The 141,784-nt window shown below is 35.9% G+C and overlaps 15 protein-coding genes and 1 pseudogene across 22 annotated transcripts; 5 read left to right on the top strand and 11 right to left on the bottom strand.

The window, feature by feature from the left end:
* The first annotated feature begins 1,376 nt into the window (after positions 1-1,376).
* LOC113764799 (acetolactate synthase small subunit 1, chloroplastic-like) lies at positions 1,377-9,044 on the top strand. 2 transcript variants are annotated; one of them, XM_027308797.1, is made up of 12 exons: positions 1,380-1,770; positions 2,388-2,601; positions 2,809-2,892; positions 3,084-3,152; positions 3,877-3,960; positions 4,067-4,219; positions 5,157-5,243; positions 5,718-5,822; positions 5,922-6,044; positions 6,529-6,681; positions 8,362-8,427; positions 8,677-9,044. In XM_027308797.1, exons 1-12 carry the CDS (start codon positions 1,472-1,474, stop codon positions 8,758-8,760), a joined length of 1,521 nt encoding a protein of 506 aa, XP_027164598.1. In that variant the 5' UTR covers positions 1,380-1,471; the 3' UTR covers positions 8,761-9,044. The 2 variants fall into 2 exon arrangements, with proteins under 2 accessions (XP_027164599.1, XP_027164598.1); XM_027308798.1 differs by lacking the exon at positions 5,718-5,822 and having other exon boundaries at positions 1,377-1,770.
* A 788-nt stretch (positions 9,045-9,832) lies between these two features.
* Positions 9,833-13,133, bottom strand: LOC113765781 (2-alkenal reductase (NADP(+)-dependent)-like). Of its 4 annotated transcripts, none has more exons than XM_027310033.1 (5): positions 12,888-13,133; positions 11,974-12,151; positions 11,456-11,622; positions 10,733-10,815; positions 9,833-10,448 (listed from the first exon to the last, which is right to left on the bottom strand). In XM_027310033.1, the coding sequence occupies exons 1-5, from the start codon at positions 13,119-13,121 to the stop codon at positions 10,070-10,072; spliced, it is 1,041 nt and encodes a 346-aa protein (XP_027165834.1). In that variant the 5' UTR covers positions 13,122-13,133; the 3' UTR covers positions 9,833-10,069. The 4 variants fall into 4 exon arrangements, with proteins under 4 accessions (XP_027165834.1, XP_027165831.1, XP_027165832.1 ...); XM_027310030.1 differs by having other exon boundaries at positions 12,858-13,121; XM_027310031.1 differs by having other exon boundaries at positions 10,733-10,800; positions 12,888-13,121.
* Positions 13,134-14,609: 1,476 nt separating this feature from the next.
* LOC113764554 (F-box protein SKIP24) lies at positions 14,610-19,044 on the bottom strand. Of its 2 annotated transcripts, XR_003467643.1 has the most exons (5): positions 18,439-19,044; positions 17,858-18,031; positions 17,357-17,519; positions 16,552-17,270; positions 14,610-16,483 (listed from the first exon to the last, which is right to left on the bottom strand). XR_003467643.1 is itself a non-coding variant. In XM_027308482.1 (4 exons), the coding sequence occupies exons 1-4, from the start codon at positions 18,729-18,731 to the stop codon at positions 17,133-17,135; spliced, it is 768 nt and encodes a 255-aa protein (XP_027164283.1). In that variant the 5' UTR covers positions 18,732-19,044; the 3' UTR covers positions 14,610-17,132. The 2 variants fall into 2 exon arrangements, 1 of the variants encoding a protein (XP_027164283.1); XM_027308482.1 differs by having other exon boundaries at positions 14,610-17,270.
* A 15,599-nt stretch (positions 19,045-34,643) lies between these two features.
* LOC113766949 (2-alkenal reductase (NADP(+)-dependent)-like) lies at positions 34,644-39,475 on the bottom strand. 2 transcript variants are annotated; one of them, XM_027311109.1, is made up of 6 exons: positions 39,150-39,475; positions 38,548-38,725; positions 37,492-37,658; positions 36,838-36,920; positions 36,080-36,488; positions 34,644-35,423 (listed from the first exon to the last, which is right to left on the bottom strand). In XM_027311109.1, the coding sequence occupies exons 1-5, from the start codon at positions 39,381-39,383 to the stop codon at positions 36,110-36,112; spliced, it is 1,041 nt and encodes a 346-aa protein (XP_027166910.1). In that variant the 5' UTR covers positions 39,384-39,475; the 3' UTR covers positions 34,644-35,423; positions 36,080-36,109. The 2 variants fall into 2 exon arrangements, with proteins under 2 accessions (XP_027166910.1, XP_027166909.1); XM_027311108.1 differs by lacking the exon at positions 34,644-35,423 and having other exon boundaries at positions 35,829-36,488.
* A 685-nt stretch (positions 39,476-40,160) lies between these two features.
* On the bottom strand, positions 40,161-47,093 carry LOC113766905 (2-alkenal reductase (NADP(+)-dependent)-like). Its single transcript, XM_027311066.1, has 6 exons — positions 46,742-47,093; positions 43,995-44,172; positions 42,204-42,370; positions 41,506-41,588; positions 40,727-41,219; positions 40,161-40,587 (listed from the first exon to the last, which is right to left on the bottom strand). Exons 1-5 carry the CDS (start codon positions 46,991-46,993, stop codon positions 40,841-40,843), a joined length of 1,059 nt encoding a protein of 352 aa, XP_027166867.1. The 5' UTR covers positions 46,994-47,093; the 3' UTR covers positions 40,161-40,587; positions 40,727-40,840.
* Positions 47,094-55,911: 8,818 nt separating this feature from the next.
* Positions 55,912-61,139, bottom strand: LOC113764786 (2-alkenal reductase (NADP(+)-dependent)-like). The gene is made up of 5 exons (XM_027308783.1): positions 60,711-61,139; positions 58,719-58,896; positions 57,658-57,824; positions 56,963-57,045; positions 55,912-56,625 (listed from the first exon to the last, which is right to left on the bottom strand). The coding sequence occupies exons 1-5, from the start codon at positions 60,942-60,944 to the stop codon at positions 56,247-56,249; spliced, it is 1,041 nt and encodes a 346-aa protein (XP_027164584.1). The 5' UTR covers positions 60,945-61,139; the 3' UTR covers positions 55,912-56,246.
* Positions 61,140-69,375: 8,236 nt separating this feature from the next.
* On the top strand, positions 69,376-70,983 carry LOC113766536. The gene is made up of 4 exons (XM_027310718.1): positions 69,376-69,448; positions 69,566-69,905; positions 69,987-70,271; positions 70,821-70,983. Exons 1-4 carry the CDS (start codon positions 69,376-69,378, stop codon positions 70,981-70,983), a joined length of 861 nt encoding a protein of 286 aa, XP_027166519.1.
* Positions 70,984-75,462: 4,479 nt separating this feature from the next.
* On the bottom strand, positions 75,463-77,952 carry LOC113766535 (annotated as a pseudogene).
* A 3,885-nt stretch (positions 77,953-81,837) lies between these two features.
* Positions 81,838-85,899, bottom strand: LOC113765078 (2-alkenal reductase (NADP(+)-dependent)-like). The gene is made up of 5 exons (XM_027309128.1): positions 85,566-85,899; positions 84,247-84,424; positions 83,433-83,599; positions 82,674-82,756; positions 81,838-82,353 (listed from the first exon to the last, which is right to left on the bottom strand). The coding sequence occupies exons 1-5, from the start codon at positions 85,800-85,802 to the stop codon at positions 81,975-81,977; spliced, it is 1,044 nt and encodes a 347-aa protein (XP_027164929.1). The 5' UTR covers positions 85,803-85,899; the 3' UTR covers positions 81,838-81,974.
* A 1,381-nt stretch (positions 85,900-87,280) lies between these two features.
* Positions 87,281-92,080, bottom strand: LOC113765077 (disease resistance protein RGA2-like). 2 transcript variants are annotated; one of them, XM_027309126.1, is made up of 2 exons: positions 88,552-92,080; positions 87,281-87,555 (listed from the first exon to the last, which is right to left on the bottom strand). In XM_027309126.1, the coding sequence occupies exon 1, from the start codon at positions 92,003-92,005 to the stop codon at positions 88,607-88,609; it is 3,399 nt and encodes a 1,132-aa protein (XP_027164927.1). In that variant the 5' UTR covers positions 92,006-92,080; the 3' UTR covers positions 87,281-87,555; positions 88,552-88,606. The 2 variants fall into 2 exon arrangements, with proteins under 2 accessions (XP_027164927.1, XP_027164928.1); XM_027309127.1 differs by having other exon boundaries at positions 87,281-87,549.
* Positions 92,081-95,719: 3,639 nt separating this feature from the next.
* LOC113766534 (2-alkenal reductase (NADP(+)-dependent)-like) lies at positions 95,720-97,182 on the bottom strand. Its single transcript, XM_027310717.1, has 2 exons — positions 96,849-97,182; positions 95,720-95,797 (listed from the first exon to the last, which is right to left on the bottom strand). Exons 1-2 carry the CDS (start codon positions 97,083-97,085, stop codon positions 95,720-95,722), a joined length of 315 nt encoding a protein of 104 aa, XP_027166518.1. The 5' UTR covers positions 97,086-97,182.
* Positions 97,183-98,957: 1,775 nt separating this feature from the next.
* Positions 98,958-99,749, bottom strand: LOC113766533 (protein VARIATION IN COMPOUND TRIGGERED ROOT growth response-like; the record flags this gene model as incomplete). Its single annotated transcript, XM_027310716.1, has 1 exon — positions 98,958-99,749. A coding segment is annotated over exon 1 (792 nt), but the record flags the coding sequence as incomplete, so codon positions are not given.
* A 20-nt stretch (positions 99,750-99,769) lies between these two features.
* LOC113766532 (putative disease resistance protein RGA3) lies at positions 99,770-102,228 on the bottom strand. The gene is made up of 2 exons (XM_027310715.1): positions 100,294-102,228; positions 99,770-100,210 (listed from the first exon to the last, which is right to left on the bottom strand). The coding sequence occupies exons 1-2, from the start codon at positions 102,226-102,228 to the stop codon at positions 99,770-99,772; spliced, it is 2,376 nt and encodes a 791-aa protein (XP_027166516.1).
* A 4,347-nt stretch (positions 102,229-106,575) lies between these two features.
* Positions 106,576-107,082, top strand: LOC113766531 (chaperone protein dnaJ 20, chloroplastic-like). The gene has a single exon (XM_027310714.1). It carries the CDS (start codon positions 106,576-106,578, stop codon positions 107,080-107,082), a length of 507 nt encoding a protein of 168 aa, XP_027166515.1.
* Positions 107,083-114,002: 6,920 nt separating this feature from the next.
* Positions 114,003-114,509, top strand: LOC113766530 (chaperone protein dnaJ 20, chloroplastic-like). The gene has a single exon (XM_027310712.1). It carries the CDS (start codon positions 114,003-114,005, stop codon positions 114,507-114,509), a length of 507 nt encoding a protein of 168 aa, XP_027166513.1.
* A 16,353-nt stretch (positions 114,510-130,862) lies between these two features.
* LOC113766529 (chaperone protein dnaJ 20, chloroplastic-like) lies at positions 130,863-131,363 on the top strand. Its single transcript, XM_027310711.1, has one exon. The coding sequence runs from the start codon at positions 130,863-130,865 to the stop codon at positions 131,361-131,363; it is 501 nt and encodes a 166-aa protein (XP_027166512.1).
* The last annotated feature ends 10,421 nt before the right edge of the window (positions 131,364-141,784 follow it).

The following is a 141,784-nucleotide window of genomic DNA, read 5'->3' as shown; positions in this document are numbered from 1 at the left end:
TAGTCATACAAATAAAATTACACAACTACTGCAGCCTGCAAGGAGATGCACAAGTGGATCAAAACACTAATAATCATTTCAAATGTATGCATATCACTGCACTATGCATGTGGTTGCGATGACTAATTGTAAGATGCATGTGGACAAATAACTGCATGTTCAATAATTTCTATGCATCGTACTTGGTCAGTAATACAATGTACATTATTTCAATCAGATTGTATATTCACTAAGTATTTATATATATACATGCTATTATTGAAGTAAACTACCTATCTACTAAATATTTAATGCATTCTCATAAGCACTAATGGTCAATTTAATAGGTGATTGGAACAAATAACCATCTAGTAAAAACTTTTGATATAATGTTATTGATGAATAATATACCATACATTCTGATAAACAAGGTGCACATCACACACCTTATCTAGACAAAATTCTATAAGTTATCAAAAATTATGCCATACTTTAAAAGCAATTACAAGTAGCAAAATTTATACATGTACGATCATATCAATAGATTGTAACTTTTAACTCACTTTCTGCATAGTCATACAAATACAAGAATTGTATAATACATAACTCTAACTTTATAACATAGTTTTCCTAATTATACTTAACATTATTCCCCAGTTGTGTGAAGCTTAAACTCCTTTATCAATTTAATAACTTGGTTATTTTAAGAGTTAATAATCGACCTATGAAAAACCAAAAATTAACGATAAGGGTTAGTAGAATTACCTTCATCTACCTCTACCATTGTTTTTCAACCTTACTTTGCTATCCGGGATAGTGGTGCCTGTACTCAGTTCTATTTTACTACCCAATATTTGCTTCATGATCGAAATTGCGAGGCGTCAATACCTATTGCATCTGTCTTCTTTACCCTTAATCGTCAACAAATCTCTTCTGTAATGATAAAACACTACTATAGCTTGCTTCTTCAGTTTGAATAGCTCTTATCCATCAAGTACACATCCCTCACAACACGTTACTCCTCCAGCTTCAACAAAGAGAGAGAAGGTTATCTCTCACTAATTTTCTCATCCCCAACTAGAGAGAGAAATTAATTTCCTTGAAGGTAAATATGATATTAAATTTTCAATTCTCGGTTAAAAAAATAAAGTTGTTTTCTTCAACATTATGTTGAATAATGACTTTTCCATTTTTAACTTAAAACTAACTATCAAATTCAAAATTTCATTTCAAAATTCAAACTTTTGAAAGTTTGATTTAATTTAATACTGTTCGTTAAGATAAGACAAGTCAAAATTTTTTTTTTTTTATATTTTACTAATTGGAACGACAAGACTTTTGCTTTTTTTGTGGTCCTTGGCTGCGTGGCTCTTTTTCAACCACTTGTTGAGGCTTGTGAGGAGACTGTTGAGGGACGGTCCTTCTGCTCCTTTCTGATGACCGTCCCTGCCCTGTATCCTTCAGAACTTCAGAGAGAATACTGTGTGTAAAAATGGCTGCCGTTTCAGCTCCATCCTCCTTCCAAACAATCAATTCGTTGAAACAACCATCCGTTGCAACTATAGACTCCTCCAGTAATGCTAGTAGTAGCAATAGCTGTAGAATTCTTCATGTGGGCTGCTTCTCAAATCTTTCTTCTTCTCCCCAAAAGCTTCTTCTCAAGAAAACTCCACCTTTTTCAACACAACAACATCCCCCAAGACTACTTGTCTGTGCAAATAGCACCAGCAGCAGCATTGACAGTAACAGTTTTTCTGTCTCTGATTCACCTCCCTCCGCTACCAGACCCAAGTTAGCATTTTTCGTTGTTCTGTTATTTCTGTAAATTTATTCCTTTGTCATTTTATTGTTGTTTAAGTGGCATTTTTGTTTATAGATGATACATTGGCTAAAAGTCTTAATCTTTATGGGATTTTTGTGTATTTCGCTTTTTTCTAAAAATTCCTGGGAATTGTGTATTATTGTTAATTGGGATTTTCCTGATATAAGTTTTTGTTCTGATGATGTGATGATTCTTATATTCTTGGTACTTTACTTTGATGAAAGACGATTTGTTTTCTTCAGGTTTTGTTAGTGTATGATGTTAGTGAATTTTGTCCCAAAAACATAAAACCTTTTAAAGGCCAATGGATATAGTTCATGTGATTTTAATTGGAGAATAGGACAAGAATTGCAAAGTTAAATGGTAGTGGTAAGGAAGAGGGTTAGGTTAAGTTCTACTTATTGGCCCTTGTTTCTGAAATTTTTTTTTTTTTTTATGAATGCTGCCAGAAGTTGATTCCTTTACGTATAAATAAGAGAAAAAGACTACTTTTTTTTTTTTAAGGTTCATCAAATGGTAGGGTCATTGATGTTAAAGTTCTTATGGATATTATTGTTATGGGAATTTTATGTTGCTATGACTTCAGAGTGAGGCGCCACACTATTTCGGTGTTTGTTGGTGATGAAAGCGGGATGATAAATCGGATTGCAGGAGTGTTTGCAAGGAGGGGGTATAACATTGAGTCACTTGCAGTTGGTCTGAACAAGGATAAGGCCCTTTTCACTATAGCTGTGTGTGGAACTGATACAGTGCTGCAACAAGTTATGGAACAGCTCCAGAAGCTTGTAAACGTGATAAAGGTGGTCATATTTTATTTAATTTTATGTCTGTGGTTATGTATTGGGGTATCCGACTAAATAGTTCTGTTGTTTGCTGAAGATTCTGCCATTTAACACCTCACCTGAAGCATTGTTCTTGACAAACAGCTGTCTGATTCCATCTTTTTGAGTGACTTCATCATTAAAATTCATATTGTAGACTTTTGTTTGCACGATTTCCATGACCAGGTCGAAGACATCTCGAAGGAGCCGCAGGTAGAACGAGAACTGATGCTTGTAAAAATAAATTCAGATCCAGATTATCGAGCAGAGGTTCTTATTCTATATCCTTTGATTGCTGTACCTTAAATTTTCCTTAATGCTAGAGGAGTGATTGTAGTTCTGACAAAAGACTTCTATCCTTTGACCTGCGACTTTTATGAGTGCCCTGCAGTTCTCTGTTTTATTTCCACTTTAGATCTGTTGTCAGGTTAACGATTCTGATCTTGCTATGTAATCTCCAGGTCATGTGGTTGGTGGACACTTTTAGAGCAAAAATTGTGGATATATCAGATCATTCGTTGACTATTGAGGTTGTACTAGAGCACTTTTGATTTGGTTATACCTCGATTACAATTACTAATTTACATGTTTGCAATTTGAACTTCAATCTTCTGTAATTGCAATGACTACATAATAGATTGATGTTATCTGGCACATGGTAATACTATGATAAACTTGGGTCTTTCCCCTTGTGATGGTGGAAGTTGTGAGAGCATACCCCACTCCATTATCTGCAGCGAGTTTTCTATAGCATGAGCAATTTACCATCTTCTATCTAGGGAAAGCAAAAGTTGAATTTTAGGCCCTTGCTTTTGACTTCTTCATGTTATATTGCGTGTTATACCTTACCAATGTGTTCTTTGATTCATTTTCTTCTCTTGCTTTTTTTGGGGACATGGACAAGCCACTTGTAGAGTTTCCTTGTGCTTGGTTGTCAGACTCATTCTTTTTTCTCGTAAAGAAAATAGAATTTCATCCATTTTGGCTCTGTTAGATGACAGAAGGCTCAAAATTTCTGTTTGTCTTCATACTGATTGTGTTCATGCATGTTGCTTTGGTGACAAATAGGCATCATGAAGATTCGTTAATGTTGACTTCTTTATGCCCGTATCCTTTCCTTCCTGCTGAACTTGATGAATATCATGCTGCTAAAAACTCCTGTAAAGTTAATTATTGCATCTATTCTTGACAGACTAGAATTAGAAATTGCTCATTTTGTTCACCTTTCACTATCCCTTTGCACTGTGGAAACAGGTAACTGGAGATCCCGGAAAGCTGGTTGCTGTGCAAAGGAATTTAAGTAAATTTGGAATTAGAGAAATTGCACGAACTGGAAAGGTTTGGTATACAAAATTTTAACCAAATGTTCTCACTTTCTTCCGTATGCATCTTTGTCTAACATGTGTTAATGTAGTTGTTGTTTTATTGGATGCCTTAATCTTAGATTGCCTTGAGAAGGGAAAAAATGGGCGAGTCTGCTCCCTTTTGGAGGTTTTCAGCAGCTTCATATCCAGATCTTGAAGGCACAATGTCTCCTGATGCTGTATTAAGGGCAGCAAAGAGAATACGTGATGAAAAATCTGATACATCAACTGGGGTAGTGTATTCAGCTGATCAATTATTGTGTCCTATTTCTGTGAATCTTTACCTTAGATAAAAGTTGCCATGTCTAGAAGAATTAATTAAAAATGGTATTGTACTGATATCTTCTGCATACTTAACTATTTCTCTGTTAGTTGTTAAAAGATTTAGTTTTGGGCAATTTTAAGCATAATTTGCAGTGTCAGATTAATGCTCAAAAAATAACATGACCAAAACATAGCCAGAACTACTGCTTAAACTTCCTAAAAGATCTTACGTTATAGAATACAAAAATTTGCGGCAGTTATACTTGGTAACGTGTTGATTTGTTTCAAGATTTATTGGACCTTGGGTTGATTGTCTAGTTTAATTATTGTTTTGGATCATAGAGTCCTTATTTGGCATGCCACCCACCTTATATTAGTTGGAAAATGTTCCACAGGAATTATTACGGCACATTTCCTAGAATAACTTGTTCCATATGCAAATGCAAAAGTTTATGTAATACTGTGCTTGTGAAAGACATTGGATGAGAAGAATAGCAGGGTGTTGAACCCTGTGGACTCAATCTTGGTTTTTCTTGTTTCACAAGGAGGATAAATCTGAACTAATTTTTGATTTTTATTCCTTTCTTGTATGTTTCAACAGATTTATCATGTGGCGAATCAAATGGTTTACATGAGCCCCCTCCTAGATAACACAATTGCGTTTGGTTAATATCTAGATTCCCATCTACCCTGCCAACCCCTTGGTCATCCAGATATAGATAATCTTTATATCAATGGATATGCGACTAATACCACTGTGCTTGTTGGGAAAGTTTAATGGACATTCTTGCGGTCCCCTACATGTTATTTATATCTCAATTCTGTAATATACTATTTCCTACATGTTTTTGGTTTTGTATTCTAATTGTGACCTTGGGAATCTGATACATTGATGCTTGTGAATAGGGAGATGTGTATCCTGTGGAGGCAGATGATGACTTCTACATCAGTCCAGTTCTTGATGCTCACTGGGGCGTTCTGGTTGATGACGATGTAAGAAACATCTTCCCTATTGTACTGTTTTACAGGCTTCATTAAAGCATGTTCTTTGGAGTATTTCTCTAATTGACACTGTTTGAATATTTACAAGCTTGTTTTACATGGCTGAAGCTGTCAAGTGTCAAGCATGAAAGCTTTCATCTTTGAGTGTACATTAAACATGAATTAGTATAGGAAAAAGTAAAAGAAATGTTTTATGGATTCGATGATTAGCTATTACCCGAAGTGACATGCTGAATGATCTTGTAATTTCGCTGAATTGAAAAGATGTTTACCTTAACACTAGTAAGTTTTGTAATGGTATCAATTAACTCAAAGATTGTTATCTTTCACGTATATGTAATATATGCCATCAATCTTTCATGATCTGTGGCAACTTGGTGTGAATACTCGGAGTTGTTGATGAATTGTTTGTGTACGCAAGCTATCTCTGCAAAATATTACCTGAATTTGATGGTCTGCTTTCAGACTAGTGGTCTTCGCTCTCACACTTTGTCAATGCTCGTGAATGACACTCCTGGAGTTCTCAACATAGTAACTGGTGTTTTTGCTCGAAGAGGCTACAATATTCAAGTATATTAACTGCTAATAAACAGATCAATGTGTGTTTTTTTTATTTTCTCTTTGAAGGATGTCTCTGCAGCTGATTTCCTTTTCTGACCTGCATGTCAGAGTCTAGCTGTTGGTCATGCTGAAGTTGAGGGGCTTTCTCGCATTACCACTGTTGTTCCTGGTACAGATGCATCCATCAATAAGCTGGTCCAGCAACTTAGCAAGTTGGTAGAGCTTCATGAGGTGAGAGGATCCTAAACTTGAGAGTAAATTTTCAACTTTTAAGGTTAAGAGTATTTGCCAAGTTTAACTCATAATTCTTCTAGCACTGCTAGTATGTGTCTTCATGATGTACAGACTTGAATTTTCTTTTCTGCATTTTGCTTGTCCAAAGTCAGGCCTTAATTGCATGGAGGGTAGTTAGCAAAGCTCATTATTGCAATGATCTGCCAAGAGGCTTCTTGAACTTTCTGGAGTAGCTGAAAGTTCGTGAGGCTGTGGAACTCATCTTCCTTTTTGCTTTGACATTTGTTTCTTAATATTTTTGCAGAAATCTGGGATGCCATCTTATGGATATTCATGTTTTGGTCTTTTATTGTGTTGCACTTGCATTGGTGTAGTAATCAGTTTGGAATTTCCCTCTTCCTCCATTTTTCATTCTTGTTCTCTGTAAAAGGGATTTCTTGGGCAATGTCATTAGATTTTAACATGTTATTCCTCATTGCAGGTTCGGGACCTCACACATATGCCATTTGCTGAGAGGGAACTAATGTTGATTAAGATTGCTGTTAATGCTGCTGCTCGACGCAATGTTCTGGATATTGCCAGCATTTTTAGAGCCAAAGCTGTTGATGTGTCTGATCATACCATCACTCTCGAGGTTGGAGTTCTTATAGTAATTCAGTTTTTACTTTCCATTCAGGGCACCAACGCCCTTGGTAGCCTCCCTTGTATATTTGCTTCCGTCTTGTTTAGTATGGGGCATATTTGACTTTTTCTCATCTGTTGAAAATATGTGCATATTACCTGTCGAAAAGCATTATGGATGCTAAATCTGGATATTAGCTATATAAAGGTTAAATGTATTTTTTTTGCTTGTCCTGTGTGTTGGTAGTTCATTTTTCAATGCACTGCAACATTTCGTGCAAACTCTTTTCTTAACTGAGCAGCTTCTTTTATCCAAGTCCTATCCCACAATAATTTTATAGTTTATCCATTTTTGTAATGCACTTATATCTAAAGGTGGAGTTCTCAGCCTTTTGAAGGCCGAAGGGGAGACTTGAGTCAGAGTCTTGCCACCATGACCACCCACTAGAGTATTATTTGAAATATTATTTAGAATAGTTACTGTAGCACTTTTTGTGATGTGATGTATGCGAGATAAAAAAAGGTAGTTGGGAATGTAAAAAGGTGGATTGGAAAATGTGTTTATGATACAAGTGAAATACTATTTGGAAAATTTTGCTATCCAAACAAACCCAAAGTGTTTTCAGAGTTTGATGAACTGGAATCCTTCATGCTCTTTAACTAGTTTTGTTTCTTATGATGTGAACTATTGTTATCCTCATTGTGGCTGGTAGGCTGAAAGATATAAGTTGTGATTTTTAAAGAGAGCGCTTTATCTGATTAGGAATTTAGAATACATGTGATTTAAAGGGAAGAGATATTTGGGGCTGCCAAAGTCTCTGTTCCTGTTGTTGGTTCAGATTGAATAATTTCTCAATTTTTTGTAATTTGTGGTCAAGTTGACATCTGGTTCTTATCCTTTGTGTTTTGTAGTTTGCATATGCTTCAACAATTTTTCAGTACATCTACCTTTTTAAAGAACCTTATCAATATTTAGTCTAGTTGGCAGAATAGGATATTGTTAATTCAATAAACTGAGCAATTTGGTATTCAATGGAACAACTGCTGAGTCTCAGTTTTGGTAGTGCTTTACCATCCTGACATTGGCAATTTGTTTCTGTGGAATAACGATATAAAAACATGACTTTTTGCATAATGGAAAGTACAGTAATTTCACAAGTGGATTGCTGGAAATTAGTATATTGTGTCAGTAAGAAAAGTTCAATATAGAATTCAAATGAGCAACTTTTTCTACAGTTACAACCAGTTTTGTATTTTATTTTTGTTTTTGAACTAATTCCCAGTTTACCGTTCAAAACACATGATGATCCCTAAGTAGCATTTAATATTTTGACGTGTGTATGAGTTTTACATCTTGTACTCTTCACTTCAATAGTGAATTGTGTGCAACTGTCATGTGGAAGTAATAGGCACTACTGCTCGAGGAAGGTTGAGATATACTCTTTCTATACAAGCAAAGAATAAATGTCAGTTAGGTCAAATTTGTGGATTTTGAATGTAAAAAGAGATCCAAAAGTGCTGTAGGTTTGAAAACAACTGTTAAAAGATTTTCTGGAAATTTTTGTGCTTTTGTTTGATGGTCATTTTGCTACACTTGGTGCAGTGCTAGGGTTTCTATACCAGTTTGTGGCTCTTTTCCTTCCCTCTTTTCACTCTTTTTAAGTGCAACACTTTTTTTTGGGTGTTCTTCCAGCTTACGGGAGATTTGGACAAGATGGTTGCTTTGCAAAGATTATTGGAGCCTTATGGCATTTGTGAGGTTTGTTTCTCATCTATGGTCTTGTTCAACTGATTTTGTAGCAAATTTAGATATTAGCACTATAATAGGAAATAAAATGCTGAGTAGGATTACAAATCTTTTTTTTTTATCAGGTTTGGATGATGTTTACTCATGTTAGTGTGATAGGCTATTCAATATGTTTCCTGGAATTATTTATTGGTCAATTTTGCGATAGCGTGAGCAGTTTTTGGTGGATGTCATGTATGTATCTGAACTTCCTTTCATCAGGTGGCCCGAACTGGTCGTATTGCACTTGTGCGTGAATCTGGAGTGGACTCGAGGTACCTTCGCGGATATTCTTATCCAGTGTAAATTTGGACATTCTGAAGCATCTCCGTTTCAATTTTGTAAGTACCATGGCGTGGCGTTTTATAGATGGAATGATCATAGGACGTATGTATTGACATCATTGTTTTCATATGATTGAAAAAGTAGTTTTTAGAAATTTGGAGCTGCACATCAGGCCTACTTGTGAGTTTTTAATCATCTTTGATTTTGTCGTGACTTTACCGGGTACTGGATACATTTGATATGCATTTTATACCATTCTCTTTAAGCAGCAATCTAATGGAATGTAGTTTTCGGTGATGTTGTAACCCCTGCAGATTGGATTAAGTTCCAAACGGGTCATTAGTAAGAAATTCGACTAACCAAAATTTCGGTAGTCAGAATAAGATCTCTTTTACCTTGAATTCCTGCAGTATGGGAGAGTGAACTGTGAAGGTGATTGTGAATTCATTATCTGGTCTGATGAAATATGTGAAAATGAGAGAATGATCGTGCTGGCCTGTCTTATTCTTCCTTGCTTCCTGTACTGACCAACGTGAATTACACATACCAATTCACTGACAAGGCCCTATTTGGTTGAGACAATTCTTTTCTAATTATTTTGATAACTACTTGAATGATTTATGGAAAATATCGCTCAAGCAACGGATATTATTCGTGTGCTAAATAAAGAACACTTCTGAGCATATTTGTAGGCAGAGCATATTTCATATTTGTCATTATTTTGTCATTGCTAGAGAAAAGTTGATGAACCAAGTGCTCCTTAGCGGTTCATGCCTCATTTAGCAGAAGAAGTATTTTCTAGATTTTCTTTTGCTTTATCCTTTTCTCGCAATTTTAACTGTTCTAGATTTTCTTACTGATCTGTTAACACCCTAAAGATTCCGAACAATTTATTGAAGCCATCTGTATTTACATGTCAAGGTTGTGGAGTTTAAAGCAAAATGCCGCATCTTCCTTCATTATTATGGCAAAATCTTGTTGGTTCAGTATCTGTAACACAGAACAGCACCAATTGATCTTTTCTGTAGTCAAAAAAACAAAACAAGATTACAAAAAGTGCTGCTTCTGGGATCAGAAAAACAGTCTGAGATTCTGTATATAATTTGACAAGAAGATCCAGTAGATAAGACAAAACCAAGCATCGAAGCTGAAAAGCACTTTCACATGACATGCATCACTGATTGATTATTCACAGGAGACATCCACAACTTGCTTCCCAGCATTGCCTGATGAGATACCAAGTATATATTGCCTCCTGATATCCAACAATATATGCTAGACAAAACCATAGCACAAGACTAGAAAAGTACAATTCCAGATGATATATACATCATCCACGGGTAACGGACACTACCTGCTTCCCAATGTTGAGCCCTGAGAACAGCCCTATCAAAGAACTTGGGGCATTCTCGAGGCCTTCAGCTATGTCTTCTACATAAGTGATCTTCCCCTCTTTTATCTGTGGGATAATCATTTCCAGGAATTTAGGATAGAGATGATAGTGATGAAACACCAGAAACCCTTCCATTCGTATTCCCTTTCTGACTATGCAAAACAGATTCTGAACTCCTTCCTGCTGCTCAAGATTGTATTGTGAAATCATGCCACAGGCGGCAATGCGGCCGTTGAGGCTCATGTTAAGAAGCACGGCATCAAGCATCTTCCCTCCTACATTCTCGAAGTAAATATCAATGCCATCCGGAAAGTACCTGGAATATCAATATTGCAGTAAGCAGTCCACATCTTTCTAGATGCAGAAACTAGGAAGTATTCAGGCAAATGGAAGTATCGGGCGTCTTTGCAGGTAGTTGGAATGATGCTAAGAAACAAGAACTAAAACTGACAATTTTGGAAGATGAACATGCTTTATTCGAGTAAAATGTCGTCTTCATCAAGAATTACGCAGTTCCAACTGGTAACGGTCCAAAGGAAAAGCAAATTTTAAGGGCTTTTTCTTAAAGTCCCCAATAATCCACACACCATGGAAGCTGACCTTTTCAGAGCCACATTCAAGTCCGCCTCTTCTTTATAGTTGAAAGCTTCATCAAACCCGAACTTGTTCTTCAGCAAATCAACCTTAAAAATACGTCAATAGCAGCAAAGACAAGTCGAGTGAGTGTTAATTGGTCTTTTAGGCTTTTAGATGCACATATCATAATCATCATATAATAGCTTTCCTTGAAGAAGTAGCTACCATGCCAAATGACTTCAGCAGATCAGTAGGTACATATGGAGCAGTAAAAAGTCTTGAGGCTAAAACTTCTTGTGAACTGTAAAGCTAACGAAAGTCTTAAACATGGTTCCCATTTCCAATTTGGTTTTTTCAAGAACCTACTCTGGGATTACATGTAGTTACAGCCTTACAGGTCATAAATGCGTTTATTCAGCTTTCATTTTTCAACAGGTCGGACATAACATCAAAAATTTTCAGGCATTCATTCAAAAAGATGCAAAACCACCAAGGTTAAAGCCTTAAAGGAACTCATCACCTGCTTTGACATTCCAACTTTTAGCTTCTTATATCTGCTCGCACTCAGGAGGAACATGAAAAATTCTTACATTAGCTTCTTACATTTTTTTTAGCAGATCACTACAATCTTGAATATCATTTGATTGCAGTCATATGAAAAGAAGGGTATTTTCAGCTCAAATAGTTTCTCACCCCCAACCAATAATTAGGAGAAATTCACTTGGGTAGACCTCTCAAAGCACTGACCTTTTCTTTGCTTCCAGCACTTCCAACGACATAACAGCCAAATAACTTTGCAAATTGACCAACGAGTTGGCCAACTGCTCCAGAAGCGGCAGAAACAAAGACACGTTCTCCCTTCTTAGGAGAGCATACCTCAAAAAAACCAACGTAAGCAGTCATGCCGGGCATACCTGTTAGCAACTCAAAGCAAATTAGGCATTTCATGGAGATACTAATTAAGAGCCCCCGGGGGGTTGGAAACTATTGCTTTACAAGTAATAAAAAGGACCATAATATGCATAACAATCTGTACAAATGATCAGTTAGTGGAACATCATCCAGACTTAAAACACTTGGATTACTGGCTCATTGAGCTAATAAATTGCAGGACTGTTGTCTTCTGTAAGACATATTAAATTGAACATATTTTAAGAAAAACATTGCTTTAATTTTAATTTTTTTTCCTTTACTAACCAATCAAGGAATCACATTTTCACCATAAAAATAAAATTAAAAGAATAGGGAAATTTTGAGAAACTGACCCAGGATGCCTGTATAGTAGGACAGAGGCACATCTGTGTGCTGGATTTTAAAGAGAACCTCTGTGGCAGTAATAATGCTGTAATCTTCCCATGTAGTGATTCCCCAAACCAGATCACCTTTCTTGAAGTTTGGATGACTAGAATCCAGAACTTCAGCCACTCCGTATCCCACTATAGGCTGCAATGAAAACCAATGTCATCAGGTATTGAGCTTGGCTTACTAACAAAAGGTCAAGAGTTTTTCCTTTCAATTGAATCATTAATTACTCTCAACATTCCCTATCATGCAGACAATCAATTCAGGTAATTGTTAAATATTGGACATGAGTTAGTGAGCCAGTAAAGCAAATTACAACCAACTTCCAACTATGGTTAGTAACATATTCAATAAAAAGAATAGCTCTTCTACTGCAAATGTATAACAAAAACAACCAACTTCAACTATGGTTAGTGAGGCAAACGCAAAAGGAAAGAAATAAAGATTGTATGGAGAAAATGGCACTATTCACGACTGAACTATTTATTTTATTTAGTCAAATTGGTCCGTTAACTTATTAAAACATGTACGTTTCAATTTTCATCAGTTGAGTGAGCAAAAGTTCTTGTCTGGATCGAAGTTTTCCAAAGAAAAATTTTTATATTTTTTGTGATCACATTTTTCAATTACTTTTTTATCTCACGTATATCAAATCGTTACAGACTCACAGTATATTTTTCTACAAAAAAAATCCAGAAAATAACAACCCAAACGGGAGTTTTTTTTACTTATTGAATGACCAAAAATGTGTTTATGTATTAGTTGGTGACCATTTTGACTAAATAAAAAGTTAAGTAACTAGGGAATTCTTAACAATTTAATAACTATTTGACCATTTGATATATACATACATACGTATGTATAGGACGTGACTTACAGAGCCAGGAGTGAAGGAATCAACGTACTGTCCTTCAAGCTTGCTCATGCGGGATCTCATGTAGGGATCACAGGACAAGTACAAATTTTTGACTAAGATTGCTACTGAAGAATCACCCTCCGAAAGCTTTAACTTCAAACTAGTAGTTTTCACCTCCATATCACTCTCTTTTGGGAAGCCACTCACATAGTTCTTCAGTATAACTTGCTTATTGCACACTTCTACTTCACCCATTTTTCCTGAATTCTCTACCCCAAAAGAAAACGACCCTTTTCTTCTCTCAACTTAATTTTGGTGGGTTTTTGGCCTCTTTGGAATTGGAAAATGGGAGATTGAAATCCGTGAATGGTGGAAAGTGCTAGCGCCTGTGCTTTCTTATATTCTACGTGGGAGCAGAGAGCAGAGTTTTTTAATAGCTGGCGGCTGTTGGTAATGTGTATTATTGCATCATGGATGATGAATTGATCGCCGGTAGTATTTTAATGAACACAGGGGCCATTACTGTTTGGATTTATCTTTGTTATTCAGTCAGTGTAAAGAACTTTTTATACAGGATTGGATGGATGAATCATGAAACCAATCTATATTTGGATTGAAATTCATCTGGTTATTCACAGGTACGTACACTTGTTAGTGTTAAAAAATGTTAATAGTTATAGAGTAAAAATAATTAGCTAAAAAAGTGATCCTATTTGACAAAAAAATGATATGTTCTTGTCCCTTATTTTATTATTATGGGGTTGATTAAGAGAGCGTGTTGTTGCTTAATTAGTAACGATTTGGCCCTTATATTATGAGGATTGTCAAGTTCGAGTTCAGTTGCCATCATGGTTCAAAGACTTGATCAAAGATCGAGATGACTCGGTCGAGTCATCATCGGAATGAGGTTTTTCGATCGAATACCAGAACGAGATAATTCCGAGATAATGAATTGTCAAAAACTCGGTTAAAATGTCTCTGAAATGGATAGAAACGGCCAAATCGGCCCGAGTCATCTAGAGTCAATTTGAATTTTTATTATTTTTACTAATTTTTTATTATTTTTTTATCATTTTTTTAATAATTTTTAGAATATTAAATATTTTAAAAATTTACGTCTTATCGAGATCGCGATTAATATGTCAAGATCGATGTGAAACGGTCTGGACCGCGAGATTGACCTTGACCTTGAGCCATGCTGCCACTTAAGGCAACATCTCAATGTAATTGGTATGTAAAAATCATTACGACACTTGGTGCACCAATAGCATTGAATTCGCACTCGGGTCATGATCGACTTGCAATGAACATCACATAAAAAATAATAATAAAGTTTCTAACAAAAGTATAGAATAAGTTTTGCTCATTCTCATTTTTATTTTAGCTTATGATTTACCACTTCTCATACGTGATCTCGTAAAACTGTCTATTGCCATAGCTCTTGATCTATAAATTTTTGTATAAAGAAACGGAACATAAAACATCTAGGAATGCTGAGGTCGTGTGAAAGAAATAAATTGTGAATGGGAGGTGCAGGCAGTCTAGGCTTTCTTATTTTCAATAAAATCAAATGGAAAACGAGAATTTATGCAGGATTAATACCTGAGGGAAGAAGGGGGGAACACATTGTCATGTTAAGTAACAATTAAAAAGAAAAGGATTGTGTGCATGTGTGTGTGTGTGTGTGTGTATTGGGCAAAATGAATTTTTTTATTGATAAAGAAAATGAGAAGCTTACACACGGTAGCTACAGCTACCTGTACAATGCAGAAAGCAAAACGCTATCAATACAACTCACTATATAGAGGATGGCTAATGCCTATCAACAGCACTTGTGGGAAACACCACATTCAAGGATCAGCTTACAGATTTCTTTGGTTCTGGAGACACCTCTCCTGGAGGTTCCTGTGTGCCTCAGTGCTTCAACCATGTTTGTGATGATGCCAACTGCAGAAAAACGTCTCTTCTGAAAAATTGCTTCATTTCTAGCTCTCCACACGTAGTAGACTGTAACAGCTAGATCTAGCCTACGGAATTTATCCACAAGTGTATTTGACTTCCAATGCTAACATAGGCAACTAAATTCCACAGAGCAAGGGTGTGAACCCCTGAAAGCAGAGCATAAGGCATATTTTGCACTCAAAAGATGGGTGTTCGAAAGACTTCTCTGCACCATTACATAAAACACAGTCAGAAGAGCCATTCAAACATCCCAATCTTCTCATTTTGTCTTTCGTAGACAATCTCCTTGCACATAGCAGCCACAAGATAAAAGAGAACTTGGGCACAGAACTTGGGTATAGACCCCTTATCCCAAACCAGTTTATGACAGGGAACATTATTTCCAGCAGGACAAAGAACTTTCAAAGCTGATCTAACTGTAATGCATCCGGTGCTGCTAAGCAACCAGATAGCAGCACCATCTACATCAGGCACAGCAATAAGCTCACAAGGAGTGAGCTGCTGAAGTCTCTTTACTGAAGTAGCATATCTCCTGCCACAGGGCACCATTTCCCATCCAAAATTATAATTCTCAAATTAAAGGGTTTTAAAACATAGTAGACAGTCATTGCAAGATTTCGTGCAGACGCTTTTCTTAAGCGAGCAGCTTGGCTTAAAATGCATGTGATTCGAAGGGAACAAAGACCTTTGCATACCTTTAACTAAAGCATCCTTGTCAGGTAGTTCTCCATTTAGTACAAGCTGTTGTTCACTATGTTTGTCTCACTAGAGAGAAGTTGATGAACCAACAGCTCCTTAGTTTTTAGTGCCTCAATTGGCAGTTGAACTATTTTCTCAATTTTCTTTCTTTTCCTCACAACTTTAACTGTACCTATTTGTTAACACCCATGGGATTCCAAACGATTTACAGAAGTCATCTGTTTTTCCATGTCAAGTCTCTGGAAATAATGCAAAATGCTGCATCTGTCATTCTTAAGGCAAAATGCTGTTGATTGATATCTGTAACACAGAAAAGCACCAACTGTTCTTTCCTGTACTCAACAGACCACAAAAAGATTAGATTAATGCTGCTATTGGGCTCTGAAAAGCAGTGAGATTCTATTTATATATTTGACAAGATGCCAGGTCTATAAGACAAAGCCAAGCACCAAAGCTGAAAGCACTTCCGTGAGTTCCACTCGACACACATTATTAAACGTTTGCAACAGCTACTATTTGCTTCCCAGCATTGCACGAGATACCAAGTATACTAGACAAAACCAAAGCAAAAACTGTGAAAAGGACAATTCTAGATGATGTACACTATCCACAGGTTGCGCCCTGAGAATAGCCCTAGCAAAGCACGTGGGGCATTCTCAAGGCCTTCAGCTATGTCTTCCACATAAGTGATTTTCTCTTCTTGTATCTGTGGGATAATCATTTCCAGGAACTGAGGATAGAGATGATAATAATCAAACACTAGAAATCCATCCATTCACATTCGCTCGGAGATCAAGCAAATTAGATTGCGAACTCCTTCTGGCTGCTCAAGATTATATTGTGTAATCATGCCACGAGCAGCAATGCAGCTATGGAGGGTCATGTTAAGAAGCATGGCATCAAGCATCTTTCCTCCTATATTATCGAAGTAAATTTCAATACCATCTGGAAAATACCTGCAAAATCAAGATTCAAGTCTACATTCTTCTAGCCGTAGAAAGTACGGAGACAAATTGGACATCACCTTGATGTCATGTTCGCCACAAGTGACGAAGCTTTCAACTATAAAGAAGAGGCGGAATTGAATGTGGCTCTGAAAAGGTCAGCTTCCATAGTGTTGGATTATTGGGGACTTTAAGACAAAGCCCTTAAAACTTGCTTTTCCTCTGGACCGTTACCAGTTGGAACCGCACAAGTCTTGATGAAGACAACATTTTACTCGAATAAAGCATGTTAATGTGCCACTGAGTGGTATTCCTTAGCTCAAAACGCATTTTTCAGATTATCACGAATTAATCCATCTTTCCAAAATTGGCACTTTTAGTTCTTGTTCCTTAGCATCATTCCAACTACCTGCAAAGACGCATGATACTCCATTTGTCTCGGTACTTCCTAGTTTCTGCAGCTAGAAAGATGTGGACTTCTTACTGGAATATTGATATTCCAGCTACTTTCCGGGTGGTATTGATATTCCTAAGTACCTGGAAAGCCACCACCTGTACTACAAGAGTTTCCTATCTCCACCATTTTTATTAGCTTAGAGTTTTATCTTCTAAGTTGATTTGTGGAATTCTCTGTTTAGACCTTAAAATGGGAACATTATTTTCATGCATGTTTCGACCTTTTTCTTCTTATGCCATGTTTGTCATTCCTGTTGCCTTTCCTGCTAAAGTCATGCAGAGGGTGATATTTTACTGATTCCAACTGTTCTTTTGCTCTGTCAACCTTCCGATTTTCAACTTTCTGCAATAATACATAGATAAGTGCATTAAGTTCTTCATACAATTATCCCATAATCCACCAAATAATTCACTAGAGTCTACACTTACAAGAGCCTTATCATAATTTGCAATTTGTTGCTTGCAAAGCCTGAGCTCCATCTCAAGTGCACTAATCCGAGACTCGACAGGTACATTACATTGCTCAACCATCTGCTTTTGTGTACCTCGAACTACCTCTGGTTGCCACACTTTCAACGCAGCCGATGCTTGCCTGATGGTATGCAAACATTCCAATTGCTAGTGCATGAGCCCATAATGTTCCAATTTCAAAGAAGAACAAAATAAAATAATAGACTTTGCAAAGTGGAATTTTAGATTAAATCAATTCCAATCACCAAAACTAGACAAACATTTAGTGCAAAGTTCTGCTGAACGTGAGCACAAAACATTGTTTTTTACTTTACTAACACCAAAATAATAATTAGCAATATCAGCAGTTAAACTGCTGATGAAGTCAACGTGGCATATGGTGCAGAAAAACTCCAATAGATTATTACCCACAGAAAAGAATCCAGGCTATTCATTTGTATGTTGGTTACAACTTATTACCTGACTCTGCGCAAGTTGAGTAATTCAGCAACTGTTATCCTCATTTTTTCCCTTTCCTGAGCTAAGTGAAGCTCCATTTCACGAATCTTTCTGGAGGACTCAGCTACTTCGCTTTCAATTCTGAGAATAATTCTTCTATGAGCCAGGCGCTTCTGCTCTCGGCCCCTCTCATACCTGTTTCCATTACCCACAATCAAATACCAACAACTTTAAGTATCCTTCAATTGAATCCCAAGCAGGAAACAGTTAAACCAAAAAGGGGCTCTGAAAATTGTTGCTATCAACGTAAAAAGTAATGCAGCCACTAAGTTCTTCCAAGAGAAATCGACGATAGCAGGGACATTTACTCCAACTACTTGTCAACAGAAGCATTAAATTTATAGCAAAAAAACAAATCTTTAAACACTAGCAATGCAGCATGCAACTATTAAAAGGAGCCCAAAAAAAACCTGCTTTTTTCTTTTTTTAACCTCAAAGAGTGGAACAATTAAACAGCTGAATTCAGAAAAAAAAAAAAAAACAGGGACGAGAACGAAAAAAAAAAGGATGGAGAAAATTCAGAGTTAAACCAGCACTAGTACCTGATTTTGTAGAGGGCTTTCAACGAAGAAGAAGAAGAAGAAGAAGACGAGGCGGAGGTAGAATTAAATGAAGCATTGGAAGGAGGAGGAGGGAAATCGGAGAGGAGCAGAGACGACCAGAGAGAATCTTCAGAGGATAGTCTGTGGAGGCGTCTGCAAGTGATGGAGAGGCAGCAAAGGTCTCTGTAGGTGAGGCGACAAGGAGGAGGATTTGAGGCTGAGGCCGAGGCTGAGGTGGCTCCAAGCTCGAGTATTCTTCTCCACAGCTCGTCCGGCAACATCCACCACCCCATCTTCTCCGCTCCAATCCAATCCTTATTATTCTTCTAGTCCAATTCTTCTTTGTGATATGATATTAATCTGGTCCGTCCGATGAAGAAGAAGCCAGTAAGTTGGTTACCTGACCACGCTTCTAAGCTAAACCCACGCTCTTAACATTAATTGGAGGAGAAGAGAAGAGAGGAGAGGGGCGGTGGAAGGGTGGCGACTGGCGAGTATGGGATGACAACAGGCGGTTCTGGGTGGAGCAGCCTGTGCATATTTCGGAAAAAACCGGAAAATTGATCGACCCAATCCAAATCGGATTTCGGATTCCGATAAAATAGAATTCGAAGAGACCGAGATATAATGGCCCTGTTTGGAACTGAGTTTTTTACCCAAGTTTTTTAGCTACTAGTTTTTTACCAACTTTTACTACAGGAACCCCAAAAAATTTTTGCCACAAGAACCCCAAAAAACTTTTCAAAATTTTTTACCTACACACTCCCAAAAATCTAATGCACAAAAAATTTCCCAAAAACTTTTCTTCTTTTTCCTCTCTCACTCAACCCACCACGCCAGCCACCAATAACTATCACCACCTCTCCCGGCTCCGGTCACCTCAAAAATTTTTTTTTTGTCCCTCACCCTCACCCCCTCTCCTACCCTCTTCCCCTCTCCCTCCCTCCCCTGCTAGGTGCGATCTGATCGCGCGTAGGGCTGTCAACGGTCCGGGTCTGGATTAGGGGTGCAAACGAGCCGAGCTCGAGTTAATTTTGTGAAGCTCGAACTCGAGCTTGAGCTCGACGAACTCAAAATATCAAGCTCGAGCTCGAGCTCGAGTCAAATTGTCGAACTCGAGCTTAAAAAATAAAAAATAAAATTATTATTATTTTATTTTTAAAAAATAAAAATAATTTTAAAAAAATAATTTTTTAAAAAAATAATAAAATATTAGGGATATATATGTAATTTTACTATTAAAATAAAAAATAAAAAATATATATAATTGAGCTCGCGAGCCAACGAGCTTAATGTTTTTGAGCTCGAGCTCGAGTTCGAGATCGATTTAATTAGCTCGAGCTCGACTAGAGCTCGATATTGACGAACTCGAGTCGAGTTCGTATTCGAACCGCTCGCGATTGGAGCGGCTCGATTCGCAAAACACCCCTAGTCTGGACCCAGACCCGGACGGGACCCGCCAACATTTTCCGGGTACGGGTAGGTATATAGAACCGAGACCCTGACCCGGACCCATTTTATCTAACAGAAAAGTGGGTCGGATACGGAATATACCATTCCGACCCGTATTAGACCCAAACCCGTTTTAATTAATTAATAATTAAAAAATTTACCAATAAATCACCAAAAGGCATACACCGTGTATTTCATTCCCCAATTTTTTGAACCCTAATACCCCCGCCGCCGCACATCTCCCTCTCATTCTCTTTTCTCTTTTGCTGTGCCTCGCCCTCCGCCAGTCCGCCGTGGAACAGGAGAAGCCAAATCCATCTCCAACGCCTGACGCTGACGGTTGCAGCTCCAAAGAAGCCCAGTTCTTCAAGGCTTCTAGTAGTTTCTGTTTTGCTCTACTTGTGGCTTCAACTGTGACCAGGAAAATGGGGAGAAAGTTGTCAATGCTTTTCGAGAGAGTTTTGTTTCTCGCGGGGGCTTTGCTCAATGGTTTTGCTCGGAAGGTTTGGATGATTGTCGATCGTATTCTTCTTGGTTTTGGTATTGGATTTGCCAATCAAGTAAAAATATAGTTCAGCTTCTCTTTTTTACCCGGGAACAAAATCATCCTTTCTTTTGCTTCGTTTTGTCAGTGTGTGTGAGTTTCGGAGTTCCGGCGTTTGGTGTGCAAAAGTTGTGGAATTCTTTGCTTTCTTTGGGTTCGGATAAAGAGATTTGCATGTTTTGATGGTCCCCTTGGTTTGTTTTGTTTTGATGTGGTATGAGTTGTTTATACGGAACAAAGAACTATTTTTTTTAAAAAAAAATTTCCTTTTTCTAAAAAATAGCATCTTCTAATTTTGTGGGCTTGTTTGGCTTTCTCAATATTTTTTTTTTCAGTTTTTGGTTTGTTCCTTGTATGGTCAGTATAGAGGTTTTGAACCAAAAATTGACTTGCGAACTTACAAGTTGTTGGTCAAAAAGCTGTGTCCCAGATCTGATTCGGAGTTTGTTGCACAGATCATGCTGATGATGTAGCAAAGTTCCATTCCGATGATGTAGCAAAATCAGGCTTTTTGACGGGCCTTATCAGGGTAGGCCCGACCCGGACTCGGGACTCGACGGGTGCGGTTCCGAGAGAAAGATTAAGAGACCCATCGGGTATTTGGGTCGGGTCCGAAATTTAATACAGTATGATGGGTCCGGATCCGGATTTATCAATTCTGCCCGGACCCGGCCCGTTGACAGGCCTAGTCGCGCGACCAGATCGCAAAGGGAGAAGGTGAGGGGGCCTGCGATCTGGTCGGGCTTCCTTTGGGGTCTAGTCGCAGATCGCAGCTAAGGGAGGGGGAGGGTGGCGGAGGAGGGAGATGGGAAGAGGAGAGGGGGAAAGAAAAAGCTAAAAAAAATAATGGTCCATGACCGGCCTTCCTCTGGCGTCGGAGTGCGAATGGGAGGGGAGAGGAGAGGAAAGGGGTGGTGGTAGAGGGAGAAGGAGGGTTGGCGGGCAGAGGGGGGTGGTGGCGGAGTTCCAAGACTAGGGATGGTGGGCAGAGAGGGTGGCGGGGGGAGAGAGAGGGGTGGCGGGCAGAGGGGAAAGGAAAGGGATGGTGGAAAAGTTTGGGGTGGCGGGGAAGAGGGAGGAAAGGGTTGGCGGGGGAGGGAGAGGGAGGGGGGAGAGGAGAAAAGCAAAAAAAAAAAAAAAGAAGAGAGGTGGTGCTGGCGGAGGTGGTGGAGGTGGGAGGCAGAGGTAACGGGGAAGGGGAAGGGGAAGGGGAAAGGAAGAAGAAGAAGAGAGGAAAGAAAAGAAAAAGGAAAAAAAGAAAAAGAAAAAAAAAAGAGAAAAAGAAAGAAAAAAAAGAAAAGGGAAAAAAAGTTTTTCACCTTACAAAAATTTCTACAAAATTTTTTCAAAAACTTCTACAGTGCACTACAGTAAAATTTTAGACAAACTCCTAAAAAACTCAAGTTCCAAACAGGCCCAATGTTTGGTAAAACGGTTCGAAACTGAATATATATATATGGAAAAACTGCAGAAACCTCCCCTGAGGTTTCTAACACTAGCATTTACCTCTCCTCTAGTTTAAGAAATAGCATGCAGCACCTTTGAACTTAATGAATATGTTGCAGATTCAGTCCAAGCAGGAAAATGTCCCATTAAAAAATTATTTTAAGGAGTGAGAAAGAAATTTGTGCCAAATTTGCTGCTTGGCAAGTAGTTTTAGCGAGGGAAAGACAAAGGTATAAAGGATCAAGAAAGTTAAGGGGATGTAAATGCAAACCATTTCCAAGCAACCTGCAACAGCTTCTTCATTGAGGGACATCAACGGCTAAATGTGCAGTTTGTTGCACTAACTTTTAAAGGATGGTCTTGATACATGAAACTTTATATTAGCAAAAAAATAAGTTGTTTGTTTCCAACTCAAAACACAGCTGGTTTGATTGACTTCAATTTGGCAACTTGAGGTGAAATATTGTAGCAAACAATTTGCAGTCTTCCAGTCACAAGAGAGCATCATGGAACTCCCCAACATCCTTCACAATAAGGAACAAATATTGCACCTACAATCGATAGGCAATATTGAAGATCTCTGAAACGGAAAAGAACCTCAACAAGTTATACTTTTGTTGTGCAAAATGCAAATACTTCCAGTGGTATGAGGGTCCTGAAGAAGAAGAGGCCAGCAGTAGAAGAACTAGCACCAATTCAGTTCTGTAATCTCAACAACAGCTGCAAAGGTCTACGGTAATGCAAAGGAAATGTCAATTGTAGTGGCAAGTACAGTGGCTGTAAATGTAGCAGTCAACATACTTTTCATCATCAATCTCATAATTGTTACTGTGTATGTTTTCATCCATATTGTGAAGTCAATAGGATGATGTGCAGGTTCAAATATACACATCTAAATATAAGATGTAGCTATAGTTCAAATTGGTGTTGCAAGACAAGGAGAGGAAAAGTGGAACATCATGTATGCAGCACCATTTCCAGTTTACATTATAATGCAACCAATTAAGTTTAAATCTACTGTCATCAATGTAAAATCTACTTCATCTAACAATACTTGCAAAAACAGATATGAAAAGCAGTTGCATTACAAGACTAATCCATTAATACAAAAGTGCATCAGAAAAATCCATTACTACAAAAGAGTATCAGACAATCCATTAATACAAAAGCATGACTCAACAATCCACTAGTTTCAAAATACCATCTGCTGCAATGACTTAGAACAGTTGGTGAGGATTGCAAAGACCTATCAACTCAAATATATATCTGCAACAGTCATATACAAAACATTCGTATCTATTGACCTAATTAATAGCACACTACTAAGTTGAAACTCAAGCAGTAAGCAGTAAGCAGAAAACTACAGAGTATGCATCAGAATTGCATACTAAAACTGTTGTTGCTGTTGACATTTGTTGACTACAATGCTATAGCTGCATTGATTGAGAAAGATGCAACTGTAGCAACTTACGATGCTGCAATTTGCTGAACTAAGGAGGTTCTAGAGTTTGAGTGACCTGAGTAGCTGTATTTGAGAAAATCCTCTTGCTACTCCCTTTAGCAGTTGCTCCAGTATTGTACAATGCCCTTCCTCTTTGCACAATCACAGAGATTGAACCTTATACTCAAACATTATACTGAAACATGTATAAAATGCAGTCATTCAAATGAACCTTTTTCTTTGAAGCAGTTGCTGTGGTCTAAATCTGTTGTTGTACATTCACAATTCCAGGTTGACTTGGAGGAGAAGGATTGCTTCCTTGACTTGAGTGTAGAACAGGCACATTGCCAGAGACATGATCCTAACAGTAAACATAGACAAGTAGTATTAGATATTAGAAGGTTTTAAATGTTACAATCCTGATAATAAATCAACAAAATTTTTACCCAAAGAGTAGCTCCTGACAGGCCTGTGTTTGCAGTCCCTCTTCCTGGTTTGCCTCTTCTATAGCTCAACTGTTAGAGAATAAGCTAACATTAATGCATTTTATTTGTTTTCAGTATTATTTTCAATAGCAAGTTGAACACATATAAGACCTGTTGGCCAGGAGTTACGTTGCTGTTGCGCCCCATTTTTTTTAATAAAATAAAATGAATGGTTTAAAAAGTGAATTTTTGATTGAAAATATGATTCTTGATTTAAAAGGAAAATGGGCCTAAATGGGGTTTGAAAGTGCCACGATTTGGGCCCAAATTATAGTTTAAAAAGGGTTTTTGAAAATAAAATCGGAGTCGCCACTTGGTAATGAGTTAAGGTGTACCAAGTCACCTAAAAATGAATTTTTAAAGAAAAAAAATAAGAAAAACCCTTTCTAAACGACTCCAAGTCTATGCAAATCAAAGAAAAAGGTTCGGAAGTCACATTTGAAGAAAGGGAAGGCAAGGATAAAAATCCGAGGCACTCTTTCGACCTAACCAAGACTAGTTGCGTGATTTAGTCAAAGATTTTCTTATTTTAACCTAAAGATTTATCACATTTGAATGTACTATATGAATGCAAACCCTAGACCTAGGAGGGCATCGGGAGGCAAAATTTCTCTTCAAAGCTTGAATGATGCCAATCACATTAATTGTGACGCCCCATAATGACTCTTTAGAGAGGTCACGAACAATGCAAAAATATGAGACTCTAAGAAAGAAAAAGGAATAAAATAATTATACAAATATACATGTCTTAAGGAGTGCATCATGTCGGGTACGGGGGACTAATATTCGTAGCTCAATTTTTCTTTTCATAGAGGGAATACGAGCGTGCTAAGGTTAGAAAATCCAAACTCCTCCATATCCCATATCCAAGGGATTTCCCTAATCTAATCAAGCAAATGCACTATCCTAATTCTATTTCTTAAATGAAATGCAAGTCTAATGTTATGTATCACACATAGGGGTAAGGAATATACGTATAAGGGGAATATCACACAAAATGATAAAATACCCTAGAAAGTGAAAAAATATGCATGAGATGAAGTGATTTTATCATACAATTATGATCTAACGCGCGAAGAGCTCCTAAAGGTCTAGCGTTGGACTAGCCCATATTTCTACTTTCTCACTAGCGTTGGACTAGTGAGAAATCGAACAAGGAAACGACAACTAGCGTTGGACTAGTGTGGTATCGAGAAATGGATCACAACTAGCGTTGGACTAGTGTGATAACGTCACACATTAATTATAATCTCATAAAAACATAATAAAGTGAGTAAACACATAATATCACATAAACACATAACACATAATCATGATATCTAGATGCAAGACCCTAAGAAAGCGGTAACACATAGCACGTAAGCATGCAAATCACACAAGCAAAAAAGAAAGCAAATAAAGCCCTAATTATTACATTCGGGGGAAGCCTACTACAATCTAAGAGGAGAAACGGAATAAAATAAATAAAATAATAACCTAGCTATTACAACTTTGGCATTCAAGTGCCTTTCAAATGATCGAAATTGAACTAAAAATAAATATACAAACTAAAGGTACCAAAGAAAATAAATGAAATAAATAAATAAATAATAATAAAATATTTAAGAGGCATGCAATTAAACACGTAAAATCACATAGGGCACGTAAGGTCAAATAAAGTCAAGAATAAGGGATAGGGTGTACCTCCCTTGAGTTGGAGCCATAATGGGGTGAAATTATTTATTTACCCTCAAAAAACAAAGAAAAGTCAAGGCACCAATTTAATTTGAGAAAATTAAAGAAAATATGCAAACACAAGCTCACTTGGTCATAAAGCTCTTAAATTCATGCATTAAGTGCAATTTAAACAAAAGCATGGTAATTACTTGAAGCAAACAAGCAATAAAGTTGTAAAATTAAGGTTGCTAAGGACCAAATTGAGGACATTATTCAATTGGTTGGGTCATAGTGAAATGAAGGGAGACTTGGGGGGCCAAAGTCCAATTTTTGGAAACATTTTTCATGCAAATTCATGCAAAAGTGGCGTGAGAAACATTCTGCAACAAACATTTCTGCTGAAAGCTTTCTGCAACAAAATACAACCGCTACTTTCATTTTCTTTGCATGCGAATCTCAACCTTAAACACCACTTTGATCGAAAACTTCTAACCAAAACATTAAAGCCTGAATCTAACACCAGACAAGCAGCAACATTCAGCGTTCAACAGACAAACAATTAAATTGAGATCATACAAAAATGCAAATTTTCCTCAAAAGCTGTTTTCTTTTCGATTCATCATCTTAAGCAATCCACATTTCAACATCTCAAACAACTAATACAACACAATCACTAGACATTCATCTCATTTTTCACCATAAAAGTCCTCATGTTCAAACACAAAATCACGTAAATCAAATTCAAAGAGAGCTTCTGCAATACTTTGCTTTTATGCTTTCAGCAACCAAAACAAATCCAAACGCACAGCCTGTCTATCAAAATTCTGATTTCAAACCCAAACACACAGCTTCAAACTAGGCGCAAACTACATACTCACCACCATCCAAACAGGTAAAAACCTTAGAAAGATCTCATGCAAAATTCTGGAAAACATGCAAACACTTGAAGAACAAAAGCTGCCGCAACTTTCTCCATTTCTTATTTGAGCAATCATGATTAGCGTTATCCATTCTATCCTAAACAAGGTAATTTACACAATCAAACCATTCTAGTGAGGCAGACAAATGAACCCAAATCACAAACCAGACCAAGTAGACATAATACACGAGACCGAGAATCAAAACTACACTTTGCTTGCTAGTTTCTGGTTTAAAGGAACTTTTCTTTGTAAAAGGAAAATGTGTCCGTTACACATCCACCATGCTATACCCAAAGTAAAAGGCAGGACAAACGTAACCCAGAGATGGCAAATAAAATCCCAGAAAGTTTAAGCAAAATGAAAACTTCAGCAACCCAAGAGGAAAGAGACCTTGCGGCAACTTCCTTCTCACCATTTCAGCATGCACATGACACATTCTATGAGCTCCAATGGAGCATGTAGGTACATGAACTACTGCCCCGAAACTCAATCCCGACTCACTTAGAACCGTACAACCAAAAATCATGATATAAGACATAGTTCCAATGACTGCCTTCCCCAAAAAAAAATTCCACAAACAAAACGTTTATCCATCTAACATTAGCAACAAAACATTGACTATACCAAGCCTGATGAACTAAGGCTTCTGGAAACGGACTACACATAGCAGAGGTGACACAAAACAAGCGCGTTGACATCAGAAAATGAAAACTTCAGTGAGTCAAAAGGAAAAAAACACGAACTGTTGCAACAAGCCGAAAGCTTCAAACTTGCTGTAGCTTTTTGCAAAGAATTCATGCGATGAAATATCATGCCGTAAATCCATGCTAAGACCATCATTTTCACAGCAAACACCTTATTTGACATCAAATTCAAGGAGCGAATCATCACCAAATAGATTCCAAGTTATAACACGGCTGAAAAGCACGTAGACAGCGCAAGATTCCACTATTTTCCTTAATCTGATAAGGTATGAGTGGAAAATAAAAAAGGTTACCTTTAACACCAGGAAACGCTAGTGAAATGCGAAGAATCCGAGGATGGCAAGATTCTAATCTCAGTGAAGAAAACGCGAGCTTGATATTCTGATTCTGGGTTTCTTCTTCTACTCTTGGTTCTCCTCTCCTAACCTCACCTAAAACCCCTTTCTTTCTGATTTCTTTCTCGCTTCGAACTCCCAAAATCTCTCCCGGTTTTTCTCTCTACCACCGTTCTCTCGTTTCTCTCTCGTTTGCCTCCCAGAAATTTCTTCCTTGCCGTTCCTTTTTCCAGCTATCTTCTTCTGTTTTTTTTTTCTTCTTGCCCGAAAGCTCCTCCCCAGCTTTTCCTTTCGGTCCTCAGCCGTCACTCACTCCCTTCACTCTTTACCCAGCCGCCAACCTTTTATCCTTTCTTACCCCAACCCCTTTTTCCCAGCTTCATGGCTTTATATAGGCATCAGCCATCCTTCAAACCTAGCATCTACGGTGCCCCTTTTTCTGCATTTTTCTGTGATCCTCCGGGAGCCTTTAGATGGCTTTTGCTTCTAAAAAATTTTGAGTTGTCGGATGAAGGGCCAGATGGCCTTGTACTGTGCCAATCTGATGGAGCAAAATATCGGGCAAAAATGACCGGAAAACCCACTGGAAAAAAAAAACTGCATTTTTGTTTCTTGCATTCTGTTGGTACGCTGCTATTTCCGCGTTTTTTTTTCACAGCATTTCATTAAGTCCTTTACTGGATTTTTCCTTTCTCTCCAATGAGTTAATAATAGTAAAAATAATGATTTTAAGGGAACAAAATAAAAATAAAATTTAAACAAAGTCAACTACAAAGGAATAAGAATGCCGGAATTTTGTGTTTGATTGATGATGAGTATTTTCAATGAATTAATAAAGGAAAATGATTTTTCTTGATCACAAATCGAAACAACGCAAAAGCAGCGAAAGCCAAAAAAAAATGCTAAAAATAATTTTTCCCTTTTTTTTTGATTGATTGGCAATTTCCTTTTATTTTCACTAATTCCAATTTAATTTGAACAACAAAATTTCATAAATTGAATCTAAAGAATTAAAGTATATTTTTGTGAGTAATTTTTTCCTCTTTTCTGATGAATTTTGCGCCAAAGTGTCTTAAAAAATGAAAATAAAAAGAGACAAAAAAAATAAATAACTAACATGAAAAATAATAGCAAATAAAAATAAACTAAAAATTTGGTGTCTACAGTTGCCATTCTTCTTCTGGATAGATGCTCTTTGGCATGACCTCTTCTTGTGACCAAAAGATCCACAGATTCCATACTTGAATCTGCTCGACCTTTTTGGTTGTGATATAGATTGTCCTTCATCATGTTCTCTTCTCCTGTTCACCTTTGGTCTACCTGGAGCTCTCCTCAAAGGAGGAGGCAAGACTGTTGAAGAGGTAACATGTGGCATAGGTGGCCACATCTTCTCATCCGAAATTGGATGAATCATACTTGCATATGTCTTTAAGTACATATCTCTTGAGAACCAATGGTCACAATAGGACTCCAGCTTCTGTCTCTTGTAAATAATCCCCAATGAAGCATACTTACAAAGAAGTCCTGAAATTTGAAAAGTTCCACAATCACAACTTTTAGCTGGTAAATTGATTGTGTAAGACCTGTTCATATTCCCCACTTCAAATATGTCATCACTTGCCATAGTGAGTTAACATTGTCTTCATGCTTGTCCTATTTTTTGTAGTTTATCCACCATCTTTGGGGTGACAACAGTGGTTAGTGCGCACCCGTTCTGATATCTCTTGTGCATTTTCTTCATGAACTTCTTCCTAAGCCCCTCAACCAGTGTCAAGATAGGTTTCCTTCTTAGCTCACCTACGTATGCATTAAAGGACTCAGTGCAGTTATTTGTGACCTGATCACACTTAATTCCAGTATTAAAGGTATATCTACACCAAGTTATTTTGGAAATTTTCTTCAAATATTTCCAAACTTCTATGTTTAGCTCCTTTATGTTGGCCATGGCTTCATTATGCCCTATAATGTCAAACCTTTTTGCTGCTCTCCAGAACAGGTTACTGAGCAAAATACCAGGAAATTGAGCTTTAAAATTGCTGCAGATATGCCTATAGCAATGCCTTCCACTAGCAACATGCACTATCTCTTCATAAGCAAGATTCAAGCCCTAAAATGAAAACCAACAAATTATATTGTTACACTGATGATTAACAGAATCAGAACTGAACAAAACTATTGCAGAATGAATGTACCTTTTGCCTGTCACTCATGAAAGTTAAATGACCATTCTCTCCAAATGGCCCAAAGAACTCCTCAAAGTAATGGAAAAACCAACTCTAGATTTCTTTATTTTCACGCTCAGTCACAGCAAATGTAATAAGAAAAATGCTATTGTTAGCATCTAAAGTAACTGATGTGAGAAGTACACCACTAAAGAGACCTTTCAAAATACATCCGTCAAAACCAACAAAAGGTCTACAGCCTTCAACAAATCCACTTCTTAGAGTTTTGAAACTAATAAATATTCTTAGAAATCTTGGCTCAACAAGGAGAGTAAGCCTATCATACTGTATTTTGCAGATGCTATGTGGATTGTATTTCCTGAGGAGTTCTGCATACTTTGGCAATTTGCTGTAGGATTCATTATGATTGCCTTCAATCTCATTTCTTGCTTTTGAAAGTGCTCTATAAATCTGCCATTTGCTTTGATGCACACCATATTTAATCATCTCTGCTTCTACTCCTTTGGTGGACATGTTAGGGTGAATTCTCATGACTGGTACTAGTTTCTTTGCAATCCAGTCCGCTGTAACTTCTATGTTCTTCCTATCCATCACACATGTATGTTCACCTTGGTAAGACTTAATCATAAAGGTGATGGAATCTGTTACTGGTGATGCATGAATTCTCCATTTGCATCTTTCAACGCCACAAATAGCAGTTACTCTACTCTTTTCATCCTCACTCTCACAATAGAAAATCCTTTTTGAATTACATAGTCCTTTAAAGCTACTCTAAATGCATTAACATTAGTGAACAACTAACCTTTCTTAAACTCTATGTCTCCTTTTGGGTTGTACGTTCACATTTTTTATTTCAAAGCTTGCTTAATGGGGTCACATTTTTCCTTATTTTTAGAATCAGGAACAATATAACCCTCCTCATTGTCATCAAAATCAGAAAAGGACATGTCAGTATTCTCACTACCTACCAGAGACATACTATCAACATCTATGTCCTCCTCATTGTTACTATACATGTTGTGAAACCAGCTTGAATTAGAGCTGGTATCATTATATTCACCTTCAGAAGCATTAATCTCAACAACAGATACATTGTCCTTTCCTTTTTCTCCTAAGTTCAAATGGTATTATGACCATTGTCAACTAGGGATGATAACGGGCACCCATCCCGCGGGGGTCTATTGGGGCGGACACGGGGGGGGGGGGGGGATTTTTCCCCCGTTTAGAAACGGGAGGGGGCGGGGGTATACTCTCCCTCCACACCCCCTGCCCCGCCACCCATTTGAAAAAAAAAAGATATATATATGTGTGCATAATTATATATATAATGATATTATCAATTATACTACTAATTATACATGTCTATTAATAAAAATTATTATTTATTTATACTAAATTTATTAATACATTTATATTAAATTCCTAACTACACTTAATACAATAACATTTTTTTCGAAAAAAACACAATAATAATTTAGTGATTGTATTTGTATCAAAAGTAAAAACTTGATTATTTTAGTTATATTTGTTTTATCATATTAGATTGTATTCAAATAACTTTTGTTTAATTATTTTTATGAGTTTCAATTGTGAAGTTGCAATGAATAATAATTTGGTTATATGTTGATATTTTAGTACTTGATTATTTGATCAAATTTAATTATAATAAAATTATATAATAAAATTTTTTTAACCCCACGGGGGAAACGGGACGGGGTGGGGGCAAGGCGGGGCAAGCGGGGGGCGGGGGACGGGGCCCCTATTGTCAACCTCAAGATTAGTTTGATCATTGGGTATACCATCCATATCCAGCACATGCACATTAATCACCATTATAGACTTATGCATTTTGAACATTTCACTAACACTATCATCATCTGTAATATCAAACATGTGGCCTGTCTTAGGAGTTAGGCACCTCATGTGTATTAACTTATTCAGATGCCCAGGGACTTGACTAAATACCTTTTCGGCAACATCAAACAGCAAGTTAATGTAACAGTAACCAATTGGATCGACATTTGGAATTCTTCCCCTCATAGTGGATAGATATGTCATAAGCAAGAAGAAGAGCCATCCTAAGTTTCAAAAGAGACAATTATTGAGCAAGAAGGAAATCACAACACCTTACAATTGTACTAAAATGTTCTATATTTGTATCATAGACTAGTCATGAACTCAGACAATGACCAATGCACCATGTTTATACAAGAGTTGTGAAGATCAAAAACAGATCATGATATATCATCCATTGATAAACATGTCTTAAACAATTGGAACAGCAGAGCAACAAATCTTAAACAACTGGAATAGTAGAGCAACAAGTCGTAAACAACTAGAATAACATCACATGCATATGCTATTGATTATTACTGACATATTCAACTGATGATGCAAGAGCTAACATACATTCATTGCAGTCAGGTTTTGCCTTATTATCATACAAGAGCTAACATGCAAATTCTGTGCCTTCAAGTGACAACATCAGAAATAATTTACCTGTACAGCTGTGATTCTTGCAAATTAATTGGAGTAGATGCTCAGATTTTGGTTCCTTTCTACTGTCTATTGTGCTTCCTCTCTCACGGATATGAAACCTCTCATGAACTAAGCAAAAACTCCAGCTTCTTCCCTTATGTTTCCTTCCCTCAATGATCACAATTTTATCAGTCACAACACTCTCTTATGGAGCAAGTAGACAGCTTGTCTTCTCAAGAGCTGTCAAAGCACATATTGGCGCCAATGAAATGGCGCCATCTTCCTCCTCTATTGGTGCCTTGTGGTTGCCTCTACAAATAATGCTTAAACATGCTCCAAGTCTAATCAGACAAGGACGGACTCTCAAGTACTTTAGTTAGTTAGTTAATTAGTTTAATTAGTTTAACATGCAAATAGTTTAATTAGTTTAACAAATGATTTGTTGGTTTTGATGAAAATAATTAAACCTTTCATCTGGTAACATGAAAATAATTAGGCTAGCCAAGTAAATTCACACACTTTTACCTTAACAATAGGCCCCAACTTTTTTTAAGAGAGGTCAGTGCTATTTCAAAAATTATAGAGGAGGTAAGTGCTAGTGTCAGAAACCTCAGGGGAGGTTTCTGCAATTATCCCTATATATATGTATATATGTTACCAAATATAAGAGCAAATCTTAATCTTATTACTAAATACTAATTGGTAATTACTAATTAGCTAACTTAATTATAACTATACCTAGAAGTCAAATTTTGTTGGAATTCGATATGTTGGAGTTTAGCTTGACAATTAAATTGAAGGTCTTATTTATTTCAATGTTGCTTAAGAATTGACATTATGATCTAAGGATTAGGATTATGAACCCTTTTTTTTTTGGCATATCATGTTTGTTTGAGTTAAGTTGATTGATTTTTGTTGGAAAAGCATACGAGATATTATTTTGTTACAATAATATTTTTAAAGAAAATTAAAATATTTTAACTCATTATTGATATTTTGAATTTCAGATATGACCAAATTACCGATTCTCCGATCTAATTTACCAAACTAAAGTTGGGATGGTAATTAGATATTTGATCTTAAAAAATCGATTTTCAAATTAACCAAAAAAATTTTCTACCGAATTCCTGATTATTGGTCGATGAACACCCCTAGTTGTGGGGGCAAAAAAAAGAAAAGGAAAATAAGTATTGGAGGTAGAAAGGCGGAGAAGGAAGGAGAGGAGGAGGAGAAAGAAGAAAAGGCAGCGAGTGGTGGATAAAGATGGCAAGGGGTGGTTATTGGGATGGGAAATCCTTTCCCCACCCTCATTGAGTTACAAAATATCTTTCCCCACCCCCACCCATCCTCTTGCCCCTTGTTCCATCCTACCCCGCTCCCACCCTAGGAAAGAAATTTCCTCTAAATTTATTATGCTATTTCAATAATTCAATTTAGAAAACACTAATAGACCATAAGATACTTGATTTTGTCTTCCAAGAATGAGAAGTTGATGATTTTGGTCACCTTGACATAGGTTTTAGAAAATCAAGCAACTTGGAACCGTATAGCCTGAATTCAGATGATTTAATTATTATGTTAAAATTTAAAGGGTGATTTTGTTTGCATGAAAGGGTCGCCCAGAATTAGAATTCAAAGGTATCACATGACCTGCTTTTGATTTTTGGCTTTTTTGGCAAAAAAAAAAAAATCTAAAATTAGTTTTTTACAATTAGTTGAGAACACAACAAATAATTTTTCAAAAATCAAAATCTAAAATCAGGTTTCCAAAATTGGTTGAGAACAAGCTCAAGAAAGTGAAGGAAAATGGGGCTACGCAAAAGAAAAAGGGGGAAATTAGGGAGGTGGACTTAGATTGTGTTCTAATTGGCTCTATGGCAACATTAATGTTGGGTCAGAAGTTTGGAGAAATAATGAAGCATGTGGATGAGGTGAATTTTGCATTGGATGGATTGAGTTCGTAAGGGTTTGAAGGGGAGTTTGCTTGCTTTGTTGTCAATATGTGGAAGTGCTCAACAGAGGGACTCGTGTATTTTAGACCTCGTTTGGATTGCTATTTTTACAAATTTTTATATAAAAATGTTTTGTAGCAATTTGATGGATGTTGAAGTAAAAAGGTAATTAAAAAATGCGTTCATAAAAAATGTAAAAATTTTGCTATAAAAAACAATAATCTAAATAAGGCATTAATTTTTATCTAATTCACTATGTAAGAGACGAGACGGAAGATGGGACAAAGGTATGCTCCCTTGTCCTCTGGCCCGTCTTTTGGTGGGAGGAGAAAAATCCCCCCATCCCTGTCCCAATTCTTGCCCCTTTCATCCCCTACAGGATGGACACTCATTCTTATTGCCATTCCCATGGAGGTGATGGCGGAGGGGAGGAGGAGAGATGGAATAAAGCAATATAATTTTTAAATCTTTTAAAAACACTCCAAAAAGAAGAATTTAAAATTTTAAAATGCCTTAAATATCGTGAAACTGATAAAATAAACTATTAAAAATAGAGAATAAAGAGAGTAAAATAAAGACGGAAATAATGAAAATATTTCTATTATTCACTAATCAGATGTTTCAAAAGTTTACACACAGTACCTATAGCTACCTGTACATTGCAGAAAGCAAAACACTATCAATACAACTCACTAGATAGAGGATGGCTAATGCCTATCAAAAGCACTTGTGGGAAATACCATATTCAAGGATCAGCTTACAGATTTCTTTGGTTCTGGAGACTCCTCTCCAGGATGTTCCTGTGTGCCTCAGTGCTTCAACTATGTTTGTCATGATGCCAACTGCAGAAAAATGTCTCTCCTGAAAAATTGCTTCATTTCTAGCTCTCCACACATAGTAGACCGTAACAGCAAGAGCCAGCCTACGGAATTTATCCACAAGTGTATTTGACTTCCAATGCTAACATAGCCAACTAAGTTCCACAAAGCAAGAGTATGAACCTCTGAAAACAGAGCATAAGGCACATTTTTCACTCAAAAGATAGGAGTTTGATAGACTTCTCTGCACCATTACATAAAACACAGTCAGAAGAGCCTTTCAAACATCCTAATCTTCTCATTTTATCTTTCGTATACAATCTCCTTGTACATAGCAGCCACAAGATAAAAGAGAACTCGGGCATAGAACTCGGGTATGGATCCCTTATCCCAAACCAGTTTATGACAAGGAACATTATTTCCAGCAGGACAAAGAACTTTTAAAGCTGATCTAACTGTAACGCATCTGGTACTGCTAAGCAACCAGATAGTAGCACCATCTACATCAGGCACAGCAACAAGCTCACAGGGAGTGAGCTGCTGAAGTCTCTTTACTGAAGTAGCATATCTCCTGCCACAGGGCACCATTTCCCATCCAGAATTATAATTCTCAAATTAAAAGGTTTTAAAACATAGTAGACAGTCGTTGCAAGATTTCGTGCAGACTCTTTTCTCAAATGAGCAGCTTGGTTTAAAATGCATGTGATTTGAATGGAACAAAGACCTTTGCATACCTTTAACTAAAGCATCTCAGGTAGTTTCCATTTACTACAAGCTGTTGTTCACTATGTTGTCTCACTAAAGAGAAGTTGATGAACCAACTGCTTAGTTTTTAGTGCCTCAATTGGCAGCTGAACTATTTTCTCAATTTTCTCCCTTTTCCTCGCAACTTTAACTGTACCTATTTTGTTAACACCCATAGGATTCTGAATAATTTATAGAAGTCATCTGTTTTTCCATGTCAAGTCTGTGGAAATAATGCAAAATGCTGCATCTGTCATTCTTAAGGTAATTTGCTGTTGATTAATATCTGTAACACAGAAAAGCAACAACTGATCTTTCCTGTACTCAACAGACCACAAAAAGATTAGATTAATGCTGCTACTGGGCTCTGAAAGCACTCCCGTGAGTTCCACTCGACACACATTATTATGCTTACAACAGCTACTATTTGCTTCCCAGCATTGCATGAGATACCAAGAATACAAGACAAACCAAAGCACAAACCTTGAAAAGGACAATTCTAGATGATGTACACTATCCACGGGTAACAGCTACCACCTGCTTCCCAATGTTGCACCCCGAGAATAGCCCTATCAAAGCACGCGGGGCATTCTCAAGGCCTTCAGCTATGTCTTCCACATAAGTGATCTTCCCTTCTTTTATCTGTGGGATAATCATTTCCAGGAACTTAGGATAGAGATGATAGTAATCAAACACTAGAAATCCTTCCATTCGAATTCGCTTGGTGATCAAGCACATCAGATTGCGAACTCCTTCTGGCTGCTCAAGATTATATTGTGAAATCATGCCACAAGCAGCAATGCGGCTGTGGAGGGTCATGTGTAGAAGCACGGCATCAAGCATCTTTCCTCCTACATTATCGAAGTAAATATCAATACCATCTGGAAAATACCTGCAAAATCAAGATTCAAGTAAGAAATCTACATTCTTCTAGCTGTAGAAAGTACGAAGACAAATTGGAGATCACCCTGATGTCATGTGGCCCCAAGTAGTTTAACAATGTAAAAGAAAAAAAAATGAGTGCCAACTGTGAAGAGATGGAATCAATCTTGAGAATCTGAAAAGTCCATTTTGACCTAAAAAATACCATCGAGGGGCACATCAACACGCTGTCTCTGAGTAAATCATCCTCTTCATCAAGAACTATGCTTTTCCAGCGAATAATATGATTCCAGAGAAAAAGCAGATTTTAATTGTTTTCTCTCAAATCCTCATTAATCCCACTGATAGGGAAAGCTGACCTTTTAAGAGCTGCATTTAAATCTGCCTCTTCTTTATAGTTAAAAGCTTTGTCAAACCCGAACTTGTTCTTCAATAAATCAACCTTTAAAAAAAAAAGTCAATAGCAGCAAGAACAAATGAGTTAATCGGTGTTCTTGGCTTTTAGATCTACATAGCGGAATCAGCAGAACACTATTCTGTAAAAAATAAAATTGTGCCAAATGCCTGATGCCGGTCATTAGGTACATAGGGCAGTAAAAAACATGAAGCTAAAACATTTTTTTAAACTTTAAAGCTAAGAAAGGAGTTAAACATAGTTGACAATCCAATTTGGTTTATAGAACCTACTCCAAGATTACTAGTAGTTACAGGTCATACATAGGTTTATTTAGCTTTCATTTCAACAGGTCTGACATGAAGTTTGAAATTATCAAGCAAGAAGAAATGCAATTTGTTCAAACTCAAAGAACTCATCACTTGCTTAGTTGCCTATGGCATTCTAACTTAAGCAGCTGAATATGAAAAAATCTAGAATTTCCAGATTGGTAGACTTTTTAGCAGAACTATTACAAGTTTGACTATCATTTAAATCCAATTGTATGAAGAGACTCAAATAGTTTCACACCCCAACCTGGAATTAGGAGAAAATGAGGTGGACCTCTCAAGGCACTCACCTTTTCTTTGCTTCCAGCACTTCCAACAACATAGCAACCAAATAACTTTGCAAATTGCCCAACAAGTTGGCCAACAGCTCCAGAAGCGGCTGAAATAAAGACACGTTCTCCTTTCTTAGGAGAGCATACCTCGAAAAAACCAGCGTAAGCAGTCATTCCGGGCATACCTGTTAGCGACTCGAAGCAAATTACACAACCCATGGCAACAATAAGTCAGCAGGGAAAAGAAAAGGGAGGGGGGTGTTTGGAATATCACTTTTCAAGTAATAGAAGGACAAAAATTATGCCTAATAATTGATGTAAATGTTTTATCTTATGAGATAAATTTTCCGCAAGATAGTACATTCAGACATAACTGCAAATAGATAAGTAGCTCAAGAAGCTCCCATTACTGTCAAGCTACATGATCTGTTAGTGGAACATCATCTAGAGACTAAGTATTCATGAAGAGAGCCAGATAGTAAATGAATAAAGGGGTGAAAGACTTCGATTACTAGCTCATAGCTATAGGCAGAGCTAATAAATTACAGGACCCTTGTCCTTTTAGAAAGATGGAGATTTTAACTTTTAAAGAGTTGCAAATGGAAGGAACTGCAGGGTTAGAAAGGACATAAGAGTCTATCTTATTTTCAGTGATCATTGTTATTGCTTACAATAAAATTTTGCACAAAAATGGAAAAATGCTCCTCTTTTAAACATTTTAACCAGCTGCATGATGTTTCAATATGCTCTCTCTCTCTCCCACTGCACCCCCCCCCCCCCCCCCCCCCCGCGGGCGACCGCGCACAGAGGTAAAGCTTGATAAGGCTTCCAGGAAAAAAAAAAAACATTTAAGATACCAAACTGGTATTGAACTTGAACACAAACATCTGTTGCAGAGCAATTCATCTCAATACTCATATCTGGTGCAGGAAGGATACTCTATGCAATTGCATTGAAATCAAGACATGCTAAATTCAACACACGAAACCAAAATGTTACTTTATTTTGTCATTGCTCACCAATTAAGGGAACACAATTTCACTACTGAAAAATGTTATTTTTTGATAATCTCACCCAGGATGCCTGTATAGTAGGACAGAGGCACATCTGTGTGCTGAATCTTAGCAAGACTTTCTGTTGAAGTGATAATGCTACGATCTTCCCATGTAGTCCTTCCCCAAACCAGATCGCCTTTGTTGAAGTTTGGATGAGTAGAATCCAAAACTTCAGCCACTCCATATCCTCCTATAGGCTACAATGAAAGCAATGACATCAAGTTATTAGCTTGACTTACTGACAAAAGGTCAAAACTTTCGAATAAAAAATTCAGGGAATTCAGAATTTGTTCTACTTGAAGATATAGATATTCCAAAACTTTCAGTACTCAACCATAATCCATAACCAATTACCATAAAATAATATCAACTAATTAATTAACTATAGACGCCCATCACTGCATATTCTTTGAGTACATTCTACATAGTTCAATTCCACGAGATGCTCCCAAACAAACAGCACAATTAAGTAAAAAATATTCAAAAAAAAAAAAGAAAGAGAAACAATAAGATAATCATCCAAAAGGACCCCTAGCAACAACAAATCAAAATGAAAAAGAAACTTGGCAGAATTGACATTTAATATTAAAATATTATTCAAATCCGTATACTTCTACTTACGGAGCCAGGAGTAAAGGACTCAATGTAGCTGCCTTCCATCTTCCTCATGCGGTTTCTCATGTAAGGGTCACAAGACAAGTAGAGATTCTTCACCAAAATTGCCCCCGAACAACCTTCCGGGAGCTTCAGCTGGGTTTTGGTGGTTCTGATTTCCATATCACTCTCTTTTGGAAAACCACTGACATAGTGCTTCAGTATCACCTGCTTGTTCTCCGCTACTTCTTCTTCCGCCATTTCTGAAATGCTCTCCAAGATTAAACTGGTGGCGGTAATGTTGGTGCCGGCCCCGGTGGACTGGTGGCATTTAAGGAGGATGTATTTATATAGTGCGTGTAGTGAGGGTGTTTGACAGGACAATTGTTAGTTTTAACTGTTAATGAAGCAATAAATGCATGGCCAACAACTTATGATTTCTTATTCATCATTTGTAAAACGTGGTAATATTATGCATGGACTCACGTGAAAAATATGCGAGAGCAACAGTATCACATTGTTGCTGTGAATTCATACATATAGTTAATAATGATTTATAAATTGTTCATATATTGTTACATCGTTGACGAACGATTGTTTGTGTTATCTGAAAAAAGATACGAATGAAATTATGCTGATAAATGAATAACCATTTTGTCTGTTTTAGTTGTTTGGAAAATAGGATAATTTTTTTTTTTGGTACTGGAAAAAGGATAAAATTAATGTGGGTTTTTTTTGGGAGGGGGGGGGGGGACTTTGTAGATTTTTTCATTGTTTAAATAGAAGGTTATTTGGAGAAGTGCTATAGTATTATTCATATATAACACTATAAAAAGTGCTATTGTATTATTCAAAAAAAAGTTCCCAAATAAACTTCTATTCACTTTTTTTTTTAAGAATTCTAAAAATTTTTAATCAATACACATGATAGTTAAACAAAGACGTGATAGAGATGATAGTTAAACAAAGACGTGATAGAGATAAAATTCAGGACAGATGATTTGAAGCGTAGATAGATAAAGGTGTTTCATGCCTGTTGTTAAAGCTAACAATTGAGCGAGTTTTGAAGTGGCATAAGCTCCCGTTGGTACAGTTAATAAGTTCCTTGGTCAAGTCGAGCTTTCTCGAATATGCATTAACTTTGATGGATATACATACCTAGGAGCAAGTATCCATAAAATACCTCCTATCGATTCAAATAAACAACGGGACTTTTTGTCTCCAAACAAGTCTTTGATGCTTAAATCAATACCTAGGGTGAATTCCTTGCATTGGCATTGGCGTTTGATACACCTGCCCATATATTGATGGTATCATCATTTGCCCCGTACTCTCAAGTTTTAGCTGCAACCTTAGTCTGGACTCTTCAGGGCCATGTACAGAGGTCATTGTTTCTCCATGTCAACTCTGTGGATATAAAGCAAAATGCTGTTGATTTACACAGAAGAGCACCAACTGATCTTTCCTGTACTCAAAGGAATGCAAAAAGATCATACAAGATGCTCTGATATTGGGCTTCGGAAATGAGGAAGATTCTATTTACGTATTTGACAAGATGATAGATCGACAAGATAAAGCCAAGCACCAAAGCTGAAAGCACTCACATGAGTTCCATTGATTATTCACAACAACCACGATTTCCTTCCCGAAGATTGCACGAGTATACTAGACAAAACCAAAGCACAAACCTTGAAAAGGGCAATTCCAGATTATATACATTATCCACGGGAAACTGCTACCAGCTGCTTCCCAATGTTGCGCCCTGAGAATAGCCGTATCAGAGCACTTGGGCCATTCTCAAGGCCTTCAGCTATATCTTCCACATAAGTAATCTTCCCTTCTTTAATCTGTGGGATAATCATTTCCAGGAACTTAGGATAGAGATGGTAGTAATCAAACACTAGAAATCCTTCCATTCGAATTCGCTTGGTGAGTAGGCAAAGCAGATTGTGAATTCCTTCGGGATGCTCAAGGTTATATTGTGAAATCATGCCACAGGCAGCAATGCGGCTGTGGACGGTCATGTTTAGAAGCACGGCATCAAGCATCTTTCCACCTACATTCTCGAAGTAAATATCAATACCATCTGGAAAATACCTGCAAAATCAACATTCGAGTCAGAAGCCTATTCTAGCTGTAGAAAATACCAATATAATTGCAGAACACCTTGATGTCATGCACAGAAAGTAGTTTGAATGACACAAAGAAACAAGAAACTATAAATGCCAAATTTGAGATGAAATCAATCTGAGAATCTGAAAAATCCATTTTGAGCTAGAAATACTGCTCAGTGGCACATCAACATGAACTATACTGCTCCACAGCCGCATTTAAATCCTGCCAGATTAATTCCTCATTAATCCCACTATTATCGAAAGCTGACCTTTCCAGAGCCACATTTAAATCTGCCTCTTCTTTATAGTTGAAAGCTTCGTCAAACCCCAACTTGTTCTTCAATAAATCAACCTTAACAACAAAAAACAAATGTCAATAGCAGCAAAAACAAGCAAAGTGAGTTAATTGATCTTTTAGGCTTTTAGATCCACGTATCAGAATCACCAGAACACTTTTCTGTGAGAAACAGTAATTATACCAAATACCTGAAGCAGGTCACTAGGTACATGGGGCAGTAAAAAATTTGAATCTGAAACATATTGTGAACTGCAAAGCTAAGGAATGTCCTAAACATAGTTCACATTCCAATTCGGTTTCTAGAAGCATCTTCAGGATAACAAGTAGTTCCAGGACATACATAGGTTTATCTAGCTTCCACTTCAACAGGCCTGGCATGATGTTTGAGAATTCTTAGCCAAGGAAAAATGCAATTCGTCCACATAGATACTCAAAAACTCATCACTTGGCTATGGGATTCCAACTTTAGCTCATATCAATCACACTAAATATTGAACATGAAAGAATTTTGAATGTTTGGATGGACAGACATTTTAGCAGAACTACGACAAGCTTGACTATCATCTAAATGCAGAGTTATGACAAGCAGGGTATTATCAGCTCAAACAGTTTCTCACCCCAACCTGGAATTAGGAGAAACTTATGGAGTGGACTTCTCAATGCACTGACCTTCTCTTTGCTTCCAGCACTTCCAACAACATAGCAGCCAAATAGCTTTGCAAATTGCCCAACAAGTTGGCCAACTGCTCCAGAAGCTGCTGAAATAAAGACACGTTCTCCCTTCTTCGGAGAGCACACCTCAAAAAAACCAGCATAAGCAGTCATGCCAGGCATACCTGTTAGCAACTCAAAGCCAATTAGAGAACCGATGGAGATAATAAGTGGGCCCATGCAGGGGGGGCCGGTTGAAACTATCACTTTGCAAGTAATTAAAGGACAAGAGTTTGCACAATAAATCACATAAATGTTTCTTCCAGTACGATAAAAATTTCTTCAATATAGCAGATTGAGACATTACAAATAACGTAGTTCAAGAAGCTGCAATTACTGTATACCTGAATGATCAGTTAGTGGAACTTCATTTAGGGAAAAATTATTCGTGATGAGAGCAAGAGACTAAATGAAAAAATGACTAGAAGATTGGATTACTAGCTCAAGGTGTTTATGCCTGAGCATCTGCTGTAGGCAGAACTAATAAATTACAGGACCCCTTTCTTTTTAAAGACCATAAGATTTCACTATCACGAATTGAAAATGGCAGGGACTGTGGAGGATAGAAAGGGAATGAGAGTCTATCTGACTTTTAATGTTCATCATTATTCTTCACGATAAACTATTGCTGGAAAAAGGAAGAATGCTCCTCTTTTAAACATGTTAACCTGCCGCATAATATTTCAATTATGCTCTCTCTCTCTCTCTCTCTCCTCCCCCCTTTACGACAGGTAAAGCTTGTTATGGTTTACAGGAAATCATTATGTAAAAAGGGATAATATCAGAAACCTCCCCTGAGGTTTGTCTTAATATCACCTATCACCCCTAAGGTTTTAAAAATATCACTTACCTCCCTTACTTTTGTTATTTGTTTAACAAAATTTTTAAAAACCCTAAACTACTCTTTCACTTGCTAAATAAAAATTTTCCTAAACCACTTTGTTTCACTTGAAGAAAACCATCACCTCAAAAACAATCTTTTGTAGTATTACCACATCATAATGCTATAGCTCATAAAAATATAAATTTGAAAAATAAAAAAGAAATTTGAAAAGAAATACACTTGCATCAATTTAACTCTATATGTTCAAAACTGATTTCTTATGAATTTATATTTTTTTTTCCAACATCTTCTCAACCCTTGCTCAAACAATTAAACTGTACCAATCATTATAAAAATCAACTCAAAATAAGCAAATAAATCATACCCTACTTCATCATAATCACAAAAGGTAAAATACAAACAAAATTCAAGTTATTATAATTTACAAATAAAATATTGCATAGTCATCCAAAAAATGAGTTAGTGAGAATGATGGAAAAAAGGGAAAAAAGAAGAAAGTGACATTCGTTTCTTTTTTTTTTTTTTTGAGCTCCATTTATTTGATATGTTGTGAATTATGTGTCAAGTGAGGGTGAATATAGTCTTTTTACAATTACTAGGGGTAGGTAAGTGATACTTCTAGAAACCTAAGGAGTGCCAAGTGATATTAAGAGAAACCTCAAGGGAGGTTTCTGATATTATCCCTTATTTAAAAATACCAAATTACACTTGAACACAAACTTCCATTGGAGAGCTACTATTTATGTCGATGCTTGGATATCTGGTACAGGAAGTGGATTCTCTGAAATTGCATCATAATTAAGACAACACAGGGAAGCAAAATATTAGTTTATTTCATCATTATTGACCAATCAAAGAAACACACTCTCACTATTGAAAAAATGAAATGTTGGTGAGAAACTTACCCAGGATGCCTGTATAGTAGGACAAAGGCACATCTGTGTGCTGAATCTTAAAGAGACCCTCTGTGGAAGTGATAATGCTGTACTCTTCCCATGTAGTGATTCCCCACACCAGATCACCTTTCTTAAAATTTGGATGACTAGAATCCAGAACTTCAGCAACTCCATATCCCACTATAGGCTACAACGAAAGCAATGGCAAGAAGTTATGATCTTGACTTACCTTTGTCGGTTTGTCCTCTCTCAATTGAATCATTAACCACTGTTGACAGTACCTATCATGCTGATAATATATTCTTGCAATCGGTTAAATAAGTCTTACAAGAGGACCTTTCTACTGGATATAACAGATTACAATCAACTTCAACCATAGTCAGTTAGGCATACCATAAAAAATGTAACTTGGAGCACCAATATTAGACAACTTTCAATTGCCGATCTTAACACAGGTATCCAGTTAATATGGACCACTAAAAATGCCAAAAATAAATAATATATGCACAAGCATTATGTGCTTGCAAGATCACAAAATGGAAAGCCATTGATGGAAAGAGCTCCTGAAAGAATCTCAATCACTAAACTGCAACCTGGATTACCAACCACAACCTGCCATTAGAGTCACCTGTAACCTAGAGGTGATTTTGCACTACCAATCCGAAGTTATGATGTTATATCATATCTGATAACTTAAGAAGCTCTAAAAAACACGTGTTATCCTTTTCTGAAACATTTACATGATATGAAGCTAATTATAAGCAAGTTTTTTCTCCAAACTGTAAATTGAATCTTTAAGTATTTTGCCGCATCATTTCACACATGATGACCTTAAAGACTCAATCCATTTTTTTGATAGTTCTTAAAACAAGAGCATATGCAAACCACTGCCTCTTGATTTCACGTTGCTGTAATTGTTCATTCCTTAAATTCAACATTGGCCAAGTTCAATGAATAACAACAGGCTCTCAATAATGGTCTTCGGAAATGAAACAGACTTACAGAGCCTCAAATAAAGGACTCAACATAGCTTCCCTCGAGTTTCAGCATACAATTTCTCATGTGAGGATCACAGGACAAATACAGATTCTTCACTAGCAAAAATTATCAGAATCTTCTGGGAGCTTCAGCCTTATGGAACAAGGTGCAAAAATCATATCGGTTGTTGGTGCAATATTTACAGCTTATGGGCAGATAGAACTTTTCGGCAGCATTCATTAGAGCCCGATCAATAATCGGCATAATGGCGATATTCACACACCTGTTGGCATCCACAAACATATGCAGATACATGCAGATATAAAAAGGAGAAAGGAACCAGATTATGCTAACCAATTTATCAGAAATCATGCACCAGATCATGGTCGTAAAAATCAGGGACGTGGGAGTTATAAATTCCTAGAGGTAAGGAAGTGGGTGATTCCTGCTACCCACGTTTCAGCTGATATGGCTGGCATGGTAGGAGGTTATCTAAGAGGTGGACCACTAAATCAGCAATAAACCATGAGCTCAGGGAGTGGAACACCAATCCAGCCATGATTCCATAAGACGTGGAAATGGCTCTATCAGCAACATCTACCACCACAAATCAAGAAGCAAACTATAAATACTTGGAGATTACATCAGAACATTTACCAACTCTCAACATGACAAACAACTCAAAGAAATTCTCTCAAAAATAGTAGTTTTCATGGGAAAATGCTCTCAATTTAGAAGCGTTCATAGATTCTTTAGGCTAGCTTTAGGATTTCCCAAGCTTTCTTGCAATCATTTCCCTTTCGTTTAACCTTTCCATTTCATGTTTCCAAGCAGTCTTTATATTTCAAGCAATCTTTATGTTTCCAATCAATTGTTGAATTTCCAGTGTTTCAAACTTTAATTCCTTTATCAGTTTATAAATTAGTTTTCTTTCCCATTGCTTTCTTTATCAGTCACTTTGTCATGAATTTCAAGCCCTTGAGGCTACTGATGGCAGATGGACAACAGTGGTCTACAAGTCAGAGGCCACATCCTCTCGCTCACAGATATCAGCTCATTTTTCATCATTTACCTGATCCAAATCAGGTGGCATGCTCGCAACAACTACAACATCGACGTCAGTTCGTCAGCTGCCAAAATCAACGCAAACAGGGCTCTTTGGGAAGACCATTTATATACTTTTTCATTATCACCTGGGCGTTACTCACGTCCTCTGCCTCTACCATTTTCAAGAAACTCATTAATTATTAGATAAAAATGATCTTCTCTAGCTTTCAGTCTAAAGCAAGCTCTTCATTTCTGCTTATTTTCACTTGCAAGTGATTACCTACCCAAAACAACTCCTTTTATTCCGTAATCTCATTCTAGGATAGTGGTGCAAAGCAACAAAAGTTTTGAACAGAGTATCTTTAACATAAGATCCCTACAACACGGAATAATCTTAAGCCGACAACTCATTCACCTAGATTAATTTCAACATGATTTTTTAGTAAAATACCAACCTGCATGTATATCACTTTTCTGGACCTCGAATATTGCTTTTATTTGTAGTCCATTTGTTTCTATTATTCTTGTTTTTCATGACCTTCTCAATACTTCCCTTGTTTGCTTTTGAACAAAGTCTAGGAGGATGGAATTGGAAGGTCACTGGCCCAAAAAGGGCAATCAAACAAAAGAACAATAAGATAGTCATCCAAAAGTACTCACAGCAACCACCCAAAAAAATTTTCACAATTAATATTAAAAAAAATTATCCAAATCTATATACTTATACTTACATAGCCAGGATTGAAGGACTCCAAGTTGACGCCTTCGATCTTGCCTTCCATCTTGCTCATGCCGTTTGTCACGTAAGTGTATGGTTCACAAGACAAGTAGAGATTTTTCACCAAAATTGCGCCCGAAGAACCTCCCGGAAGCTTCAGCTTCGTTCTGGCGGTCCTGATTTCCATATCGCTCTCCTTCGGAGAACCCCTGACGCAGTGGTTCAGTATCACCTGCTTGTTCTCCACTTCCTCCCCTTCCGCCATTTTTCCTCTCAAAGCTGCTCTCAACTGAGCTGAAAATGGCGCGAAGTAGCAACTAGCAATGCACACGTATCCTGTCTTGTTACTTCCACCAGTTCCTTAATCTTCTCCGTACTAAATAAGGAGAAATCCCTAATTTTAAGACATGCGGGGTTCGAAACCTTTTAGTTTTTGAATATTAATAAATTCATGCTCATACATTTTTATTTTTTTCTTTATATATTCAAATAAACCGTTTTGTTTTTCTTTTGAGTGTGGGTTTTGCTTTTTATTTTGCAAAATTATGGAGAATGAATTTTTAAGTTATTATCCATTGATCTTGAATTTCCAAATATTACCTGATCTCATAATTGGATTAGTGCTTATTGTAAATCCTACTCCTCTCGTTCCATTAAAAGTGTTATACTTTCTATTTTAGAATGTTCCAAAACATTTGTCATATTAGGAAAATCAAAGCACATTTTAATCTTTCTTTCTAATATAGCCCTTCTTTCTAATCATAAGCATGTTATCATTCAAATTTAAATTTTGAATTTGTGGGAGTAAAATTGGAAAGAAAACACAAACATTACAATAAAACCACTATTCTTAAAAAGTTGGATTTTCAAAACATAACTAAATAATTGGGACGAAAGGGGTATTTAAATTCAACCACTTCCCTTTTTTCTTTCCTAACAAACGTTAACAGCTTTTATATATCAAACTCGATACTACAATTACAAAAAAAAAAAGGGGCCACTGCCCTCATCTCCCTTCTTGCTATTTCTAATAGCCATATTGGGACATCACATTCCTATTCTATGTCCTGGACTAGTTTTACTGCAAACTGAGCTAGTTCATGACTGCGTCTGTTTTATGCTCTATTCGCAAAAGAAAAGCTACAGCATTGAAACCACTGCCTTAAATCCTGAATGTCCTCTAAGATAATTGCAATGTTGTAGTTATTTACATTGCATGTGTTGATTTGATCCGCCACTGATTTGAAGTCTGTGTAAACCTCTATTTTGGTCCACCCTGCATCTTTGGCCATTACTAAGGCATTTGTTATAGCTAATGCATCCACCATGCTGGCTTCACTCATTCTCTGATGTACTATCCCTTTTGTCTTCACAATTTTTCCTATCGAATTTCTTGCTTTTATTCCTTACCCAGTTCTTACCATTCTTGCCGATATTGCTGCATCAGTATGCAACCTAATCACTCCTTCCATTTGTGGCTCTCTCTTGATCTATTTTTGTTGTTGCACAACAGCATTGACTAGTTCTTCACTTTCAGTTTCCTTCGCCTGTTCATATTCCATCCAATCTTCTTATGCCTTTTGCATAATCTTGTTTGGGTCAGGATTGATTTTCTCAAAACACTTTTTTGCTCCGAACTTTCCAGATTTGCCACAATATATTGATAGTAATGTTGATCCTGTCTTGACCATGGTCTATTGAGCTTGCTTGCATTGCCATTTCCCACCATTTCCACAAGTTGTGATGTTCTTTTAGCCCCTCCCATTTGATTGGAGGCAGTTTTAAGACCAACTTAGCATTTGCACAAAAAAAGAACATATGCTCTATAGCTTCAAATTCTTCCCTACAGCAATCACATCTTCCATCCCTCTTTCCTAGACTTCTAAAAATCATCTCATTAACCGGGATACAATTTTGCAGACATTTCCACATAAAGTGATTCAATTTTGCCTTTATGTTTAGTCCCTATAGCCTTTTCCAAACACAGTGTTTCCTAATCTCCCAACTAGTTTCAGCATTGATCCCCTCCTTTTTCCTATGCTAGTTATCCTCTTTTTTAGCCACTTCATTTCCAGATTTTACAGTATACACACTAGTTTTGGAAGAACTCAAAAATGATCTGTCCATCTTTCTATGCAGGCTAAGAGGGATATTTTCTATTAGTTCTGCCTCATTTTTACTGAATAGTTGTTGTAGGGTCTCCTTTTTCCATCTGCCTTCTTCTATCAAATCACTTACATTTTCCAAATAACAGTTTGCAGGTCTTCTTGTGGTCACTATGCCCTTTTCTGAGCCTATTAACCACTTATTCTTCCAAATGTTCACACTTGGTCCATCACCAATTCTTTTCCATAACCCTCAAGCAATAGCTTCCTTGCACTGTGGATACTTTTCTAGCACTATGATCCTGATTTTGGGGGTTCCTTCTCTAGCCACCTTGGATCTCTCATGTATTTAGCTTTTTATCACCTAGCGTACTAGCAAATTTGGAGATATTGGGAATCTCCAAATTTGCTTTGCAAGCAAGGCTGTGTTGAAAGCCACTAGATCTCTAAATCTCAACCTCATTTTTCATTTACTTCAGAAAGTTTCTTCCAGGTTGCCCAGTGTACAGTGTTTTCCTTTTCTCCACTACCCACCAAAATCTGGCAATTCTTGCTATGATCTCTTTGTATAGTCCTTTGGGAAGACTAAAACAAGCCCTAGCATAATTTGGCATAGCCATTATGACTGATTTGATAAGGACTTCTTTACCTGCTTGACTTAGCAGCCGCTGTTTCCACTCCTGCATTTTGTTAATGATTCTACACTTTATGTATCCAAACACTTGCTTCTTTGATCTTCCAATGGGCATAGTCAAGCATGTTCCTTTTGTTGCTTCTCTCATCCTATCCAAGGCCTCACTTGTCTCCTGTTTTGCTTGATCTACAATGTTCTTGCTGTAATATATAGCAGGCTTTTCAAAATTTACCACTTGACTAGAAGTTTTGCCATACTGTGTGAGGACTTCTTTTAATTTTTCTGCCTCTTGTCTGCTGGCTTTGCAACAAAGTAGTGAGTCATCTACAAAGAATAAGCAAGAAATAGTAGGTCCATTTTTACTGGATAGTCCTTCAGCATAGATGATGAAGATGTAAGGTGATAAGGGGTCTCCTTGGTGGACTCCCTTGCTTGGTCTAATGTTTCCTACTTTTTGGCCATTTAGATTGAAGGAGTAAGAGATAGTTGACAAGTAGATCATGATCCATTTAACAAACATAGGATAGAAATTGATTTGAGTCATCACCCTCCCCAAAACCTTCCATTCTACTCTATCATAGGTTTTAGACATGTCAAGTTTAATAGCCATGAATCTTTGTTTGCCTTTCCTTTTTTTTTTTTAAAGAAGTGAAGCATTTCATAGGCTATGACAACATTGTCTAGGATTTGTCTTCTTGGGATGAAAGCTGATTGGGTACTGCTACTGCAGTTATTCAGGACCCTTTTAAGCCTATTAGCCAGTATTTTGGAAATGATCTTATATAGGACATTACACAAACTAATAGAACTATAATTAACTACACTTACTGGGGCATCAGTTTTTGGGATTGAAGAGATGATAGTTTTATTCATTGTTTTGAGAAGAAAACCATAATGGAAGAAACTATTTATGGTAGAGACAATGTCATTGTTAATTATATGCCAGTAATGCTGGTAAAGCAGTGGTAACATATCATCAGTACATGGGGCCTTATTAGGGTGCATGGAGAAAAGGGCTTGTTTGATTTCTTTCTCTTCAACTGGTTTGCTCAATTGCTCATTTATTTGACCAGTAATAGTGTGAGTCACTTCTACTAATATTTCCCCAAAATTGTCAGGATTAGTTGTAGTGAACAAGTCCCTATAGTAGTCACTCATCTCCTTCTCAATGTCCTGCTCATTGGTGTACCAGGTTCCATCATGTTTCTGTAAGGTGCTGATCATGTTTCTTTTTCTTTCTGTCATTACACTTGTGGAAGAATGCTATATTTCTATCACTTTCTTTCAGCCATTGTCATCTTGATTTTTGGCTTTAATACAGTTCTTCATCCTTGTATGCTTTGCTGAGTTTTGTTTTCAGTTCAACAATCTTGCATCTCTTGTGTGGTTCATTTCTTGCTTTGACCACTGCTAGTTGTTCCTTCAGATCCTGTTTTCTTACCTTTGAGTTTCTTTCCTCCTCCTTATTCTACTCTAGCATAGCAATCTTGCATTCCTTTACTTTCTTAGTCACTTATACATTCTTGATCCTGCTTGCTCTTTTTCCCATGCCCTTTTAACCACTTTTTTTTGTCTTAGGATTTTTGGTCCATCTCTAATCAAAGTAGAATCTTTTTTTGTTCCTACCTTTTGAAGGATTAGTGTCCAACATCAACAGGTAGTGGTCTAAGGCCTTCTTTTCCATATGTGTACAGGTGGGCTTTCCAAATCTTTGTATCCAACTAGTATTACTGAGACACCTATCCAACCTCTCCTTGACCTCCCCATCTTCTTCTCAAGAATTACTCCATGTCCATGGTACTCCCTGGTAACCTAAGTCTATGAGCTCGTTCCCTCTGATGAAATTGTTAAATTCTTTTAGACTCCTTTCAGCTATTTCCCTTCCTTCCTATTTTTTTCCAGTTGATCTAATATCATTGAAGTCTCCCACTAGTATCTAACTCACCCCATTCCTTTTTTGTATTCTTTATGTATTTCCATTGCTCCTTTATTGTACTGATGTTAGCACTTGTATACAGGCACACTAACCATCATTGGCATTTAGCTTCCTCATCTTCTATCCTTGTTGATATTACCAATTCGTATCTTGCACTTGGCTTAACTTCATGTCCTTTTTCCAAAACAATGCCAATCCTCTTGCTCTACCCACTAAATTTACAAAACGTCCATTATCATATCTAATTTGTTTTTGTATTTTCTTCAAGAAGGTTTCCTTATTTTTTGTTTCACACAAGAACACAATGTTAGGAGAGTGAAGGCTTAAAACCTCCTTCAATTGGGGAATTGTCAAGGGGCCTCCTACACCTCGACAATTTCATACCACTACTTTTATTCAACCATTGGAGGCATTTTGGAGTTGGCCTCCAGTTCCTCATCAAATTCTGTATAATTTGCCTCCCTCTTCAATGCTTTCAATCTTCCCTCTGCAGTATCCTCTTCCATTGGTTCAACTTCCTGCCATACTATTTCCATTTTCCTCTTTCCCCCCAATTCTCCTCCCTGATTCCTGTTTGTGATGTCCTTCATTGGTGTTCTATTTATCCTTGCAATTTTCCTGACATACATGTCCTTTCTCCTCCTTTCTACTGCTGTTGCAATTTCTATCCTTTATTTCTTTCTATAGTCCTGTCTACCTCGCCTCCACTTCACATAGGTCACTTGTCTAGCCACTTGTGTTCTTTTCTCCTATAATCATATCCACCACATTTTGTTCCCCCGCCCCCTCCCCCAAAATTTCCTTCTCCTTTTCCTCTAAGGGACCAGTATTCTTTCTTTCATTTTCCTCATCCAAGTTATTTCCTTTTTTCCTCTCCTATCTCCTTTTTTTCGCTAGTTTTGTTCCTGTAGTAGTTCTCTCCACTTCTCCTCATTTGCCATTTTTCTCGTATATACTTGGGTATTTTGTTTGCCATTTCCATTCTCTACTGCCAATAAATTGCCATCACTCACTTTGGTGGACCAAGTTCCTGTAGTCACTGTTATGGCTTTGTTTGATTCCTTTTCCTCAGTTTTGTTTCTTGCTTTCTCTTTTGTTAATCCATCCCACTTTTTTACTAGTGATGTCATGATGTTCCCTACCCTCATCCATGCTCAATACTACACTTCTCTCTGGATCTGCTCTTCTTTTTCTTCCTCCTTACAAGATGTGTCCCCATGCCCAATCACTCCATAGCTCTAACAAAAACTGGGCACCCCTTATACTTAAACTCAATCCACACCATCTGATCTTTAAGTGTCACTGTTGTTCCTCTTATTAAAGACTGTGTTATGTCAATTTTCTTTAGTATCTTCATGTGCCTTTCTTCTTTTCCACCCCTTGTTAGTATTATCACGTCTCTCACAGAGTTGAAGATCTCTCCTAGCTTAAATCCTACAGCTCCATTCATCCAGTAGACTCGGAGATTCCACAATTGGACCCAAATGAAGGTATGCTTAAAGCTATTAGGATCTTTTTCACAACCTTCCGACCATTCCTTGATGATTAATACCTAGTTGTCCACTATCCATGGACCCCTGCTAGTATCCTTCTTCTTTTCTCTTCCTTTTCTAGGTGGAACTGGAACAAATTAGGTCCTAACTCAGTTATCATTATTTTCCTAGGGTAATCCCAAGCATGATTTGTGAAATTCTTGACCCTTGTGAAATTTGCCACTTTTGCCCCTATGATCTTTCCCACTAAGCTACCATTGCATCCTCGTATACATTCTTCCACATCTTCCCCACTCAGATCTATTCCTCCTAACTCCTTCCCAGACAGATCAAACTTCTGGAATGCCTAAGCTAACGAGTCCTCCATGACCTAGGAATATTAGAGAAGTGCCTTTACTATTTAGGTCTCAAAATCGTTCAGTTGTTTAAACCTGCAAGAAAATTCAAACAGAGAAGCTTAAGGCCCAAAAAAGAGACAAACTAAGAGGAAAAAAACACAGCTTAGGAAAAGAATATAGTTCAAAAAAGCCCTAAAGGACTAGAAGGTTTAGTTAAAGATGACAATAAAACGTGTTCTTGGACACAAGTTTGTTAATGGATCATGCTTGGTACGGTCATTTACTCCCGCAATAAATGATTGTAAGAAAGATAGATCACTAATCTATATATTCAATGTTATTGGTGTCTAGGGTGTTTTCTTTTTGGGATTTGGGTTCAGAAAGTTTGAGCTTTTTGAATTTTTGGTGTTTTGAAATTTGAAACTCCTACAACAAAGAGAGAGACTCCAAAGTTAGAGAGAGAAACTCTCGTGTTAGAAAGAGGAGACCCATATTGCTTAATTCAACCACTTCCCGTGCTATCTAAATATGCCTATTACTGAGCAAGTTATTGAATTAGTTAATTAGCATATTAGCATTTGGTATGAAAATAACATTTTTCTTTGACAAAGATTTACAATATTATCTGGTCAATTGATAATGATAAAAGTAATGCTCATACTACATTGTACTATTTCATTGATAATAGAGTTACAATTTGACTAAGTTCTGTGTACTAGATACATATTAACAATAGTTGATGTAGAATTAGTTATCCTGAGGCTTACTTCAAATATCTTAAAAATCTAATTCTAACTATGAAATATTAATTGGGTTGGTATTTAGCATTGGTTAAATAGATTCCTAATATTAGGGATTGCACAAGTCAATAGATTATATCTTAAAAATCTAATTCTAACTATGAAATATTAATTGGATTGGTATTTAGCATTGGTTAGATAGATTAGTAATATTAGGGATTGCGCGAGTTAATAGATTATATATGACATTTAAGCGATACTAATGCTAAAAAGATTAGATAGAGTATGTCGAATAGATTAAGCCATACTAATGCTAAAAAGATTATATATGACATTTAAGCCATACTAATGCTAAAAAGATTAGATAGAGTGTGTTGAATAGGTGTTTAAGAGAGAGCTATACAATATTATTTAGTTTTATCATTAAAGCGCACAACCGTAACATGTGTGAGGTCATTTTTTTTTTTTTTTCCATTTGGTGAAAGAAAAGAAGGATACGGACTTCGCATTTAGCAAATGCGAATTTAAAGAGTTTGCATTTTCTAAAAGCGAAGACCCTTCTACTAAGAATAACCAATTCAAAAAACTCCTGTTGCAAAATTACTTTCTTTTCTATTTTCATAACAATTTTAGAATTTACTATGATATTCTTCACATGCCATCTATCCTGCCACCGCACCCACAAGCATCCACCACCACCCTTTACCGCCACATCTCCCCTCTCTCTTCTTCTCTCCATTGCCACCACCTCTCCTTTTCCCCAACTACCACCACCACCATCTCTATCACACGCCACTAGCAACCATCCTCATCCACTTTCTCTCTCCTCCTATTTCTCCCAGTTTTACCACAATCACACAACCAACCTCTCTTTCCTCCTTCCCCTCCTCCTTTCTCTTCCCCAACCCTTCCCCCTCTCTCTCAAATCTGGTCACGGGACCAAATCTTGGCCACCCATGCCCCTTCCCCCACCCCAGATCTAAGGGAGAGGGTAGGGGATAGGGGGCTACTAGGTGCCATTTCAAGTTGCTCAATTATTGGTTCCTACAAATGGCATCAAATGTTCATGCTAAAAATTGAGTAGGTTCCGAAATGATAAATAAACCCCCATTAGTGCTGTCAATATACAATAACTAAGTTCTTTGGTCTAGTTGGAGTGGTAATAATGAGTTTTTTCAAAGATATACAAGCAGGTATCCATGTATCTACAATAGATTCAAGAAGTAAATAACAAGATTTGCTATAGATTCAAGAAGTAAATAATAGAAATTTGTATCTACTGTAAATTCAAGAAGTAAATAACACCCCCCTGGAGACTTTTGCCCCCTAGGAGAGTTTCCAATACTTAAAGTCACCATTTAGATTTGGAGACAATAATTCACATATATATATGTTACGAATTATATTTAAAAAAATGTTGATTGAAATGACTAATCTTGTACTTTAATCTTTATCCTGGAGAATTAAGAGCCTTTTTACACCATGAATTCTGATAAATCTTATGATCTTGGAAAAAATTGAATTGATCCAAGATAGTTCTAGTATACCCTATATTTGCATTTGACACGTGGTGCAATGTACTTGGTCATATATTTTTTATGTCATTACCTCCCTTCTAAAGCTAAAGCTAAAAATTCCTCCCTTCTCCATCTCATTTTATAATTGATCCATTTTATCAATGCCTTTGTAACTGAGAGTAGAGTTACACACCTTACAGGAAGTTCTCTATCCTCCAAGTTGTTCGCAATTTTATCACTAGAGAGAAGTTGTTGAACCAATTGCTCTTTTAGTCTTTAGTGCCTCAATTGGCACTTGAAGTATTTTCTCAATTCTCTCTCTGTTTCTCACGACTTTAACTGTACCTATCTCTTTAACACCCAAAAGATTCCGGACCATTTACAGAAGCCATTTGTTTCTCCATGTCAACTCTGTGGATATAAAGCAAAATGCTGCATCTATCATTCTTAGGGCAAAATGCTGTTGATTAATATCTCCAACACAGAAAAGCACCAACTGATCTTTCCTGTACTCACAGAAAGATTATACAAGATGCTGCTATTGGGCTCCGGCAAACAGGGAGATTCTATTTGTGTATTTGACAAGACGCCAGTCGATAAGACAAAGCCAAGCACAACAGCTGAAACCATTCCATGAGTTCCACTCGATACACAGTAAACAGCTACTATTTGTTTCCCAACATTGCATGAGATACCAAGTATACTAGACAAAACCAAAGCACAAAACTTGAAAAGGACGCTCTAGATGATATAAATTATCCGCGGGTAACAGCTACCACCTGCTTCCCAATGTTACGCCCCGAGAAAAGCCCTATCAAAGCACTTGGGGCGTTCTCAAGGCCTTCAGCTATGTCTTCCACATAAGTAATCTTCCCTTCTTTTATCTGTGGGATAATCATTTCCAGGAACTTAGGATAGAGATGGTAGTAATCAAACACCAGAAATCCTTCCATTCGAATTCGCTTGGTGACCAGACAAAACAGATTTTGAACTCCTTCGGGCTGCTCAAGGTTATATTGTGATATCATGCCACAGGCAGCAATGCGGCCGTAGGGGGTCATGTTTAGAAGCACGGCATCAAGCATCTTTCCTCCTACATTCTCGAAGTAAATATCAATACCATCCGGAAAATACCTGCAAAATCAAGATTCGAGTCAGAAGTCTATGTCCTTCTAGCTGTCGAAAGTACCGATAAAATTGCAGATCACCTTGATGTCATTCACAGAAAGTACTTTGAATGACACAAAGAAATGAGAAACTATAAATGCCAACTTTGAGCCAACGAAATCAATCTCAGAATCTGAAAATTTCATTTTGAGCTGAAAAAATACTATTCAGTGGCACATCAACGTGCTTTATCTGAGTACAACGCCCTCTTCATCAAGAACTATGCTGTTCCAGAGAAAAAGCAGAATTTATGGGGCTTTTCTTTCTTAATTCCTCATTAACCCCACTATTATGGAAAGCTGACCTTTTCAGAGCCACATTTAAATCTGCCTCTTCTTTATAGTTGAAAGCTTCATCAAACCCGAACTTATTCTTCAATAAATCAACCTTAACAACAAAAAAACAGAAGTCAATAGCAGCAAAAACAAGCAAAGTGAGTTAATTGGTCTTTTAGCTTTTAGATCCACATATCAGAATCATCAGAACACTTTTCTTTAAGAAACAGTAATTATGCCAAATGCCTGAAGAGGGCCACTGGGTACAGGGGCAGTAAAAATTTTGATGCTGAAACATATTGTGAACTGTAAAGCTAAGGAACATCCTAAACATAGTTCACATTCCAATTCAGTTTCTAGAAGCATCTTCAGGATAACAAGTAGTTCCAGGTCATACATAGGTTTATATAGCTTCCACTTCAACAGGCCTGCATGATGTTTGAAAATTCTTAGCCAAGAAAAAATGCAATTCGTCCAAATAGATACTCAAAAACTCGTCACTTGGTTATCGTATTCCAACTTCAGCTCATATCAACACACACAACGCTGAACATGAAAGAATTTTGAATGTCTGGAAGGATAGACTTTTTAGCAGGATTACTATAAGCCTTGACTATCATTTGGATGTAGAGTTATGATAAGCAGGGTATTGTGAGCTCAAATAGTTTCTCACCCCACCTGGAATTAGGAGAAACTGATGGAGTGAACTTCTCAATGTACTGACCTTTTCTTTGCTTCCAGCACTTCCAACAACATAGCAGCCAAATAGCTTTGCAATTTGCCCAACAAGTTGGCCAACTGCTCCAGATGCTGCTGAAATAAAGACACGTTCTCCCTTCTTTGGAGAGCACACCTCAAAAAAACCAACATAAGCAGTCATGCCAGGCATACCTGTTAGCAACTCAAAGCCAATTAGAAAACCCTATGGAGAATAAGTGGGCCTTTTTTTTGGGGGGGGGGGGGGGGGCGCCACTGAAACTATCACTTTGCAAGTAATAAAATGACAAGATTTTGCACTATAATTGATGTAAATGTTTCTTCCAGTATGATCAATTTTCTGCAAGATAGCAGATTCAGACGTTACAAATAACGTAGTAGAAAAAGCTGCGATTACCATAGGCTTAAATGATCAGTTAGAGGAACATCATTTAGAGAAAAGGAATTAGTGATGAGAGCAAGGGACTAAATGAAAAATGACTAAAAAACTTGGTGGATCACTAGCTCATCGTGTTTATGCCTAAACATCTGCTGAAGGCTGAGCTAATAAATTACAGGACCCCTTTCTTTTTAGAGACCATAAGATTTTCACTATAAAGAGTTGAAAATGGAAGGGACAGTGGGGATAGAAAGGGAATGCAAGTCTACCTAACTTCTAATGTTGTTCATTATTCTTCATGATAAACTATAACACGAAAAAGGAAAAGTGCTCCTCTTTTAAACATTTTAACCCACTGCATAATGTTTCAATTATACTCTCTCTCTCTGTCTCACGCGCTCTCCCTCCCTCACTCTCTCTACACGACAGGTAAAGCTTTTTACGGTTTACAGCAAAACATTATTTAAAAATACCAATTGCACATGAACACAAACTTCCATTGGAAAGCTACTATTTATGTCAATACTCGAATATCTGGTGCAGGAAGTTGATTCTATGAAATTGCATCATAATTAAGACACACTAAATTCAACACAGGAAATCAAAATATTAGCTTATTCCGTCATTATTCACCAATTAAAGAAACACACTTTCACCATTGAAAAATGAAATGTTTGTAAGAAACTTACCCAGGATGCCTGTATAGTAGGACAAAGGCACATCTGTGTGCTGAATCTTAAAGAGACCCTCTGTAGAAGTGATAACACTGTACTCTTCCCATGTAGTCATTCCCCAAACCAGATCACCTTTCTTGTAATTTTGATGACTAGAATCCAGAACTTCAGCCACGCCATATCCCACAATAGGCTGCAATGAAAGCAATGACATCAAGTTATGGTCTTGACTTACTGACAAACGGTCAAAACTTTTTCCTCTTTCAATTGAATGATTAACCACCATTGATGGTACTTGTCATGCTGATAATCTATTCTGGTAACTGGTTAAATAAGTCTTACAAGATAACAATTCTACTGGATATGACATATTACAATCAACTTCAACTATAATCAGTTAGGCATACCATGAAAAGAAAAAAAGGTAACTTTCGAGTACCCATATTACCGACTTGCCTATCTTAACACAGAGATCCAGTTAATGTGGACCGCTAAAAATGCTAAAATAAATAATATATGCACAGGCATTATGTACTTGAAAGATCACAAAATGGAAAGCCATTAATCGAAAGAACCCCTGAAAGAATCTCAATTACTAAAATGCAACCTGGGTTACCAACCATAAACTGCCATTAGAGTCACCTGTAACCTAGATGCGATCATGCACTACCAATCCAGTGTTATGATGTTATATCATATCCAATAACTTCAGAAGCTCTAGAAAACATGTGTTATCCTTTTCTGAAATATTTACATAATGTGAAACTGATTATAAGCAAGTTAAGAATCTCCAAATTGTAAGTTGAATCTTTAAGTATTTTGCCACATCATTTCACACATGATGACCTCAAAGACTGAATCCATTTATTTTTCATAGTTCTTACAACAAAAGAATGTGCAAACCAGTGCCTCTTAATTTCGCATTGCTACAATTGTTAATTCCTTAAATTCAACATTGCCCAAGTTCAACGAATAACAACAAACTCCCAATGATGGTCTTGAAAGATGAAACAGACCTACAGAGCCTGGAATAAAGGACCCAACATAGCTTCCCTCGAGCTTTTGCATACGATTTCTCATGTAAGGATCACAGGACACATAGATATCTGAATCTTCTGGGAGCTTCAGCCTTATGGAACTAGCTGCTAAAATCATGTTGGTCTCTTTGGGAAGACCATTTACATTGTTTTTCATTATCACCTGAGTGTTACTCACTTCCTCTGCCTCTACCATTTTCAAGAAACTCTCTAACTATCAGCTAACAATGCCCTTCTCTAGCTTTCAGTCTAACCAAGCTCTCGACTTCCGCTTATTTTCACTTCTATGTGATTACCTGCCCAAAACAACTCCTTTTATTCCATAATCTCCTTCTAGGACAGTGGTGCAAAGCAACAAAAGTTTTGAATAGGGTATCCACGACATAAGATTCCTGCAACACGGAGTAACTTTAAGCCAACAATTCACTTTTCTGACCTTGTAAATTGCTTTTATTTCTATTCCATTGGTATCCATTATTCTTGCTTTTCAAGACCTTTTCAAACACTTTCACTTTTTCTTTTGTACTATCAAAGTTTAGGGGGATGGAAGCTCATTGGCCCAAAAAGGGTAATTGTTCTTTCTACCTAATCACCATGTCCCATCAACTACCTCATCTGCTGAGACAACACAAAAGTTCGAAATCCGGCAAACTCTCGAATAAGAAACTTCAAGGAAGACTCAGAATTTCTAACTTTGACCAAAACTCCCAGTATTGGAGGTGTTCCATCACTGATTATCATAAATTATGATAATTAATTAATGAACTTTAAATTGTCTAATATATTTCACAATAGACCAATCCCAGGTGATGTACCAAAAAAACAGAAAAAAAAAAACCGCCATTCAAACAAAAGAACAATAAAATAATCACCCAACAGTACCCATAGCAACAGTAAAAAAAACAAAAAAAATGACAGAATTGACATTTAATATTAAAAAATTATCCAAATCTGTACATTTTGTACTTACGGAGCCGGGAGTGAAGGACTCAACATAGCTGCCTTCCATCTTGCTCATGCGGTTTCTCATGTAAGGGTCACAAGACAAGTAGAGATTTTTCACCACAATCGCCCCCGAAGAACCTTCCTGAAGCTTCAGCTTCGTCTTGCCGGTTCTGATTTCCATATCACTCTCCTTCGGAGAACCCCGGACGTAGTGCTTCAGTATCACCTGCTTGTTCTCCACTTCCTCCCCTTCCGCCATTTTTCCTCTCGAAAAGCTGCTCTCAACCGACACTGATAATAATGCTGGAGAAGTCGTGCCGTGAAGGAGTATATATGGTGTGTGTTGCCTGTGTGGAAAGTGCTAGTAGCGGCGGCGGATCCGTATTGTACAGATTACGTGGATAAGGGAGAGTGTTGTGAAGATGATGACTGAATGATGACCAAATGATTGACGAGAGGCTTTTTTGTTGCTTGGATATACGAAAAAAATGGAAATATTCTAGCACTTTTTCTTTGTGATTTAATGTACGCAAGATAGGAAGGGAATTGCAAAAATAAAATAGTAGGAGTATTAAAAATATGTTTATGAAATTTTTTTCTTTTTAAAGAAGGAATCACAATCCAAACAAACACACAAAAAAAACGTCTTTTATGGCTAGTTTGCGAGATTGGAATGGAAAAGAAAACGTCGAAAATGTTAAGTTATGAAAAAGAAAAGAAAAGAAGAGAATAAAAAGTTTGATGTTGTTGGGAATTTCGAGAAAATAAATGGAAGGATTTTGGATGCATACATTATTAAAATTTTATTCAAGATACATCTAAGGATAGAAAGTTGTATTTTAAAAAATCTCACAAAACTTTGTTCACTTTTCCTTTGTTTTCCGCCCATATTTGGAACTTGGAAGGAATGACTCTTTTTTTTTTTTTTACACTATATTTGCAAAATAGATTCTCACCTAATCTTTCAGTTGTTGTTCTTTTTTGTCCCTTACATTGTCCCAAACAACAGAAACTGACTCCTCACTCTCATTTTCTCTTTTTACGCTATCAAATCTCAGCTCTGAACAAACTATTTCTGAAAAAAAAAAGTTCTAAACAAACTATTTCTGAAAAAAAAAGTTCTTGGTGTTTGGAAGGAAATCTTTTAAAATTCTAGGCATTTGGAAATGTTTAGGAAAACATTTTTCTAAAGAAATATTAATTTGTTCGTCAATGATTTGGATATTCAAGACTTCGTCAATGATTTGGATATTCAGATTAATTTTATTTTCTTTCTTTAGTGTTAAGCCATTTCAAGAAAATCATTGGGATCTATATCTATATGTATTCAGGAAGGGATTTTTAGCAGAAACCCTTGCCTTCTAAACTTGTCATACTTTTTTCTAGATTTTTGTATTTATTTTAATACATAAAAAAGTAGTGGGTCTTAACTCCGCCTACAATTATACAAATTCTTCTTTTACTGATCGACTTAATTAACTTATCGAGTTAATTCCCTCACCCTCTCTCTCAGTTTCTTAATTGATTTTGTAAATGTATTGATTTTGTTTCTTTTGTGAGCAGTAGTGGAAGATATTATGTGCAGAGACTCCAGCAGAAATCAACCTTCTTGCGGCCGGCTTAATTTTCCAGGTCAGTCCCCTCTGCCTTTTAAGTATGTTTTGTTTTTGCTTTGTTTTTTGTCATGAATGATATTGCATTGATTTTCTGATCATCCATTATTTCTGAAAATTTTTACAAAATCTTATGAACGGTTGTTTGCTTATTGTTACACTGTTAAAAAGGTATTGCTTGCTTATATAATTGCGGATGGTATAGGTTCATGATTGAGGGTTCTACTATTTCTAACATAAATTGTATATTATAAAAATTTATTTGTTTGTATTACTGAAATTTTTTTAATTATTTTTTATTGCACATTTATCACATAAAATAGGTGTTACGATAGTTATTTTCATAATTTTATTCCAAAAATGATCGTGCATGAAATAAAAAAAAGATTTTTTGATAATTAAAAAAAATAATTAAAAATGGTTTATAATTGGAGAAAAACAATTCAGATACTACTAATAACTAAGGCACTATACGCCCATTATTAAAATTGGATTAATTTTTAATTTCGTCAGAAATCCTTTTGGCAAAATTGCATTCTAGCCTTTCTTTTCTTTATCAACAATGACAATTACAACTACGTGATTCATCTATCTAGCAACAGCACAATTCAACTCATGGAATAAATAGTTCATTGCTTAAAGTACTTAAACGAAAGGTTAGAGCCAAGTCCTACTTAACACCTGCAAGTAATATATTACAATTAGAAAAAAGAAAATGATTCAAGAGGAGCAAAAAACTCACCAAACCCCTGACATATGTGCAATCGTCAAGGCACTTTTGAGCATTTAAAACTGCATTCCTTAGTTCAGGTAACCACTTCTCTGTAATTGTTTTCATTTGATTACAATGCAATTCTATTAAATTCTATTGATGTTATTTCTATATTAATTATTTTTTTTTGTTAACAGTTCTCATACAATGTATCACTATTTACACATAAAATAAATACATAAACTATTGATTTTTAATTTAATATATATTTTATTTCTAGATCAAAGAAATGAAAAATCTAACTGTCCTCAAGATCGCCAGGCATCCACATCACCAATGATTTTGCGTGATCATGGTAAATATACAGTTTCTTATATCGTCATACTTATCTTACATACACACTTTTTGGCTGCACTATCTTGCTAAATCAACTATAGATACAATACAATACAATTGTATTACAATTGTTCGATTATAATACAATTGTATTACATTCTATTGATGCTATTTATAGACAACTTAGCAATTTTATAGATTAGCAATTTTATAGATTACCAATTACTACATGTACCAAAATATTTTTATATAGGGATTACTTCATTAACTATGGGTGCTAATAACAATTCAATTGGTGCGTATTTTTCATTTGATTACAACACAATTGTATTAAATTCTGTTGATGCTATTCTATATTAACTATTGTACTTTTTTGTTAACAATTCTCATACAATGATAAAAAAAATTCTCATACAACCGAAAAAAGACGGTTCTTGAATGATATATACATTCTATTATATTTCAAACTATTGTTAAATAGATATTATATTTTAATTTTATTGGTAAAATTTTTTCACCTTTATTTGTTCACCATTTTATTTTTTTCCCAATAATGTCAGCACCGTGCATAGCACGGGTATTCTACTAGTTGGATTAGTGTTTACGAAGAGTCTTTAGGGTTTTTTTCGCTGCTAAATTCAAGGTTCGAATACTGAATCTAACAATTAAGAGTGGAAAGGATGTGGAAAGGGGTGGAATGTGTGTCTATATATATATATATAGCGATTTCCAGGAGCTCCACTATCTCAAAATTAAATAACTGAAAGGATACATTGGGGACACATCCAAAATGTTACTTATGTACACCCAAAAAAAAGGGTTATTATCATTTTACCCCTTTAAATTATATCACTACTATCAGTTTACCCCTTAACATTATCTTTTAGTCATTTTACCCCCTTAAATAATTCAACTCAACATGTTAAGAAATTTTGGACAAAAATACCCTTTTATTTTATAGCATTACTACATTGTTATTGTCACTTTATTCGTTTAGATTATAGTGATACAATCACTTTAATTCCTAACATTATTTCCTATGCATTTTATCTCGTCGTTAATCTAACTAGTATGGTCAAAAAATTTTAAATATATTTACCCTTTTTATATATAATTAAAAGTAAAAAAGTTGGAATGGTTATTCTTCCTTTTTTTTCACTTTAAGAGATTGAAAAATATAAAAATAAAAGGGTTTTTCAAATTTCTTTTTTCACACTTATCAATAGTAGGAAAAGAAAAAGAGATAGGAAAGAAGGAGACAACAAAATTAGATTTTACAAAGAAAAAAATAAAGAAAAGTCTAATATTATTATATTACTGTAAGGTTATCGGGATTAGGATTGGAATTTGGTAGTAAATAGAAAAGTGAAATAATTTTAAAATAATAAAGTATTTAATTCTTTCTTATTTGTAATTTTTAGAAAAAGAATTGAGCTCTCTCTCTCCCACTCCCCCTCTCCATCTTTCTATTTTTTATATTAATAAATTGTCAAGAAGAAATAAATTAATACTTTGACTTTTTTTTCTTGATACTAAAAAGGAGAAGAACCACTCTAAATTTTTTATTATTTTTATTATGCAAAGAGGAGGGTGTTTTCTTCTAAAGTTTTTTAACTTGCTCAGTTGGTTTAATGGTAGGATAAATTGGCTAAAAAATAACTTTAGCGGGTAAATTGATAATAAGATTATAGTTTATGGGAGTAAAGTGATAATAATTTTAAGGATTAAACATGTCTTTTCACTTTAATTAACAAACTCTGTTAAGTTTGATGCGTTAAGTCTTGGGGGTAAAATAACTAAAAGATAACATTAAGGGGCAAAATTGATAGTAGTACCAAACGTTAAAGGGGGTTTAAATGTGATAATAACCCAAAAAAAGAAAGAAAAACCGTTTAGAAAATATGTTGATATTTTGATCCCATGCGTGTAAGGTTTGTTATTCTCTCCATTTCATCGACAATGTCTAGCAAGGTGGTCAAAAAAAACATCTAGCAAAACAAAACGTACAAAAGAGTATGCAGTATGACAAATGGAACATTTTTCTCGATAAAGCAGCTCGGTTCTTCAACCAAATAGAAAACCTTCGTTAAATAAAGATTTTCGTCCACTATTAGACAAGGGCAAAGAAAGCAAAATTGACAGAGATTTGTTTTTGCAAAAAAGTTAAAAAAGAATTATTTTTCTTTAACCCAAATTATTTAATGCCACAACCACTCACTTTTATCTCATTTTTTGTTTCTTATCAAGTTTGCATTTTTATTTTCAATTCTCTTGACTTCTTTCGAACTCCAAACTTTCTTTTTTAAATTACAATATTTAAATCTCAAATATGTAAATTAAAATTTAAGTTCACAATGTCAAATTCTCATAGACGTGAATTTTGTATAATTTCAAAATATTATGATATTTTTGGGTTGGACTTGAGATTTTTTTGGTAGATATAATTAAAATTGAGATGAAATTTATTTGTTTTAACTTATAATTTAAAAATTTTATTTTTGAAATTCCAAATTATTCAAAAATAGTGAACTTTTCATCATATAAAGTTTTAAATTAGTCTATTGCATGTCTTATTTTGCGTATATATATATTTATATAAATTATTTTTTTAAAAAATCATTGAACCGAGGTTGAACCGGTCCGACCGGTTGAACCTCGACCCTTTCACCTCACCGGTTCAATTGACGGTCCGGGTTTTAAAACATTGAGCAAATCATGTAGTAATTTAAAAGCAAATCAATGCTCAAATATCCTTCAACAACAAAAGTAACCAAGTGAAAGGGTTCAAAAGAACTGCAAGCTAACATGAAAATAGCATTGCTATCTAATAAACAAAAGAGAATCAGCACTAAGTCTATAAGAAATTGCAGTGAATAAAGAGAAAGCCAAGTGATTGATGCTCCAAATGCATCTTGGATTGTTTGCCACAAGTCATACGGTCTAATCAACCTGCTCATTAGGTTCTAGCGTTACTTGTACATTTATCTCATACCAATTTGATCCTAACACTTGTCCGCCAATATCATCAGATGGATTCGGGCCTGAAACACTGGTAGATGACGATGATGGATACCTTAGGCTGTCTGCTGAAGTTTGACTCAATTATTGCGCTAATTTCTTCAGATCAGCAATGTCTACATCTTGTTACTTCAATTTATCTTCCATTATTGATAATACTGCCTGCTGCTCAATATTTTTATGATGGCACATACTACGACTTGGGATATCCCTCTACAAGTCAGTTGGATTGACACCTTCACTAAACAGCCGGATGTGGCCAAGTTTGTTTTGTCCAATGACTTGAGCAAATATGTCATTTCGGCCAACTGAGTCCTCAGTTTCTGGTGAAAGTTTAGCTTGTTTTTCTTTCATTTTCTATTCTTTCATTTTACTCTAAAAGAAAACCAAATATAGTTATTATTAGTCTCAGCATGACTTAAGTAACATACAAACACTCTTAGTTCACTTATCAAATTCTCAACCACCACACTACTTGATGGAGTCCCGTCAGCATGGCTATAAAATTTATCAAACCTAATACATGTTCAGGTCGATCATTTTACAAAAAAGAAAGGAAAAATAATATCACCCTTAGTTCCACATCAAACCTAAAACGTCTTTTCACTAATAAGTTTCAGATTAATGAGGTAGTAATTAGTAATTGGTAATTTTGGGATCTAGATATGAATTATAACATGTAACACTTGGTTCTAAGATAGAAAATTCTGAGCTAAGACTAACTTTTCTTTTTTCGGTTCAGAGCTTAGATAAACTTCTGAGATTCTATCAACAACAGCTATTCCAAGCAATGCAAGCTTTTTATTTTATGAATCGTGATGCCTGCTATGATTCTACATTTTTTCAAGCTTCATTCTGGTGGCCTAAAATCTAGTACTTCCCTTCAAGAGATCACCTCATTTAGAATGCAAATTGACAACATTGACAATAGTCAGTCCAGATGTTCCAAAAATCAGACATACGATCATTATATAACTGAGATGGCTGCATAAAAGGTTTAAGAAATGTGGTATAGAATTATTCCTCATAGTACAATCAATTAGATAGCTGAATCCGAACTACGTGAACCACCTCTACAATTAAGGTCATTAGAGCAGCTAAAGGAAAGATACATACAGAGAAAAAAGAGGGGAGTGGTGAAGAGATGGACGAAATTAAGCCAGCCGCAGCCAATAACATCATTCAGAGAGGTCAATAAAAAATCCTTGTTTCAAGGTCATGAGTCACAGTATATATTTCGAACATCTACTCATCTAGCACCCACCTTTATCCTAGCCAAAGTCTCTGTTTCTTTCTTGCACACTTGCAAAATTCTAACTACAATGTATTTTCGCTACCCATCTAGAGTTAATTTTCCCTTCACAATAAAAAATGTAAACTAGCAATCCATAGTTTGTTTGATGTTTATATGACATACAGCTATGCTATGACTAATTATAAGCTGAGCATTCGATTCATAATTAGATCGTAGCATATACCAAGAATAAACGTAATTGAGAACAAATTTCCCAGGATACTAACTTTGCAGCTAAATGGAAACCTGACATATCCAAGATAAATGTTATGTTTAATTCCTCATCTCCCACACCGCCCACCCCCAGATCCCAAATTTATAACAGACATTGGGCTAACGAATTTTGCCAAACTTCCAATGCATATACTACAAAATACTTATATAAATCCAGTAATCAAATTCATAAAGAAAGTTAAAACGCTGTCAAGCAAGATTTGAACTTCACATTGCTTTAATTAAACTAAAACGTCTGAAGACTATCAATTTACTTCACAAAACACCAAATTGGAAAAAAGGAAAAAAAAACCCTAATTAACCCAGAAAAGTTATAAAGCTGAGAGGGCGGGTAACAACAGAAACATTACTATTCGAACATAAGGGTTGTCGCCGAGGCAAGACTCGCATATGATAGGGAAGTCGGATCGTTTTCCATCCGTCTGCTTCAACGTCTCTCAATAGTCTGTGCACCATTTTATCAGAATTTCACTCTGCAAAAAAGGTTGAAATTCATAAGTAACCAAAGAAACATAAACAGACGACCCAAATGCCACCTAGATCTGCACCTCACCAAAGGTTTGCATTCTACTTGACATTTTATCGAACAAGTTATGGACAACAAATCCATAACAAAATAGTCACATTCTACAAGTATGTATTACCTCCTTTTTGACAGACTCTTCCTTCTCGGATAAAATCAACTTAATATGGCAGGGGAAAGACATGTAGGCTAGCCAAAAAGATCATATATTGAAGTTAATAGACATAATGGACAGAATAGAAAACTCAAAAAAAAGTCATCTGTCGGACATACGGTTTATTCTTCCATGGGCACGATATGTGCGACGTCTTTGTTTATGTGCTTGATTCACTTGAATGTGAGAAATGAAAAGTGAATCCACATCCAAGCCTTTCACCTACATAGACAAACCTCTGCATTGCTTTCAGCATTCTTGAGCAAATTCAAAATGAAGCTAGCAGATTTAACAGGCCAGCAACCCTGTCCATTTGAATGCCTATTCTTGGCCTAAGTAGTACGCCCGACACCTCCACAGAGAGAGGGGGAGGGAGGGCTGGAAATGGTGGAGTTGGAAAATGAAAATTTTGGGTAAGTGTTTTGACTAAGTGTTTTGGCCGGTAGAATGAAAATTTTGAGTGTTTTAGAGCAAAAGAATCTTCCGCCAAAATCAAACGGTGTCGTTTTGTGTCTTTCTTTTTTTTTGGTACATCTCACATTTTCTCAAGTGTCATGTTAGGTAGTCTAAAAGCACATTATTATTTTTATATCTGATAAAATAAAAAAAATTAGAGTATATATTATTGAATTGCTAATAAGTGTCATGATAGGAGTGCTATAATGATACAAACCAGCAATGTCCTTATAGGCATGTAGGATAGACCATTTTTGTTGTAGTGACATGCGCTCTGCGCCACTGGAGCCCACCACCATTGAAGTCCACTGTGATTAGCATTGTTCCTCGGGACTCAGTTTTTTGAAACCATGGAAGTTCAAAATAGCCAAAATCCTAATGACGATTCGGGAGCAAAGCAAGATGAAGATATCCTGAGAAAAGGCAAGAAAAAGTTCAAACGAAGATCAACTGGAGAAATAGTGGAGAATATTCATCTTGGCGTCAACAAGGATGCAAGGCTCAATGGATGAAATTTACGAAACCCACAATCGGGAGCAGGAGCCTGGGGGAAGAGATCCTTTCTCGACCCGCTTAAAGAAGTGAAGCAGCCAGGGAAGTTCTACGATGGGGTAGGGAAGGAAATGGATTTGGATGAAGATCCTCTCTTTTCAGAGTCAGATTTGACCAAGGAGGCCGAGATTCGTGAGTCAAAATTGCCAAGGGTGGACTCAGAGCAAGATGAAATCAAGAAATTATGGCATCCTTGGAGGAGAAGCCTCGTGATTAAAGTATTGGGAAAGAAGGTGGTGTACAAAGCTCTGAAAAATCGTTTAAGAGACTCCTGGGCGCTGCGAGCGGATTTCGAACTATTGGATTTAGAAAACAGATTTTTCCTCTCGTGATTCCGGACTAAAGAGGATTATCAAAATGTACTAAAAGAGGGGCCATGGACAATTCAAGGGCACTATATTACCATCAGTAAATGGAAGCCTGCGAGCGCAGACATTAAAACTACATCAGTATGGGCTAGGTTGCCGGGTCTACCAGTAGAATATTACGATGAGGGGTTCTTGATGAGGATTGGCAATGCACTTGGTAAAGCTCTGAAGGTTGACTACCAGACCCTATCTGCTACCAAAGGTAAATATGCACGCTTATGTGTGGAGATGGATTTGAAGAAGCCTTTGGTGCCATTCGTTTGGGTGGACAGAGAGCTGCAAGTAGTAGAATATGAGGGCCTGGAGGCGATATGTTTTGAGTACGGGTAGTATGGGCTAGGGATGTAATTGAGCCAAGTCGAGCTCGAGTATTGTTATATTCGAGCTCGACTCGACTCATATGTGCCTAGCCTCGAACTTGGGTCGAGCTCGACCGAGTTCAAAAAATCGAAACTCGAGGCTTGATTCGAGGAATTTAATTTAAACTCGAGACTCGACTCGATAAGACTCGACTTTTAGTCAAGCCTTATCAAGTCGAGTCTAATCAAGCTTTTTGGCTCAACTCGAAAAAGTTTCTGTTGTAAATTCAGTATAAATTATACCCAAAATGGTCATTTTATAATTATAATACATATATATTATTTAAATTATATATATTATTTAAATACGCCCCGACTCGACGAGTAGTTCGACGAGTTTCAAGTCTCAAATTATTGGCTCGAAACTCGACTCGAATACCAATCGAGTAGCTCGAGACTCGGCTCGAACTCGGTTAAATCGAGTTCAAGCCAAGCCATTGACCGAGCTACTCGCAAGTTACTCGTGAGTAGCTCGGCTCGCATACATCCCTAGTGTGGGCATATTGCTTTAAATAGCTGGAATGGGTCCGAAGTGCCAGCAGCAGCTGCAGGGGATGAGAGACAGGTTAAATACAGAAAACAGGAGAAAGCTGAGAGCAACCTCTTTGGGCCTTGGATGGTGATAAGCAAAAAGAGATCAAGGGCGACAAGTAAGGCCAAGATGGGAGTCACTCAGTAGGAGCTTAAGGACAAGCGCCAGCAAGACATAAATTTACCGAGGGGCAGTATCACAGAGCCAAATGAAAAAAGGGGAAGCCAGGTCGAGAGCATAGACTCGAATGGACCTGCATGGGGCAAGGTGAAGGAATGTAATGGCTCGAGATTCGAAATTTTAAGTGAGACTGGAGATGATGGACCAGTCCTGAGAGAGAGGGACTCTAAGGAAGCTCTCATGGACAAAATCAATGCAATACCCAGTCCATCCCATGGTTTGGTGTTCAAGAGTCCTGAGAGGGCATTTGGACAAACTAAGGGAAAGGAGAATCAGAGTTCTAGTTGCAGGAAGCTAGAGCAAAAAAGGAGCCTTAAGACAGTAATAGTTAATTTGCCAAGGCAGAGCCAATCTTTAGGTGGGCAAAGAGTTTCAATTCTGTAAAAGGGTGTGAAAATAAGAGAAGGAGAAGCGAAAATGGGGGAGTGTTCAAGACAAGTGGAGAAGCCATATCGAGACATTATTTTGTGAGATGCAGTGGGTGCAGAAGCTACAATAGATCAGTCATTAGATAGGGCAAAGGGGAGTGGAGAAGCAACTGATATGGATCCCGGTGACCCACCAATGGCCACCAAGAGAAAGGGATGTTGGATCTGAGAGAAACAATTAGCATTCCGAACCAGCCACAGATTGAGGGAATCAACCTAAGGGACGACAATCTAATTTTCCTGGGGAGGGGGATAGGAATGGGAGCAGCTACTGAAGCCAAGGAAGGGAGATGCCCTGAGCCATACCATACTTGAATCTATAGTCAAGATGAAGATTATTAGTTGGAACTGCCGTGGGGCAGCTAACCAGAGATTTTGGCGAAATATTAGGGAAATACAGAATCAGCATAGACCAGACATCCTGATATTAATGGAAACGAAAGTAGCGAGTGATAATACGACGAGAATTATGAGTTGTTTCCACTATGATAACAAGATGTGTGTAGAGGCAGCCGGATTCTCTGGAGGCATTTGGATGTTCTGGAACAGCTTAGAGCTGGGGATTGAAGTAATAGGTACAAATTAGCAATTCATTCATGCGATAGTCCGGGATAACTCGCAACGGGAGTGGCTACTATCTGCAATTTATGCATCACCCGACAGGGGTTTGTGTTGAGAGTTATGACAATATCTTAAATTGGTAGGATCCCATATAAACTATCCCTGGTTGATTATTGGGGATCTCAATGAGATAGTAGAAGCTGATGAAAAGGGCGGACAAGTTTTTAGGAGAGTCAGTGAAAACAACCTCTGGGATTGCATTCATAGTTGTGAGTTGATTGATTTGGGGTTTAATGGTCTAGCCTTGACATGGAACAACCTTCGGAAAGGAGAAGCATGAGTTAGGAAACGTCTAGATAGGGCAATATGTAATGAGGAGTAGAGACTTCATTTTCCAGAAGCGGCAGTTATATATCTGGCCCGAGCACACTCGGATCATCACCCCTTATTGCTGGAGGCTGCTGTCGGAGGTAGGAAGCCAGCAGGCCTTAAGCCTTTTAGATTTGAGTTGGCTTGGACGACCCATCCAGGGTTTATGGAAGAAATGGAGAGATGCTGCGGGACGGAGGACGATTTACTACAGAATTTGGTGAAACTCTCAGAGAGATTTCAAATATGGAACACCGAGGTCTTTGGGAACATTTTCCATAGGAAGAGAAGATGCTTAGCAAGGTTAAATGGCATACAGAAGGCGCTTTCCCAGAAAGAATCGAAGTCTTTGGAAAAGTTAGAGGAAAAATTAATTTCAAAGTATAATGAAATTTTAGAATAGGAGGAGGTGTTCTAGTATCAGAAATCAAAGGTGCAATGGTTAAGGTGTGGAGACAGGAATACCAGATTCTTCTACCTCTCTACAATCATAAAACAAAAACGCAATGAAATACTGAGTCTCAAGGATAAGGAGGGCCGGTGGCAAACAGATAGGGAATTGGTAAGAGACATTGCGGTAGATTTTTTCAAAAATCTATATAGTAGTGAGAATGTTTAGCCTTTGAATAGAGGAGGTGCTAATAGTTTCAAGGGTCTAACTAAGAGGCAGAAAAACTTTTTAACACATGGGGTTAGTGAAATGGAAGTCAAGAAGGCACTGTTTGATATGGGAAGCAATAAAATACTTGGACTGGATGGAGTGTGTGCGAGCTTCTATCGGAGATGTTGGTCAAAAATAAGACGCTTACTAGTCAAATGGGTGTAGGACGTCTTCAGGAGGAAGGAGCTACTGCCTGGAGTGAATAGCATACTGATATCCCTTATACCAAAAATGAAGAGTCTGGAAGTTGTGGCACATTTGAGACCGATTTCTTTATGTAATATGAATTACAAGGTAGTGACCAAAGTAATTGTCAACAGATTGAGGCCTTTGCTAAATGAGTTGGTAGGTCCAGAACAGGCAAGCTTTATTTCTTGGAGGCAATCGTGTGATAATGTGATAATTATCCAAGAACTATTACATATAATGAGGAAGATAAAAGGTAAAAACGGTGCTATGATAATTAAGATAGATTTGGAAAAAGCTTACGATAGAGTAATGTGGGATTTTTTACATCAGACCCTGGAATGGGCTAGTATACCTCACGAGCTAATCAAGCTGATTATGAATTGTGTACAAGTGGAGGCAACTGCAATACTATGGAATGGGGAAAAATCAGAGAGTTTTGTTCCGTTTAAAAGCTTGAGGCAAGGGGACCCCTTTTCACCGTATCTTTTTGTATTGTGTATGGAGTGTCTAAGTCATTTAATATTGTAGGCCACGAAAGGAAAACAGTGGAGAGGAGTGAAGACATCAAGAGTTGGACCGAGGATAACTCACCTAATGTTTGCGGATGACTTATTGTTGTGTGCAGAAGCCACGTCTTTACAAGGTCAAATAGTTCGTAGCATCATGGCAGAATTTTGTGGTATCTCAGGGCAGAAAATCAACATGGATAAATCCAAGTTCTTCTACTCGCAGAATGTAAAAAGCACAGTAGTCAAGGAGATAAGTAAGATTATAGGGATAAATGAGGCAAAGAATCTTGGAAAGTACCTAGGAGTTCCACTTTTTCACTCGAGAGTTACTAAAGGCATGTTTCAACCTTTGTTGGACCGTGTCAGAATGAAGCTAGCCGGTTGGAAAAACCCTATCATTTGCGGGGAAAGCCGCCTTAGTTAAGTCAGTCCTGTCTGCTATACCAATGTACCACATGCAGATAGCATTAATCCTGGTGACGGTACTGGATGAGTTGGAGAAGTATGCTAGAGGCTTCCTTTGGGAGGATAATAAGAAGAGCAAGAGGATTCACCATATCAACTGGGAGACAGTGACTCAATTAAAAAAGAGGGGAGGTTTAGGGATTAGAAGAATGAGGAAAATGAATGTGGCAATGCTTGCTACACGGAGCTGGAGGCTGTTTAAGGATGAGCAGGCTTTGTGGGAGAAAGTGGTTAAGGGAAAGTATGGTAAGGTATAACAAGAATCAAGTGTTCATCTAGGGTTGGGGATTCCCATGTATGGAAGAGCATTGCAAAGGGCAGCGAATTACTTAAGAAGGGAGCGCAGTGGAAGATTAGGAATGGAGAGACAATACGGTTTTGGAGGGATAAGTGGTTAGAGGATGAACCACTATTGGATGAGATAGAGGGGGAAATACCAGAGGAAGAAGTGGAGAAAAAGGTAGAGGACTACTGAAACAGTAATGGCTGGAATCTTGATAAACTTCGATCTTGGCTAAAACCAGAGCAGATAGAAGCTTATAGGCATTTATATCCTCCCTGGTGCAGACAACCCAGACCGGCTTTGTTGGAAACTCGAGCCAAAGGGGGTATTCATCACTAGGTCGGCATATGAATTGGATTGGTTAGAGGGGGAATTGCAGGAGGAGTCGGCAAGCTGGGAGAAGATATGGAAAACATAAGGTCCAGGACGATGGTAGTTTCTACTCTGGTTAGTGAGGCATGGTAAACTATTAAAGCCAGAGGAAAAGACTAAAAGGAAACTGAGCCCGACTTACTGTCCAACATGTGCAACTGCGGTTGAATCAACCATCCATGCTGTCCGCGACTGTGGATGGATAAAGAGCATATGGAAATAGTTTGTCAGGCAAAATAGATGGGAGGAGTTTTTGAACAAACCAGTGCCGGGTTGGGTGGACTGGAATCTAAATGATGGAAGGATTGGAAGGGAAGGGAAAGAGGAATGGCAGCTGACATTCCAACAGATTATGTATCTTGCATGGTCAGCCAGAAATTCCTTTTGTGCCACAGGAGATGAGCAGAAATTGGATATTAAGAAAGAAGAGATTTGTTGACGCATAGGTCAAGCCAAAGAAGCGATACTTAGGAGGGATGATCTAGGGAGAAAAGAAGTAAAGTTTTTCAGATGGGAAAAGCCTCCAAATGGTTGGTGCATGATGAATGTGGATGGAGCTGCAAACCACACCTCTGGAAGGGCAGGAGCTGGAGGTATTCTCAGAGATAGTTAGGGGAGATGGAAAGGTGGTTTTACAATGAGTCTCGAGCTAACTGATAATATGACAGTAGAACTATGGGCAATACTTAAAGGGTTAGAAATGCCTTGGAACTCTGGGGAACAAAGACTGATTTTGGAAACTGATTCAAAGGCAGCTTTGGATATAATACAAGGAGCAGGTTTGGAATCACCATTATCCAATCTGATACTTCTCATCAGGAGCTACACACGTAGGGATTGGGAATGTAGACTACAACATGTTTGGAGAGAAGGGAACAGGTGCGCAGACTGGCTAGATAAAAGGAGTGTTAACAGAGAATAAGGGATGCAGATTCTAACTGAACCTCAACAGGAATTGCGGGATTTGATTGGAGCAGATATTTTGGGGGCCGCGACCTCGCGTTTTGTCCCTACTTAAGAGGGTCGTCCTCTCCCATGTGAACAAAAAAATAAAAAAGTTCGAGTCCAAGTTTTTTAACTCGAATCAAGTTCGAGTAGTGCACTACTCGAGTTCGATTCGATTCGATTACAACCTCATCTAAGAAGAGTCCTATCAAGGCCCTTGGGGCATTCTCAAGGCCTTCATCTATGTCTTCAACGTATGCCATCTTCCTTTCTTTCATCAGTGAAAGTATCATTTTCAGGAACCTAGGATAGAGATGATAGCAATCCAAGACAACAAATCCTTCCATATGTAGGCAGAAGAGGTTGTGGACACCTTCATGCTGATCAAGGTTATATTGTGAGATCAATCCATACACAACAGTGCGGCCTTGGAATCTCATGTTGAAAAGCACAACATCAAATCAAGCATCTATCGTCTGACATACTCGAAGCAAATGTCAATGCCAACCGGAAAGTACCTAAAGAAAAGAAGACAGAAAGTCAGGAGTGTGGATCTGCTTTGAGCAGTGCCAATGGGAATGTGATATAGGAGAATGAAATACATGACATGCAAGAAAAGAAGATGCCCTTGCAGAGTGAAACCTACGTCATATTTAAACAAGAAACTAATTAAATAAAAGCCTACCAAGTTTCAAAGGATGAATTCAATCTTGATGATCTTCAAAGTTGATTTGAGCTGAAAGATACTGCTCAGTGATGCATCGACATGATCTATTTGAGTAGAAGTCCTGATCATCATGAAAAATGCTGTTTCAACAGGCAATGGTTCCATAGAAGAAGTAAATTTTAAGGGCTTTGTCCTGAATCTTTATTTTTTCCAACTACCATGCAAAGCTGAAGCTGACCCTTTCAGGGCCGCGTTTACATCTGCCTCTTCTTTATAATTGAAAGCTTCATCAAATCCGAACTTGGTCTTCAGCAAATCAACCTTCAAAACAAAAACAAGAGTCAGTAGAAGCCAATATATATATATGTGTATATATATATATATATATATATTAATCATGCCAAATCCCCGACTTAGGTCATTAGGTACATTAGGCAGCTTAGAAAAATTGAGGGTACAACATTATATGAACTGTAAACCTAGCATTGGAAAAGGAAAGAATTAAGTGGAAGAAGGGAAGGGGGGCCTTTGTGGCTTTTTTTTTTGAAAAAATTTTGACCAAAATCTAGATATTTGTCATGTTTTTAGTGGGGAAAAAAGAAACCAATGACGCTAGGCATTTGGAGGTATTCAAGGAAAATTTTTGCCAAATTTCTTTTCCTTGTTAATTTGTCAATCAATAATTTGGTGATTTTTTTTGAAAAAAATAGAATCATAAACACATTTTTTTAATCATCTTTCTATTAGGTTCATTTTTTTTGTCTCAGATATATTACATCACAGAAAATATTATAGTTTTTCTAAATTTTTTCACAAATAATCTTCAACACGAACACACCCAAATCTTTTTATTCTTTTAATTGCTCCTATTTTTTTTTGGTGTCTTGAAAATGTCTGTGATCATTTGAAAGATAAGTACAAAGAAATAAAATTAGCAAAATGAACCATATATCTTACATTGCATACTATTTTTAGATACAATGATCTAAGAAATAAATCATATTAAGAAAAACAATGTCACATCAAAAATCCGAAAGTGCAAATCAAACCAAACATTTGAAGAGCTTAAGGTATTTAACTCAAAATTTATTGCGTGACACATGTTTATTTTCTAGAAAATTGCACTTAAGGTGCGTTTGGTACCCCATAGAATTGGGGTTTAGAATTAGAATTAGAACCCTAATTCTAATTCTTATGTTGGATGCTGCCTTTTCCATACAATTAGCATTGAATTCTAATTTCAAGAGGTTCCAATTTCATGAGTTGAATTCGTTATTAGACCAAAAGAATTCTGATTCCAATTCCACGTTTAAACCCTAAAAAAACGGGTCTACACGCGGATCCAATGTGGATAAAAAATAAAAATCGGGTCAAGTTTATTCGCGTCCCTCTTTCTATCTAATTCATCGCTTTTGCTCGGCTCAATGGCTTTTGCTCTCCACTGCCACTTCCATCTCAACTTCAACATTTTGCCTCTCGCACACCATCACCCCCATTGCCCTTCGCTCCTCTGACCATCCCTCTACCCTTCACCACTCCTGCCACCCCTTCGAGTGCTCTCTTCTTTGGAGATTCGTATATTCCGGGGAGGTGAAAGCGAATTCAACCGCTTTTCTCCGCTTGAGCTCGAAATTTGTGATGGAATTATGGTCGAACTTGACTATGATACTGGTAAATTGGCCACCAAATTTGTTCAAAGACGGAGACTTTATTGTCATGCGTGGATAAAGTTGGTTTCAGTTTCCTTTTCTCTTCTTCTTTTTTCTTTTTTCCCCACTTGTTATTTTTACTATCATCGTGTCTATATTTCGTGTTTTACTTTGTCTAGATACTGGATTCCTGATTTCGGAATTAAAGAGAGGATTGATCATATCCTTTTAGCTCTGGTAAGAATTTCTTCTTTTTCTCCATTAGTTCATTTTTTGTATTATTTTAATTTGACTGATTCCTTGTTACTTGGTTAATGGGGTTAATTTACTTGATTTCGGTTCCTTGTATCTCTATTTCTTGATTTCTCTTTGATTTGATCAATGAGCTCATGATAAATCTTTTCTGCAATCAAGGTAATGAATAGTTTTTGATGTTAGAATCATATGTTTATGGATGAGTTCTTTATCTCAGTGCTCCGCAATTTACTTAGTTTCTGGAAAGTTGGTTGTGGAATTATGATGTGTAGTTGATTGTGGAAGATGAATTCTATTAACTGATGACCGCTGTTTTATTACTTCCTTAACTTGGATTTGCTCCTGGATGATTATTCTTTTTGGTGATTTTAGTACAATTGCTTAAGTTTGCAGGTGGCTGTTAAGCGTGTCCTTGTTCTGAATACTGTGAGATCCAGGCTGCCTTTCGTAGTTACTACTACAGATGATGCCAAAGATTCTGTAAAGGAGGAAATTCGCTTGAGGTAAAAACTTTCTGAAAATTTTTGACCATGGGCTTATGTTTTGCTTATCTCTGCAGATTGCTGTTAGTTATCTTGATAATTGATATTTTAACCTCTCTGGTCAAGTTGTGCATTTCTTAATGATTGAAGGTCTGCTTTTGTTTCTGCTTCCTCTCACTAATTTGTGGTGCTGTGACTGGAGTGGGTTTGAGTTCAATTATTTAAATCAAAAGCTTGTGGTATGCTATATAATTTTCTTCAAATTGCATAAGTTAACTACTTGAGATAATTGATGTTACTCTTTTCTTTTCACCCCTCTTTTTTGACGTTGAAGTCCAATTAACTATAGAATGAGAAGATGAATTTGACCATGAAGTTCAGTCGCTGAACCATATATTCAAATCCAGCTGAAAATTTGTGTATAGCCTCAGTAAATGTCATCACAAGTTCTGGTGTGAACCCTTGATGGAAATCAAGTTAACCTGGTTTCAACTGATGTTCCTTATTTTCTTTTCGTGCAGGATGAGTCTCAGGACCATATAAAGAGGTAGCAGCTTCATGAACTAGCCATGCTGAACTCAAATTTTAGAGAAGAGAGTCCAGGACCAAGTGGCGGCGTGTCACCATTCAATACTAGTGGAATGAAACGTCCCAAAACTGGGCGTTGAAATGTTGTGTCTGCTGCTTCATTGAAGTACTTTCTCTTAACCTCTGATCCGCAGAGGTATGCCTGAACATATACAATTTGTGGCTATCAACTCTCCTTACGGCTCAATGCGCAGCTACCTAAGTGAAGAATTGATATGAATAGACAAAGGGGTATTTGGAGATATGCGTTTTTGGCTGGATTTTTTTTATTTTTAAGTTTTTATTTATTTACTGAAGGAACATAAAACAGAGACAGAAACAGGGCGAGGCAGTTGGAGTAGGAGTGGAAAAGGGGGAAACAGAAATTGGTTTATACAGTTGGCCTCTTGAGTTAGGATTTATTTGTAACTGGTAGTTTTTAGCTTTTTGGTGTATACAGTTGAAGCATTTGATCAAGTGTTTTTGTTACATATGTAGGATTTATTTGTAACTGATTGTTTCCTTAAATTTTTTTTCATGAAATATTGCTTCTTGATTTTGTAGTTTTTGTCACATGAGTGAAAAATTGCTTCAAAGTTTTCCTCTCTCATAGTTTTATCATGCCATTGGTACTTAATGGAGGAGTTTGAGTTTTAGTTGTGCATAGCTATTATGATTGATGAAATCTTTTTTGAATTTTGCATAAGTATTAGAAATAAGAAAGAATTTTGCTTTATTATAATATATCAAAACACAGTTGAAAATTCCACGGCTGAGATGGGGAAATATTTCTTCACAAAAAGGGGTAATGGATCAAAACATGCTAAAGGAAATGCTCACCAAAGAAATTGATATGAGAGTGAGAAAAAATAAATTATTAAAGGCACAACTTGGTTTTTTCTTTTAAATCTTTAGTAAAAATCAGCTCAATGTAAGAAAAAAAGAAATTATTATGTAGAAAAAAGAAAAAAAAAGAAAAATTTTATGTAAGCAAATTTTCTTGAAAACAATTCTAATTCCTAATGAATTCTTCTCTCATGCAAACAAAGAATTTGGAATTCCAAATAAATTCTATATCAATTCTATGAATTTCCCAAATGAAAGAATTGGAATGACTTGGAATTCCAATTCATAGAATTTCAGTTCTATAGAATTTTGATTCTAATTCAATTCTAATTCGGTAGAACCAAACGCACCCTTAAGGATCAATTGCATTTGCTCAGCATCTAAAGAGTCTTTTTTGTATTTGATTAATTATGAAGATGATTTTAGAATAATTATGTTTTCCAGTTTTCAAATGGGCAAATTGTTATATTTGTTAGATTAAAAGTAAGCCCAAATAGAGCTAACTACCACTAGAAACCCTCTAGAGTTAAAGTTTTAACTACCAAGCACATCATGCAACCATGGTGTGAAGCCCCTACTCTTAAAATGGTTTTCCAAGATTTGCTTTATTAATCAGGAAGAATATAGAGAAGCAAACTGTAATATATGTACCTCAAAATTTCAAACAATGAAAGTAAAGAAATTTGGCCATCTTTTACCAACAATAGCACCCTTTGAACACTGCAGCTAGTTTGAGCAATTGAGCTCTCTTAAATACAGTTGCTAGTAAAACAGGAGATGGATCCTCAAGCAATGAAGACTACTATATGTTACTTTTTTTGTACTATGGCTGTCAGAATTGTTTATTTTCTACATTTCATTTCACATAAAGGGTGGAAAATTGGAGGTGTTTCATGCACCTCTTCTAAAGTGTGAAGCTAAATAATTCTCGAACGATCATGCTTTCAAACCTTTTTCCTTCTCTTGCTGATAAAGGCGCACTCTGGTACCTATATACTAATGAAAGTCCACTTGCCTCTTCTTTAAAGGCGTGACACACCTAGAATTACATCAATACCTTGCCTTTTCTTGATAAGATTTTGACACAAAAATTAGTGGGCGACACCTTTTTATTATCAAGAAAATTACACTTAAAAACATTTCAATGAGCCAGGCTAAGCCCCATAGATCCCCACATACTTGAATGGTTCAGATTTCCTGGGTTTTCTGGTATCCCACTTTCAGCTCCCAATTTATCTCCAAGATTACGTAGTAAGCACACATTTAGCACCAAACTTCCAAGTCATTATGTAGCTATAAAAATGTGTTGCACAAAAAATATGTCAGCTTGGTCAACAGCAGCTTAATTATCAGTACAGATTGTGCCAGAATAGATCACATTAAACTCACTGAATCAAATAATGAATGGACCAGCATTTGACTTTTGAGATAGTTGATATTGCAATTTCTTGGCTGTGCAATAGTCATCCAACTTCGTCTTGTTGAAGGGGAATTTTACCAGCAACTTAGTTTTGTTAATGTAACCATCCTTTTCTCCATTGTTGCAAAACTGTGTTTAGGTGTTACATGAGCATTTAGCAAATCAAAGGTAGATGTAATTAGACAACTGAAATGATGTTATTTTGAACAACAAAATCATCAAAGATTCTTGTCTATTATTAGAGAAGACCAAAGAAAGTAAACTTGACAGAGACTTGAATAGGTTTCACATTATTCACGAGCAACCACCACAACCTGCTTCCCAACGTTGCGACCTGAGAAGAGTCCTATCAGGGCACTTGGGGCATTCTCAAGGCCTTCAGCTATGTCTTCCACATATGCTATCTTCCCTTCTTTTATCTGGGGTAGAACCATATCCAGAAATTTCGGATAGAGATGATAGTAATCGAACACCAAAAATCCTTCCATTTTAATTCGCTTAGTGATCAGGCAGAAGAGATTGTGAATGCCTTCATGCTGCTCAAGGTTATATTGTGAGATCAATCCGCAAACAGCAATGCGACCGTGGACTCTCATGTTGAGAAGCACGGCATCAAGCATCTTTCCTCCGACATTCTCAAAGTAAATGTCAATGCCATCTGGAAAGTACCTAAGGGAAAAAAGATAGAAAGTCAGGAATGCTGATTTACTTTGAGCAGTCCAAAGTAAGAAACTGACTGTGACAGAATCATCCTCCTCTAATGAGCCAACATGACATGCAAGAAAAGAATGAATGCTGGCAAATTAAGATCTGCATTGAATGTTGATAACTTGGAGAAGTGTGTTTCGAGCTCAAGGTACACATGTACCGGGTGACACATATACACAGTTCATTTAAGTGAATGCCCTGCCACTCAGAACAAACTGCCTTGGGGAGTCAGAAAGTAGATTTTAAAATCTAAACTTTTCAGCCAGTATATTAGGACTGACCTTTTTAAAGCCGCATTTAGATCTTGCTCTTCTTTGTAGTTGAAAGCTTCATCAAAACCAAACTTGTTCTTCAACAAGTCAACCTTTAAAGAAACAAGATAAAGCAGGATGAGAGAAGAAACAATAGGCATACAGTGATATCATGTGGCTAGCTTTAAGAATCCTCAGTGTTTGTTCTAACAGACAAATATGAAGTAAAAGTTCCCCTTGCAAACATTATTCAGGCTAATCATGCAAGATGCCTGGAGTAAGAAGGGTGAATTTATTTATTTTTCCTTTCTTGTTTTTGGTACAGCAGATCATTAGATGCTCAATGGATGCTATCTGAATATATGCTGCTTCATGAAGCATAGGTACAACTAGCACTGGAATCAGACAATAGATGATCCAAACAATATGAAATGCTTGACTGCCTTCAGATATGGAATGGTTAGAATAAGCTACTAGTAATCAGTTCAGAGTAGCTTTCACCAAGACTGCCCTGTAATGACCATCAGCATTCTTTATAGAATTGAAGGTTCGCAATTTGTACGCAAAGAAAGTCTATGGTAGAAAAGAAAAAGGACTCAACATTCAGTTTATCTAGAAGATACTCACACAATCTTATATTAATCCATTTCAACAGAAACATGAATAAGGTTCTCACTGAAACTGATACAAGGTTTCCAATGATCTAAATGGCAGCAAACAAAGTGCGGGCTTGCTTTCTTGAACCCAAAAAAGAGGAAAATTGACCATGCAGATGTCTTAAGAGATTACCTTTTCTTTGGTTCCAGCACTTCCAACAACATAACAACCAAAAGCCTTTGCAAATTGTCCAACAAGCTGACCAACAGCTCCAGAAGCCGCTGAAATGAATACACGCTCTCCCTTCTTCGGAGAACAAATCTCAAAAAAACCAGCATAAGCAGTCATGCCAGGCATACCTGTTAGCAAAGCAGAACAATTGAAGAGGGGGGGGAGGTCTTAAAAAAATTAGGAGCCACGATGGCAAACTGGTAGGGATATAACACTGGAAGCATCAAAGTAAAAGGTTCTGCAGCCACATTCAGTTGCTTGAGGTAAATAAAACATGTTTCTCTGTCCCATCCTTGAAGAATGTCCCAGAAATTCCAAATAAGGTAACGTTAGAAACACCAGTAATGGTAAAAACATAGAAGATCAGCTCCAGAAAAATTAGCATCAGGTGGTGGCAAGAGATACAAGCATATGGCATTGTAGTAGCATCTAAATCGGATGAAGAGGTTCAAGGAAGAAGTGAAACTATTCATAAATAAAAGACTCGAGCAATTAACACATGGACCTAATTCCTGATCACTCTCTGATGACAGTTCCCTTAAGAGCAGATCTTACATCATGTACAGCTCACTATACATAAAGGAGGTATATCCCATTCCTACCATAGTAAACAACTGTAAAGTGCTTCAATCAGACTGCTAAAGCTTACTAAAGTTCCACACAAAGCCTTTAAAGATAACGAACATCCAATGCTGGAAATCTCCAATAAGAAAAGGAAGTAACTTTGATACTCTGGTGTACTGTAATGGAAACCTAATCAGACAGAGGCACTGACCGAGGATTCCTGTATAGTAGGACAGAGGCACATCAGTGTTGTGAATTTTAAAGCGAGTCTCTGGATCAGCAATTACACTGTATTCTTCCCAGCGAGTCAATCCCCACAGCAGATCACCCTTGTTGAATTTTGGATTGTTTGACTCCAAAACTCTAGCCACTCCAAGACCCACTATGGGCTACAAAGTGAATCAGTATCAAGTTATGAATTTGACTTGAGTCTACTCATGAAAAGTAAAACTTCTGCCCCTTCAATTGCACCATAAACAACTACATGTATTACACCTATTATGTTATATCCAAAGTCATGGGACTTATCTCAAGTAGACAACCATTTATGGGACTGCAATAAGTAACAATGAACAGCGAAAAAACCAACTTCAATCCATTGGTTCTCCAGCCAAATAATAGGCAAAGCCATTGTGGAAAACATAGAGAAATGTTTCCAAATTGAATTCTTTGACATGTGTACTGAAAAAAAATGCATAATCAGGCAACCAGTGAATGTTCTTTGTGAAACAAGAAAGAAGAGATAGTATCACTACACATTGTCAACATTACTCTTTGGAGTTATAATGCTTTCTACTGTCATGTAGAGTTATAAATCAAAGTGCATCCTTCTCTTAAATTAATACTCTGGAGATTCTCAAATAGTTAACTTACTCCAACACTGAACAAACTGTTCTCTGAATATTTTTGCCCATCATTTTCCATGAGATGCAGAAAACCATAAAGTCCCACATGCTCTGGACCACCAGATTTATTTTATCAAAAAAATAAAAGAACAGAAAAAAGAATGAAATTCCTGAACATCTTGGTTTCAATCTACTTTTGAGTTTCATTTCTTCACAGAAAGATGAATCAAGGTCAACCGCTAACCAGGTCAAACATAATTACATACTCTAGATATACACATGCAAGTCAGAATTCTCATATGATCTTATTTAACTGTACAAAAATAAAAACTTTTGACTGTTTCATGACTTCAGAGTCAAGTGAATACTTCAAAATCAACCATAAAAGCGAGCAAACCGCAGATGTTAAGATTAACACCAATTAAGCAACATACAATAAAATTCACAAATAAAAAATTCGAATTTCCACTCATGCAGACTATCTCTACATAAAAATTCTACATGACGCCTAAAAAATAAGAAAAAAAGGTCCGGAAATCCAATTGTCACTCTCTCTTTAGCACTACAATTGCATGTACTGATTAAACATCCATTAACCACTCCAGTTTAAACCAATAAAAAAAAAGAACAAAAGAAAAGAAGAGAGAAACACAAAACGTACAAATGTTCACAGAAACTGACTTACAGAGCCAGGAGTGTAGGCCTCAGCATAATGACCTTCAAGCTTGCGCATGCGGGATCTCATATAAGGATCACAAGACAAATACAGATTCTTCACCAAGATTGCCCCTGAATAATCGCCGCCATCTGGAAGCTTCAACTTCAAAGCAGTCGTTTTCACCTCCATATCACTCTCTTTTGGGAAGCCACTCACATAATTCTTCAGTATAACGTGCTTATTGCTCACTTCTTCCTCTGCCATTTTCTGAAATCCTCTCCCCAAGAAGAGAACAACCCTTTTCTTCTCTGAACTAAATATTGGTGGGTTTTTTTTATCTCTTTGGAAATGGAGACTGAAATGTGCAATGGGTCGGTTAAAAGCGGATTCTTGCTTTTGTTTTGTTGTTTAACTTACAGGTTTGATTATTTGGCATTTTGTTTGTTTTATCATAAATGATAAAGCCAGCATTGATATCTTGTACTTTAGCTAAAAAGACGGTTCCCTATGAAACTTTGGTAAGTCAGGTAAAATTGGATTATTGGCCAGCTGATTTTGCAATATGATGCAGAGGTGCAAAAGAGATGAATTACCAAATAGGAGTGGAAAAAAGAAGTTTTGCATGACTTTCTGAAGCTTGGATTGTGGGCTATTTGTGGGTTATTTCTGAAGTTTTAAAGTGATGTATTGACAGGATCATTAGTCGGATTGAAACTCCGGATACCAAAAAAAAAAAAAAGACAGGACCATTAGCTTAATAGCAAAAGCAATGGACATAAGAGGGAATGACATTAGGCTGCTATGATTACTCTATCGTATATGGATCTAATGCAGTTCCGGTTGTGGGTGGTTCGATCCGATTATAGTATTTTTTTACATTATTTGATATATAATTACATTATATTATTATACTCAGATTAAAAGTGATGCATATGAATTAAATAGTTGACATATATTCAATAGTCGTGTATATGAATGCAATACTTGACATATATTTAGTATAACATTAAAATGTATTTGTATGTCAAAAATTTGAATACGTACAACAATCGAATATAAAACACAATTGTGGGTCAGCGAATTTTTGAGAACGGTTCGATTCATCCGACCAGTTGATCTCTGATCCAATAATTTAGCTGAATCGCTGTTCGGTCCGAAATTAACAATATTGATTTTTTTTTTTACACAAGGACAAAACCAAAGTGAAACAGGATGGAATCACCTGCCCTCTCTATAAAAAAATTGAATACGTATAATAGTCGGACAAAATCATATAAAACACAATCGTGGGTCAGCGAGTTTTTGAGAACGGTTCGATCGATTCGACTAGTAGATCTCTGATCTAATAATTTAGTCGAATCACTATTTAGTCCGAAATTAACAACGTTGATTTTTTTTTTTTTTTTACACAAGGATGAAACCAAAGTGGAACAGGTGGAGTCACCTGCCCTCTCTCCCAAGTCCTTAAAATTTTAAGAGTTTTTTTTTTAAAAAAGATTTCTTCTATAAATTAAACTCTTTGCCCCCACAAAAATGTTCACAAAACTTTTGTCTTAAACTTCAAATTTTTCATGTGCGTGAAATTGAAAGGTGCCCCTCTCAAAGCAAAATTTTCAATTCCATCCCTGGTTGTATGTGATTTTCTTCTTTAAGTTTTTGTTTATCTACTGCGTATATCATATCATGGTAGAGAAAAATAAGAAAAAGATAGGGGAAAACAATAATCAAAAGAAAGGGAAACATGACCAAGATATAATATGTAACATTCAAGAAGCACCAATGTAGGATACAAATTCAAGAAGCAGTAATATAGGATACAAAATAAGGAAAAGGAAATGAGAAAGTACAATTAAAGAAGTAAGAAACGAAAAGCAAAGAATCCCAAGAAGAGAACCGAGGCAGATAGGAGCAGCAACACTTGCACCAGGCATCCAACTGACCGGCATCAAGAGAGGTCCAAAAGACAAAATACAACAATCTTATCGTCTTGGAGATGTGCTTTCTGCCCTTGCTGGTGCTGGAAAAGAAAGTTTCAGTGTTTGTTATAGCTTTTAGCAAGTAACAAAATCATCCAAGAATAAAGAATTTACAAACATAATGCACTCGAGATTCAGGTTCTTCTGGAGAAATCAAGCTTTGTAAGGTTCAGTTACAGAGCACAAAGCAAAAATTTGCTCAGGGAATTGCTAATTATATATGGTAATTAACATGGATCCATATGAGGAAAAGCAGCAGCCAATCCTACCATACATGTCAATTCCTATACTTTGAACTTCTAGATTAACTTGTGCCCATCGTCTAATCATGCAGAAAACAAGAAGAGATAAAGTTGATATGGTTCATTGACAGATGCACAAAAGAAGAGGTATGTAATGAGAGATAATAAAGCAAGAAATTGTAAATGAAGCTCTCACATACATGGTTCGAAGACTTTGGCTATTTTTTATTATTTTTGTTTAGCATACTTTTTTTATATTATTAACAATTTTTAGAATATTAAATTCTTTAAAATTTGCGTCTCACCGAGACCGTGACCGATATGCCGAGACCGATGTGGAACGTTCCAAGCCGCGACCGCGACTTTGAACCATGCTCACATATATGAATCTCAAGGTTGGCACATCTTAGCTTTGAGATAGTCTGTCATGGATTTATTCAATATTTTTCTTATATATGGCTTTACTTCTTTCTAGAGCAGGGACATGTAATGAACCAGCATTAGATGGGATACTAAGTTTGTGATGAAGGGTTGGACGGTATTCAATCTGAACCAACTAGAATATGCGGTTTAATGCATTATCTATACATTAGTTGTAAATTCTACCTTTCGTCTTGTTAAAAGCAATCTATAGCAAAGTGGAGAGTAAGGAAATCACTTTTAGCAGAGCTTTGAGTAGCCATGGATATTGTCGGAAGACTTTCAATAATTCAGCAAGAAATGCAAAAGCGAGACTTATATCTAGGAAAATTTCATACAACGTAGCCACAAAAACAGCATTGAACTGAAACTTACGTGCATGTAGTTGCTGTATTAAGCAAAGTAAGATGAGGCGATGCATTGCACATGTTCATGGCAGCAGCTGAATTTCTGGAATATGAGCAATCTTGTACCATTCTTGGCCGATCTCTTCCTTGCATCTGTCCTTGAGAAGTGGACATTCTTTAATTGTCAATTTCCTTAGGTGACGCATTGCCTCAGCAGAAGGCAAATGCAACAGATTTTTGCAGTCTTCAATGTCCAGTCCTTCGAGTGAATGGATGCTACCCAAGAACTCTGGCAGAGCCACAATCCCGTCAAAATTATGTATCGTTAAAAAGGCCAAGTTGGAGAGATGCTGAATCTGCTCCGGCAAAGATGTGACTGCTTGCCAACCACTTAATATAAGAGACAGCAACGAGGCAAAAGGATGTTGGAATTCTTTGTTCTCATTATCGGTAATAGTAACTCTGCAAGGATTAATGGTATAGCTGGGCCAGGGGAAATAATCAAGATCATGAGAGAAATCACCTAGCACCAATCCTTCTAGTTGAATCTTCCTCGACAGAGGATGCAAATCCTCTGGTTGAATAGCAGGGCACCCCAATAATACAAAAAACCTGATTGATGTACAGACTTCCATTCCACTTGGTAGTGAGCGCAAGTTGTTGCATCCCGCAAGGCTCAGCTCAACTAGAGATCGTAGGGAATGAATATCCGGGATGGAAACAAGATTGGGGCAATCCATTACTCTTAGAATCTCAAGAGATGCCAATCCTCCCACATCCTTTGGTAGATGACTTAAACTAATGCATCCCGAAATACATAGTTCTTTAATGCATCTAAGGTTGTGCCAAACACCATCTGGCAGGCTTACCAATTTGGGACAGAGCTCGACTTTTAAAATCTCCAAAGAAGGGAATATCTTGACCAATGAATGTGATGAATCGTGGCACATTAAACCTGACCACTCTATCAAATCAGGCATATCCTCCAGAATTAGTTCTTTTAGTGCCGGAAATGAAACCACAGCATCCCCTGCTAGGCCACTTGGATTGCTACTACTTGCATCATCAACATTTTTCCAACCGAAGAAATCAGTGCCGATGCAATTTACACTTTTCATTCCAATTATGTTGACAATATTGAGGTGAGGGAGGTGCCCAAGTCGTGGAATTTGCTGACACTTGTTGAAGTTCCTCAGCACGATCTTCACAAGATTGCGAAACACCAAAGGATGGCTTGTGGTCAGCATCCACGATGGAAGGCTTCGGCCCATAAAGTTTTCCATTGTGAAACCTTTCAAATTTGGGTGAGGTTCAAGACCTTTCAAGACATCCTCATCAGTGGATTCGTCTCTGGTCCTAGTATCCCAGTGAAGTTCCAAACTATCAAGGTTTATCTTTGTGGATATTTTTGCTTTGATTGCTTCCTCTTGGTTGCTAACATTCTGGAGATCAAAGATCTTGAGGTCGCCCCTGAGATTGTGCAAATGCCCCAACTGATCAATTTGACATCCCTTATCTTGACTTACATAGAAGAAAGGCAACGTCTGAAGAGAGCTCAGCTGTCCTATATCAGGAAGCAAACATGGCTTGCCATTGATGATTCCATCTTTTTCAATGCACAAATGCCTCAGGTTAACCAAATTTCCAAAATTTTTGGGAAGCTGTTGCAGATTACTAAGCCTCATTGTTTGCAAATTGTACAACTGTGTGATGGGATTTGGGAGTTCTGTTATTGAAGTCCTGGAGATGTCAAGATATCTTAAAAGCTTTAACTTTCCAATCGTGGCTGGCAATTCCTTAACTTCTTCATCAACAAGAAATAAGACTCGAAGGCTTTTACAAACGATCGGCAAACCATGTGCAAGGTTCAAAATCAAAGTTCGCAGCTTTAAAAGACTTTCCCTACCGGTTATAAGTTCAGCCGAGGGAAACAAGAAAATGGACTCTTTGGCTACTTCTTGAACAAAGTCATACACAAGATCGTGAATAGTGAATTTTATAGTTCTTCCAAACCCATCCTTCTCGTAAACTTGCAACAAAGAAGTCCGGAACAAAATACTCATGTAGTTACTTCCAACATCCTCCATTTCCAGGTGACTTCCCTTGGAAGGATTAAGCAATCCCTGTGCCATCCAAAGTTGTATCATGATTTCCACTGATATAAAGCCACCGTTTCCCATTATAATACAACATAAAAGACATTGTTTCAACGACAATGAAGGCAAATGATCGTAGCTTAACTTTATAGCGGATCTGACTCTACTTCCAGCTTCTTCCATTGCAGTCCAGGTTTCACTATGTTCTATTTTTGACCACTCACGTTCATCCTTTTTGGAGTACAACAAACCTCCTATTGCCTTTACTGCCAATGGCACACCACCGCACTTAGCAACAATTTTTCTTCCTATATTTATCAATTCAGGAGTCTTTATTGCTGCACAACCGCGACCAAATGCTATTTTCTCAAACAATTCCCAGCTATCACCATCAGAAAGTGTTCCCAATTGACAAGGAAAAGATGCTTGCATGATTGAAACAACTGTCTCGTTTCGAGTTGTCACGATTATCCTACTTTCGTCCGATCCACCTATCCCTCGCAGACACTTCCTCATTCTATCCCATTTCTCTGCATCTTCATTCCAAACATCATCCAGTACAAGCAAGAATCTTTTGGTTTTAAGTACCTCGTTAAGCTTTCCTACAATTGCCTCTGCAACTGTCAGATTAGGGTTGGTTCCTGTAAGAGACTCTACCATCTTATTTAAGAGTCTTTCAACATTGAAATCTTCTGACACGTGGATCCACAATTTATGATCAAAATGCCTCAGCACCTTTTCATTTTTGTAGACTAGCTGAGCAATCGTTGTCTTGCCCAAACCAGCCATCCCAACTACACCAATAACTGATAAGTTATTACCATCCTTCTCTGAAGAAGTTAACAAGTTTACAACCTCGTTCAATTCCTCACTCCTTCCCACAATACTGGAATCATCAACAAAAGGATCAATAGTACTAGATCGATCACTTCTGGGATCGTTAGACATGTTAACTAACTCAACAGGCCTAAGTCCAATCCTTTCCGCTTCCTGATAAACTTTCTTTATACTCAAGTTCATGTTCTTAATCTTGTGAGCAAATTTGAAACGGAATGCGAGCGGATATGAACCAGAAAAGAAGCTACGAACCTGGTCTTGCTTGCGCTTCTTCAACTTTTTGCGAAGAACTTCATATGCAAACTCGTCCAGCAAGTACTCAGCCTCGGACGACACATCCTGGAGCCTTCTAAGCCAAAGATCAACGGCGTTGCTTCTGTTATTCTTGCATTCAGCATCAAGAAGCAAAGCTTGAATCATCTCCAGATCTCGAGCTAAACTTTCAAGATCTTCCTTGACACCCCACACTATGTCGATCTCTTCAGCCACAAGTGAAATTAACTTACTCCGAACTCCCTCTATAACAATATTAAGCAAAACATCAGCCATCTCACTTTTGTATTCCTACGAGAGGAAGAATTGCTCGCTAATCTGTGTGATATTAGCAAAGAACAAAGAAGTCAACGGCCTTTTGAGGAGGGGGACTGAAAGAAGAAAATGAAATGGCGACAGGGTGTTAGTATAAGGCAAAGGTAACTAATTCCGATACAAAAATGTACAAAAATATAAAGGGATAAGAGGACCACTCACAAAGAAGCTGAGGTGTAATTACCAATAACCGAGTTGATTCGTACGCGGTCAACTATTTTCCGTTCTTTGTTAAAGGGTCAAAACTTGAATGCCATATAATCTTTGTCCTTCTATTTCTCCTCATTTACAGATTAATTTGGGTATAAAAAGATCGAATAATAATTCTTTATACACTGGTAGTGTAGAATTTTTTCTACACTAGCATGTTTATATCATCCCATGTAACATGTATTGAAATTTGAAATTTAAATAATACGCATGTTATGCATATATTTATAGGTGTTAATGTAAAAGAAATCACTGTACTATCGCGTATAAAAAAGTTAATCTAAAAGGATGTAGAATATTACTGCACAAAGTATTAAGTCTCAAACCTGGAAGAGTAAATTATTATGCAAACAATACAAATTAAATTTACCAAAATTGGGATTCAGAGCTAATAAAGCCCAAATTTGACTTCGAAGTCTATTGGCAGTGAAAACTTGACAAAACCCAAGAGATAGCTTCTGCAATCAGACAGTGTCTTAACTTACAATTTTCAAGTTCTTTGCCTCTCATGTCATACTCTCTACTCAAGAATATCTCATGCCAACTTGCGTACGAATAATTTACCTTAAGTAGAAAAGGTAAATTACTTATAACTCCTTGTTCTTTTGCATTATACCACATGATTTTTCTAAAATTTTAACATATCCATATAACCCTCCTCAAGTTCTATTTAAAATAAAAAAAAATGGACGGGAGAAGGGGAAGAGGGGAAACTAGAAGGGCTCTAGACCTGATCATGTGACCAAATTCAGGGGAAGAGGGGCTGCGGGTCCAGGGAGAGAAGAAAATAGAAGGGAAAAGAGAGGGAGGAGGGGATGGTGGAGAAAAAGGATAGTTTTTTTTTTTTCGTAACGGTACATCTAATCTAATCTAATCTACTCATACTTCTACTCCTAAGGGAGGGAGGGAGAGTCTAATCTATGGAGTGGCCCAACTAAGTCGGGGGAATCTAATGCGGACTAAATCACCATCAGACTAGATGAGTGCACCACGCACTCGTATAGATTAAGAATAAATTTCATATAGAGGCACATTGATTAAAGGTAAGATTTGGACCTTTGATCTTCTACCCCATAATTAATGTAATAGCCAACTCCTCTAAAGGGAGTTGGTTAAGGAAAAGGATGGTTGGAGAGGGGGAAAACGGAGGGTGAGAGTACAAGGAAGAAAAGAGGAAAGAAAGAATGGGGAAAGAAAGGAGGCAAGAGATGGTAGGTAGAGGTAGGAGGGGGAAGAGGAGATGGCTGGTAGCATAGGTACGTGAGGGGCCTCCATTCCCCCAAGTTTTGAAAATTTATAGTTTTTCTCTAAGCAAAATTTTCAAAAAATTTATGTGTAAATTTAAACTTTTGCCCTCACAAAAAATTAAAAATATTTTTAGTTGTGTACTTAAATTTTAGTTGAATTAGAGTTTGTCCCTTCAAAGAAAATTTTTTGATTCCACCTATTGGTGGTGGGTAGCCAAGGAAGAGAAAGGAAGGTGATGATAGGTGGCCAAGGGAGGCAAAGTTGGAAGTGGTGGTGTCAGCACCACAATTCAAAGGAATTGGGTTAATTACACTTGCCACTCGAATTTGACCTGAATAATACTGTGCTCCCTTGTACTGCAAATAGATGCAATTTACCTCTTCTTAAGGTTACTTTGTTAACAGGCTCGAGATAACGTATTCTTTGAAAGCTCCCTATATATATATATATATATATATATATATATATATGTATAGGATGCAAAGAATTTAAAATCTGAAAATTTGTAACTGTGCTATTTACTCAAAAAATTTTCCCTATATTTCTATTCCAGTTAGGTCTCATGCTGCTTGCAGAAGATAAAACTTATTTTCCAGATGATAATTTTGTTGAATAATTACGGATGGAATTGATTTTGTTGTTACTGAGTTGCCTTCATGCTGCTCAAGGTTATATTGTGAGATCAATCACGGCATCAAGCATCTTTCCTCCGACATTCTCAATGTAAAATGTCAATGCCATCTGGAAAGTACCTAAGGGAAAAAAGATAGAAAGTCAGGAATGCTGATTTTTTTTTTCTGACATTTTCTTACGAAAGTAAGAATTTTTGGCAAATAAACCTAACTCCCCACAGTAACTCCAAAAGCCGGTAACTTTTGGAGTCCTGTGAGGGACTTATAAACCTAAACCCCAACCCCCCATTACCGATGTGGGATAGAAAACCCCACAGGGGTGCCCCGCTACTAAGAGATAAAGACCTCCCAAACCCCCTGAGAATGAGTTTTCTTTCTGACATTTTCTTACGAAAGTAAGAATTTTTGGCAAATAAACCTAACTCCCCTGATTTACTTTGAGCAGTCCAAAGTCAGAAACTGACAGCGACAGAATCGTCCTCCTCTAATGCGCCAACATGACATGCAAGAAAAGAATGAAAGCTGGCAAATTAAGGGATGCTTGTTTCACAGATTGGAAACGGAAATGGAAATGGAATCATAGACTTTGGTTTTGAAATTAAACTTTTCATTCCAATATCTAAGTTGGTTCACACATTGAAATTAGCATCATTCCAATTCGTGATGCTTGGTTTGATGAGTGTTTCGGAATTAAATGCAATTAAATTCCAAATTTACCTTTGATATAACAATTCTTATAAAACAAAAGAATTATACATACAACAAATTAACATCTCCATAATTGTAACTACAATAGTTATTAGCTTTTTGATAAAAGATAAGAAAATCATCAATCATAAAAAAATTAATACCAGAAAATAAATATATTGGCTGCATTAACAAGTCGTTTGTGGTTCCTACATTAGATAACGATTTGAAATAGACCTCTCCTTTGTAGAATTGAAAGGTCGCAATTTGTACGCCAAGAAAGGCTATGGTAGAAAAGAAAAAGGACTCGACATTCAGTTTACCTAGAAGATACCCAGACACTTTTAAGATGGTTCCAATTTAGTACTTTTTTTTCTTGGTTTGTAAAATGTTCATTTTTTTTTATAGCCTAAGGGTATTAAAGGCACTAAAATAATCTCTCTCCTCAAACATGAATTTTTTAATATTACTTTTGGTTAGAAGGGCTTCCAATGTTACCAAAATGTCAATTCAAGGGGTGCTAAGTGAGATTTTGAAAACCTCAAGGGTGCTAGGTGATATTTCATAAAACCTCAGGGGAGGTTTATGAAATTATCCCTTATAATAAAAGACTCGAGCAATTAACTCATGGACCTAATTGCTGATCACTCTCTGATGGCAGTTCCCTTGAGAGCAGATCTTACATCACTATACATAAAGGAGGTATATCCCATTCCTACCATAGCAAACAACTGTAAAGTGCTTCAATCAGACTGCTAAAGCTTACTAAAGTTCCACACAAAGCCTTTAAAGATAACGAACATCCAATGCTGGAAATCTCCAATAAGAAAAGGAAGTAACTTCTACACTGTTGTGAATTTTAAAGCGAGTCTCTGGATCAGCAATTACACTGTATTCTTCAACACTGCAGATCACCCTTGTTGAATTTTGGATCGTCCGACTCCAAAACTCTAGCCACTCCGAGACCCACTATAGGCTACAAAGTGAATCAGTATCAAGTTATGAATTTGACTTGAGTCTACTCATGAAAAGCAAAACTTCTGCCCCTTCAATTGCACCATAAACAACTACATGTATTACACCTATTATGTTATATCCAAAGTCATGGGACTTATCTCAAGTAGACAACCATTTATGGGACTGCAATAAGTAACAATGAACAGAGAAAAAACCAACTTCAATCTATTGGTTCTCCAGCCAAATGATAAGCAAAGCCACTGTGGAAAACATAGAAAAATGTTTCCAAAATTGAATTCTTTGACATGTGTACTGAAAAAGAAAAGCATAATCAGGCAACCAGTGAATGTTCTTTGTGAAATCACTACACATTGTCAACATTACTCTTTGGAGTTATAATGCTTTCTACTGTCATGTAGAGTTATAAATCAAAGTGCATCCTTCTCTTAAATTAATACTCTGGAGATTCCCAAATAGTTAACTTACTCCAACACTGAACAAACTGTTCTTTGAATATTTTTGCTCCATCATTTTCCATGTGATGCAGAAAACCATAAAGGCCCACATGCTCTTGGTTTCAATCTACTTTTGAGTTTCATTTCTTCACAGAAAGATGAATCAAGGTCAACTGCTAACCAGGTCAAACATAATTACATATTCTAGATATACACATGCAAGTCAGAATTCTCATATGATCTTATTTAACTGTACAAAAATAAAAACTTTTGACTGTTTCATGACTTCAGAGTCAAGTGAATACTTCAAAATCAACCATAAAAGCGAGCAAGCCGCAGATGTTCAGATTAACACCAATTAAGCAACACAACATAAAATTCACAAATGAAAAATTCGAATTTCCACTCATGCAGACTAACTCTACGTAAAAATTCTACATGACGCCTAAAAAAAAAAGGTCTGGAAATCCAATTGTCACTCTATCTCTAGCACTACAATTGCATGTACTGATTAAACACCCGTTAACCACTCCAGTTTAAACCAATAAAAAAAAGGAACAAAAGAAAAGAAGAGAGAAACACAAAACGTACAAACATTCACAGAAAGTGACTTACAGAGCCAGGAGTGTAGGCCTCAGCATAATGACCTTCAAGCTTGCGCATGCGGGATCTCATATAAGGATCACAAGACAAATACAGATTCTTCACCAAGATTGCCCCTGAATAATCGCCGCCATCTGGAAGCTTCAACTTCAAAGCAGTCGTTTTCACCTCCATATCACTCTCTTTTGGGAAGCCACTCACATAATTCTTCAGTATAACGTGCTTATTGCTCACTTCTTCCTCTGCCATTTTCTGAAATCCTCTCCCCAAGAAGAGAACAACCCTTTTCTTCTCTGAACTAAATATTGGTGGGTTTTTTTTATCTCTTTGGAAATGGAGACTGAAATGTGCAATGGGTCGGAATTAAAAGCGGATTCTTGTTTTTGTTTTGTTGTTTAACTTATAGGTTTGATTATTTGGAATTTGTTTTTTTTTAATCATAAATGATAACGCAGGCATTGATATCCTATGAAACTTTGGTAGGTCAGGTAAAATTGGATTATTGGCCAGCTGATTTTGCAATATGAGGCAGAGGTGCAAAAGAGATGAATTACCAAATAGGAGTGGAAAGAAGAAGTTTTGCATGACTTTCTGAAGCTTGGATTGCGGGCTATTTCTGATGTTTTAAAGTGATCTATTGACAGGGCCATTAGCTTAAAAAGCATAAGCAATGGACATAGAGGGAATGACATTAGGCCGCTATGATCACTCTACTGTACATGAATCTAATGCAGTTCGGGTTGTGTGTGGTTGGATCTGATTATAGACAGTAATTTTTACATTATTTGATATATAATTATATTATATTATTGTACTTGGATTAAAAGTGGTGCACATGAATAAAATAGTTGCCATATATTCAATAGTGATGTATATGAATGAAATACTTGACAAATATATTTGTATAGCATTAAAATATATTTGTATGTCAAAAATTTGAACACGTACAACAATCGGATAAAATCATAAAGAACATAATCGTGGGTTAGCGAATTTTTGAGAACGATTCGATCGATCCGATCAGTTGAACCGGATCCAATAGTTTAGACGGATCACTATTCGGTCCGAAATTAACTACACTAATATTTTTTGCACAAGGACGGAGCCGAAGCGGAACAGGATGGAATCACCTGCCCCCCTCCCAAGTCCTTAGAATTTTAAGGTTTTTTTTTTTAAAAAAAAAAATTTCTTCTATAAATGAAACTTTTCGCCCCCACAAAAAATGTTCAAAAAACTTTTGTCCTAAACTTCTAAGTTTTCATGTGCATGAAATTGAAAGCTAAGGTGGCCCTCTCAAAGCAAAATTTTCAATTCCATCCCTGGTTGTATATGAATTTCTTCTTTAAGTTTTTGTTTATCTACTGTGTATATCATATCATGGTAGACAAAAATAAGAAACAGATAAGGGAAAACAACAACCAAAAGAAAGGGAAACATGACCAAGATATAATATGTAACATTCAAGAAGCACCAATATAGGATACAAATTCAAGAAGCACTAATACACGATACAAAATAAGGAAAAGGAAATGAGGAAGTACTATTAAAGAAGAAACGAAAAGCAAAGAATCCCAAGAAGAGAAGAGAGGCAGATAGAAGCAGCAACACTTGCACCAGGCATCCAACTGATCGGCATCAAGAGAGGTCCAAGAGACAAAATACAACAATCTTATCGTCTTGGAGATGTGCTTTCTGCCCTTGCTGGTGCTGGAAAAGAAAGTTTCAGTGTTTGTTATAGCTTTTAGCAAGTAACAAAATTATCCAAGAATAAAGAATTTACAAACATAATGCACTCGAGAATCAGGTTCTTCTGGAGAAATCAAGCTTTGTAAGGTTCACTTCAGAGCACATGGCAAAAGTTGCTTAGGTAATTGCTAATTATATATGGTAATTAACATGGATCCATATGAGGAAAAGCAGCAGCGGAACAGCATTGAACTGAAACTTACGTGCATGTAGTTGCTGTATTAAGCAAAGTAAGATGAGGCGATGCATTGCACATGTTCATGGCAGCAGCTGAATTTCTGGAATACGAGCAATCTTGTCCCATTCTTGGCCGATCTCTTCCTTGCATCTGTCCTTGAGAAGTGGACAATGTTCAATTGTCAATTTCCTTAATTTGGCGAGGCGACGCATTGCATCAGCAGAAGGCAAATACAACAGATTTTTGCAGTGTCTAATGCGCAGATGTTGGAGTGAATGGATGCTACCCAAGAACTCTGGCAGAGCCTCAATCCCGTCAAATTGCCGTATATCTAAATCGGCCAAGTTGGAGAGATGCTGAATTTGTTCCGGCAGAGATGTGACTGCTTGCCAACCCCATAATGCAAGAGACCGCAACGAGGCAAAAGGATGTTGGAATTCTTTGTTCTCATTATCGGTAATAGTAACTCTGCAAGGATTAATGGCGTAGCTGGGCCAGGGGAAATAATCAAGATCATGAGAGAAACCACCTAGCGCCAATCGTCGTAGTTGAGTCATCCTCGACAGAGGATGCAAATCCTCTGGTTGAATAGCAGGGCACGTCAATAATATAAAGCCCAACAAGATTGATGTACAGACTTCCATTCCACTTGGTAGTGAGCGCAAGTTGTCGCATCCCGCAAGATTCAGCTGAAATAGAGATCGTAGGGAATGAATATCTGGAATGGAAACAAGATTGGGGCAATACATTACTGTTAGAATCTCAAGAGATGCCAATCCTCCCACGTCCTTTGGTAGATGACTTAAACTATCGCAACTCGAAATACTTAGTTCTTTAATGCATCTAAGGTTCTGCCAAACACCATCAGGCAGGCTTACCAATTTGGGACAGTTCTTGACTTTTAAAATCTCCAAAGAAGGGAATATCTTGACTACTGCATGTGATGAATCGTGGCACAGCAAACCTGACCACTCTATCAAATCAGGCATATCCTCCAGAATTAGTTCTTTTAGTGCCGGAAATGAAACCACACAGCATCCCCTGCTAGGCCACTTGGATTGCTACTTGCATCATCAACATTTTTCCAACCGAAGAAATCAGTGCTGATGCAATTTATACTTTTCATTCCAATTATGTTGACAATATTGAGGTGAGGGAGGTGCCAAAGTGGTGGAATTTTCTGACACTTGTTAAAGTTCCTCAGTATGATCTTCACAAGATTGCGAAAGACCAAAGGATGGCTTGTGGTCAGCATCCACGATGGAAGGCTTCGGCCCATAAAGTTTTCCATTGTGAAACCTTTCAAATTTGGGTGAGGTTCAAGGCCTTTCAAGACATCCTCATCAGTGGATTCGCCTCTGGTCGTAGTATCCCAGTGAAGTTCCAAACTTTCAAGGTTTATCTTTGTGGAAATTTTTGCTTTGATTGCTTCCTCATGGTTGCTAACATTCTGGAGATCAAAGATCTTCAGGTCGCCCCTGAGATTGTGCAAATGCCCCAACTGATCAATTGACATCCCTTATCTTGACTTACATAGAAGAAAGGCAACGTCTGAAGAGAGCTCAACTGTCCTATATCAGGAAGCAAACATGGCTTGCCGTTGATGATTCCATCTTTTCCAATGTCCAAATGCCTCAGATTAGCCAAATGTCCAAAATTTTTGGGAAGCTGTTGCAGATTACTGAGTTTCATTGTTTGCAAATTGTACAACCGTGTGATGGGAATTGGGAGCTCTGTTATTGAAGTCCTGGAGATGTCAAGATATCTTAAAAGCTTCAACTTTCCAATCGTGGTTGGCAATTCCTTAACATCTTCATCATCAACACGTAAGACTCGAAGGCTTTTACGAACGTTCGGCAAATCATGTGCAAGGCCATCGCTCAAAATCAAAGTTCGTGGCTTTAAAAGTTCGGGAACCAAGAAAATGGACTCTTTAGCTGCCTCTTTAACAAAGTCATACATAAGATCGTGAATAGTGCATTTTATAGTTCTTCCAAACCCATCCTTCTCGGAAACTTGCAACAAAGAAGTCCGGAGCAAAATACTCATGTAGTTACGGCCAACATCCTCCATTTCCAGGTGACTTCCCGTGGAAGGATTAAGCAATCCCTGTGCCATCCAAAGTTGTATCATGCTTTCCACTGGTATAACGTCACCCTTTGTCATCATAGTACAATATGAAAGACATTGTTTCAACGACAATGAAGGCAAATGATCGTAGCTTAACTTTATAGCGGATCTGACTCTACTTCCAGCTTCTTCCATTGTAGCCCAGGTTTCACTATTTTCTATTTTTGACCACTCACGTTCATCCTTTTTGGAGTACAACAAACCTCCTATTGCCTTTACTGCCAATGGCACACCACCGCACTTAGCAACAATTTTTCTTCCTATATTTATCAATTCAGGAGTCTTTACTGCTGCACAACCGTGACCAAATGCTATTTTCTCAAACAATTCCCAGCTATCACCAGCAGAAAGTATTCCCAATGGACAGGTAAAAGATGCTTGCATGATTGAAACAACTGTCTGGTTTCGAGTTGTCACAATTATCCTACTTTCGTCCGATGCACCTATCCCTCGCAGACACTTCCTCATTCTATCCCATTTCTCTGCATCTTCATTCCAAACATCATCCAGTACAAGCAAGAATCTTTTACTTTTAAGTACCTCGTTAAGCTTTCCCACAATTGCCTCTGCAACTGTCAGATTAGGGTTGGTTCCTGTAAGAGACTCTACCATCTTATTTAAGAGTCTTTCAACATCGAAATCTTCTGACACGTGGATCCACAATTTCTGATCAAAATGCCTCAGCACCTTTTCATTTTGGTAGACTAGCTGAGCAATCGTTGTCTTGCCCAAACCAGCCATCCCAACTATACCAATAACTGATAAGTTATTACCATCCTTCTCTGAAGAAGTTAACAAGTTTACAACCTTGTTCACTTCCTCACTCCTTCCCACAATACTGGAATCATCAACAAAAGGATCAGTAGTACTAGATCGATCACTTCTAGGATTGTTAGACATGTTACCTATCTCGACAGGGCTAAGTCCAAGCCTTTTCGCTTCCTGATAAACTTTCTTTATACTCAAGTTCATGTTCTTAATCTTGTGAGCAAATTTGAAACGGAATGCGAGCGGATTAGAACCAGAAAAGAAGATACGAACCTGGTCTTGCTTGCGCTTCTTCAACTTGTTGCGAAGAACTTCATATGCAAACTTGTCCAGCAAGTACTCAGCCTCGGACGACACATCCTGGAGCCTTCTAAGCCAAAGATCAACGGCGTTGCTACTGTTATGCTTGCATTCAGCATCAACAAGCAAAGCCTGAATCATCTCCAGATTTCGAGCTAAACTTTCAAGATCTTCCTTGACACCCCACACTGTGTTGATCTCTTCAGCCACAAGTGAAATCAACTTATTCAGAACTCCCTCTATAACAACATTAAGCAAAACATCAGCCATCTCACTTTTGTATTCCTACAAGAGGATGAATTGCTCTCTAATCTGTGTGATAGTAGCAAAGAACAAAGAAGTCAATAGCCTTTTGAGGAGGGGGACTGAAAGAAGTCAAAATTTAATGTATAACCTGCATTAATTTAAGAAAAGAATATTGTAAATATGTGGCATTTACCAGTCATACATGGATGTTGAGAAAACCAGTGATATATATATATATATATATATATATATATATATATAAGGGTAAATTCCACTTTAACCCTCTGTGGTTTAGCATTTTTTTACATAATCTCCCTATAAGGGCAAATTTTTTTACTCGACTCGACTCGATTCGGCTCGTTTGCAGCTCTAAATTCTCAATAGATAAACTCAAAGAAACCATATCCAACGGCTGAAGTGTTGCCAAAATATCGTCCACCAGATCATTGTCAACACATGGACCACATAATATAAATGCTATATCCCAAAAAAGACCACTCCCTTGTAATTGTCACATTATGAGGTATGAAAAGGTTATCCTATATTATTTTGGGAAGGTAACAGCAATAATATCACCTTCCAGCTATTAGATCAAATATTTAAAATCAATTGAACAGCAGGATATTACTGCCAAATCATTAGTGCATATTTTCTTATATAAGAGCTTCCCACAAGCAATATGCAAATATGATTCTCCCCTTCATTGTTCAATATGATAGTGGTGGTTTTGATCAGACCTCAATTTCCTACAAACTCACAGGCATATTTGCTCATGCCTAAATTTGATCAAACCACGACTTTTTTTGCAACTTCAAGAATTTCAAAAGCAGCCTCGACGGTCTTAGGGAGTTTATTTTTTCTAGGACAAATTACACTTTATCTCTTTATGGTTTAGTATTTTTTTACATAATCCCCTATAGTTTCAAAAGTTATACATAACCCCTTCATGGTTTGGATTAAAATGTCAAAGTGACGGAAATAGTCATTTATAATGGAGTTACCTAAAATGTCAAAAATACCCTTACGTAAAGTTGAAAATTATTTATTAACCAAGGGGGGGTTATGTGTATATTTTGAAAGTCATAAGGAGATTATATGGTAAAATATAAAAATCATATGGAGTTACTGTGTCATATATTTATAAGAGTAATTTCGATACTTTTAAAAGTTCCGTTATGAATGACTATTTCCGTAACTTTGATACTAGTGTAGAATTTGTTGATGTAAGTGGTACAGAAGCACACAAAAGTACAGAAATTTGTAACACTAAATTTCACAAAGAAACCAGGTAGAAGAAAACCTTTTCTCCAATGATGAATCTTTATTTTGTCTTTAATTCCTTTGAGTTCTACATTTATAACTTTTATTACGTATTAGAGAAAGAATTTTTAGCCTATACTTTAGCAATATTTGATGTTAGCTGGAATTGTGATCTATATATGGTTATGTTTTCTTTTTATTTGGAATCAACGAAATAGGAAACTGTTGATTGGCGAGAAGAAAAGGACGGTAGATTGAAGACCTGTTTTTATGTTAATTTACATGCAAAACATTTTTTTCAATTTAATTTCGTGTAAATCAGCAAACGCTCTATAATGACTCCTTTTAACTGTTTCCGTGGTACAGATTTTTATTTCAAAATTTGGTTCTTTTCTGGAAACAATTATTGAGCCATCTGTTGCCTTCAAGGTAGCTGTATGAATGGACATTTAAATAGGAAGAAGTCAATCAAGGATGTGTAAGTTACCAATGGAGTCCACCTTGGCCTCCAAAGTTAAATCATAGAAAATACATCCAACTAAAAACAGTTTAATTTGAGAACAGTAACACAATTCAAAGTATCCATTAATGGGGAGAAAGCTCAGTCTGGTCATTTTTTTCACTCAATTATAGCTCTATTAACTGCTTCTTTTCTCACCTTGTTCAGGGAGTCTTGTCGAAGGACATGGATGTGTTACCTTTGTTGTCAAACCCGAGATGGGTAAATTTGATATGCAATTCAAAAAAGAAAAAAACAGTGGAATTATTGATTGAAAGATAATTCTTCTACTAGAAATGAAGCCTTAAATTGCCGCAGTGATTCTTGACAAAGTCCAGGAAATAGCCTTAGATGTAAACCATGGCTTTTGTATTCTTTCCTCGTATTCAATCAACCAATATCTTGTGCCAACTTGTATGTACTTTTTTTTTCTTTTTTGGGCAAATTTCACTTTACCCCCTGTGATTTAGCATATTTACATAACCCTCCTATAGTTTTAAAAACTATATATAATCCCCTCATGGTTTGGATTAAAGTGTCAAAGTGATGGGAATGATCATTCGTAACGGAGTTACCTAAAATGTCAAAAATACCCTTATGTAAAGTTAAAAATTATTTATTAACCAAGGGGGATTATGTGTATATTTTGAAAATCATAAGGGGGTTAAATAGTAAAATATAAAAATCATACGGGATTAGTGTGTCATGTATTTATAAGGGTAATTATGACATTTCTAGAAGTTTTGTTACGAATGACTATTTCCGTCATTTTGACACTTTAATCCAAACAATGAGAGGGTTATGTATAGTTTTTGAAACTATAAGGGGATTATGTAAAAAATGCTAAACTATAGGGGGTAAAATGTAATTTTCCCTTCTTTTTTTAATCATGTCAGAAGAGACTATAAACCTTACGAGGAAGGAGCAAAAGGAGAAATCAAAGTCAAAATTACCAAATTCATTATCCGCTGATAAATGTCCCAACCACATAAATCGAATTTTTTCAACGACTTCTACATACTTGAATAGGATTTTATTTTATTTTTCATTTAGGCAACATAAATAAATTTAATCTAAAGTTCAGCCCAATGTACCTGTCTCCGGGACCCTAAGCAACCAAAGACTATTGCAAAACATCGTACATGTATGCCCCACCTGCCGGACCAAGACATGCAAGTTCCTTCTAAAAATCCAGTCTAGTAAACGGGGGCGAGCCACCAGCACAATAGAAGATTAAGACGTGTGCTTGGGTGTGGGAACGAGGACAGAACAAGAAACTAAGTACAGTGAGACTTTAATCCAAGATTGAAAGGTGGCTAAACTATTAAGCATGACACGGATCAGTTATAAAACTTTATTGGTAGCCACAAAGGTCACAAAAATGGGCAACTGAGATTATTTTGTCAAATTTTATTAGTAAAACAATAGGTAAATTATTAAAATTCAATGATCCTTTTAATAAAATGACCTTTGACAACCAGTTGTTTTACTGGTAGAATTTGACAAAATGACCTCGTTGGCTCGTTTTTGCCAATTTAATGACCTTTGTGGCCATAAAAAAGGTTTAGCGACTGACCCGTGCCATACTCAATAACCTTTTTGGCCATTCGATATTCATCCAAAATCATATTAAAAAGTGTAAATTACTCATAACCTCTTGTGCTTTTTCATGATACCACATAACCCCCTAAGGTTTGAAAATATTCACATAATCCCCTTGATTTTATTTAACATGAAAATTTCATGAAAAATAGTCTTTTTAGCGTCATTAGCTGAAGTGCCAATATTACCCTTACTTAAGCATTAAATTGAATAAGAGCCTAACCACTTTGCATAAAATCATAGGAGATTAAGTAGATATTTATGTAAACTCACAGGAGAGACTTAAGTAGATATTTATGCAAAACTGTAAAAGGGTTAAATGGATATTATAATTTGATCAAATGCACTTTTGGAGCACGTTTTGATCAATTGTTGCAACATTCATACTTTCAGTTCCTTTCCTGCTCTATATAAAATTACAAGGGGCTTATGTGAATATTGTAAAAATCTTGAACGATGTCATGTGATCTTTATACAAAAGTACAAGGAAGTCATGAGGAAATCGTAAGGGAATAAAGGCAACGGACGTAGAAATTTTCCATTGCCAAAGTTTCCCATATGTTAATAAGAAAACTCAATAAAACGTGAGATTCGCTTAGATTAAAGTTTTCAAAATTTAATATATAACCTACATTAATTTAAGAAAAGAATATTGTAAATATGTGGTATTTCCCAATTGTACGTGGATCTTGAGAAAACCAGTGATATATATATATATATATATATAATTACTCTTTTTTTTTTCAAGTTTTGTGAAGATCTAGTTTCATGTTAGTATATTTTATTAGTTTCACTCCCACTAACTTAAGACAATTTGCTTTACAAAATTTTGTCTACGAAAGCGATGGAAGCCAAAGTCATACTACAAAGCCCACTAAAACTTTATTTAATTGCTCATAGGTTACCCTCCTTGGTCTATATAACGCATACTAGGTAGCTTCTAGCTCTCAGCTCCCGTGAAAATTAGAGAAAACATTTCTTCATTTCTTTCTCAGTCTCAAAACTATAGTATGGAAGCATCCTTGCAAATTAGTGGGATTAGTACTCGGTTTGGAAAAACGGTTCAATTCAATCAGAAAGGAAGCTGTAAGGAGAAATTTCTTCAGCACAGAACTGTGATCTCATGGCAGGCTGCTAGAACCGTGCAGACTGGAAGAGCAGCCAACTTTTATGAGGTACTTTCTCTTGATTGCTCCAAATTTGTAGGTCTTGACGAAATCAAGAAAGCCTACAGATGCAAAGCTCTCAAGTTCCATCCTGATTCTTGCCCTCCATCGGAAAAGGAAGAGTCCACAAGGCGATTTCTTGAGCTGAGAATGGCATACGAGACACTGTCTGATCCAATTTCGCGAGAATTGTACGATCATGAGCTTAGTTTGGTCGATGTGGATGGAAGAACAAGACATGGGATGAGTTGTTCCATGGGAAGTAAGGTGTGGGAGAGGCAAATCGCTGAACTGAACAAGCGATCAAGACAAAAGATGGAGAAGAGAAAGGAAATGGGAATGTGGAATTGAGAAAACCGCCACCAACTTCTAAATATTGCTATCCTGGTTGTAATATAGCAAGAAAGTTTAGCATAAGGCTTAAGTTCTTCCCAAAATGTTATTTCTACATATGTTTGAGGTAGAAATATTGTGGGAGGTCCTTGTGGTTCAATATGTTCACATGAATGTTCACATACTATGCTTATCTGGTCAAATTTTATATTATGGTGTGTTTTAAGGTTTTACTTAATCAGTCTACGAACTTATGTTAATTGAAAATTTTAAGTAGCACTGTTCAACTCCCTAACTAATTATGATTCGCCATTTTCAAAGCTATAAATACATCAAAGTGAATATCGAACCCAAAGTTCTAAAGTGGAATTGGGGTGACTTATTCAAGAGCAATTCATCCAGTAGAATCTTTCGTAAAAGTACTTATTAAGCGCTTAACGGTATTATTTGACTGTAAATTTGCAAAATTGCCTTTTATACTTAATTATGTGAAAATTTTAATTTCTGAATTGCGTTTATCTTCACATAGAGTTCGTATTTTGTGATAAAACAAAGTAATTTTTTTTTGAGTTTTTGCAATATAAATGTTACCTTACAAGTGTTAATTTTGAACTAGTGCTAAAGCCTGATCCTGCGCATCAAGTTGCCCTGATTAATTGTAGTATTTGCGCTGATGCATTGTGCAATTGGTGATAATACAATCACACATGCTCCCTCTCCGATTTCATTATAGCAATTACAATGTTCCTTGGTGGGCTTCTGGCTTGGAGCCGCTAAGGCAACAAAGGGAGAAAAAGTACACGAGAAAGCGGGTACCTTCTCCTTTTAAGGCAAAGGTAACTAATTCCGATACAAAAATGTACAAAAATATAAAGGGATAAGAGGACCACTCACAAAGAAGCTGAGGTGTAATTACCAATAACCAAGTTGCAACGAAGCGGTCAATTATTTTCGGTTCTTTTCTTTGTTGAAGGGCCAAAATTTGGATAGACCTGATTTTCAAAGATTTGATGGTTCAAATTGTGTCACATCATTTGATAAGATGGTGTAATATAATTTCAATTATTGAATTTTTGAAAATCAAGTCTATCAAAATACGAGCCCATTGAAGAATGATCTCAATAGATAAACTCAAAGAAATCATATCCAACGGCTGAAGTGTTGCCAAAATATCGTCCACCAAATCATTGTCAACACATGGACCACCTATAAATGCTATATCCCAAAAAAGGCCACTCCCTTGTAATTGTCACATCATGAGGTATGAAAAGGTTATCCTATATTATTTTGGGAAGGTAACACCAACAATATCACCTTCCAGCTATTAGATCAAATACTTAAAATCAATTGAAGTATGTAAGAGCTTCCCACAAGCAAGATATTACTGCCAAATCATTAGTGCATATTTTCTTATGTAAGAGCTTCCCACAAGCAATATGTAAATATGATTCTCCCCTTTATTGTTCAATATGATAGTGGTGGCTTTGATCAGACCTTAATTCCTACAAACTCACAGGCACATTTGCTCATGCCTGAATTTGATCAAACCAGAAATTTTTTGCAACTTCTAGAATTTCAAAAGCAGCCTTGTCGGTCTCCAGGAGTTTATTTTTTCTAGGGCAAATTACACTTTACCCCCTTGTGATTTAGTATTTTTTTACATAACTCCCTTATGATTTTAAAAACTATACATAACCCCCCTATGATTTTAAAAACTATACATAACACACTCATGGTTTGGATTAAAATGCCAAAGTGACCGAAATAATCATTTATAATGGAGTCATCTAAAATGTCAAAAATATCCTTGCGTAAAGATGAAAATTATTTATTAACCAATGGGGGGGTATGTGTATATTTTGAAAATCATAAGAAGATTATATGATAAAATATTAAACCATAAGGGGTTTATATGGTAAAATATAAAAATTATACGGAGTTAGTGTGTCATATATTTATAAGAGTAATTTCGACATTTTTAAAAGTTCCGTTACGAATGACTATTTCCGTGACTTTGATACTTTAATCCAAATCATGAGCGGGTTATGTATAGCTTTTGAAACCATAGGAATGTTATGTAAAAAACAATAAATCACAAGGCGATAAAGTGTAATTTGCACTTTTTTCTACGAAATAAGAGGCTAGTAGCTAATTACAATGTCAATGCTGAACCAAGTAGCTAGCCACCACCAATTAAGTCCAGGATTGCTCCCTCCAGGAAGCCAATTTTTCCTATGGAAATTAGAGGCTAAAAGCTAATTACAATGTCACATCTGAGCCAAGCAGCTGGGTACCACCAATTATTGTGCTAAAGAAGAAGACGATAACTGGAATACAGCAACAACGTTAGCAAATCAACAACCGGTGCACGCCGTTGACTTTTGAGTGCAAAAGAATGAGAAGCTTTAACTAAAACACTGGGATGATATGCTCTGAAGAATAGTCAATTTGGGCGAACTAAGTTGTAATTCGTTCCAAATGTAATTGTATTGCATAATGTAGTCAGTCCTGAAACATATGCTCCTGACTGAAACCCTTAACATCACTGTCAAATATATATCCTCAATAATGCTTGAGAAAGCATTCGAATTTAGAGACATAAAGCAGTCAGTCCTAACTGTGTTGTGGCAAGAATAATTTCGGAAACAAAATCTAAAACCCCAAATTATCAAATTATATGGATAGAGAAACATCACAGCTCTAAGGATTAACTAAATTAAGGATTACTTTTCTCCCTTCTTCACGGAGTTTTTGTAAGGGATACTGATGCGTTACTTCTGTTCCAAAGACTAAGTAAGCTTTTTTTGGTGTAATGCCATAATCTTTGTTCTTCTATTTCTCCTCATTTACAGATTAATTGGATATGAAAAGATAGAATAATTCTTTATACACTGTTAGTGTAGAATTTTTTCTGCACTAGCATGTTTATATCATCCCACATAATATGCATGACGTATATTTTGTATGACCAAATTATATTTCTGACTAATTCTTGAACACATACAACCATTGTAATTTAATAAATGACTATTTTCTCAATAATTGCTATATTCATTTGAACACAACTCGCCAACATTTTTTTACTGCAATACTTTTTTTTTAATATGATTGATGTAAGATAAATACTGATAAAAAAAATAAAGATGCAGTGGAAAGCTTGTTTAGAAAATCCTTTTTTTTTAAATAATGTAGAAAACAAACAAAATATAAAGCAAGGTGTGAAAATGGCATAAAAGCATAAATTTGCATCTTATTGACTTGTGAAATATTTTAAGAGCTGCAAGATAAGCACCAATTATCAAAGTCAATTCATTTGTAATTTAAAAGATGAAAGGACTAGTGTAAAAATTGATGTTACGGTTGAAATTGAGGAGGGCAAAATGTTATAAGTGGTCAGATTTAAGGGTCAAACTATAATTAACTCCTTATAATTTACAATTGTCATTGCAAACAAAAACATCTCTCCATCAACGAGATATTTCAAGTGAAGCTTAAACCCATTTGCAGCAAAAATGCTAATGAGATCAAAAGTCTAAGCCCAAAGCTTCTTTGGAGCACATTCTAAATGGGAAATCGAGTTAAAATTAACGGTTAAGAAACAAAATTCCTTCACTAATCGCCATTAAATTGCCTTAACAACTCCTCAATAATTAGTTAGTATCAAATTCCCAATTAAAAAGGGGACAGTGGTTTTAGACAAATGCAACAAATTAGTATAGAAAAGTAGTTAAGGGCAAAAACTAACCATTACTACTAAATCACCACGTGCCCAGCACACTGCAACCATAAATAAAGGCTGAAATGGTCATTATCTACATCCCCATGCATTAGAAACTTGTACAATTTGCTTGACCAATTAGACAATAAAAAATTCAATTATTGAATTACCCTCGATCCATGGGGCAGATGAAAGCTCCTTTTTTTTTAATATATGTATAGGACGCAAAGAATTTAAAATCAGAAAATTTGTAATTGTACTATTTACTCAAAAAATTTTCCTATATTTCATGCTGCTTGCAGAAGATAAAACTTATTTTCCAGTCAACAAAGTTAAACTTCTTTTTAACTGTTAACGTGATACAATTTTTTATTTCAAATCTTGTTTCCTTTCTGGATATAATTATTGGAGCCATCTATCTTCAAGGTTGCTGTATGGATATATTGACCCTTAACCTTAGGTGCAGTGGCTGCTTCTCCTACAAAGTAGGAAGAAGTCGATCAAGGATGTGAAGTCATCAACGGAGTCCACCTTGGCTTCCAACGTTAAATGATAGAAAATACATCCAACCAACAACTTTCACAACATGTGTAACACAATTAAAAAATATCCATTAACGAGGAGAAAGTTTAGGATCCATGTGATTAAATTGAAATCTAAAATTTAAAATCTGAAATCTGAATTCAATAAATCATTGAATTTTAAATATTGAAATTCTAACATTTGACTGTATTTTGTATTAAGTGATAAATGAATAGCTTATTACTTGTTTCTTGGAGTAAGTTTTGCTTATAAAATTCAGATTTATTTAATTAATTAAGATGTTCTATTTTTTGTTACCAAGGCTACTTGCTGTACTTTTTGGCGCGCATCATGTCTTACTTCATATTCTTCTATTTAAATCCCTCCTATGAAGAATTAGGTGACCTTAATAATTCCTATCTTTTTTTACCTTAAAAATGGTAAATTACATATAACCTCCCTATGATTTCGTTTATTGCCACATGATCCCCCTAATATTTGAAAATTTTCACATCATCTCTTTAGGGTTTAATGTAAAGTAAAAATTTGATAGAAAATAACCTATGTAACTCGTTAATTGAAATCCGAATAGCATCTTTACCTTAAAATGCTAAATCAATCGATGGCTTAATTACCTTCTATAAAACACATGAGGATTTACATAGATAAATGCAAAAATCACAGGACGATAAAGCGGATATTTATGCAAATCAAAAGGGGATTACATGAAATTTAAGATTTTATCACTATAAATACCGCAATTGATTTTGCGTTCCGTATGTTTTTTACTTTACATAAATTCATAGGCGGATTATGTGGATGTTCTGAAACCTTAGAGGATTATCTGACATTATATAGAATCACAGGAATTATGATTAATTTATCCTTAAAAAAAACACAGATTGATTGGATAAAAACGAAATAGAATAACGCGTACGAAGTGTTAAATCTAAACCCGAAATGCGTCGATTTGGTATACAAACAAAAAACTGCCGTATTTTGACTTCCTTCAATTATTGGCGCGGTGATTATTGACAAAATCCAAAAAGTAGCCTTAAATGCGGACCACAGCTTTAACATTTTTTTTCCTCCTGTCATATTCAATCATCATCTTGTGCCAACTTGTCCGTACATTTTTTTTTGGCTTTTTTTCTTCTTGAATTGGTTCATGAGAGACTATAAGTCTTATAAAGGAAAGAAGAGAAAGGGAGAAATTCAGAGTTAAAATCAATGAATTAATGATCAACTGATAAATGTCTCTACCAATTGAACTGAATCTTTGAATGACTTTCATGCACTTAGGTTAGGATTTTATTTTTTTCTTCTTTTTTAGGCAACTTCAATAGGAATTAATCTAACCTTTAACCCAAAGAACCTCTCTCTAGGCGCATCCAATCCTCAGCCCCCTTAAGGAGCCCTTTTACTGGGCCTCGCCTAAAAATTTGACACCTTTAATAATTCATGTGATTTCATTAACCTAATTCTATTCCGAAACTTATTTAGCTATTCCCTCCACTTAAATATTACAATACCGAGCTAATGCATCAATGATCCAACCAACAAAAGATCACATCAAACAGAAATCTATAAACCCTAAATCGATAATCAAAACTATTATCAATCCTCTCAACATCCAATGTTTTCCGTCACTCTTTAAACCTTTTTTTTAATTTGAATATCTTTGATTGATTTGAAATTCCAAAAAATCACTTTCAAATAATTGTGATTTACTTGACTTGGATTTCTAAAAAATCACTAGCTCTATTATGAAAAAAAATTTGTTTGCAAATGTTAAATTTGTTATAAATGTCAAATTTTAGAGTGAGATCCGATAAGGCGCTCCTTAGAGAGGCTGAGGATCGGATGCGCTCTCTGGAACCTAAGCTAGAACGGCAATAAGAGATAAGGACCAAAGACTTCTGCAAAACATCGTACACGTATGGCGTATCTCCAAGACCTAGACATGTAAGCTGCTTCGAAAAATCAGCTTGGGTGCGGGAAAAGTGGACAATACAAGATGCTAAAGACATTACCTTAATCCAAAGTCATATTAAAAGGGTAAAGTACTCATAACCTCTTGTACTTTTGCATGATGGGACATAACTCCTTAAGATTTGAAAATGTTCACATAATTTCCTGTAATTTTATGTAATATAAAAATCTGATGGAAGTTAATCTTTGTAGTGTCGTTAGTTCAAATATTAAAAATATCCTTATTTAAACATTAAATTGAATAAGAGTCTAATTACTTTCGATAAAAGCATAAGAGAATTATGTAGATGAATACAAAATAACGGAAGGGGATTAATTGGGGAAGGAGATTATAAAACTTGAGATTCGCTTAGATTAAAGTTTTCAAAATTTAATATATATATATATATATATTACTAGTTTCACCAAGTCAAACTCCCTAACGTAAGACAATTTACTTTAAAAATCTAAGTCTACGAAAACGATGGTGGCCAACGCCCAGTAAATGAATACCACGTAGCTGTGCCTAGGAAAGATTGGTGGTGCGAGGAAGAGACTTCTTTTGAAGCCAAAGTCATATTAAAAAGTCCGCTAAAGCGTTATTTAGTTGCTCGTATGTTACCCTCCTCCGTGTATATAATGCATGCTAGGTTGCTCCTATCTCTCGGTTGTAGTGAAAATTAAAGAAGACATTTCTTCATTTATTTCTCAGACTCAAATCTATAGCATGGAAGCATCCTTGCAAATTAGTAAGATTAGTACTCTGTCTGGAAAAATGGTTCAATTCAATCAGAAAGGAAGCTGTAAGGAGAAGTTTCTTCAGCAGAGAACTATGATCAGATGTCAGGCTGATAGAACCATGCAAAATGGAAGAGCAGCCAACTTTTATGAGGTACTTTCCCTTGATTGCTCCAAATCTGTAGGTCTTGACGAAATCAAGAAAGCCTATAGATGCAAAGCTCTCAAGTTCCATCCTGATGCTTGTCCTCCAACTGAAAAAGAGGAGTCCACGAGGCGATTTCTTGAGCTGAGAATGGCATACGAGACATTATCCGATCCAATTTCGCGAGAATTGTACGATCTTGAGCTTAGTTTGGCTGAAGCGGATGGAAGAACAAGACATGGGATGAGTTGTTCCATGGGAAATAAGGTGTGGGAGAGGCAAATCGCTGAACTGAATGAGCGATCAAGGCAAAAGATGGAGAAGAGAAAGAAAATGGGAATGTATAATTAAGAAAACTGCCACCAACTTCTAAATATGGCTATCCTGACTGTAATATAGCAAGAAAGTTTAGTGAACTTTATTATAGGGCTTAAATTCTTCCCAGAACTGGTTTTTCCTCTCATGTTTGAGGCAGAAATGTTATGGCAAGTCCCTGTAGTTCCATATGTTTCACATGAATTTTCATATACTATGCTTATCTAGTCGGATTTTACATTATGGCGTGTTTTAATTTGACTTGAGCAGTTTGTGAACCTATGCTAATTGAAAATTTGAAATGAGTAATTGTAGTGCAAATAGTTTTAAGTACCACAGTCCAACTTCCTAATTGATCACGATTCGTCATTTTCAAAGCCATTAATAAATCAACGTGAATATGAAACCCAAAGTTTTAAAGTGGGATTGGGGTGACATATTTAAGAGCAATTAGTATTTATTAAGTACTTAATAGTATTATTTGATTGCAAACTTGGAAAATTGCCTTTTATACTTGATAGTGTGAAAATTTTAATTTTTGAATTGTGTTTATCTCCTCATACAGTTCATATTTTGTGATAAAACAAAGGCTTAACAGCAAGTTCCACCCCCCTAGGTTGAGTAGCAAAATGCCCCCTGTAATTATAAAGCATATGGATTGCCCCTTGCAAACCATAGTCAAATATGTAGGGTGATTTTGTGTGAATGAGAGGTATGAAAAGATATTCATATCCTTCATTGGATAAATAATGCTTTGACAGTTTTATCCTAGACAATGATATCATTATACAATGTTAGTTAAAGCATCATAGTGTCTAAGAAATAGAGTTACAATTGCAGATGTAATTGTAGAAATTATATAAGTATTTTTACTAAATAATTTGATAATTTGAGATATTTATATTTTTTTTATAAGAAAACATCAACATATTTAAACAACAAAAAGGGTTATTAATAAGGGAAAACAAGGAAAAGTGAAAATGAAATATTTTTTATAAGTATTATTATCATTTTTTGCGATGGGAAATTATTACCATGAAATATTTTTTATAAGTATTATTATCATTTTTTGCGATGGGAAATTATTACCATGTTAAATTAAAAAGCATATCTATATCTTGTTAACTTGTCCAGCCTTTGGAAATCTAGTTGAATACCAGTGTGGAGTTTTTTTCTTTTTAATCATAACTTAACATTTAGACTTCCAAATGACTTGATTCTTGAGTCTTGAAAAGTTAACTCGATGAGTTACAACTTTCGTGTTTTGCACAAGAGCGGATGTAACAATTTTCATGGAGATATTTACACATCAAATTAGTGGCAGAATTAAAAGAGGATCCTGAGCAAAGTAAGGCGAATCCACTCACGGATTCTGATTACATGAATGGAATCTATTCGCGGTTTGTTGGTAGAAGTTTACCTTTGAGAGGCAAAAATTGAGCAACACAAACCATGGCAACAAACCATGCATGAATTGACAATTCTCGCAGGTTTTCTATACAATCCATGCAGAGATTTTGTGTCAGATGTAACTTGATCATTTGCGCAATTTGTTTGTTTTTTAGCCTTTTCTTTCTTCCCTATAAGGGACTCCGTCGACGGACTAGGCAGCTTTTAGAGAGGAAAAAGGGGAGAAAATCACCAACAAAATGTAGATCTTATACTAGAACTTCCAAAATCTTAAGTTTAGGCTAGATTAGCATAGGCGGAGTTAGTTAGTTCATCCAATAATCTTTGTGTTTAGCTAACTTGGATGAAAATTGAGGATGAAGGAGGAAGAGCTTGGAGGTCTATGTGACAAGGGTTCTCTCTAACTCTTGATTTATTATATTTGGATTCTAATGTTTGACTATAATACAAGATTGGATCTTATTTTCATTTGCTTTATGTGTTTCTAAGTTTCATGCCTTGGATTTTGGTTGATCTATCTTGTAACATTTCTTGGATTATATGATGCTATTATCTTAAGTCAGCTATTTAGTACTTTTACTTTTATAATCATGATTAATTGGTCATTAATTGTAATAATCTTAAGTGTTAAGTTTATAATGAGAATTGGAATTTAATACTAATTCAAGAAAGTGCTAAACTTAGGGAGTAAATTCGCGAAAATAGATATGCATCTTTGTGGCTTGTTTTATAGTAATTTCATGAGTTTGTAATTAATTTCATAATCGAGAAAATAGGTATAGATTAGCTATAGGTAATGTTGGATATCATATATTTTAGAAAATTACGCCATTACTAATCGAGATAGTAACAATCAATCATCCCAAGAGATTCACTAGCAAGAGTAGTTAGGAATTTCACAATTCTAGGAGCTGTCTATTGTAGTTTTTACTTCCTTTTAGTTCATATTTGCAGCATTGTTTTATTCACCGGCATTTGTGATTGTTAAAATAATAATAAAAAAATTCGAATAATGACAATAATTGATTCAATCTTCCATATGGTATTGACACTTGAATACTCACTATACTCATGTACGACCTGTGTACTTGCTGTATCTGGAGTTTGAGTATAATTAAAACTTCACCTCAAGTTTTAGACTAAATAAATTGTAATTAAGATTTCTCAAAAAAAAAAAGGTATCTTACAAAAAAAAAAAAGCATATAATACAAATGCTTTAATGTATTTAATCCCTAAAAATATCAAAAAGTTCCAAAAAAGTGAACAAAAAAAGATAGGAGGGATCTTACAACAATGTAAATTCCTAAACATCCGGAACAACGAGTAAAAAAGACGAGGCAGCGGACGCCACAGCCGAGAAAATAAACATTCAATTTGTGCTGTGCAGCCCAATGTTCCCAAGACTGGATATCAGGAGCGGAAGAGCTTGGTGCCACGCGGCTTTGAAAACCAGTTTCTGATGAGCTTTTATGGACTGGGAAGGGCTGTGACCATTAAACCGGATATCAAAAATGTGGGTAACAGGGTCTGTTGATTTCATCAATCCTGATGAAATGTAGAAACCGTCAGGAGACCACGTCTGATTTATAAGAGCTGATTGTGATTCGCTGCTTTCCCGCTTCCACCCAAAAGCATGCATCTCTGTATTCCTCAATCTAATATCAAACAACCGAAGCTGTCGCTCTGGGGTCCTGCAAGAAAAGTTGTTATTCTAGCAAGTAATATGACTTTGAATATTGTTCCTTGAGCTGATAATGAAATACTGCACACTAGTTAAAAATCGTGCAGCACAATTTGTTTGACAAAAATGCTGCACTAATAGCAAAAAAATATATAGAACGCGTCATAGATATATATGATCTGAAGAATCATTAGATTTAACAGAGAGAGTTACAAGATAAGAAAGATTATATCTTAAATCACAACCCACAACATCTGATCAATTGCACGAGATGCTCCATAAATATCCGTGCATGTCTATAGAAATCAGAGGTTAATAGCCAATTACAATGTCAAACCTGAATCAAGCAGCTAGGTACCACCGGCCAATTAAGTCCGGATTGTTCCCTCCAGGAAGTTAAATTTTTTCTACGGAAATTAGAGGCAAGTAGCTAATTACAATGTCAAAGCTGAACCAAGTAGGTAGGTACCACCAATCAAGTCCAGATTGCTCCCGCAGGAAGTTACAGAAATTAGAGGCCATTAGCTAATTACAATGCCAAAACTGAACCAAGTAGCTAAGTACGATGCCAAACTATCAAATCTAACCAATTGCACAAACTGCTCTATAAATATCTTTTTTTTTTTTTTGGTATAATTCACAGGTATTCACATCCGTTTTACAATCTACGACTAATCCTGCTCGAACCACGTCTGGCCCCTTACGGGGAAAAACTCTCCAAACATTGTCTTTTTCATTCCCATGATTTTCGAACCCGAGACCTCATGATTAAGGGATGCAAGCCCCTTCTGCTAAGTACAATGTCCGCGCACATACACACAAATTAAATGCTAGTAGCTACGTAGAACCAATTTAGTCCAGATTGGTCCCCCAAGAAGTTAATTTTTCCTACGGAAATCAGAGGCTAGTAGCTAATTACGCTGTCGAAGGTGAACCAAGTAGTTAGTTACCATCATTTAAGTCCAGATTGCTCCCTCCAGGAAGTCAATTAAGCTGAACCAATTGGCTTTTACCAATCTCCAGCCCAAATTATGCCTTATTCTGGTGCACCCGAAATGATGTATAAACCCAAATTTTACAAGGCTGCGCTACGGAGGATTACATCTGAATTTCCATCATTATGGAGTGTACCATTTAATGTAGTGGTCAATGAGATTCAATCAACTTAATTTCTGGAAAGTGTTGATGAAGAACTCCATAACTTAGTACCAAAACTGTGAAGCTTAAATTCAGTACGGTTTCCAACTTTAGTCCATTAAGTCTACAGGCAAAAGAAAGAAGGAAAGAAAAAGAATAAAGGGGCAAAAAAAAAAGGAGAGACTACAGGTGATTTTTTATTCATGTTCTAAACGTCCAAATTACAAATCTAGAATAGGATGGTCATTGTACAGCATTGGTAAGCATATACAAAACATGCAAGCTTAAAAAACATGTGTTCTGCATCTCCAACAGGACCAATACAAACTGATGTGAAGCAATGTTCAGACTAAAATGGTTCCTACTCACCTCTTTTGTTTCGTTCAAATTCAAGATTGATATTTGAGAATTCCCATTATCGGCACTGTAAACCGAAAAGAGGCTATCTCCCTGAGGATGCCAAGCTATATCTTCTGGCCATCTCCTCTGCTTGGCGGATGTACAATCAGTTGTACTTAAAAGACAGGCACTCGATCTTCGTTTTCCATAAAGAAAGCAAGCGACCCAACTTAGAACATATATCACGATAACAAGAAGCAAAAGACAATGATGTTAATTAACATGATTGATCTAGAGAACCACACATGCAAAACTTTTAAAACAAGATCCTGAGGGAAGATATACGATTTGATGAATTACATACCCTTTACCCTGAACCTGCCAGAAGTTGATGACCCCATCCAAAGCACTGCAAAACATTAACATACAGGGACAAGTATTAGGTTTCAGAGGCAATGATGGAACATAATTTTTTTTTTTAACAAAATTTAATGAACATAATATCCAAAGCACTGGCAGAGAGACAGTGAGAGAGAGAAAGTGTACTAAAGGACTGGAAAACTAAACAAATGATATTTATGGACTGCCCAGCGTAAAACAAATAAAGCACCTGAAGATTGTAAATAAGCATAAAATGATATTTAGAGGTTATAATTGACAGTACAAATGTGTAAAAAATGTGTATTATCTGAATTTAGAGGTTACAATTAATATTTCTGCATAAACTATAAATATTCATTTTTGTTTTTACACATATTGTAAATAAAGCACTTGAAGATTGTAATGCAAATATACATTTCACTTAAGAAAAGAATTAGGTTTTCATTTTATTTTTTTTAAATCCTTTAATCCGCAATGCAATCCCACCATAAATTTACCCTACAAGGATGGGTAAAATTTATAAAATGGCAACAAAGGCACAATTTCAATTTGGAAGCAAGAAGGATTTCCTGTTATAAAGGTTGAGGTAGAGGGCTGAGTTTAAATATGTTTATCCACTAGTTAATGTTCTTTTCACACTTCTTTTATAACAGATCTCTACTAAATTATGGACTACATAACATAGAACAAATAAAGCACTGGAAGATTGTAAATGTGCATAAAATGATATTTAGAGGTTATAACTGATATTTAGATGTTATAATTGATCTTACAAATGTGTAAAAAATGTCTATTATTTGAATTTAGATGCTATAATTGATATTTATGCTTAAAATTTAAATATTTATTTTTGTTTTGGAAAAATCATTCAAAATGCCTTCACATTTTGAAAAATGACTTTTGTCATCCATCACTTTTAAAAGTGTAATTTTATGTACCCTACAAATTCACATTGATCAAATCTTACCTAGGTTTCCAACTAGTTTTTTGTCAGAATTTACCATGTATCTTGCATCTGATCATTTTTAGGGGCAAAATTGTCAAATCAAATTTTACATAATAAATATATAGTCCCTCACATTTCACAAAATGAATTTTTTCATCCCTCACATTTTACAAAATAAATTTTTTGATCCTTTATTGACCATGTGTACGAATTTTTTTAAAACCATATACATATCTATTTGATTTCACCTAAACAGTACGAATAGCATGTAATATATTTTTATTTGATTTCACCTAAATAGGCTAATTGTAGTTGTACATATGCTATTCAATAGATATATACCTGGGTTTAAAACCAACAATTTTGTTTTAAATTCATGTATATATCTATTTGATTTCAGCAAGTGAACCTATTTAATATTTGTTGCCTTTTCTCTTTTAGTAATAATTCATTTATTGAATTGTATAATAAGGTCATCTAATTAATGGGTCCCAACTCAAATTTTATAATCATGCTAACAAATTGTAGTTTAAATATGAAGTTTCTACTTGCCACTTTTAAGACCAACGGTTGAACTATTTGCCTTGTGATTGTTTTAAAATTTGAAAGTGCCAATCACTTACTTCTTTTTGTCATACTTTTTCTTTGTTTATTTTTTGTCCAAATTTAATTCAATATAAACACTGGATAATGTTTTGGATTAAATGTCTTCTATATTTTCAATTTTCGAGTAAAAGGAAATGAATATGAGTGAAAAACTAACAATTCTTTTAACCCATGTATATATCTATTTGATTCCACCTGAATAGTACGTTTAGGCAAAATCAAATAGTGATATATTACATGCTATCTGTACTATTCAAATGAAATCAAATAGATATATAGATAGGTTTGAAAAAAACCAATTCGTACATATGGTCAATGGGGGATGAAAATTTTCATTTTTTTAAATGTGAGAGTTGAAAGAATTTATTTTGTGAAATGTGCTGGAAGAAAAAATTCATTATGTGAAATGTGAGAGACAAAAAAAATTATTTTGTGAAACGTGAGGGACTATGGATCGAATTATATAAAATTTGATTTAAAAATTTTACCCTTAAAAAATAATCACGTGTAAGACACGTGGTGGATTCCGATAAAAAACTTGTTGGAAACCTAGGTAGGGCCAAATTTTACCAATATGAATTTATAAGGAGTGCAAAATTACATTTTTAAAAGTGAGGGATGAAAAAAGTTATTTTGCAAAATGTGAGGGACGTTTTGAATAATTTTCGCTTTTGTTTTTACACATATTGTAATTGTTTATACATTTGTTACTTTGATACAAGTGTTGCATACGCAATTACACAAGCTTATTGTTTTGGATATACCACGGTTTTTTGTTAGAATCTATTGTGCTAAAAAAATGGAGTAGAATACTGTATGTATTTAAGGTGTGGATAGTGTATTGTCTGAATTTAGAGGTTATAATTGGTATTTGCGCATGCCATATAAACAATTACAATACTTGTAAAACAAAAAACAGATAAGTTACGTACTTGCATATGAAACACTTGTTTAAATACAAGTGTTGCACATGCAATTGCAGAAATTCATAGTTTTGGGTATACCGTGGTTTTTTGTTAGAATCCATTTGAATTGCAACTTTTATATTTGCCTCAATCCCGATTTTGAACTTCATCAGCAACCACAGCATACATAATCCAATCACATCTAATGTGCTAATTCCTTCAATTATTGCCCAAAAAATAAAAAAACCAAAACAATGTTGTTCTAACATAGGTATGGTATGAAACTATACCTGCTGGGCTTAGTCAGCCCAAAAAATGTGTTTGAAAAAAATTATTTTGTGAAATATAAGGAACAAAAAAATTTATTTTGTGAAATGTGAAGAACTATGGATCAGATTATATGAAATGTGTTTGGCAACTTTATCCCTAAAAAATGATCATGTGCAAGGTACATGGTAGATTCCGACCAAAGATTAGTCGAAAATCTAGATAGGAACCAAATTTGATCAATGTAAATTTGTAAAGGACGTAACATTACACTTTTAAAAGTAAGGGATGAAAAAGTTATTTTACAAAATGTAAGGGATGTTTTGAATAATTTTTCCTTTTGAAAACTCATATATATGTCTATTTGATTTCACCTAAATAGTACAAATAACATGTAATATATCTTTATTTAATTTCACCTAAATAAGCTAATTTTAGTTGTAGATGAAATCAAATACAAATATAGTAAATGCTATTTGCATTATTCAGGTGAAATCAAATAGATATATACATGGATTTAAAAAAAAAAAGGAAACTATTCATATACATGATCAATAAGAGATGAAAAAATTTATTTTGTGAAATGTGAGGCATGAAAAAATTCATTTTTTGAAATGTGAGTGATAAAAAAATTTATTTTGTAAAATATGAGGGATGAAAAAAATCAAATTATGTGAAATTTGATTTGACAATTTTGCCCCTAAAAATGATCATGTGCACGGCACATGGTCGATTCCAGCAAAAAACTAGTCGAAAACCTAGGTAGAGAGAGCAAACTTGACCAATGTGAATTTGTATGAACGTAAAATTATACTTTTAAAAGTGAGGAATGAAAAAAGTCAATTTGTAAAATGTAAGGAATGTTTTGAAAGATTTTCTCTCTTTCATTTTATTTTTTTTTTAAATCCTCTAATTCGCAATGTGGCCTCACCACAAATTTACCCCGACAAGGGTGGTAAACTTTGTAAAATGGCAACCGAGGCACAATTTCAATTTGGCAGCAAGCAGGATTTCCTGTTATAAAGGTAGAGGTAGAGGGGCTGAGTTTAAATATGTTTATCATGATGGAGGTTCTTTTGCTTTTAGATCATTGCAGAAAGGCCTAAATGATGCAGCCAGTTGACTGTTCCAATGAGCTGAAACAAGTTCAATTCAGCTTATGCCATATGAACATTAAAAATAAACAAACAAACAGAAACAAAAACGAGAGAGAGAGAGAGACTTAACAAATTGAATCAGATGCACTCAACTTTGTTTCCCTAAACAAGAAATTCAAAACATGCAGACATATGCGCGCCATAGCAGATCCTAAACAATGTGCTCCAATATTCTTATCAGCAACACTGATGACGCTTGTTTTGTCAATCCAAGTATCAAATGTAAGATGGTGACAAAGTTGGGGTAAACTGAATGTACCAACGCATAATATGCTAGCGCTCCAATATAAATAACCTGAACTTGTAATAATGATCAATGACCAAGACATCAATCTGTTAATTGAGAAGAAGCATTCTTTTACCCTTTAACAGTTCAGACTTTTTCCAGTCTCTTTTTGGGAGAATTGCTAGACCACGCAGTGCAGCTAAACATTCTGAAATTGCGGCTGCACTGAAATAATATATCAAAATTGAGAGTTAGCATGCTTATTGCTACCAGTTTATGGATGAATGAGGTAATATATCATAATGGAGAAAACAGCATTACAGAAATACAACAGGTAATGATTCATTAAATGGAAAGCTGATATTACTTCTGTTGCAATCATAGTTCGCCATATCAACTGATATCGATATGTATCGGCTGAGTCGTAACTGCAACGGAGGGGACCAATATGATACCGATCCCCAAATCGCGGATATTACCATATCCGTGACGACTCGCTCTGACTTGGCCGATATTAGCCGATTTGAATCTGTGATGGATGATATCGGCCGATATATCTATGTCAACTCGGAGTCGACTCGGATTTTTTTTTAAATTGTGCATTTTTGGTATTTTCTAATTTTAATAATTTTTTCAAAATTTTTGGAAACTTTCATGTGCTATAATATGCGTATCACCCAATATTCAACCGATATGCCGTGAGTCCGTGACGGATGTGGAACAATCGAGACCACAACACGACCGCGACCCGTGATGGCGAACCATGGTTGCAATATACAAATCTTAATATGCTAAACTATCTGGAAAATTATATAGTTAAAGAAAGGACACGCCACTTTACTTCTCAACGACAAAATTCTATGGTACTAAGCAATTTAAAGGACAAAATAAACATCCCAGCAGAGTTATGCCATTCAGCAGCATACAGTCGTCTCACTAGTGCAAAGTTTTCTATTTATCAGTCTCAGAAGGAGAGGATAGATGGAACTCAGAACCTATGTTTTCAGAACCGGACCGGGTATCGACTCGGTCAAGCTCAGGGGTCAAGGGTCAATGGGTTTAACCGGATTCGATAGGAGTTGAACCGCATGGCGTCATAAATAAAAATTATTTAAAAATTAAAATACTATATGTAATATACCTAATAACATGTAAATATTAATAAATGTATATTCATATATATTTGATGTTTTAAATATATTTAACAAGAAAATACAAAGAAATTAGAACAATCAAGTAACAATTTATATTATTTAATGAGCATTAACAAGTTTAGAATTAAAATTATGGACTTAATTGAAAAATAATACCAAACTTTAAGAAAATATTGATAAAGTATGAAATATTTGAGCTATATTAATAATTTTTAACAATCTAAGGGTCAAAACATAATATTAAAAAAGTTTGAGTTTTTTTTTTAAATGCTGTTTGAACGGGAAAAATCCGGTTGTTTCAAACCCGGTTTTTGACCGGATTTGACCGGGTTTTACTTACCCGGTTTTTAAACATGACTCGGACAGGACACTTGGCCGGTTCCCGGTTCGACCAATCAAACCGGCCGATCCGGTCCGAGTTTTAAAACACAGCTCAAAACGTGTCTCTCCCAAAAGCACGACTCAAGCTACATTTGAAGGCTTTAACTTTAGTGAACATTTATATAGGGGATAAAAGAACTTGGAAAGAAACATATGAGGATGAAAAATAAGATGTAATTAGATTAAGAAGATACTGACCAGTTATTTGAGGAAATTGTACCTCCAGTAAACATCTTGGTGCTCAAACAAGAAAAAAATCAGAGAACTTTTGAATTGAATGCATTTTGAAGAAGTATTTGCCCATGTTTTTGTGGTAAATCACTGAGAGATAGGAGGATATTTTTCTAGAACGAAGTAAAGAGTTGCAGCATAAAGCCCAAAACACCTTTAAGAAGAACGTGGAAAATTAGGCTCTTAAACTTGCGCACCAGTTCAGTATTTCCTGAGTCTAGCTGTGGTTAATTATAGAAATTCTATAAGTATTTTTACTATACAAATTCAATAGGATGTTATGATAATACCAACATATTTAAACATCAAAAAGAGTTATTAATAAGGACAATCAAGTAAAAGTGAAAGTGAAATATTTTTTATAAGTATTATTTTTCATTTTTTGTGATAAGAAATTATTAACATGTTAAGTTAAAAAAGCATCTCTCTATGGTGTTAACCATGTCCACTGATACAAAACCGTCAATGGACAAAACCTATATGTGATCAGCCCAAAATCTATGTCCTATGGAATCAAATTTGGAGGTGGTATGACCTCTCGACCTTACAAATCCCTGTAGTTGCGAACCTGTTGATGCTACCTTGATACAATCGTAATCCAACATCTAACACATGGTGTGAATCTCAGAATAGAAAGGGTAGAACGACACCGCAATTCAAATGTAGCCTTTGAATTAATAAGTCATAACTCTTGATAAGAAGACACAATCAACTTGTAATAAGAAAAAAAATGAGAAAATTCTCAATTTCCATTAATTAGACGGCCAAAAACTCTTTACAATGTAGAGACCTGCGATTTAAATAGAAAACATAGAAAACCCTACTCTAACCCAAATTCAAATTGGATAGGGATTACATCATTTATTCCTACTAAACAAACTAAGCTAATTATCAAAGGCCTATTAAGCTCAAGAATTAACACAAAAGTTGGCCCTTTTATTCACTAAACCTACTACAAATCAAACGATAACTAACTAGAACCAAAAACTAAAAATAATTAAATCAAAAACTAAAAATTATGGCTCAAATTGATGCTTGGATTGATGCATCATCCATTTTTTGGAAAGTTGGTCGAATACCAATGTTCTACATAAATTTAACTATTTTATCCGAAAAAAAAAACCAATCTACATTTAACTATTGACAAATACAATGTTCTAATTATATATATTTTAATTCAAAAGAAAGAAAATGAAAAGTGAAATATATACATATTAAAACACTGGAATAATTCAATGATCAAATATACTTTTTATTTTTTGACAAAAAAGTATCCCAATTTTTGTAATGATTTCTTTTAAAAAATGGAGATTAAATATGTATGAAAAACATATCCTTTCATTTTTTATTTTTTTTATCTATTAATAAAGTCTTTTTAATGTTTAAGTTATATTAGTATTTTCTTACAAAAAATATTTAAATTGCATAAATTATCATAACTATAAATTTTACTTAATAAAGAATTTATGTAATTACTATGAGTACATACAGCTACAATTGTATCACAATTTTATAGACACAAAAATATTCTTTATTTAAAAAACATATAATAACACCATTCCCTAATGATAAAACTATCAAAGTATTATGTATGCGAGGGCTTGAATATCTTTTCACACATCTCGTACAATAAAAACCAAATCCACTGGTTTGACTCTTTGTCAGCAGAGGGCAATTTGAGAGATTTAGCACTCTTAAAGGTGAACAATGAGTTTTGAAGTGTTAATGGTTAGTTAAAATAAGTAGCACGTGCTGTAGCAAATTTGTGAAATAACCACAGCTTTTTTGCAGCTTCCAGAATTTCTAAAGCAGCCCAGATGGTTCAGATTTCAAAAATTAATATTTTCTATGGAAATTAGAGGCTAGTAACTAATTACAGTGTCAAAGCTGGTCTAACTAGCTTAGTACCACCAATTAATAGTTTCTACGGAAATTAGAGGCTAGTAGCTAATTTAAAGTTATTATTGATTAAGTAAAACATAATTGGATAGAGTATGATTATCTTTTGTTTTTAACAATTAACAGCTAGAAACTTTGCATTCTAATCTTGCTTCTAAAAGACACTTATTGCCAATTAAATTCTTTTGATGAATAAAAAAAATTAAACCAGTTTAATAATTTCATTCATTAAAAAAATTTCAAAGTTGAATCACGTACCTAAAGAGTCCCAAGAAATTTTTAAAAATTTAAACTTATTTTATTCTCCAAAAACCAGAGATCTTCTTTCCTAAGGATGTTAGTCTAGTTTCTAAGGTATATTAGAGAAGCAAAAGGTTAACTAAAATTTTTAATTAAAAGGTTAATTATAATTTGGGATGAATAAAAAAAGGGATAATTTCAGAAACCTCCCTTGAGATTTTTGACAATTTCACTCGGCTCCCCTCAGGTTTAAAAAATTACACTTACCTCCCTTGGGATAGTAAAATACCTATAATGCCCTCCACTTGGTAGAAAATTTTAAATTTAAGGCAATAAATTTACAAACCCCAAAAAAAAATCTATTTTTCTGTCTCTTGTCTATTTTCACTCCTCTCTTTTTTAGTTAATATAACCTCTTTTTATTATCTTCAATTTTGTAGATATTAGCAAATTGAAATTATAAAATCAACAGAGGAATCAGATTATGTGTTAAGTTAGAAGGAAATAAAGAGACTCGCAATGATAGAGAAATAAATAATGAAATTGATGATTGAAATAGGAAGAAGAACTAAAGATGTTGAATTTGTCATATTTTGTTTGTTGTCAAAAATTTTTTTTATAAAATGTCAATAATTACATGAGGATTTCCTTCATTGGATTAGAAATTTTTTATTATGATTTTATTGTGGAGGTAGGATTTATTCTCTATTTTTGAGATATTAAAATTTTCAAAACCATAGAAGGGTTGTAATAGTGGTTCTAAGTCAGATTAATTTATATTGAAAAGGTATTTGAGCATTGATATTTAATTTTGGCGTATAAAATTGATTGTCAATAGGGTTTGTGTGTGTGTGTGTTTTACGTAGCAAGTATTGATACTGTACATGTAATTTGGGATCCTTTATATGACTATTTGGTTTTAAAATTTATGCTTGGATGGTTGTTAGGGATTAGGTTTGTTGATTTGTGCAAAGTGTGGAAAAAAAATAATTGAGTATACTATATTTTTGTTAGTCTAAAGGGTAATTTAGAAATTTTGTGAAAAAATCTATATTGTTGGACTTATATTGTTACTAAATAGTAAAAGTAGGGAAGGTATATGTAATTTTTAAAATCTGAAGGGAGCTCTCTATAATTAATAAAAACTTCAGGGGAGGTTTGTGAAATTATGCCATAAAAAAAGAAAACAAGACTAGGAATATTTTTATAGTTAAATTTACCAATTCTATGGTCAAATTTACTACTTTACCTCCTTATCTTAATTTTCGAATTTCTAGGACTTGCTAAAAAAATACTAGTCTAAACTACGGGGACCCGTTTACTGCTAAGGACCAAAAACTGCTGCAAAACATCGTACACGTGTATGGCCTACCTGCAAAACATCGTACATTTAAGGGGCTTCGTTTTCGAAAATTTCCAGTTTACGAAAACGATGGCGAGGCACCGGCACTAATAGAAGATTGAAACGTGCTTGGGGACGAGGACAGTACGAGAAACTGAAGACAGTGATTTTAACCCAAAGTCATATTGAAAGGGCTAGATTACTCGTAATCTCCTAACGTTTGAAAATATTCATATAACCCTCAATAATTTTATATAGTATGAAAATATGATGGAAGATAGTCTCCGTAGCATCATTAGCTGAAATATCAATATCATCCTTACTTGTGCATTAAATTGATTAACGAGTCTGACCATTTTCCATAAAATCATAAGAGAATTATGTATATAAATACAAAACCCCAAAAGAGGATTAAGTAGATATTTATATAAACTCATAGGAGGGGATTAAATGGATATTTATACAAAATTATAGAAAGATTAAGTGAATGTTATAATTTCATCAAATGCACTTTTGGTGCTCATTCGATTAATTGCCGAAACAGGAGATACTTTCTGTCCCTTTTCACTTTATATAAAACTATAGATGGCTTGTGTGAATAATTTAAAATCTTATACAAAATTACAAGGAAGCCATGAGGGAAGTGACGAAATAAAGGTAATGGACAAAGAAATTTTCCTCTGCCAACATTTCCCATATTTTCCTAACAAAACTCAATAAAACTTGAGATTTGCTTAGAATAAAATAGGGGATGCAAACAAATTGAGTTTAATCGAATAGTTCGTGAATTTGCTCAGTTAAAGATCGAGCTTGAGCTCACGTTTTTGAGCAGTTCAAACTACTTGATGAATCAAGTTCAAGTTTAATATATGAAGTTTGAAATCTTGTCAAACTTAATTGAGTTCAATTGAGCTTTTCACATATACATGATTTAAAAAAATTTTTATTTATTAATATGAAATTTCTATTTTATCCCTTGTTTAAAATTATATAAAGTATAAATTTACATTTCTTAAATTGAGCTCAAATTAAACCCAATTTGACTCGATGAGCATGAATTCGAGTTTGAGGATTGCAAAATAAAATTGACCTTGAGTTCAAATCCGAATTTTTTAACTCGATTTGAGATCGAATAATGCACTACTCAAATTCAATTGACTTGATTGCACCTTTAGATTACAATTATATATATATATATATATATAATCTAAATTTGAGAAAAGAATATTATAAACGTGTGGCACTTGGTAGTCATATGTGGATGATTTGAAAACCAATGATATATATAATTACTCTTTTTTTGTTCAAGTTTTGTGCACTTATTTTTACATTTTCAACTAAGATCTAGGCTTATGTTAGTATATTTTACTAGTTTCACCAAGTCAAACTCCCACTAACCTATGACAATTTGCTTTAAAAAACTAAAAGTCTGCAAAAACGATGCAAGCCAAAGTCCAATAAATGAATACCACATACTTTTGCCTGGGAAAGATGGTGATACGAGAAAGAGTTTCTTTTTTTTTTTTTTTGGAAGCAAAAGTCGTATTGCGTGGTCCACTAAAGCATTATTTAATTGCTCGTATGTTACGCTCCTCCGTTTATATAATGCGTATTAGGTTGCTTCTATCGCTCCGTTCTGGTGAAAATTAAAGAATGTTGAAATGTCTTGAATCAGATCTTCGACTTTTCGCTGAGCTGTTCGGGGGTCTCACTGTCCGATCAGTAAATCGGGGGGACAGGGGGCTACGCGCCCCGGCTGGGGGGCCCGGGGGACCGCATTGCCCCCGATGGGGGTTCGGGGGCAACGCTCCCGAAGCTTACGGTATACATTAGATACCGTATCCGTTTTAGTTTGGGTCTCGGTTTTTGGACCTATATTTGGGTCCAGTCCGTTTTGGTTATTTGGTTGTATATATATACCTTATATCCATTCTGTACAATATATCTGATACATTCCGAACTCTAATAAAAATCCGATTTCCCCCAAATTTATTCTTGCTTGTTCTTGTTTGTTCTTCCGTTCCGTTGCATCTGTTTTAACAAAGAAAACATTTCTTCATTTCTTTCTCTGTCTCAAATCTATAGTATGGAAGCATCCTTGCAAATTAGTCGGATTAGCACTCTGTCTGGAAAAATGGTTCAACCCAATCCGAAAGGAAGCTGTAAGGAGAAGTTCCTTCAGCACAGAACTATGATCAGATGTCAGGCTGATAGAACCATGCAAAATGGAAGAGCAGCCAACCTTTATGAGGTACTTTCTCTTGATTGCTCCAAATCTGTAGGATTCGACGAAATCAGGAAAGCCTATAGATGCAAAGCTCTCAAGATCCATCCTGATGCTTGCCCTGCAACTGAAAAAGAAGAGTCCACGAGGCGATTTCTTGAGCTGAGAATGGCATATGAGACATTATCTGATCCAATCTCCCGAGAATTGTACGATCTTGAGCTTAGTTTGGCTGAAGTGGATGGAAGAACAAGACATGGGATGAGTTGTTCCATGGGAAATAAGGTGTGGGAGAGGCAAATCGCCGAACTGAATAAGCGATCAATGCAAAAGATGGAGAAGAGAAAGAAAATGGGAATGTGAAATCAAGAAAACTGCCACCGACTTCTAAATGTGGCTCTCCTGATTGTAACATAGCAAGAAAGCTTAGTACACATAGTACAGGGCTCAAGTTCTTCCCAAAAATGGTATTTCCTCTTATGTTTGAGGTAGAATGTTACGACAAGTCCCTGTAGTTCAATATGTTCATATGAATTTTCATGTACCATGCTTATCTAGTTGGATTTTACATTATGGTGTGTTTTAGTTTGACTTGAGCAGTTCGTGAACCTATGCTAATTGAAAATTTGAAATGAGTAATTGTAGTGCAAATAGTTTTAAGTAGCACAGTTCCACTTCCTAACTGATCATGATTCGTCAGTTTCAAAACCATAAGTAAGTCAAAGGGAATATCAAACACAAAGTTTTGTTAATTCAGTGGGATTATGGCGACTTGTTTAAAAGCATTTCACCAATAAAACTTCTCGTAAAGTGCTAATAAATGATTCATCCTATTGTTACGAACTTGCAAAAGTGATAATTAATGTGGAAATTTTGATGTTGAATGCGACTTGAAACCAACCATATTAATGCTTTTAAATACAAAGCAGATAACTATAATAAAAATTTATTTTGAGTACAAAATGGCCATGCTTGTGGATTTTTCAAGTGGGTTGTGTGTCAAATATATAGGAAAGGAATGTAACTAGCGAAAGAGATCAAATGGAATAGAAATTGAAATCTTGGAAATTTTTTGGTGCCAAAGGATGAAAAGGTCTTTGCATGATTCATTTAGCTCTACATTTGTCACTTCGTAATGAAATTGTCAATTGTTAGATGTTTTTCATTTTCACCGATGCTAAAAGGTGAAAAACGCAGTGCACATGGTTGGTCCTTTGGAGAGGAGGGGGCCATAAGGTGTACTTAACCCTGCAATTTTTTGTTTCAAATTTTGGTTCCTTTCTGGACTCAATTATTCAGCCATCTGTTGCCTTCAAGGTTACTGTATGGTTGGACCCTCAAGTGATGTGGCCACCTCTGCTGCAAAATACGAAGAAGTTAACCAAGGATGTGAAGTCATCAATGGAGTTTACCTTGGCCTTCAACGTTAACTAATAGAAAACACATCCAATTAACACCTTTCACAACTGTAACAGAATTCACAATATCTCACTAGATTAACTATAAGTCTTCACTAGATTCACTTGTTGGGTGACAATAATTTCCTAGCATTATACTTCCTTTTTGAGCACCTTCTCAATTAATTGCAAGCAATTAAGTAGCAGCTCCAAAAAGAATTTAAAGTTCTCATAGTGACCAACTTACCTAAACGAGTTGATTAGAAAGATAAAATGTATCAGACGGGGAAATAAAGTACGAATGAATTCTTTGTTGCAGTCAATTTCCAGCTCGCTCTCTACACTTCATTCAAAAAGGGAATTTTTTTGGGGGGTCTTTTTACCATTTTTCGCTTGTTGAGTGGTCATTCTTTGAGAAGTTTGTTTAGCACATCCCATTACCCTTTGAATCATAGCATATATATACTACATGACATGACAGGACAGTGGCGGAACCAGAAAAAATTCTCAGTGGGGGTAAAAGCAACTTTAAAATTTTTTACATACTTTTTTTCTAGTTTTTTAAGCAAAAAAAATTTATCAACAAGTACAAATGATGCATATATTCCATGAAAAACATAAAAAGACAAACTCAAAATTATTAATGTAATAATAATTTTATTTCAAAAGGCAAACTAAACCATTTACAATTACTCACGACGAGTTTTCATATTTTGATAACGGTTTACAATCTTTTTATTTTGAACTTCAAGAAATATATTTTTCTCAATGTAAGCAAACTAAACAATCATTAATTCAAGTGTCTCCCGTTTTATTTCGTAACCGATTCTTCACTATATTCATAACTAAAAAAATCCTTTCTACGGTAGGTATCATAACAGACAAAATCAAAACCAACTTTAAGAGTATATAAACCAATGAATACACAAAACTCCAGGAGACATATTTGAAATCATATCAAAATTCTATAAGTATTATAGAAATTTAAGCGGACAGTGACGCCCCCACAGTAGATCCGCCCCTGTGACAGGATTCTGAAAACAGTGCTCAATTTATGTTGTGTCAGTTTTGTTTTCTGAATAAAAAGAATCATGTGTCAAACAAATAAATTACAAATGTTGACAAATATTTGGCGCGTTAGATTAGGCGCCATGGGACATCAGAATATTCATGAACGTTAACGTTTGATCTTTCTCTTAATTAAGCACAGGACCACTTTGCATGTGGTGTTTAACTTTTAAGTGATCTGACCCTTTGTCCTTATATGCAAGAAACATCTAAGCAACATTAATGGTGCCACCCTTTGTGGAGACCGATGATGCCACCTTTTGTCGTTTGCGTCGTCTGAATGTGGCATATTACAGACCAAAAGAGGAAACTGGAAAAAAGCGGTGCAATGCGAATTTGATTTGCACATACATAAAATTCATCAATTTTGTTTAACACATTCATGTTTCAACTGTCGGGCCGAAATGGGACGAACACGAAGAAGGTTTAGGGAGCGGCGCGTTCAAATTTATGATTTAGAATGTAAAGTGAGAATTAGTGAAAAATAGGAGGTGCAAAGTAGAGTTAATCCTTTTTTTTTTCTTTTTCCCTTCACATCTATCCTACCAAATGATACAAATCAGTGGCGAAATTAGGACCCTAGGTCAACGGGTGCAAAATTTAAACATTGTTAAAAAATATTTACCCATATTTTATAATTAAAGTAAATAAAAGAATAAGTTACAATTTATATGAGAGGCATATGTTATGCACAAAAAAAGTTATGTACCAAACGAACAAAAATAGTAACGCTAGGTGAAACTAAATCCGAACCATAAAAAAAAAAAGCTAGGTCGATGTTAATGCACGAAAAATTCACAACTGTCCTCTACGAAAAGAATAAATTGTTATGAAAATCAAATCACATGAGAGTACCGATCATATAAAAAAAATATGAATGTTTTAGTTAACTGAACATACTAAATTACATGAAATTAAAGTACCGTTTTTTCATTTTCCAAATAAGCAAATAACATGAAAGGCCCAAAAATAAAATTATAAAAATACTATGAAACTAATAATGCTAATAATGTCTCTGAAAAGATTAAGTTAGTGTAAAATATATTGTAAATTGTTTTTTTACTACCGTTGTAATTTGTGAAAGAGTTTGTTAATTAGATAGAATTCTCTTGATATTTTTTTTTCTCAAACTTCAATCACCAATTTTTATCCAGCGGAGAAGTCTTTGGTTTGAGTTTGAGTTACCATAACTTTAAAAGTTCTTGATAGTTTGGAGTTAATGTTGGAATTAGAAGATTAGAATACAGCCTTTGTCCTTTTAATTATTATTTGTTTTTCTCCTAAAAGTAAGTTAACTACTCACTTCACTTCTCCTAAAAAAGTAGTAAATTGATGATTGTGGATTAGTTTCGTACTTGTGCACACATGTTAGTGTATATGAACTAAATCAGTTCGCAAATTTAGTTTATGCATACATATGTGTGAACATTAGTATATATGTAACATTAGCATATTTGCATAGCCACATTTCAATAGATGTAGCACTAACACAGGGCAGACTTGGACAGTTTCTCCTTTACCTTCCATTTTATGTAGATATGTATTTTCAGATTGTATATGCAAAATCTGGTTTACTAGTTATAATTTTCAAATTGATAATATCTACACGTAATTCCATTGCAGTACATGATTTTCTTAGTAAGGTACTTAATTCATTGATTAACAGGACATTATTCTCATATGGAATCGAGTCTGGCATCTAATCCAAAATTCGCACGTGAGATGGATAAGGTTAGGAGGAAATATGAACAATATCTCGAAAATCTTAATTTGGATAAAACACTGCTAAATAATAATATGAAAATTTTTGTTCTTGAGTCTTGATTTAATATACTAACATTGCCTCCCTTAAATCAACCTCTCTCTTGAATCAGGTTCACTACCATCACGATCAATAATCTCCCTTGCAAATTATATCAACATCACTTTGTACTAGTTCTTCATTTTCAAACACTTTTCTTATTGCAATAGTCCACGTACGCACTTGAATAGACTATTTTCATCCACAATTTTATGTCAATTCATTGACCATTCATCACTTTTTGATTCTGATGATCACAGCTTAACTGACAATATTTTTCTCCGATCTCTGTCGTAACACTCGCAACAATCTGACAATTCTCTAATCAATCTTATGGTCGAATTCTTCACCAACTATGCACTTCAAGACTAATCTTGTGGTCCAACTCAATTAACTAGCTTCTTCATATATAGAAATTTATGCTCCGACTTTGAGAGTGGAAAACATCCAAAACTAATCTCGTAGTTGGGACAATTTTTAAATGTTTATAGGCACCCCACGATCAATTTTTTGAACCTAGGAATTTGATACCAGATGTAAAACTAAAAAAATAACCAAAAACTTATACGAAACATATTTCATAAAATCCATATATGTGGGAAGGCAATTGATATATATACAAGTTTATGTGTGGGAGAAAGAGGAATAAATCAATAATGTATCATTAATCATACATAATAACAAGGCTCTCAGATTTCTTTCTTTTCAACTGATACAATAATAAGACTCTATTTATGAATCACGTGATTTGGTAAACATGTCTTAGAACTATGGAAAATTTTCTAATAAAATACTAATTTTTAAATAATAAAATTATCATAATTTAATTCAGATAGAATTACTAAAACTTTAATTTGACTAAAATACTGCTAAATAATAATACAAAAATTTTTACTTTTGAGCCTTGATTTAATATAGCAACAGCTTCTAACTCTGACTTCAAAATCTGTATTAGTTGGATAAGTCTTGAAGCCTTATTGGTGCATCCATCGATGAGAGATTGCGCAAAATGTGCCAAGCTTTCTTGATCACGAAACAGCACTCTTAACAGTAACTGCTGTGTCACTTCTGCCACTATTTTCAGTATTTTGATCAAGGTATCCGCGAAGGAGGATGGTCCATTATGTTGCCATTTTATCATGAGGACATGCGGAGTCGGGATTTTTAGATCGTCCATTATGTCGCCATTTTATGCATCGCGGGTGGTCGACCTTTAACCACGTGTGCGCTGCAAACATTTTCAAGAGAAACAATTTTTACAATTTTTTAGAGCATCAATAGTAATTCCCACTTATTCTCTCGGTAACTCGAATATATAACCTCTCGATTACAAGTGAAATATTTTATCAATTAGGTTACACTTTATTATCCAAAAGAAGCAACTTGTCAGATGAGAAACATTTCTCTACTTTTCTTGTCATGTCAAGTTGTAACAAGGGGTTGAGAATTTAATCAATCATAGCTTGCAAAGTGATTTATACACAGGTTAAATAAATAAGTGCCAACTTCTGTAGTTTTTTTTTTTTTGGAAGAAGAATGGAGATTTAGGAAGTTTGGGAAGGGGATTTGAATTTAAGACTTCAAATTTGTGGAGTTTTAGCCTTATTTACTAGTAGACCAGTCCGATGAATTCATCCTTGAATCCCTTTTTTCTTTTTCCTTTCTCTTTCCAAGTCTAGTGTATTTATCTTTACCTTATCGGTTCATGTTAGTATACTGTTTCCAACTCCCACCTACTTCACAAAAAAAAACTCCCACCCACTTAGGGATAGCAATGAGGACGGGTGACAGCAGGAACCCGCCCCGCGGGAGGCTAATGGGGCAGGGGTTGGGATGGGGCGGGTGGCGGGGGAGTATACCCCCACCCCATCCCCCTCTCCACCACCCGCTAAAAAAAATAAATATATATATGTATATAATTATATATAATATTTAATTTAATTAGTTACAAACTTATGATAATATATTATTAGTTATATGTATTATATAATGTATATTAGTATATGTAATATAATTGATATTATCAATTATACTAATAGGAATTATTAATTAGTTGTACCAAATTTACTAATACATTTATACTAAATTCCTAATTATGCTTAATACACTAACACTTTTTTCTCAAAAAAAAAAAAACACAAGAACAATAATGAATTAGTGATTGTATTTGTGCCAAAAGTAAAAACTTAATTACTTTAGTTGTATTTATTTTATCATGTTGGATTGTATTCAAACAACTTTTGTTTGATTATTTTTATGAGTTTCAACTGTGAAATTACAATGAATAATAATTGGGTGATGTGTTGATAGTTTAGTATGTACTTGATTATTTGTTAAAATTTAATTATAATAAAATTATATAATAAATTTTTATTAGCCCCGTAGGGCAGTTGCGGGCGGGGCACGGGGACTTCCTTACACCGACTTAAAACCGATGGAATCCACCGCCTAATAAATGAATATCACGTGATTGCGTCTAGGAAAGACGATATAACAAGAAAGAAAGTCATTTTAAGCAGAGTCATCTTGCGTGTTTAATTTCGAGTTGATAAGATTACGAACTTATGCTAAATGTAAACTTGAAATGACCAGTTGTATTGCAAATAGTCTTAAGAAGCACATGAGTTCAATTCCCCATCTGATCATGATTCTTGATTTTCAAACCTATAAGTAAATCAAAGAGAATATCAAATCCAGAGTTTTTGAAACTGGGATTGCTGCGATTTATTCAAGAGCACTTCACTGATTGAGCTTTTCATTGATGCTTTAAGTGATTAGTCCTATTGTTGAAAACTTTGCAAATGTGATCTTTTTTTTTTTTTTTTTTTTACTATTGATAAAACGGTAGCCAATATTATTAATAAACTAATTGAAAATTGTCTATTACGATTTGTTTGATAAAGAAAACTGCACTAATAGCAAAAAATATATAGAACATCTCATAGATCACAATAATTAGAAATCGTGCAGCATAATTTGTTTGACAAAAAATTTGCACTAATAGCAAAATATGTATAGAACATGTCATCGATATACATGATTTGAAAAATCATTAGATTTAATAGAGAGAATTGCAAGATAAGAAAGATTACACCGTAAATCATAAATCATCAGGTCTAACCAATTGTACGAGTTGCTCCATAAATATATATGCATATCTATAGAAATCAAAGGCTGGTAGCCAATTACAATTTCAAACCTGAATCAAGTAACTAGGTGCCACCCATTAAGTCCAGATTGGTCCCTCCAAGAAGTTAATTTTTCGTACGGAAATCAGAGGCTAGTAGCTAATCACAATGTGGAAGCTGAACCAAGTAGCTAGGTACCATCCATTAAGTCCAGATTGCTCCCACCAGGAAGTCAATTTTTCCTATGGAAGTCAGAGGCAAGTAGCTAATTACTACAATGTCAAAGCTGAACCAAGCAGCTGGGAACCAAGAAAATTTCAACTTTTGGAAGAATTTCGTTTTCTAACTTACCGGGACTCAATTAATTCAACCCATTTGAAAATGCAAATCCTGGTTCTTTCTGAAAATCCAAATTTCATTCTCCAAGTTTCATATTGCATCTCGTGAATCTCTGGAATATGGTCAGCTATTCAAAATGACTACATATAGTGCAATTTTTTTTTATCAGTAAAAAATTAGTTTAATAAAATTCATTCATGAAAAGAGCTCCAAGAAAATTATAAAAATTTAACTTAGTTATTTTAATTTTTATTCTACAAAAACCAAAAACCAAAAATTTGCTTTCCTACTAAGGTTAGTCTAGTTTCTAACATCCTCATCAAGGAGTTTTCTTTTTGTCTGGATATGTTTCTACAAGCCATTACTAAATACACTTATTCAAATCAGAATAGCTTTCTAGTCTAAATTCCTAATTAGATTAAATTAATCCAACTTGAAACCCTTTACACATTTTATTAACCATATTAACCTGTAAACCCGAAGATTTTTTTTCATCAAATAGAAGCCGGACACCTTATTTCTCTTGCTAGACATAATGAACCTTTCAATGATAAAAAGAAAAGTTCTAACTTTTTAGTTGATGGCAGGTGGAATTTTCAGTTGCTGGGTTTGTGGGTACCTCCATTTATTATCAATGACATCTGAATGTTCTCTCTCCCTCAAATTGAGAATGGTGTGGAAGATTTAATGATATGGGCTCCTTCTCAATCTGGTGTTTTCACGCTGAGCTCAGCTTTTAACCTGGTGCAATCACATAAGCAAAGGTCATTTATGTTCTCAAAAGTCTGGCACCCACAAATTCCTTCCAAAGTATCTGTTTTTCTTCTTCGCTTGTTGCGAAATCGATTACCCATGGACTCCACGTTATGCAAACTTGGTATTTCGGGCCCATCAAAGTGTTTCTGTTGTGTCCAAGCTAATGGTGAGACTTTGGACCATGTCTTTTGTAATGGACAGGTAGCAGTTTCAGTTTGGAATTTCTTTGGCTCTGCCTCAAGTGGGCTTAATTCAGGTGGCTCGGTTCGGGCATATATTGCAGGTTGGTGGTATAGCGCACCAAGAATTGGTTTCATTGCATTTGTTCAATTTAGGGCAAAAACCTCAGCGGCCACTGAACTATTGATCAGATCATATTTTGGCCATCAAACTATTTTTCGCCAGTAATTGGCCACTAAACAACTTAATCAGTAAATTCGTGACCATTTAGTCGATAATTGCTCTTAATCTGTGAAATTAACTGTACACGTGGCAAAGTGCGGGGTAATTTTGTCTAACAATTATGCGACCTTATTTCACAGATTAACTGTTAATTTTACAGATTAAGAGCAATTATCGACTAAATGGTCACGAGTTTATTGATTAAGTTGTTTAGTGGTTAATTACTGATGAAAAATAGTTTGATGGCCAAAACATGATCTGACTAATAGTTTAGTGGCCGCTGAGATTTTTTACCCTTCATTTTATTATACCTTCTCTGATTTGTTGGAATATTTGGAAGTCCAGAAACTCGGCACGTTTTGAAGGGAAACTTCTTTCTCACGTCACTATCTCTGAGTTTGTTTTTGACAATGTGAAGGACCTCTTTAGGTTGCAATTCCCTGGGTACCCATTCACTTCCTCAACATGGATGGAGTTTTATTCTTCGCTCTCTTATATATATTCATAAGAAAGTCTCATTTATGATTGTAAGGTGGTGTCGGCCACTCTTGGGTGTATTTAAACTTAATACTGATGGCTGTTCAAGGGGTAACCCAGGGAGGGCAGGTGGTGGTGGGGTACGTTTTGCGTGATGATGGAGGAAATTCCTGCTAACTTTCTCCTTTTTTTTTGGGAATGTAACCAGCATTCAAGCTGAGGCGCTCGCTCTTCTCTTTGGGGTTAAGTTGTGTCTCTCTCGTGGTTATGTTAACTTGCACATTGAAATGGATTCGTTGGTTCTTGTTCACATCCTAAAATAGGGATCTAGCTGTCCATGGAGTATTTATACAGAGGTTAAATACCTTCTAAAGTTTTCGTCTAATTTTGTTGCAATTTCTCATTGCTTTCGGGAAAGTAATCAAGTTGTCGATTCTTTAGCAAACATGGGATGTGATCAAGGTTTCAATACAACATATCATCAGCTTGTGGACCTCCATATGAAAGCTCGTGGGGCGTTTCGCTTAGATAGAATAGGCCTGCCTTCAATTAGGAAATGTGTTCAGCGTGGATGAAAAGCCCAGTTCGAAATTCTGCAGTTGAGCCTTATTTGGTTGGCCGTCACATTCTATTTTAACCATGCAGTTGTTATTAAATTGTCTTCAAACTGTCGTAAAGTTACATTGTAGTAACTTACTACCATGTGGATAATTTTCTTGTATTTGGGTTTGTTGGCAGGGAGTTTCGTCCATTTATAAGGGGAAACTCTGCCAAAATTTTTCTAATAAAAAATTACCTTTGACCAAAAAAAAAAAAGAAAAAAGAAAAGTTCTAACTCATTTAAGATGTAATTGTAGTTCATAATGAAATTCATCGCAATTACATATATACACTCAATAATGTCAGAAAAAGCATTCAAATTTAGAGACATAAAGTAGTCCTAATTATCTTATGGTAGGAGTAATTTTGGAAAGAAAATATAAAACACCAAATTATCAAATTATATAGATAGATGTAGATTACAGCTCTAAGAATTAACTAAGTATTACTTTCATTTCTTCCTCAGGGAGTTTTTAAGGGATATTGATGTGTTACTCACTATACCTTTTTGGTGTAATGCCATATTCTTTGATCTTCCTGTTTCTCCTCATATGCAGATTAATTGGATATAAAAAAGATACAGAATATTACTTCACAAAGAATCAAATCTTGCACTACACACCCGTCTGAATTTTTTAAGCAATGCCTCATTTAATTGTGGCAAATTGGTGGGAGGCAAGGTTCGAACTCTTGCCACTCAACCCACCAAATGTTAATGCATTAGTGGTGGCCACCAGCCTGGTGGTTTTAAGCAAGTATAAATGGTAAATTACTCATGACCACATGACTTCTTTTGTGGTTTCAAAATATCTACAT

Source organism: Coffea eugenioides, chromosome 3 (assembly GCF_003713205.1).
Source record: "Coffea eugenioides isolate CCC68of chromosome 3, Ceug_1.0, whole genome shotgun sequence".
NCBI classification, from domain to species: Eukaryota; Viridiplantae; Streptophyta; class Magnoliopsida; order Gentianales; family Rubiaceae; genus Coffea; species Coffea eugenioides.
Note: the sequence above shows the minus strand (reverse complement) of the source record. Positions and strands in the feature narration are given on the sequence as shown.

What these genes read in the sequence shown, in the direction of transcription:
- LOC113765077 (XM_027309126.1), bottom strand. Translation starts at nt 92,005, where the DNA reads ATGGCTGATGTTTTGCTTAATATTGTTATAGAGGGAGTTCGGAGTAAG.
- LOC113764554 (XM_027308482.1), bottom strand. Translation starts at nt 18,731, where the DNA reads ATGGGGTGGTGGATGTTGCCGGACGAGCTGTGGAGAAGAATACTCGAG. An exon ending in AAAGCCCTCTACAAAATCAG is followed by an intron (nt 18,032 to 18,438) that starts GTACTAGTGCTG and finishes TAATGGAAACAG; the next exon opens with GTATGAGAGGGGCCGAGAGC. An exon ending in CTCAACTTGCGCAGAGTCAG is followed by an intron (nt 17,520 to 17,857) that starts GTAATAAGTTGT and finishes GCATACCATCAG; the next exon opens with GCAAGCATCGGCTGCGTTGA.
- LOC113766949 (XM_027311109.1), bottom strand. Translation starts at nt 39,383, where the DNA reads ATGGCGGAAGAAGAAGTAGCGGAGAACAAGCAGGTGATACTGAAGCAC. An exon ending in GTGCTGGAAGCAAAGAAAAG is followed by an intron (nt 36,921 to 37,491) that starts GTGAGTGCCTTG and finishes TTTTTTTTAAAG; the next exon opens with GTTGATTTATTGAAGAACAA. An exon ending in TTAAATGCAGCTCTTAAAAG is followed by an intron (nt 36,489 to 36,837) that starts GTCAGCTTTCCC and finishes TTGATTTTGCAG; the next exon opens with GTATTTTCCAGATGGTATTG.
- LOC113764786 (XM_027308783.1), bottom strand. Translation starts at nt 60,944, where the DNA reads ATGGCGGAAGGGGAGGAAGTGGAGAACAAGCAGGTGATACTGAAGCAC. An exon ending in CTACTATACAGGCATCCTGG is followed by an intron (nt 57,825 to 58,718) that starts GTAAGTTTCTTA and finishes AGTTGCTAACAG; the next exon opens with GTATGCCTGGCATGACTGCT. An exon ending in TTAAATGTGGCTCTGAAAAG is followed by an intron (nt 56,626 to 56,962) that starts GTCAGCTTTCCA and finishes TTGATTTTGCAG; the next exon opens with GTATTTTCCGGATGGTATTG.
- LOC113764799 (XM_027308797.1), top strand. Translation starts at nt 1,472, where the DNA reads ATGGCTGCCGTTTCAGCTCCATCCTCCTTCCAAACAATCAATTCGTTG. An exon ending in AATCTGATACATCAACTGGG is followed by an intron (nt 4,220 to 5,156) that starts GTAGTGTATTCA and finishes GCTTGTGAATAG; the next exon opens with GGAGATGTGTATCCTGTGGA. An exon ending in ATCATACCATCACTCTCGAG is followed by an intron (nt 6,682 to 8,361) that starts GTTGGAGTTCTT and finishes GTGTTCTTCCAG; the next exon opens with CTTACGGGAGATTTGGACAA.
- LOC113766536 (XM_027310718.1), top strand. Translation starts at nt 69,376, where the DNA reads ATGGAAGTTCAAAATAGCCAAAATCCTAATGACGATTCGGGAGCAAAG. An exon ending in GAAAACAGATTTTTCCTCTC is followed by an intron (nt 69,906 to 69,986) that starts GTGATTCCGGAC and finishes TATTACCATCAG; the next exon opens with TAAATGGAAGCCTGCGAGCG. An exon ending in GCGATATGTTTTGAGTACGG is followed by an intron (nt 70,272 to 70,820) that starts GTAGTATGGGCT and finishes TGCTTTAAATAG; the next exon opens with CTGGAATGGGTCCGAAGTGC.
- LOC113766905 (XM_027311066.1), bottom strand. Translation starts at nt 46,993, where the DNA reads ATGGCGGAAGGGGAGGAAGTGGAGAACAAGCAGGTGATACTGAACCAC. An exon ending in AGTCCTTCAATCCTGGCTAT is followed by an intron (nt 44,173 to 46,741) that starts GTAAGTATAAGT and finishes CTTTCGTTGTAG; the next exon opens with CCTATAGTGGGATATGGAGT. An exon ending in CTACTATACAGGCATCCTGG is followed by an intron (nt 42,371 to 43,994) that starts GTAAGTTTCTCA and finishes AGTTGCTAACAG; the next exon opens with GTATGCCTGGCATGACTGCT.
- LOC113766534 (XM_027310717.1), bottom strand. Translation starts at nt 97,085, where the DNA reads ATGGCAGAGGAAGAAGTGAGCAATAAGCACGTTATACTGAAGAATTAT. An exon ending in AGGCCTACACTCCTGGCTCT is followed by an intron (nt 95,798 to 96,848) that starts GTAAGTCACTTT and finishes TTCACTTTGTAG; the next exon opens with CCTATAGTGGGTCTCGGAGT.
- LOC113766531 (XM_027310714.1), top strand. Translation starts at nt 106,576, where the DNA reads ATGGAAGCATCCTTGCAAATTAGTGGGATTAGTACTCGGTTTGGAAAA.
- LOC113766529 (XM_027310711.1), top strand. Translation starts at nt 130,863, where the DNA reads ATGGAAGCATCCTTGCAAATTAGTCGGATTAGCACTCTGTCTGGAAAA.
- LOC113766530 (XM_027310712.1), top strand. Translation starts at nt 114,003, where the DNA reads ATGGAAGCATCCTTGCAAATTAGTAAGATTAGTACTCTGTCTGGAAAA.
- LOC113765078 (XM_027309128.1), bottom strand. Translation starts at nt 85,802, where the DNA reads ATGGCAGAGGAAGAAGTGAGCAATAAGCACGTTATACTGAAGAATTAT. An exon ending in CTACTATACAGGAATCCTCG is followed by an intron (nt 83,600 to 84,246) that starts GTCAGTGCCTCT and finishes CTTTGCTAACAG; the next exon opens with GTATGCCTGGCATGACTGCT. An exon ending in CTAAATGCGGCTTTAAAAAG is followed by an intron (nt 82,354 to 82,673) that starts GTCAGTCCTAAT and finishes TTTTTCCCTTAG; the next exon opens with GTACTTTCCAGATGGCATTG.
- LOC113765781 (XM_027310030.1), bottom strand. Translation starts at nt 13,121, where the DNA reads ATGGGTGAAGTAGAAGTGTGCAATAAGCAAGTTATACTGAAGAACTAT. An exon ending in CTACTATACAGGCATCCTGG is followed by an intron (nt 11,623 to 11,973) that starts GTCAGTTTCTCA and finishes AGTTGCTAACAG; the next exon opens with GTATGCCCGGCATGACTGCT. An exon ending in TTGAATGTGGCTCTGAAAAG is followed by an intron (nt 10,449 to 10,732) that starts GTCAGCTTCCAT and finishes TTGATATTCCAG; the next exon opens with GTACTTTCCGGATGGCATTG.
- LOC113766532 (XM_027310715.1), bottom strand. Translation starts at nt 102,228, where the DNA reads ATGGCTGATGTTTTGCTTAATGTTGTTATAGAGGGAGTTCTGAATAAG. An exon ending in AGACGTTGCCTTTCTTCTAT is followed by an intron (nt 100,211 to 100,293) that starts GTAAGTCAAGAT and finishes TTTGATCTCCAG; the next exon opens with AATGTTAGCAACCATGAGGA.